General features: G+C 43.7%; 1 protein-coding gene across 1 annotated transcript; it reads right to left on the bottom strand.

The window, feature by feature from the left end:
- Positions 1-72,089: 72,089 nt before the first annotated feature.
- On the bottom strand, positions 72,090-122,468 carry LONRF2 (LON peptidase N-terminal domain and ring finger 2). The gene is made up of 13 exons (XM_074942279.1): positions 121,790-122,468; positions 95,551-95,669; positions 94,392-94,514; positions 89,680-89,823; positions 88,641-88,863; positions 84,667-84,766; positions 84,166-84,280; positions 83,250-83,411; positions 82,387-82,508; positions 81,302-81,460; positions 78,382-78,544; positions 76,659-76,808; positions 72,090-76,297 (listed from the first exon to the last, which is right to left on the bottom strand). Exons 1-13 carry the CDS (start codon positions 122,466-122,468, stop codon positions 76,139-76,141), a joined length of 2,418 nt encoding a protein of 805 aa, XP_074798380.1. The 3' UTR covers positions 72,090-76,138.
- Positions 122,469-139,011: the final 16,543 nt, after the last annotated feature.

Raw genomic sequence — 139,011 nt, 5'->3', positions numbered from 1 at the left:
AACATTTTCTAGAGTACACACACACTTAATAAAGAACCACAATATTAAAGATGAGATAAGGGAGACAGATAAAATTCACAGCAGGAAGTTCCATATAATGCAACATTTATAGACGTTTCCACTACACTATTTTGTTGAATGCCTCAGTACTGTATTTAAAACGAAGTGAGTCAATCCTGCTCTACCATTTAAGATGAGCTCAGCCTACTTAATGCTATGGAAGTCAAACTCCAACACCCATTGTTTCATGTTCTGTGTGTATATAAATCTCCCCACTGTATTTTCCACTGAATGCATCCAATGAAGTGAGCTGTAGCTCACAAAAGCTTATGCTCAAATAAATTGGTTAGTCTCTAAGGTGCCACAAGTACTCCTTTTCTTTTTGCGAATACAGACTAACACGGCTGCTACTCTGAAACTCCAATGATGTTCATCTTTTTTGAAACAAGCTAAGCTAATGGTTGTCTCAATAGGTATATTTTTTGGCTCTTAAAAACACTTGAGTACTTGTGGTTTTCATTTCACTGTAGTTAGCAGAAGTTAAAATGTATCTTTCCTTGGAGAGGCTGACAATTGAGAGTTTAGAATTAAAGAACACTATAAAGAACATGCACTATGAATCAGATATTTTGCTGGGGTCAATATGTGGAGTAAAGACCAGTTTTCTTACTAAGGCCTTGAAAGTGCATTGTGCTATTTCAGCGCAATCTCCTATATAGGGTGACCAGATGTCCTGATTTTATAGGGACAGTCTCAATTTTTGGGTCTTTTTCTTATATAGGATCATATTATCCCCCCACCCCATCCTGATTTTTCACATTTGCTGTCTGGTCACCCTACTCCTATATTAATAAAGTGGGGAGGAATTGGAGAAGGGAAACCAAGTTAGGAACATATGATTTGCCACACGGGATCAGATCTCTTGTCTAGCAACAAAGAGATCTTGTTTCCACAAGTAATAAAAAATGATCCTTAAGAGAAGAGCCAAAAACAAACCCCAAAACCGAACCATGATGAAGTCAAATCATGGTGGCAAAATTCTTACTGGTTTCTCCAGGATTTCTCTCATACTGCATCTCCTCAATTGTGCAGTGCTGTTGCAGAGGTGAGGCAGCAGAAGAGATAGTTGGAAAGCGATTCCTTCCTGACTCCTCCAGCATGAGATAATTAGATGTAGAACCAGTAACAGTTATATTTTTCCACTGTGAAAAAACTGTTTGTCTTTTTCCTCTAGTTATTCATTGCTCCCTAGTTAACTGGCCAGCCCTTAGAATTATGCTGCAAAGTATTTTATTGGTTCTCTGACTGTCATCCCATTTAACACATTCTGGGGTTTGCTAGCTGATGATAGCTTAAGCAGAATTTAATTGCTAACATATTGTCAGTTGAATTAAGGGCCATATGATACCAATTTAAACCTTGCTAATTTTTGCATACAGGTCAATCTGTCATAAGATCGCAGCAGAAAAATAGTCATAAATCAAATTGTCAGGTTTATTAGTAATTGCAGAAGTTTTGTTGTCTTGAATTCACTATATTCTCTCTTTAGGACCTATTGCAAGGTATTGTTTTGCTATATATTAGTTTTGTATGTGTGTGATTTTCTCTCATAAATGTACAATGACATACATCACTCCCCCCAATATTTATACACACACACACACACACACACACACACACACATTATAGGAATGCAGCGCTATTACACATATTCTAAAATGACTTGTGCAACTCCAATGACTAGCCTATTTTATTTGTCATTACACGTTTCCTGAGATAGCAAAACTATTTTTTCCACTTTAAAATGCCACCAGTGAGAAACTGCAACATTTATATATCTTTCTCGTTACTTTTTGAAATCCTGTAGTTGAACATTTTCTGAACTAGTGACTAGGGTGCTTCTATTTTTCCATATTGCTTTGCAAAGAGTCGACCTGTTTTTACACACTAAAACATGAAACCTTAGCCTTATACAGATGACAAGGGGCCACACAGCACAGGCTGCCAAAAACCCATGCCCATCTCAGGAGTACAGGGAAGGTACTCTTTCCCCATCTTGGATCTTTCTAAAACCTGCAGAAAGGCCACTCCATGGGAGAGATGCTGCAGATGAGTGTTAGGAACAGGCCCTATCAATCAGCTGGCATGATCTATATATTTGTGTGTGTACACACCCTAACCCAGCAATGAACCTTACAAAATACACACACAAAGATTATTTATGCTCCTGGCAGGAATAATCTGCACTCGAAGGCTGTGCCTGGGTTTCTTATGGCCAGACTACAGGCACACATTAATGCTGCTTTTGTAGCACATATATGTGCCGTTTCAAGGACAATTGCACATTAATACAGAATTGCCCCCACCTTTAAATGACACAGGCTTGTGTTTGCAGTTTGCCTATGACTACTAAATGAAAGCGGTAATCTAAGGAAGATTTTCAGCAGATTCTCATTTTCTGTTTGTGCATAATGGAATTCATTTTTGGCAATGGTCAAGGATATACAAACTGAAAAGTGAGAAGGAGGCTGAAGAAATGGCTATGCAGTGGACATTATTATGGAAGAGATGAGCAATCAAAAAGAAAGAACCCATGAATATTGTATAATACCTTATAAATTGCTGTTACCCTTAGTGACAGTAACTAATAGAGCATTCATGATAAAAATTGCAGGATGATTTGCACCACTATTCATGAACATGATAAAAGAGACTATGTTTGTTAATGTTCATATACAGTAACAAATATAGTACACACAGACATGGCACATAATTAAAGCCAGGCTTGCTAGTACGCTAGTACCATTTGCCAAAGAATACGTTGCGTACAAGTGGATTTGCATACAAATGAGAAACTGACAGAATAATAATGGGACTTTGATAAGACCACTTACCCATGTGGTTAAGTCACTTCAATAGCAAAGAAACATTAGCATTAAATGAGTTTAAAAGGTGATCACTACCAAAAAAAAAAAAATTATAATAATAAAAAAAACTTAAGCAAGAGGTAGAAACATACATACAGCAATTCAAAAATATTAAGCATTTCAAAATAAAAAAGATACCACTGTTAAGTCCATCTTTTAAAGATGAGTGATTGTAATTTTAAGTTTGAAATTACACTTTTTAAATTGAAACAGAAATTGATTTACTGTTGAATACTGTCATCAAGCCACACCAGAGCACGTGCGTGAATCATGTGTGGCATTATGTATGGCCTTAAAGAATTAGGCTCTAGAGAATAAAGCATTTAAGCACGTGCTTAACTTTGAAGTTCATACTTAAGTCCCACTGATGTCAATGGAAGTTAAATTGACTGCCAGTGTCACAGTATCACCATTTTAAAACCCGGAAAGCCATCCAGTTCAGTGTTTTGAAGAAACGGGGCCTTAGAACTTTTAGTTCACACATTAGCTGGGAGACCTCTGAATTTAAGGCTTAAATCGAGCTCCTATTGAAATTCAATGAAAGAGTTTTTTCCCCACTAACTTCAATGAAAGCTGGATTAGGTTCTTTGTGAACAATCTAAACCCAGATGTACCGATCTCCTTTGCTGACAGGAAAGCTTCCTGAAGACCATCTTATCACAACCTCAAGGTTTGTACATCATGTATATATTAGAAGTAAGCAGACTCAAGGTCAATGTGAAATGTTATGGTTGCAAATCACTGAAGTGGAAATTCACTGAAGTGAAAATGAACAAGTTTTAAAGTAAGCCAGTTTTTTAAAAAGGACTCAAAAATTAAAGTTAAAAAAAATCACACAGTGGCAGTACAGCTGTTAACTCTATTATAGAAAGGTTTCAGAGTAGCAGCTGTGTTAGTCTGTAAAAAGAAAAGGAGTACTTGTGGCACCTTAGAGACTAACAAGTTTACTTTAGCTCACAAAAGCTTATGCTCAAATAAATTTGTTAGTCTCAAAGGTGCCACAAGTTCTCCTTTCCTATTATAGAAAAAAATCCCTAAAATTTATTGACCTTTATCACTTTTTCTTTGGTATGGATATAACATTTACAAGTTGATAGACCGATTTGAAATCCATTTGAGGACTTCAGGAGATGCAGAGTACTTTGCTATACTTCCTAGAAATAAAGATGAGACACTTTTTCCACAATGCGTTTGATGGTCTGGAGGTCTCCACATTCACACTGTGGCAAATCCTTCATTCTCCATTTGTTTGTGTGTGCTTGCTCCATGTAACAGCCTAATACAGTTGATGGCTGTCCACTGTCTTTGGCAGAGCAAGAAACCAGGCAGTTTGACAGTGGGATCATTTATGAGATGCTTGTTTACACCAGAGCGCCCATTGCATTCATCAGGTATCTTCTGGGTTGAAGCTGGATTATAGAAGAGCTTCTCCAGCCAGCCAGAAAGCTTGGCAGGACTACAGGTAAGTGTGAGAACAAGGTGGTCATGAAGTGGGAGCTTTCGGTTAGTGGGAGCTTTCTTCTACTCACGCAACATAGCCCTCTCTCACCGGGTGGCTGGAGGAAGGATGTCTGTGAGGACTGGAAGCCAAGGCAGCGGAGTGGACTTCAGGGTGTTTGTAACAATTCTCACAGCATCATTTAGCTGGATATCAACTAGGTTCATGTGCAAGTTACTTCCCCAAACAGGGTTACAGTACTCAGCCATGAAATAAACTAAAAAGCCAGTGTTGCCATTCATAGCATTTGAGCATTACAACCCTTGCTAGAATGTGCTTGCTTTTGGAGGATATTGATGCAATGCTTCATTTTGTGGCTCACCTGCTTCAGATGTTGATAGGTAAGGCTGCGATCGAGAGTGACTCTAGGTAGCAGGGGTTAGGATCATGGGCAATTGCCTTGCCACAGAATTTTACAGTCAACATCATCTGAGTTTCAGGATTGCAGAGATGGCAGCTGACTACAGCATTTTTGATGGATGGGTTTGAGCTGCACGTATCTAACGTAGTTTTCCATCCTCTTCAGATCAGTGTCAAGGGGGATCTTCTGCTTCCTTGAGCGTTGCGGCTGCGTTGTTAGTGCCAGGAGTTCATGCCACAAGTTCATTTATGCCACGTCAGGCACAAAAAGGGATGGGGCCAGTATGGATTCCTGTGGGATGCCAATGTGCAGAGCCCGTTTTTTGCTAACCTGATTTCCAAGATGGATACAGAATGTTCTTCTGAAAGCGTTGATCTAATGAGTGAAAATGTCTGGTCTCCTTGAAGCAGATTGGATAACTTCAGCAACAGGCCCTTCTGACAGACCGTGTCATTGGCTGACAACAAGTTGATGAAAGCTGAAGCTCGCCTGAATATGTGTGCACTTGGACACAGCAGCTTCGCCCTGCCCTGAAATCTGTCTATTCCAGTCTCCAGGCTGGGGGGAGGGGGTGGGGGGGGGTGAGGTCAGCCTCACCAGGACTGCCTGCTGCAGTAATTTGTATGTTGAACAGAGGAGAGATATGGGGGTGGTAGCTTTGGGGGTCAGATGGCTTTCCAGGTTTTAAAATGGTGATACTGTGACACTGGGAGACTGGGTGCCAGCTCTTGCCAAGACTGCAGGCATTAGCTAAGAACTGACAAACTCATAGCTGGAGACCGGACCAGTTCACCTGTGTTAGTTTTGCTCAAAATAGTATTAGTTTTATAAGAATGTATTTAGGGTTTAGAGTGTATGAAACGCTTGTAAGTTGCTGCATGCATTAATCTCACTTGTAATGGCTGTATTCCATGCTATAATATGTAAGTTTTGCTTTAGAACTTTGAAAATGTTTGTTCTGAACCAGTGAATCCAGGCATGGGAATAGTCATGTCTCGCTCCTCTCCCCATCCCATCCAGAAGAACTCTCAGATAGGTAATCAAGGAATGTCGCAATACATGGCTCTACCGCACCCAGGGAGAAACACGTGCAGAAGGCCTTGAGCCATCGCTCTGAATGCTAGAAGAGGGAAATAAAAACAGTTGATGAAGATTTTTCATCTTTGCTCTTTGATCTCTCACAGGGACAGAGAAACCAAACTGAAGCCAGAGATCCCCAGGGGTTACCTCCTGGGTCTGCCCTGAAAGACACTTTGAATTGACAAATCGTTACAACTCTGTCACTCTTAGTATTTAGACGGCAACTCATTTCTTTGTGAAGTGTTTGCTTGCTTTAACCTATAAATAACTCATTTCCCCCCCTAATTAATAAACCTTTAGATAATTTATTACAAGATTGGCTATAGGCATAGTCTTTGGTGTATGATCTAGGATACGAAGTGATTTGAGGTAATGGACTGGTCTCTTGGGACTGGAAGCAACTTGAATATTGTGTGATTTTGGTGTAAGTGACCATTTATCACTAAGTCCAGTTTGTCTGGAAGGCAAGATAGTCTAAAAAGTCTAAGGGGACTGTCTGTGACTCTGTGGTAAGACTAACAAATGTGAACTCCTGGGTCACTGTTACTGACTTGACAAAGTCTAATTATAGATCATACCACCAGTTTGGGGTGTCAGCCCTGTTTTTGACAGTCTGCCCTGAGGTAGGCACTCATGGTTGTCAGCCACTCCAGCCAGTGTGACAGATATCTTTGATTATCTCCAAGCTGTTGGGAGTTTGCTGATGGCAATGACTTCCATGAATACTGCTGCCATCCAATCACATCCTCTCAGCTGAGATATTTATGGAAGTCCAGAAGAATGCTGTCAATGCCAGATGCTTTTCCTGCTTTGGTAGCAGAGAGGGCAGTATTGATCACAGCTTTTGTGAAGGACTGACAGACTTGAGGGAGGAGCACACAATGTGCAGGATTCCTTGAAAGCTGTTTTCACCTCTGTGTGTGAAAGTCGGCTTACTGTCATCTTTGAATTTCTTAGGAGGAGGCTGGCAATACCATTAGCAGTGACTTGCGGAGAGTGTGTGTGTGTGTGTGTGTGTGTGTGCGCGCGCGCGCACCGATACAACTGCTCCACTTAGGTACTGCAGAAGGCTTTAGGGCTTGAGTGTGTGAAGTCTGTGGCCTCCACCGACTATCCATCATTGTCACCTTGTAGAGACCAATGATTCTAGAAGAGCAGTGGCTAAGTCTGGTTATCAGTAGCTTCATATTCCCTTAGGAGCATTTCATTCTCTGGGCCTCAGCATGGCATAAAGCAGCTCCTGTAAATATGGGCAATATTCTTCTTTGCAGCTTTAATAATAAGCTTTGTGAAGCAGCCAAAGTTTTCAGGCTTTGGTGGTGTGCTACTGATGGGTTTCTTCACTAGTGGCAGACAAACCCAGCCAATCCTCCTATCTCAGGTTCCAGTGTGAAGCTGGTAATGACGGGGAGTTCGATGCTGATGTGTACTACTGCCAGCTTGTGTGGGAAGGGGTCCAGGATTCAAGAGGCCTTGAATGGTGATCTGCTGGAGTCTGCAGACAAAAACCATATGTCAGGTGTGTATTCTTTTTTTCCAGTCAGGCTGAGCAGAAGGTACCCTTTTGTTTTCCATCGAACAGGTACTGATCCTGTGCTAGGTTTCAGAGTAGCAGCTGTGTTAGTCTGTATTCGCAAAAAGAAAAGGAGGACTTGTGGCACCTTAGTGACCAGTCAGCGAGCTGTTTGCTCGCAGTGTCGTTCGTTGAATAGCCCCATGTTGTATGGTGGCTGTCAAAATCACCAAGGTACTCAGACAGCTGTTGTGATTTGTGTAGGGCTGGGAAGGGCTACTTCCATTTGGGTGGCTTATGACAATATATAACCTTGTGTTTCACTGAATTGGGTACTGCTCGTGAAACCATTGTCCATTGCTGGCAGTGCTTGGGCTAATGTCTTAGTACAGTAGGTGGCCATTCCATGTTTTGGACGTATTGGTTCGTTGATCATTTTGGTTGGAGAGAATGATGTATCCTGGTATCTTGAGGTGCACTGAGTCTTCCTCTGCAATGTGTGTGTCTTGCAGTGCAAAAACATTAGTGTTATTGTCCATCAGCAGCCTTGCAATGCCATCAGCCTTCAAACCAGAGAAGCCTTCCACATTAAGTTAGCACAGACAAAATCGACAGGCCTATTAAAGGACCTTTTTTGTGACTTAAAAAAAATGATTCAGGAGTTGCTTAGGAGAGGGTTAAGAATTAATATTGGGGGGAGGGATAGCTCAGTGGTTTGAGTATTGGCCTGCTAAACCCAGGGTTGTGAGTTCAATCCTTGAGGGGGCCATTTGGGATCGGGGGCAAGAATTGGGGATTGGTCCTGCTTTGAGCAGGGGGTTGGACTAGATGACCTCCTGAGGTCCCTTCCAACCCTGGTATTCTATGATTATGTTCCCCCATTTTTATAGAAAAGACTTAATACCATGTCAATTTCCAATATTTTCCGGAACTGAATTTTAACTGTGGAAAAATCCCTTTCTTACTGGTTGAAATGATGGTAATTCTGTATTTAAAAAAACCTTTATGTTATAAGATTTTTTGCCTTAGTTACGGATGCTAGACAGTTGACAGGGTGCTAAAAATTGCACTAAGCTCCTCAGTAACATGCTGAGAGGTCTGAAAAAAAAATCAAATATTGAATCCAGCTGTCCGATTCTTTTATTGTACTGTATTAATATTTTCATTACAAAACAACTAAAACATATAGGGGCCGGAGATATAGTGTCTGTATTATTCTGTAGACATTCTTTTAAAGAAAACTACAACTTTTACAATAATCACCACTATTGCTTTGTAATTCTTACAGTGATGGTCTAGAAAATGTACCTCCAGACATATTTAAGACTATTAGCTCTTCTTCTCATCATGAAATAGTTAACCCAGTTGCTATAAGGCTCCATGTTATACATTCACGTTGAGAGGAGTTTGTCTGTTTAATCTACAGCAGGTATGGGAGTGCTTGTCCAGTTTTGGTGTGTGGTGATATTATTTTGTATAACCACAACATCTCGGAGCCCTAGTCATGGGCCAGGACACCATTGTGCTAGGCACTTACAAATATAGAACACAGAATGATCAGAAGAACCCATCAATGTGTATGCACAGTTCAAATTATTCATACCAGAGAACAATATCATTATTTTGTTGACAGTGAAATTTCATTTGTTTATATTTGTCCCCACTGTATGTAGTTGGGTGCTGTATGGTTCTACAGACCTGACTGTTAAGTGGGGCTGGCCAGAAAACAATTCTATTTCAAGAAAAAAAATTGAGGTTTCAAAATTTGTTTTCATTCTGCATTGAAACAAAACCAAGACCTTTCTCTCCCACCCCACCAAACATAACAAGATACCCAAGAACAGCCAATATCTCCCTCTGGCCCATTGAGTATTTAATTATTTGTACAACAGGAGAGACTGAGAGAGAAACTGATTCTATAGCCTGGTAGTTATAGGAGACCCAGTTTCAGGTCCCTTATCCAAAATACAGAGAGCAGGACCTTAAACTTGGATCTTACATATCACAGGTGAAAGCCCTAACCATCAGGCTATTAGCCATTGAGGAGCACACACTTTAATCTGCATCCTGGGCCTGAGAAGTCTTTCCAATTAAATTTTCATCAAGATGGATAGATCTCTGTTAAACAGTTCTTTTTTAATGGGCAAAAGGTTGCCAAATTTTCCACCAACTCTATGATCAAGTGTATTCCTCAAGGTGAGACAGTGCAGGAAATTTGTTGTGCTTCCTTATCTTGTTCAGAGCAGGTAAACTTAGCAAGCTTAAAAGGAACACTGCCAACCTCAATAATTTTAAAAAATAAGTTTCTGATGGGGCATCCATTTTAAACCACATGGCCGTACATTAAAAAGTATTCCTTAAAAGAAACAATATAAGGGTTCTTTTGCCCCTCCTGCTGCTTTCATAAAGGACTTTTGGAAGGCCCACCAGCAACACCAAATATGCTTGGGCTCATTTCTTTCGGGTTTTGACTATTGCCCGTTGCCTCTTCACTTTCAGCTTTGTAATGTCCCCTCGCAAAACCTGGGGCAGACAGTGCAAGCAAGCTCCTCCCAGAGCAGTACAGGAGCTACATAACTGACAATTAACAAAACAATGCAACTGACGCCACACCAAGTGCTGTCAAATTCACAAAGTAAACAGACTGAAAAAAAAAGATTGTCTTTATTTTCTTTCCATTCTAATAATCTTAGAGGCCATTTGTAACAATAGTAGGTACAACTCTGTCAAATGGAAATGTGATTTCCAAGTTGGTGTTCCTTTAAGGTGATTGATTAGTTCAATTTTCCAGATGTCAGACAGGTGTAGTTAGGTACATGAGGAATTCAATTTCGGTAATTAAACACTCTAATGATTATTTGGCTATAACAGTCATATCCTTATTTCCAAAACCTAGTATTCATTGTTCTGGTACATTTGCCTCACTTATAACCATCAGCTAGTTTCCAGTTTTAAGGATCAGGCTAGAAGGAAATTAAGTGCTAACTAGAGCCAATCTCCTGTGTATGTGTTTGTATTGCATTCATCACCACTGGTAGAAAGGGACTGTAGGAAATGAAGAGGAAATAGTTATTATGCCAACAAGGAAAGAAATGAAGAAGTGCCAATCAATTCTACATTGTGTTGTGGAAATTGGGAGAGAGCTGACAGAGGATGCTTTCTGGAATGCATTTTTTCCACTTGCATATCCCAGCTCTCCATTCTGTGTTATACCAATAAAATAAAAACCAGCAGGATCTTACTAAAGGGGAAAAGGCAAAATGCCACATTTATTGTGAATACAGAAAGAATCATAGTAAGCAGTTAGTTATAGCTATAACATTCCATTCAATCTCATATTTATTCACACATTCATTCATACACACACACGCACAGGTTCTGCAAGGTTGTTATCATAGTTACCAGCCTTAGAGTTGCTCATGCCAAGCCACTGGCCAGGTGGCCTGGACATGAGGAGGGAGCAGGGCCTTGTCAGATGCTCCTGGAAGTCGGTTATCAGAATCAGACCCCAAAGTTCTCACTTTTTCGAGTCCATTTTTATAGGAATTTCTTCCTATGCCAGTCTATGGGAATTGCTTCATCATGCTGTTGCTGAATCAATCAGCAGATGTCACATTCCTGACAGCTCCGTGCTGCCAGATGTTATCTTGTTCGTTGGTTCTCCCATTCTTGAGGCTGTTGGGTGGATTCCAGTCTGCCCTCCGGGGGTCCTCTGGTTATTTCCACTTGACGCCTTCTTCAGCTGATGGACACTGGATTCTTAGGCTGGCACCTCCCTGAACATTCAGTTATTATCCACACCAAGCATCTATCCACATACATTCTCTATCTCTATTTTAATCACAATTGTTAACAAAGCGAGATGAATACAACAAAAGGGCGGGGAGTCTCTGGTGCTGTTTCTGTTGTTACAGAGTATTGCTTTGAGTCTTTCTCTGTGTGAGTAGTTGTTGTTACAAAGAATTGCTTTGAGAACAGACTCTGTCTTAGAATGTACTAACACAATTAGCAGCTTGCAATTTTCACACACAGAGGGAGAGAAACAGTACCAAAAACCAAGAGACCTCTTAATTAGTAATACCCTGGAATTTAAACTATGGGGAATCAAACTCATTTGTGATTTTAATACAGAACTTCTTTAGTATGATCCAACATAATCCCCCTTTTGACACTAAGATTTATAATCGTCAGTGTCACTTTCTATGTAGCCTATTCAAGAGAGGGCACTGTGAGGCAATTTGAGTTTGTGATTCCAATTCATGCCACATACATGATCCTAGTGAAGTATCTTTATTACAAGGTTCTGGGGCAACAGGCAAGGTGAGGCACACCCACTTTTGAGGAGTCAATTCGGTACGACCTCTAGTGTCCAATAGCTTCCCGCCCTCCCCAGCCCACTGGCTCGAGGTCCAGGGTAGCCAGAAGGATTCCATGTGTAATATGGGGAGTGGGCTACATTCAGTACCTTTGCCTCCAGGGACTGTTGGTGTGCAATTTTGACAACAATTTCTCCCATTAACAAGTTTGGTTTTACAATACCGGAAACGTATTGCATCCATTCATATTGATAAGTGTCAAACAATGATCTCTTTCTTTGTTTTAACAAATGCATCAAACCCTTAATATTTCCCAATATGACCCAGAACATTTCATGTTCCAAAGTAGCTAGGGCAAGTATCTGCATTTCAGTGCATCCCATAGCTATGGCTGTGTAGTTTCCTATTTCTAAATTTTTTTTCTTATGCATAAGCCAGTGGTAGTACGCCATCCCCGGTACTGACAGCCAGTTGCAACCTGACGTGGTAGTCACTGACGAGGCCCAGAAAAAGATCATCCTCGTCGACATCACGGTCTCCTTTGAGAACAGGACCCCGGCCTTCCGTGAAGCCCGAGCTCGTAAGCTGGAAAAATACGCCCCCCTGGCCGACACCCTGAGAGCGAAGGGCTACGAGGTGCAGATGGACGCCCTGATCATCGGAGCCCTGGGTGCTTGGGACCCCTGCAACGAGTGTGTGCTGCGGACCTGTGGGATCGGTCGATGCTACGCACGGCTCATGCGGCGCCTCATGATCTCGGACAGCATCCGATGGTCCAGGGACATCTACATCGAACACATCACCGGCCACCGACAGTACCAGGAGGTGTGAGCCGGTATGACATCATGCATCAACTATGGGAAAGGGACTGAGAGACTTTTTCCATTGGACCATATGAACTGGAACCATAAACTCAATGAACATTAAATCCCACCAAATGAGGGTAGATCCATCCCCATCATCGTATCCGCTCATTATACTCCACACCTGAATATAGCCATTATATGGATAACATACCCCCAGAGCTCAATGTCTGTACTTTGACCCATTAAACTTTTACCACCAATCGGGGAGATTGCCGATTATGTAATCCTTACTCCACCAGCTCCTAAACCGAATTTCGCACCTCTTGATAATCTGTACCTTATTTCCTGATAACCAGAAACTTCTATGCCTAAACTCTGTACCGTTTTCTTTTTATTTCAACATTATCTTAATAAAATTATTAAATCTGTTAAGCCATTGCCAAAGATTCCATCGGGCTTTTAGGTTACCCAGACCAATTTGGACCAAGTCTACATTGGCATGTACTTGATTACTTTTGATTACTTTTTTAACTTCTGCTTCCAAAACACACAGCAATCTGAAAAAGAAAACCCAACCTATTGTGGCTCCCTTTGGAGCCCTAATAGCATTTTAATTAAGTAGCATGGTATGTTTGCATTTCTTTTGCCCTTTCTACAATATACCCTGCACAAGTTCTGGGGCAAATGGACATTTCTTCCATAGTTTAACTTCTATAACATTATCCATTTCAATTTTTACATAAGGTGTAACTATTTCTTTTTTTGCTTACAGAGTTTTCATGTACCTTTATCAAAGTGACAATCTGATTACTCAGAGCCATTTTAAGACTCAATGTTTCTCACATTGCTTCTTTTTGTTTTGTGCACCTCACCCCTGCTGTTGCTTCAGAGGGGCACTGTCTTTTTTAATTTCTTATTTATTTTTTTACTACAGCGCTCATCTGCTGTATTTTGTTACAAAACCAACCAAACAAACAAAAAGAATCCAGAATTTTTTTTTCTATTCTCCTGATTTTGACTGCCCTGCTGCAGCCACCACTTAAAAACATTTTAAATTTTGTAAAGCATTGAGTTACCTTTTAAGGGTTAAATGCCAAATCCCAAAGCCAAACAACACTAATTACCTGTGTCTAGCAAAAAGGTCTGTCAGTTTTGCAACTTTGAATTAAAGAGTCAAATGGATTTTCACTGGCATTATTTAAAACAAAAACAAAACCAATTGGTCCTTAGAACTTTACATATTTACACACACACAGATAGATACATACACATTTTCTTTTCCTTAACATCCCTTCCACACTGTTTCAGTGATGGATAGAATTTGTATAATACCCCTACATAGCTCCTCAGTATTTCTCAGATACTGGCTGTTTTGAAATAAAAACTATTTGGTCTCAGTAAAACAACTGATATAGAAACATTTGTATTGCCTTTATCCATACTGGGCCTAGCTGTGCAATACTTACTCATGCCAAATTGCATATATTAACAGGAGCTTGTCCCATTGAGGTCAGCGGAACTAATTGCATGAGTAAGTGCAATTTGCCGCGAGGGAGTTTTGCAGAATGAGGCAATACTTTTGTAACCTGCATTACTATATCTGAATACTATTGGTAATCAACAGGATATTAACGATCAGATAGAAGGCTACCCAAATCAATTCTTATAACTGAATCCCACTGTATTGTGGTCTTGCACTGGATTGAACATACTTGTTTAAAATTTTGAGATGCATTTATGTTTAAACATCCTGGTTAGGTGAGACTCTTATGGAACCTTCATTAAGAAATAGAGAGGTTTCTGTTCTGTTAAGTAGTGGTCTTGGCGAGCACATTTGTAATGTGTTGAAAATGGGCAGATAAAGTATGGATCAGGACCAAACATAAAGGCAACTTGTCATTGTATTAATATTTATCTTCCAGCTGCGGTTCCCTGTATATCTTTAGACTTGGCATGATATTGGATCAAAGGTACTACAATGCCTGGATGCTTTAAGGTAAAGGCTTCCAAACTTTTTTTTGCTGTGCCGTGAAACCCCCTCCCCATGGAAGTCACACAACAGCTTCCTTCTCCTAGATCTTTCCCAGCTGTGGCAGAAAGTGACTCATGCAGGGGAGCAGGCGGCTCACACCCACAGCATCAGCAGAACCCATCTGGCTCCATCCCCAAAGGTGCCCACAGCACCATGGTGCAGAGCAAACCAGGGCTCCTTGTCCTCCAGCGCACCTGCCCAGAGCCTTTCACTCCTGCAAACTCCAGAAGGTTTAAAAATACACGGGGCTGTGGCTGGCCAGGGCAGGGCAGCAGCAGGGAGAGTGCAGAGGCAGGCAGTCCCCAGTATTTAGCAAATATCTTGGAGAAAAGATGTGCTGTATGTACTATGGCTTTGTTTCAGCAAGATACAGTACTTTACTTCAGTGGGACTACTTGCTAAGTTATGCACATGAGGCAGCTAAATCTCCCACACTCACATCTCAACATGACCCCTCCCTCCCCCACATTCCCTTACAACATCTCAGGATTCAACAGCCTTGTCTGGGCCCTGGTGATGCTGCGCAATATGCTGCTGTCACAGGTAACCTCATTTGACCCAGTTCTTGGGTAAACTCAGCTAAACTGACTCCACTGATTTGTCACTGGGAGTTTTGCAAAAAGAGTGGGAAAGGATTTCAGGGTGTTGCCCATATATTGGATTATTCCACCTTTTCTGTGGAGTGGATGTTCAAGTTTGAGATCAGAATTAAGATTTAAAACTTGAAAGGGTATCAGTAGAGGACATTCGTTATGAACTGTGGGACCATACATTAGAACTTAGTTCCTCCTTAGACCACCCATCAGGTAGTTCCTTAGTTGACCCATCAGGTAGTCCAGTTCCTCTACCGATTACAGTCACTCACTAGGTGTGATACGTCTTCTGAGGCAATGCAAACAAATTCAATATCCTCCTTTACTGTCTTCTGTCAGTTCTTCTTGGCCTCCCTCCCTTTCTGTTTCCTACCTTAGGTAGCCAATTCAATACTTGTTTAGCATGTCTCCCATCTTCTGTACAATGTACATGTCCCAGCCACCTGAAAGGTCTTTCTTTGATGTTAGAAAATATCATGTCCTGCTCAGTCAACTCCCTTACGCTCACATTTGTTATTTTGTCCTTCCATTAAATGTCTAACTTCTTCCTCAGCCACCTGGGATGGGCAGCCTCCAATCCTATTTGTTCGCCCCTGTCATAGACCAAGTCTCCGCTCTGTACAGTAGCACACTCAGTACAATCACACGGTATAATCTGAGTTTTACTTTGGTGTGAAGACCTCTGTTTGACCAGATGTTGTTCATCCTTCCAAAAATGGTGCTTGCTTTTTCTAATCTCTTGTGAATATGTATTGCAGCCACTTTCAAACATCATCCCACTCCCCAGATAGAAGAACTCTACCTGTTCCATTTCTTTGCCATCCACGTACAGTTTTGTATCTGCTGTCTAGTTTCCAACTGTCATAATATTGGTTTTCCCTGCATTTACCTTCAATCCAATTGTAGCTGCTTCCTATTGGACTTCTGATGTAAGGGCAATCATTCTATTCCATATAATACCTAGGAAAGCTATACTTAGTAACTCTGCCACTGTTTGCAACAGTGTTGGTCCCAAGCCTGGATAAAAAAAGTAAGATTCTGCAACCCTCTCAGGTAAAACCTTATTGCAACAGAAACAGTTCAGTTAAACCAAAAATTGAGGATGGTAGGTGCAGATAGAGCTTAACCCAAGAATGACAGATCTCAGCTTCCTTTTGCCTTTCATAGAGATCTTGAGACACCAAATCCTGAAGATCCAATCTGTAATGAAAGTAGGCACATGAAATGTACACAATTTGTATAGTACGGGAAAGCTGGCACAGGTTTCAGGGGAAACAAAAAACAGATACCAACTTCCTGACAAACATGCTGGCTTTTGTGGATCCCGTTTTTAGGCAACTCTCCCTTTCCTCATTCATTGTATATGGAGCCTATGCACCTAAGTCAGGGTCCCCTCCCCCCCAAAAAAGTCATGAGAACTTTAAAAAATAATAAATTTTAGGCTTTTTATATTTGCCTTCTGGTTTTAGAGCCTTTAGGGTTCACACTTGCAGTCACAATTGAGACTCACATAACTCCAGGAGCTGGGATTTTAAGACTAACACCAAATATCATGAAGCTCAGATTGTGAGAATTTATGATACTGGATAGGAATCCGATCTAGCTCAAATTAAAGTCACTTTGTAGGTAGTCTATTGCTACTTTTTCAGGATAACTTAAGGCAGCCATCTTAGAATCTCCATGAGTAAAATATAAAACCTCATGAACTAAAGCAAAGCAGTCTCAGCACTAGCGTTTTATTTCTCTGGTCAAATGTTCCAAAAGGCTTTTGAACAAACTTGATCAGCCTTGTCAAATATATTTCCAAATGTATGAGTGACTTTCTTTCCTTCTTTAACTTTTTTCTGTGCTGATAAATTGGGGACATCAAAGTTTTGTTTTGTAGATCAAAGATTAGTAAATAAGAAAGGCAGTGTTAAAGCTAAATCCTGATTCATCTTGAAGTCTTGGGCTGACTTTAAGGGACCCAGGAATTGGCCCTCATTGAAGCAGCAAATGTACAAAAAGAAAAGGAGGACTTGTGGCACCTTAGAGACTAACAAATTTATTTGAGCATAAGCTTTCGTGAGCTACAGCTCACTTCATCGGATGAAGGTGCCTCAAGTCCTCCTTTTCTTTTTGCGGCTACAGACTAACACGGCTGCTACTCTGAAGCAAATGTACAGTATTGTATAGTATAACTTCGTACCAGAATAAATATCATTTAACTTGTTACAGTGAATATAATCAATCATACAGAGAAAATGCAATGATGTGTTCTAGAAACAATACAAATGTCCTATTTTATGGGAACTCAAAAACAAGAGTGCATAGACAGCATCATGGCTTTTGAAGGTGGCGAAGTTGGAGTTTTCATTTTAAGGTTTAACGGAAGTGACTTCAACAACACGTAATGTGGATAGATGCTGTTCAAGTTTTTCCTATACTGCAGTGTGTTCCAAAAAGTCCTAAAGGTACAACTTCTGTTCAACAGTGCCTTGGACTAGTAAGTAGTTTGCCCTATCAAATAAACAATGATGAATATTTACCTCTCAACCTTGTGAGCAGACACCCAAATTGCCCAACCCTAACAGCAACCCTTTTGGCAGAACCAAAGGTCAGGCAGAAAGGTTACCCCATTCTTTTCTTTTTTTTTTTTTTAATTCCACTGTTTTTAAACAAAGCCAACATAGCCTGCCAGTGGGCCAGATTCGGAGCACCATAGTCACTCTCTTGAGCAGTTACTCACACAGTTAATGCCAGTGACTTGATAGGTTACCTGAATTCAGACTTTTCAGTGTTTGACTTTTCAACCTCAACATTCTTTTAATGTAACTTTCTTTGTACTGAATTTCCTATGTTTTTTAATAAGCAAACTGTAACAGATGGAAATTCCATTCTGTGGAACCATATTGACTCCTACATGGATTATCAACAGGGTTGGAGCAAGAACCTGTAAATCCACATCATAGACCTCTACTGATTGACCTAAAGGAGTAACTGGTAGCAGTAGTAGGCATTTTACTTTAAGTAAACCTGCCACAAGAGGGGGTTGGGGGTTGGCACATACTTTGCCAGTGTCATGCACAACTATTTGCTAGCTAGCAGAGGAATGTTTGGGTTCTATGGCTGTGTTTTAGTGGTTACAGACAGCACAAATTTCACACATTTGTCTTCAAAGATAATGTGGCTAGAGTGGATGAGACTTGAGTCTGCACTATTGGAGACCTGAGGGCAGATTCTATCCCCCACCTCAACCCCTTGACAATGCTTCAGTGGCTGAAAGTGTGGAATTTCCCCAGTGCCAGGGTAGCATACGGCTGGCACGTGCCTGGGCTGTATACTAGGAATGGGAAGGGGCATGTCAGAAACAGAAAAAAGGCATAGATGATAGTTTCGGGCTATGGAGATGCCTATAACCAGCTGAGAGCAGCTGCCATAATGCAGCCCCACGAGCTGGTTTAATTTAAGTATCGGGGGTAGCCGTGTTAGTCTGTATCCACAGAAACAACGAGGAGTCCGGTGGCACCTTAAAGGCTAAAAGATTTATTTGGGCATAAGCTTTCGTGGGTAAAAAACCCACTTCTTCAGATGCATGGAGTGAAAATTACAGATACAGGCATAAATATAGTGGCACACGAAGAGAAGGGAGTTACCTTACAAGTGGAGAACGAGTGTTAACATGTGCCACTATATCTATGCCTGTATCTGTAATTTTCACTCCATGCATCTGAAGAAGTGGGCTTTTTACCCACGAAAGCTTATGCCCAAATAAATGTGTTAGTCTTTAAGGTGCCACCGGACTCCTTGTTGTTTTTGTGGTTTAATTTAACTTATTCCTAGGACTGTACTGGCTCTCAGAACAGCCCAGAACCTGGGACATGCAAACTTGGCTTTAAATCACTGCTGACTTTGTCCCCACAACCCAGACTGTGCCTCCCAAGAGATGAATCACAGAACCTGGCCCATAAATTCTATGTCCAGCTCTGCCAGAAGTGACTTCGTACAGCCTCTCAGTTACCCCATTTGTCAAAGGGGAAGGAAAAGATACTTCTGACTCCTAAAGTAGCAGAGGCCTTGCTCAATAAGAAGTGCTGTGAAATGCACAAAGTTATTAATACTATTCAGTGGAGGAGCTGAGACTAGAACTCATGGTGGCCTCCTAGCACCTATCATTCCTTCTTCCCATGGCTGTTGCATCATCCCCTGAGCCAGAATGTTAACTGTGGTCCTAGAAACATACTTGGTACAGTTGACATGGTAGGGAACTCTGCTTAGGAACATGCTCAGTGCAGCTGGCATGTTAGGGAACTCTGTGTGGCTGAAGCATGCTCAGAGGAGCTGAACATTCAGAGACTTTTAGCAAAAGCCTCTCACAAACTCTGCTGAGTATGTACAAATGGTGATTTTTAGAGACTTATAACTTGGTCAGAACTTAGTGGATTTTCATAGGGACAGCTGAAGGCACCTGCCTGACCCCAGGATCACCCTGCCCCCAAATGTCAAGTTCCTGTTCTCAATCCTGGATGTGCTAGAGTATTTCAAAGAGATTTATTTTTTAACGTTTAACTTTTTTTTAAACAGGTAGCAAAAAACCCATCATTTTCCCCCTATAGTTGTTCTCATAAAGGGCTAACCATTTCCACTGATAAAACAAACAAACCAGTCTGAGGCAAGGACATGGGAAATTTTAGCCTGAATATTTGAAGTCTGGCATATTTATAAGCAACTGAAAACAGGGGCTTATCATCAATATTGTTAGGCAACTGTTCGTATAAGCTCTACCAGCATGGCATATATTTATGAATCAGAGTAATTTGACATCTTATAAATGGACCAGATTCTCAGCTGCAGCAAATCAACACCTCTACCTTGACTTGAAGTCGAAGAGCGACACTGATTTACACCAAATGAGGCTCTGACTCAGAGAATTTGAAAGAACAAATGCATAATCAAGTCATCTCATTCCCAGATAGATGAACTCTACTACTACATAATAAGCTATTTTGGCACTTTTGTTTTATCTGTCTGTGATTATTTGGCCTAATACTTGCAAATGTAATGCATTAAGTCTGACAAGAATTAACTTACATTTTAGCAAATATTGGGAGCTTCTTCATGGTCCTCCCCCTCTCCCCCCGGTTAAAGGTATTTTTACTTTGATATAGCTTAAAGCAGTCATAGTCTTTGTTCTTTATAAATGATAAAGCATTGGTAATTCTGGGTTTTATAACACCACAATGTGGAGAGATTTTATCTTAACATCGCTATTAAGATAAAGACACAGAAACATGACAGGGGAGAGAACGATCCAGTTTTATCTCCAAGTCTCCATCCCATTAGGAGAAACCGCGTGTGAGAATGATAGGTTAAAAACTTCCTCTGCTGCTGTTTGGAAACACCCACATTTACACCAAAGCAATCAGTGTTGTTAAGAGCCCTTTCTATGGTTATTCTCTGTAATATTTCATAGGCAAAACTGATACTTTAATTACAGTGTAATAAGATTCTGATTTTATTCCAGTCTGCCTCCCAAGACATTTCTGTAAGCAAGATGCCGCACATTAAGAGTTGTTTCTTGTACAATTTCAAAGACTGCAGAACCTCTCCCCTCCCGGCTATTTCATGACAACTACACTGTTGTGAGCTCTAAGTCCAAGTGGCAATGAAACAGTATGAACCAAACAAGAATTCTATTTCCAGAAAAAAAGTAAATAATTCGGGGGATGCAACGGTCTCCCTGAGCTATTATTCTCCCCACAGAGAGAACCTGTCATTTCTTCTATATAGTGTAAATAGTACACACAATCCTCTGTGTCTTTCCAACTGCTAGGCCACGAGAGAGTAGAAAATGAACATGTACCTGGGAGCCATGCTTTTATACACAGATGTGTACACACACGTGCACCCTTTCATTCTAGAATGTTTGCATTATGATCCTCATTCTGCCTACCTTGCTCAGATTGAGAAGGATCTTACTCTGTAAGTAGTCCCACTGAAGTCAAGCAGAGTAAGGTGCTGTTCAAAGCGAGTTAGGGTGGCAGAATCAGGTTATATTTACAAGTCTACATTTATCTCAGTCTTCAAGTGGTTAATTTAGCTCTGTATCACTGAATTAAATATGAATTATCTGCTAACCCAAAAGCATCTTGGGAGCAATTTCACCTCCCCTTCCCCCCCCCCCCGCCCCCACCTATATGTTAACAAAAGTCTGTCTGACATGCAAATCTTAATTTTTTACACTAATCCAGTTGAATTCTTAAAGAAGAAAATCAGAGCTTAACATAAACCAGTAGATGTAATAAATAATGAACTGCACTAACAGCTTAACATCATAAGGAAACAGATGGAAAACTTCCCTCCAGAGATCATTGCATCTAGTATTAGAGAATGAGTTTCTGGACGTGCACAGGGTGAACAGTTCAAGTCTGAATTACAATGAGGTTTGTAACACTTTTTTATTATAAATATGAGGATTTCATGTCTTCCTTTTGGGAAGTACTGCTGTTATAGCATTCATCTGTTTCACCAAAGACATGAAACGCAAATGCAAAACCTCAAGCTGCTAAAGCATGCAGAGATCAAACCAAATAGAGATTTCATTCTGGGAGTACCTCCATTGGTTTTACAGTATATGGCAGTGCTACAATGCCATCATCTGTCCAGGAAAAGAAACAGAATGAAAGTTGTAAGCTCACTCTTTGCGGGAAACATTTCTCTAAAAAAGTAACTGAGACCTCATTAGAACAATGACTATCGTATGTTTAGATAGTTATAATGTAGTGTACCCGATCAGCTTCTCTAATTACATGTCACTTAGCATATTTATCACGTAATCAAAAGTTCCTTACCATTAGAAATAGAAGAAGTTGAGGCATCCATAGTACCTGAGCTACATTTGTCAACATTTAGTTTGAATAAAACTGTTTTTGGAAAAGTGACCCACATTCACCTTTTGCAACCATTTTGTTTGCATTTGTTTTGCACTGTGTATGCAAAAACACAAACACTCACAGCAGTTCATGGGAAGCAGCCCCTACAGTAACAACATACACGGTGATTCTGAGATCAGGCCCACACTGATGAACACTTGAACTCACTCAGAGCTCCTTCTTCAATGTGTGTGTGTGTGTGTATATCTGTGTGGGTGGGTGGGTGCAAGAGTCCACAGTGCACATCTAATTGCACTATCAGAGCCATACTTCACCACTCCCTCACCCCGTCACCCAGGGATTTCAAAACATTTTGCAAATATCAGTCTACTATAGATAGAATCCTTAAAATGCCCATCATGGCAATTACTAGTTGCCATTTAGGTAATCAAGTATTACAAGGAATTCTGTCCAAATATTAGTGAAATTCCGCCCAGGAACACCCCTATAAAGATAGGTATTGTTTTCCCCATTTTACTGACAAGTACAGAAGTTAAGTGTTTTGCTCCAGGTCTCCCAGCTAAATTTTGGCAGAGCACAGCCCAGACTGACTGACTTCCAATCCTGTGTGTCGATCATTAGACAATGTTGCCTACACTATAAGGCTAGTGAGGAGACCATAGCTTTTGTTTCTCACACTAAATGTGCAGACAGACACCATTAGTGACATATTGATATGACAGTTTCAGAGTAGCAGCCGTGTTAGTCTGTATTCGTGTTAGTCTGTATACTTCATCGGATGCATTCCTATGATTGATATGATATTCCATATTGATATGAGTAAATCTCTGGGGCTACTTTGGGGTCAGCCAGGGCACCTTTGATTAATATGTGTGGAGGGGAATGATCCTTGTGAAAAACTTGTTAGGCTTAGAAACATTTAGCCTCCGTTACACTATACACAGCAACAAACTACTTGCTTCCAAACTCAAGAGTTTATTAAATTAAAGTGAAGATGTCCAGTTTGGGACTGTAGGAGGCATTGCAGAGTTATTTCAATAGCTGGAAAGATTAATAATTTTACACACTTCAGACTGACAATGAATCATACAACTCTGCTGTACAGGATAGCGATTTAAACATATTGAACTGATTTAAAGGATTGCTTCCAAATTGTAATTACAGTACATTAAAAACTAAGAGCAAGGAGTGCTACAGCAAGATAGTGTCCTCAGAAACTGAAAAAAATTTCAAAAAAATGAAAAGACAAATTAACCTCCCAAAAGGGGAAAAAAGGGAAGTATTATCCCTCTCTCCCCCACACACAATCAAATTTATTCAGAAACATGAGGTTATGATGTTATGGACAGTGAACGATGCTCCTATAGCCAGGTAAGTGGATATACTATTTCTCTTCCTACTTGTCCGGAAGAGCTGCCAGTTGCTCTCCGTTGAAGATCTGAGGCCTGAAGACAATGGATGTTCTGCACCAAAAGCTTAAGCTAAAAACTCCAAGTGATTTCAATGTGTTTTGGATTCACCCCCATGGAGAGTTTCCAGGATCAGGCTCAAGATTCTTGCCTAGTAAGTTTCAGAGTAGCAGCTGTGTTAGTCTGTATCCGCAAAAAGAAAAGGGGGACTTGTGGCACCTTAGAGACTAACCAATTTATTTGAGCAGCTGTAGCTCACAAAAGCTGCTACTCAAATAACTTTGTTAGTCTCTAAGGTGCCACAAGTCCTCCTTTTCTTTTTGCCTAGTAGGATCACTGATGGGCATATTTGCGCCCTCCTGGAGCTCCGTCCTGCCACTAATATGTAGAGAATACATACTGTAACTGATTTTCCATTGTGTATAATTTTGTGCATAAACTAGAATCTTTTATTTTTCCCTACTAGCTTCCTTTTGCTCATCAGCAAGGTTCTTTACAGGTAGTTCTAGTTTATAACGCTGACATTTTAAATAATCGATGAGCTAGCTTTGGAACTCACAGATATATATTTGCTACTTTTACTGAGATGATCAATAATGAGACAGAATGGAACAGAATGTATAGAATATGTAACAACCCTTCAACCACCCCCCTACAGCCCATCATAAGAATGAAAAAAAATGGAAACTTACTTTTGGGGAAGATGGTTTTTTTCTTCCCTCTTTTCTGTGTTGGCCAGCAAACCTGTCTGGTCAATTTTTTTTCTTTCGTTTCCACTGAGGACAGTCACCTACTTTCGATACATTTATAATTCTGGATTCCTGGGTTTTCCAGGAGAAGTGAAAGAAGGCAACACTAGGGAATTTTTTCATAAGTCCTAGCTGGGTGTTGATTTTTTTTTCCCCAGTAGGTTTGAGGTTTTGTAAGGAACCCACAGAACAGAGCTCCACTTCGTTTTGTTCATTTCCTCTTACCCTCTCTCTGAGGATAGCGTGCCCCTGAGTTGCTGATCTGTTGTGCATTAGAATTAAATGCCTTTCAAAGTGGAGGGCTTGTGTTTGTAACTTTGCTAAACATCCTGAGGGCTAAGAAAGAGAACGCCAATAAAAGGGTTCTGAGAAAGCAAGGAAAATCTTTGAAGGCTGGACCAAACCCTTAGATCAGAGGAAGGGATATTGGAAAGAACATCTTTCAACAGATCTTTGTATAATCTTAAATGTAACCCTTCTGCCTGTCAGAGTTGGCAGCAACAAGGGCCGGGTTCAGTATCTAGGGGTTCCATTCCAATAATACAATGCAAAACCGGCTCGAGCCCCCACCCAGTGACCTGGGACAAATATATACCACCCCTGCTGGGTACCTCCAAGAGACAATACTTCCCCTCTCACAAGCACATAGTCTGAGTGTAGCAAAAAGCCTTTTAATAACAGAGAGAAACAATGTGGCATTATGTTGGGGAAACACCACCAACAGGATTCATAACACAACCCATGAGCAAAAAAACCCCACCCCAAGCAAATTGGGGCATGTCCTTTCCCTTTGGTTCTTGAGTCCAGCAACCCAAAATCACCCAAAGTCCCAAAAGTCCAATGACCCAAAAGTCTCTGTCCCTGGTCAGGGCAGCCCCAGAGTTCGAAAGTTTATCTGCAGAGTTTTACCTCCCAACCTGGGTGGAGATGGGGGAGGGGAGGTTAAGGGGCACCTTACGTGGTCCAAAGCTGATGGCCCCACCTCTCCATGGGGCTCTGCTCTGCCAGCCGCCCCATGAGCTGCTCTAGGCATTCAACAAACTGCTCTGCTCCACCAGCCACTCTGCTCCACAAGCTGCTCTGCTTGCTGTCCCGCAAACCGCAATGCTCTGCCAGCCATCCCGCAAACTGCTCTGCTCCACAAGCCGCTCTGCTTGCCATCCCGCAAACTGCTCTGCTCCACCAGCCGCTTGGCTCAACGTCCCACAAACTGCTCCACCATATATCTTCAGGCTCCCCCACTACTTAACACAACACCCAGTGATTCCAGCTCTTAGTAAGTTTAGCTCTTTTGTGATTGCAGCTTGTAGTAGGGGAGCCTCAGTTCTGGTGCACCATTAGCCCAAAGTGAGCTCAGCAGCCTGTAACTAGACTCCTAATGGAATCAAAATTAGCTCTGATATTCCACAGTGGAGAGAGGAGGCAGTGCAATTAGCATGTAAGGCCCTCACCCAGTAGGCCATACCACCAAGTATTAATGCTTGTCCCCAGCCTCTCTCAATTCACAGAGTTTTGGAACCCATGACCCTTGCCTAGCGAGTGCTACTTAGTTGATGGTGAATCCCTCCGTCATAACAAAAGGCCAAGTACAGTTCCAAGCACAGTTCCCATAATCAGGGTAATAGCAAGTTATTCTTCCTGCCCCAATAACAGAGACACTGGGGATTCCACAGCAGCCAAAGTGACCATTTGGGCAGTTATGGCCTCATTCTAGGTGGGGTGGGTGTGCCTATGCAAATGAGATCGGCCCCTGAAGTTCTTTTCCACAACTTGTCACACCTCACCACCAGATGTCAGGGTGGAGCTCATCCTGACTCTGCTTACATCTATATTGATAAAACAGTGTCTAAGTACCTGTTTATAGGGGAGTATGTACTGCATATTTTGCAGAAAAATTAAGTCGAACAAGAAAAATTTAGAATTTAAGAAAAATGTATTGTCGAACATCTATTATATATAGGTTAAGTGGAATGGAAGAATGGGAGGGGGAAAGTGAAAGTTGCTGTCAGGTGACCAGTTTTCTCTCTGGTTTAAAGCACAGGGCCTGATTCTCCATTGTCCTACATAAAGCTACCAAGAGGGGTAGAAAATAAGGATCTGGTCCCCTCCCTCTTGGAAGAGGGAAAAGCCACAAAAAAGTTAGAAGGGGGAACCCATAAGGGATGGAGGGTTCACGTTTTTCTTTAAAGTAAGGAAAAGCCAGATAAATTAAATACAACACTGAGATTCTGTATTTTAACAAGAAGTCAGGAAATGGAAGAGCTAAGGGTTCTGTAGTATCACTGACTCACTCACATTATTCATCTATAACATTTCTGATCACTACTTTATAAGTCCATGTGTACCTTGATATACACTATGGGCAATGGGAATTAATATTGCTGTGAGAACTTGAACTTTCACACTTCCTGCCTTTTTCCCCATTTCAATTCATAACCTTCAAGTTGCATTAACATAGTCTTTTGCATTTCATTTATTTAAAGACTTCCATTGTATTTGATTTGTCAAACAACTCATTTAATATTGACTATTTCAATTTCAAGCTAAAGCATTTGGGCAAGCACTGACCTACATAATGCTTAATACACAGTAGCGGATGTTTATCCTAGAAAAATAGTCTGACCCACTTTCAAACTGTAATAATACAGATATGATTTGTTGAATATGTGCTTGTGTTGGCTTTGTAGATAAGTCATTAGCCTTTTACTGAGTCCTTTGGACTTGAGTCAAGCAAAACTGTTTAGCAACCCTTAAGTCACAAATATTCCATATGTCTATTAATAAAAACACTAATCTTTAGTGCTAATACAGTTTTCCATTTTGAAAGCTCTTTTATAGGGCTAGCTGCTGTACAAACACACATGCTCAAAACATTAATTAAACCACTCAACGCCCTGTTCTTATTTAGTGAGGCCCAGGTTAGGAACAGGACCCCATTTTAAAAATGAAATTCTGCAAACATAAAGTGCTGTATTCAGTGTCCAAATCCTGCAAGGATGGTAAGATTTCCATATATTTTTCTGGTGCAGCCCAAGACTGATACAAACTGCCATCTCCCTACTCCTGCCACAAACAAATACAACATTTTTCTATCTTCTTGGTGTTTCAGAATAAATCCATGATGGAAATCCATATTGCAAGCAATGACTGGCATTGCAGGGTGTGCAGTGCTGCTGTATTGGGGTGCATGTAACCCACACACCGCCTGGGTGTGGTGTTGTGTCCCATCTAGTGGCACCAAGACCACTTAGAGAGAGAGATTAATGAGTCTGCTCTACAGCCTTACTAACGACCAGTTGGCTTTTAGCTCATGCTCTAAGCTCCAGAGGTCCCAGTTTGACCCTGCCCACTGACGACCGGGGTCTGTCAGCGTTACACAGGTGCACTATGCACCACAGTGCTGTGTTGCACTGCAGAGACACAGGGGTTGGGATGGGTGGGGAAGAAGTAGGGGGGTAGCAGATGTTCATCTATCTATGCAGATCCACCTCCAGGTCCTATTGCAGCACATGGGGTGTAGTAACAGCAGCAAAGTGGATGTCCAGTGTCCCACTGCTACGTGCAATCTGGTATGGGGGTGTGTGCAAGGGGGAGGACAGGCAGGCCCTTTGAATTTTCTCAGAGGAAGTTGTCAGAGGCAGATGATTGCTCTGCAGGCAGCAGTGTTGATGGACCCCTCCACCAGAAGAGGTTCAGCAAACACCACATCAAGGCACACAGCCAGAGAGGTTAGGAATTTCAACCCCCTAATCCACTCAATCAGCAGCTTCAGCCTCACAAACCTCTTTTGGTTCTGTCACAACCCAAAATGCCAGTTCTTCTCTTCTTTTCTCCAAGACTTTCAGAATGTCACATGAGTTAAGTGATCTGCGAGCACCTCAGCATCTTCATTATCTGGCCTTGAGTGGGGAGCGCCACATGGGCTGACTACTGTGCCTGTGAGGAGCCCCATTGACTTCAAAGGAAGGCTGTGGTGGAGTTTATATCTGACTTCGTTTGAGCCCCATGCAGCCACAAAAGTCAGGCCCAGATCGGTAACGGTATTTAGGTATTTTTACCTTTGTGGATCTGGGCCTAAGAGCTCATTGCTGAAGACTTTTGCACTCACTTAGCTTTACAAACATGAGCAGTCACGCAGAAGCACTGGAGTTACTCACATGCATATGTTTTTGCAGGATCTGTGCCTAATTGACCTCCTCCATAGAGGAAACAGTGACACTTCCTATGCCCAAAAAACCTGCTCCCAAACTCATGGAAGTCAGTAGGATGTGGATCAGGTCTATAGTACTATCAAATCCACAAAATAAAATGAGACAATTTTTCTCTAATTTCTTTCATTTATAGTAATCTTAGCTGGTGTTATTTGTAAGTAGCTAAACTAATTTCAGAAAGGTGTGATTTTTTAAAAAAAAAGTTAAAGGAGTCCTTTTAATGTTACTTTTTGCAGTTTTGCTATATAACCACTTCCTTTAATTAGTTATCAGTGTTTTATAACAGCTGAATTCTCTTTGCTTAATTTAATTTGCATAGGAGAGGTAATCAATTTTCCTGAGCTGTTTTTTTAGCATGAATGGCATCGTGGGCTAACAGTTAAAATGTGGATGTTTGTGACATGGTATTTTCCATGCTCCATAACTATAAATCAAAACCCCTTAGGCCATTTTCAAAGATGACTTTTGTGGCTGGACTTTCATATAAAGTAAACTTGGGTCATCTTTTAGAAATATGAATGTCATTAAATCATAACTGGCAGAATCATGTGTTTGTTCCTTTTTGTAAGAACAAAGAAATCCCCACAAGAGTGTCATTTAAATTTTGTAAAGGCCTTATTACCGCACTTCACTACATAGCAGGATGAATGAAGAGAGCTGTGCAAACATTGCAGCTCTTTTCTTTATTACAGCTGTAGCCGCTCCCCTGAGACGTTATTAATGTCTCTGGTTCTTGTAAAGAGACAGCGTACACTGGAATCTCATTACTATTCAGATCAGCAGCCTTGCTCAGGCTCTGTGAATCAACACATTAGTAGATACATAAAGGGCTCTTGCTGTGGGCTGAACAAGTTCCTAGGGCCTCAGTCATGAAAAGATAATGGTGGCATCGTTGTCAGAATTTTGTGGAAATTGTGCCAAGTCAAATAAATAAATAAAAGCAGGGGATGTGTTTTTCCTGCGTAATTGATTATTTATCACTATTCAGCAAACCCCTTTGTTCCTGTATATGGTATTTACCCATCATTTATAGCGCACTGGACTGTGTAATGTGAAAAGAAAATAGAAGACACTAAAATATATGCCTGTTGAGTAAGCATTTGGGGTAAATCTTGTTCCCTGTGCCAAACCCCAGTGTGGTGCTGTGTGGCTTCATGCAAAGTGGGGAGAAAAGGAAACCTGTGTGGAATGGCCCATGGTCCTTCGTCATTTCCTTCTCAGGGGGTGTGAGAGGAGAAACAGGGTGGGTGGAGTCAGCTCTTGCAGGTATTTGGAAGTCAAAAAAGGCAGCTGGTCAGCATAAGTGAAAGCAGCCGCAAGGCACCTTTAAATAACACCGAAAGTTCTGCAAGAATGGAGTGACAACATCAAAAAATAGGACAGCATGAGAATGGAAGTTTTTCATATCCATAAAATTACTCGATTTTCAGACTAGCTGAGCGACGGCACCTTCATTGAACCAATGGAAGCTGCAGAAGCTCAGCATTTCTGTAAATCAGCCCTGAAATGCTATTCCAACAGCCAGCTCATAGTCACTGTGTGTGGGAAACAGCAGCATGGCCATAAAGGGCCCATCTGGCCACACAAACTGGAAGACCAGGAAATATTTGTTGTCTGGTGCAGCACATACAGATACATGTCATCATAATGTAACCCTTCTGCCCGTCAGAGTTGGCAGCAACAGGGGCCGGGTTCAATATCTAGGGGATTCATTCCAATAACACAATGCAAAACCGGCTTGAGCCCCCACCCAGTGACCTGGGACAAATATATACCACCCCCGCTGGGCGCCTCCAAGAGGCAATACTTCCCCTCTCGCAAGCACATAGTCTGAGTGTAGCAAAAGCCTTTTAATAACAGAGAGAAACAATGTGGCATTATGTTGGGGAAACACCACCAACAGGATTCGTAACATAACCCGTGAGCAAAACCCCACCCCGAGCAAATTGGGGCACGCTCTTTCCCTTTGGTCCTGAGTCCAGCAACCCCAAATCACCCAAAGTCCCAAAAGTCCAATGACCCAAAAGTCTCTTTCCCTGGTCAGGGCAGCCCCAGAGTTCGAAAGTTTATCTGCAGAGCTTTACCTCCCAACCTGGGTGGAGATGGGGGGTGAGGGGAAGAGAGGTAAGGGGCACCTTACGTGATCTGAAGCTGACCACCCCACAGCTCCATAGGCCTTCGCTCCGCTCCGCCAGCCGCCCCATGAACTGCTTCGCTCGGCTCCACTCCGCTGCCCACAAGCAGCTCCCGCTGTCCCACAAACTGCTCCACCAGCCGATCCACGAACTGCTCCGCTCCACGTCCCACAAGCAGCTCCCGCCGTCCCACAAACTGCTCCACCAGCCGGTCCACGAACTGCTCCACTCCGCTGCCCTCAAGCAGCTCCCGCCATCCCACAAACTGCTCCACCAGCTGGTCCACGAACTGCTCCGCTCCACATCCCACAAGCAGCTCCTGCCATCCCACGAACTGCTCCACCAACCTGTCCACAAGGCACTCCAGCCATGCCGCAAACTACTCCACAATATAGCTTCAGGCTCCCCCACTACTTAACACAACACTCAGTGATTTCGGCTCTTAGGCAGTTCAGCTCTTTGGTGAATTCAGCTTGTAGTAGGGGAGCCTCAGTGCTGGTGCACCATTAGCCCAAAGTGAGCTCAGCAGCCAGTAACTAGACTCCTAATAGAATCAAAATTAGCTCTGATATTCCACAGTGGAGAGAGGAGGAAGTGCAATTAGCATATAAGGCCCTCACCCAGTGGCCCATACCACCAAGTATTAATGCTTGTCCCCAACCTCTCTCAATTCACAGAGTTTTGGAACCCATGTCCCTTGCCTAGCGAGTGCTACTTAGTTGATGGTGAATCCCTCCATCATAACAAAAGGCCAAGTACAGTTCCAAGCACAGTTCCCATAATCAGGGTAATAGCAAGTTATTCTTCCTGCCCCAATAACAGAGACACTGGGGATCCCACAGCAGCCAAAGTGACCATTTGGGCAGCTATGGTCTCATTCTAGGCGGGGTGGGTGTGCCTATGCAAATGAGATCGACCCCTGAAGTTCTTTTCCACAACTTGCCACACCTCACCACCAGATGTCAGGGTGGAGCTCATCCTGACACTGCTTACAATAAGATAAGTCAATTAAGTCCCTTGACAGCAAAAGAGGAAAAGGATGGTTAGAGGTGAAGATCTGGACAAAGAAACCCGGGCAAGATATGAAAATCAGTGTCCACATAGGAAGATTAATAGAAGACAGCTATATAGAGAAACACAAGGAGCATGTAAAATACCTCACAGCCCCTGCAGACTTAAAGTCCACTCAGCTCCCAAATAGGTAGTAACATCACAGTCAGCCACTGGTCACGTATAAGAACAGTTCTCCAAAAATAAACTATGCCATACAGACATGGCAACAAAAATGTAGCACACAGCTCCATGGAACCAAGCCATAGGCTATCAGGAGCTGTTACTTTTGCATGAAGAGTAAACATGTGTTGGGAAATCACATAGGCCTCAGAGGACAACCGCAAAAACTGCAGTCACCCACAGTCATCAGAAGTTTCTCTGCAGATATGGTACATACAGAACTGCAACACGCATGAGCAAAGAGTCACAGTTCCCCCCAACATATGTGAGCGGGCAATTCAAAAAATAAAATACCATAAGCTGAAATCAGGGCTGCATGAGCTTACAGGGGCACATATTGTGTCCCCCAGTATTGGCCTACCTCAGGCTTTCTCCATTCTGCATGCCATTCTGCCCACCACTAAATTAATTATCGTGTCCATCTATACGACGTCAGTGGTGTTCCTTTAATTCCTGGCATCCACAGTCATCAGGGAAAGGTTAGAATGGTTTGTATATGTTGCGAACAGCTGATCTGACACATGGCACCTGATTTCCAGACAATGTCAGATGTAGGGTCACAATCAATCATGTGGCTTCCACAGAGAATGAGATATGTGACAGTAGTTCTCTTTCTTATGGTTAGCATGGATGGGCTCTGACTATGAATCCCAGCATGGACAGCAAGTCTGGATTCCCTAACTTCAATGGGAGGAGGGCTAACCTATGGACTTCGAGGGCACCATAGCCAACAATATTTCTGTGTGGCTTTATATATGGCATTCATGGACCCTTGCACAATCCAAAGAGTAACACAGCTTAATGCATACCCTTGCCTTACCACAGTTGCCTGGCTCCATAACACTGAAATAATGCCTACTGACCTGCTAATGGAGATCGCCCAACTTGCCCGAGCACCCCTACCTGTGGCCCTCATTTGTCGATGCCCAGGACTTCTGTCCCCTACTCATTCTGGATTGAGAGTCATCAAACCCAGTACATGCAATCGCTTCACCAGGCCTTAGGCTAGGAATACACTGCACTCCCCCTTTGCCTTGCACTCTGTCTTCAGTAGAACGCAGAGGCACATTTCTGCATGGATTCGAGGTGTATCTCAGTAATGTACACCCTTTTCTCCACCTAAAATGAAAATTGAAAGTTTAGTGAGCATTTTTAGCTCATGGAATAAGTTAATCAACCAGCTAGGCTTGACTGTCCACAATAGTCCCTCTCACCAACAGAAGCTGGTCCAAGAAAAGATATTACCTCACCCACCTTGTTCTACAATAGTGTGGTCTGTCTGGGAAGGGATTTCTACGGTGCTCTTGCAGCTCCAGAGGAGCGACTCTTGGCTGATGTAGAAGAGCCAAGACGTGAATGGAGTTGTCAGTAAACAACATTTTAAAACACACAAGTTCCACAGTTTTCCATGAAAATGTATACCCCCTCCAGTTAATCTAGCCGTTTTCCTTGATTATCATAGAACAAATTTAGAAAAACCTCTAGGTGAATTCTGGGAGACAGAAATTTACACAATACCTAAAAAAAAATAATCAATTTTTCTTGCCTTGTGGCAAACATACATTCTACAAGAGATTTGATTGCATCTGGATGTAACTAAAAAGAAACTACAAATATGTGACAGTACATAGCTTCATTTATGTATCCTAAGCATGAAATACAATTACAAGTTGGTCTTTTATGTTTTGGGGATCTTATTACCTACCCACGAGAAACATGGATATCAAAGAACATTAGATCTGAAGGGAAAAGAACTCTACAGAACTCCTGTTGTTATCTCTCAGGAGTTACCCATATTTCCAAAGACCAATAAGCAGTAAACAGATTCATGGGCTATATGTCCTTAATATAAATAGCAAAATCACTGAGCCCTCACTCAAAGTGGGCTTGTGCAGACAACACTGCAACGCTACTGAAAAGTTGCATTTGTTAAGCCTTTTAAGATATATTTATTTGACCGTGTGCAGTCTGACTGAGTTGCACTGAAAATTGATGCTTTTCATACTGGTTTCCTGTTAGCAGGGATTCATTTGAGGGGTACTGCTGCAATAATTAGTGTTTTATGGGTCCACTGCTCTAACTGTTTAACTGGTCCACTTCTTTAACAGGGATCTATTTTAATGGGTTCCTTTCCTCAACAGTGGTGTAAATAAATAAATGCTAATGGACCACAGCAACAATGCGTCTCTTGACAAGGTTATATTTCTTACCATAAAGCAGCTGACGAACAAAATCTGCATACACAAATCCATAATGGTTAGGGGCCTGCATGTATTTTTGCAGAAGTCATTTTGATGGACTACACGAAAAAGATGCAATTTTCTCTTCTCTGGCAATTTTTAACTCCTAGGCATGCTTCAAACCCCAAATTTTTTACATAGCTATTTGGAGAAGAGAAGGCTGGATGGGGTAGGGTTCGGGTCGGTCTGTTGATGGCCTGTTGTTATTAAGGCTTTTTTCCCAACTTTACAGGAACTCTATTAAGTGTGCTATATGCTTTGTACAGTGGTCTAAAGGCCTAATTCAGTACGTGCAGGCAGGGGCACTGGAACAATGTGTATGGGGGGGGTGCTGAGAGCCATTGAGTCAAACTGTAAACCCCAAATATGATGGAAACCACTTCAAGCCAGGGGGAGCGGCAGCACCCCTAGTTCCAGCACCTATGGATTCAGGCTCAAAGCCTTAGGGAGCACTAGTCTGAGGCCGGCAAGTGTTCTGCAGGTGTCAATGGGAATTCCATACAGAAGGATTTAAACCAGTGATCCCCAAACTGTGTGGTGCGGGCACAACAGGCCCAGCCCAGCCCTGTGGAGGATGGGGAGAGAGTGTCACCCAGCCCCTTTCTGCCTCCCAGTTCTGTTCCAGCCCCAGCCCCAGCCCCAGTCCCAGCCGCCCGGACACTAAAAGTCCAGTTACCTGCAGGAGCACTCAGGGAAGGCTCCAGCAAGAGAGGTACCGGTGCCCCCCCTCCTGCCCCAAGCACAGCTCCCCCTCCTCCACCCTGCTCCAATCACCACCTTATCCAGAGGCACCGACTTCCCCAGTTCCCGGGGGCGGGGGTGCTTGACCCCTGCTCTGCCCCATGCCTCAACCTCACTCCACCCCTCTCCCCAAGCTCCCACCCCACCTCTTTTTGCCCCGTCCCACCCCAACTCCTCTTCCTTCCCGCCCGCGCTTCCTGCACGCCACTGAACAGCTGATCATGGTGTGCAGAAGGCAATGGAAGGGAGTGGGAGGAGGTGATTGGCGGGGCCCGCTGGTGGATGGGTGGGCTGGAGGGGGAGGAGAAGGAGCCCTGGAGCACCCACGGAGTTGGCACTTATGCCCCCACCTCCACCTTGGCTCTAGGACCTGGTAAGGGGGGACGATTGAAAAAGTATGGGGACCACTGGCTTAAAGGATTGGGTCTAGCGTGTGAACATGACAGAGTTCTTTAAGTTTGCTGTTACTCAGATCACTGAGCGGAAATAGAAGCAGTAGTTCATCAGTAATCTTTATTCAACAGTGCTGGAGGAGGTGTAAATGGAAAGAAATAGAAATCAGAAAAATGACAGAGAAAGAATGATAAGAAAGTCACAGTTCTCGCAATGGGAAAAATATACTCCAGGTTCAATCTCACAGTTTATATTGTCACCAAGTATCAGAGGGGTAGCCATGTTAGTCTGTATCCCAAAACCAATGAGGAGTCCGATGGTACCTTAAAGACATAAGCTTTCATGGGTAAAAAACCCCAATTCTTCAGAAGCTTATGTCCAAATAAATCTGTTAGTCTTTAAGGTGCCACCAGACTCCTTGTTATTTTTATATTATTACTAGAAACTCTTAATGAATGTACAGACTTACTGGGTGAAATCCTGGTGCTACTGAAGTCAATGGCAAAACTCCCATAATGAACAGAGCTTTTACATTTAATATTTTGACTATGTATAGATATATTATGAAATATGTGCATGTATTTAGAAAAAAGGAAACCGGGGAAGAAATGATATTTACTAATAGAGTACATAACATAACAGTTTACATCTGCTAGTATAGTTCCAGGGAATTAGACCAGCTGTTGTTGAAATAGTCTGTCATCTTTTATTTGGAAAGATATCCTTTCAGTGTATATAAATCTGGCGTGTCAATTAAAGTATGTTCAAGAGTAAATTTCTTCTTCAGCATTATAAACTTACTGTGACATACAGGCTGAGTCATGCTTGTCTGAATCACTTCAGATTTTTACATGACAGTAGTCAGACTTAATTTCCCGCAGGCATAAAGAAGACCAGTTCCAGTTCCATGCTGGTCTGAAGGGCACGAGATGACATTCAGAAGTTGACAGATAGAGTGGGATGTTCTTCCCCTTAGCTTGTCATATTCCTATGTTCTCCCCGGGGATAGAAGACTGTTTCTTCTCTAAGGAAAAATACTAATGGGATCTTCTCATTTAGTGGTCCAACGGAGAATATTTACATTTATATCCAAGTTAGACATGACATGGCTTCATCTAGCCATCAATTAATGTCTCTCCCAGATTAAATTTCCTGACATTATAACACATCTCCTATTTGCAGCAACATTACCAAAATATGGTAACAGTACCACTTTCACAGTAGTTCTTCACATGCTCATCAGACTAACCTTTTCATATGTGGGAACTGAAAGATAAGGATAATTTTATTACTAATTAATTTGGAAATTCCATGATCAAACCCTTTGGCATGGTTACTGTGATACACCAGAGGTATCTTCAGGGGTCACAGTGGTAATCCTTCGCATGGGTTGGTTCTAGCATATTGTGTAGATTAGGGACAGGATTAACTACAGAGGTTAGATGGAGGTGGATTTGAGCTGAGAAAAGTCAAGTTTTGTCTTCAGCTCAGGGGGTGGGCTCTCCAGAAAGGAACCTGGAGGTCTGTTTTTCACACTGTCTTTGCAGCCTTGATGAGGATGAAAGTAATGTTCCCCTTTGGCCCAAGCAGTTGGCCAGTATTTGGGGTCTTGCTGAGTTGTTTCTGTTAGCAGAAGAAATTCCTGTGGTGAAATCCTATTTGTTTACAGAGAACGTACACCAAGTCCTGTCTCCCTAAACACAGTTGGAACAATTAACAGGAGGCAGTCCCTGCTCTCAGTTTCCAAGCCTGCCTTTCCAGCTAGTTCTCTGCCCCAAAAAACCCCTCCCCCTTTTGGGTTCTTCCCAGGACCACACTCACACTGACTGCATCTGTCACTGGCTTCTTGCTTTCTGGTTCCTTTCACACCCACTCACAACGCAGCTGCAAACCAATCAATTCTCTAGGCCCTGTGTTTGGCTCAGTCCTCAGGGAAGTGCTCAGCCCACATGCCCAGCCTGTGCCCAAGTAGTCTAGTGGCTTCTATTGTTTCAGCTATTACTAAACAAAGAGGAGTTTATTTGCTCCCTCATTTTGTTTGAATGAAATGTGGCAAGTGTGCCCATCAGCTTCAATGAGATCTGCAATTGTCGATTTGTAACAGCTCTAGTGGAGCATCCTCTCTTCTTGGCTACTCACCAGTGTGCTGCGAGGGAATCCAGCCATTGGATCCCTGGGTGTCATAAGCCTCCAGTGTCTGAATAGAGCCCAGGCACTGTCCCTGTCTGGGACACACTTTGGGGGAGCAGATCCTCTACCTGGCACCCACTCTTGAGAGTTGTGACCATGCGGCCCACACCTGCCCTAGAACTCTGAAACTCCTCCCATAGCTCACACATACCATCTCCAAGACCTTCACACAGAGATGAAGGTTTACCTGGTTTACCTCACCATGGGGACACATGGTAGCTGTAACTTGTGAAACGCACTATCACTTTGCATGGGATTCTAACACACTATTGTTCTTTCTTTACTAGTATGAGAAATATACAGATGTACACAAAAATAATATTTCCCTAGCTCAATGGCCTCATCACTCCAGAACATTCTTTGGGCTGGTGACAGGGTTGCCTAGGGCCATTCAGAGTCCTTCCGATGCTGTGTAGGGCCTGGATTCTGAAACTTGGACCCTCCTCCCCCCAGCTCACCTATTCTGGTGTTGGCTTATCCATTCCCTTGCTTCTTCCTGCCCAAAACATCTTCCATGACTCTCTGAGTCATCCCTTAGTGAATCCTTTTATCACCTTCTACTTTGTCTCCTGTGTCTCTTTGTCCAGCTTATAGCAGTTCCACTCTCTTCAGGTCCATCTCCCTTCAGACAAAAACAGGGGTATCTTCTCCCAGCTCAAGCAAACCTATTGTCCCAAGAATCTTGTTGAGTCTCGTACTGAGGACCCACCATTGTCTCAGGTCTGGGAGGTACATACTTAAAAGCTTATCAGCAAAGATGGATATACAGAGACAGAGGGACATTCAGGATACAGCTATTTTCATAGCAAAAACTCAAGAATTCAGACGTACATAGATTCCCCAAATCACCGCAACATAGATGAAAGACAGGCTTGCTGAGAGCCACCTACATCCTGTTTCTTCATTAAATAAATCTCTTTTTTATGTTACCTCATGAGAACTTTGCTTTCAAGAAAGTGTACATGAAAGGACGCAGATTTGGTCTGCCTTTGAGACACACTATGTTAAGAAAGCACCTTGGGAAGAATATCTGCGGACTGATAGCCACCTGTTACAGCAAACATCTATGACAAGTTCCCTGCAACCCCCAACAGAGAAAAGTGGCTTTCTCATATAAGGGAATCAGTGAAACTGACTATACACAACATTCTGTCGGGTACACAAACTATTTTCTCTGATTCGTTCAGTATGCTTATTTTTTTCTGCCTTATCTTTTTCATTGATAATTATGGATGATGCTGTAAAAGCTAAATAATATAAAAAATAAATCAGGTAACTCAGTGACACCTACATCCTGCAATCTCATTATGTTTTATGTGAGAGCTAAACCTTCTTGTTATATCAAATAAACCCTGTAACTACATTAATTAAGTAGCATCGTATTAATTACCTACATGGCCCTTGTTTTCTTATCTGTGTCAGTCCTACCAAGAGATGAGAAGGATAGCTGTTTCCTGCTGACTTTCCTATGTATCTGTGTAAAACTACTGTGGTAATTAGAAACACTTTCCTAACATTGCACAGATTTACAGGGGATGAATGAAATAAAGTTTTCTTTCTTGTTGCTACAGTGTCCTTCAATAGCTCTCACTTGTTTGTACATGTGGGTGAATGCGCTTAGTACTAGTCTCTATTTGTGACCAGCTGCAGCTTGAATTTGAACACAGTTCTGTTTAATGTATTCAAAAGCCATGTGCGGAAGCCCTAAATTGCAATGATTTTTCCAATAAAATATGTCCCCACATCTCAAGCAGGTAGCATCTATGTCTCTGTGATGTCCAATAGACAAACCTGCTAACTCTCATTGCCTTACTCCTCAATACTTTTTTAAAGAAATGCACAATCTGCAGGTTTCTGAAGCAAATCTCACACTAGACTTCCTACCTAATTACTTGAACCATCATCATTAAACGTAACCCAGCCAGTGATCAATACTGTATATGACCTCAGTCCCCGGAAAAATCATGGAGCAGGTCCTCAAGGAATCAATCCTGAAGCACTTACACGAGAGGAAAGTGATCAGGAACAGTCAGCATGGATTCACCAAGGGTAGGTCATGCCTGACTAATCTAATAGCCTTCTATGATGAGATTACTGATTCTGTGGATGAAGGGAAAGCAGTGGATGTATTGTTTCTTGACTTTAGCAAAGCTTTTGACACGGTCTCCCACAGTATTCTTGTCAGCAAGTTAAAGAAGTATGGGCTGGATGAATGCACTATAAGGTGGGTAGAAAGTTGGCTAGATTGTCGGGCTCAATGGGTAGTGATCAATGGCTCCATGTCTAGTTGGCAGCCGGTGTCAAGTGGTGTGCCCCAGGGGTCGGTCCTGGGGCCGGTTTTGTTCAATATCTTCATAAATGATCTGGAGGATGGTGTGGATTGCACCCTCAGCAAATTTGCGGATGATACTAAACTGGGAGGAGTGGTAGATACGCTGGAGGGCAGGGATAGGATACAGAGGGACCTAGACAAATTGGAGGATTGGGCCAAAAGAAACCTGATGCGGTTCAATAAGGATAAGTGCAGGGTCCTGCACTTAGGACGGAAGAACTCAATGCACCGCTACAGACTAGGGACCGAATGGCTAGGCAGCAGTTCTGCGGAAAAGGACCTAGGGGTTACAGTGGACGAGAAGCTGGATATGAGTCAGCAGTGTGCCCTTGTTGCCAAGAAGGCCAATGGCATTTTGGGATGTATAAGTAGGGGCATAGCGAGCAGATCGAGGGACGTGATCGTTCCCCTCTATTCGACATTGGTGAGGCCTCATCTGGAGTACTGTGTCCAGTTTTGGGCCCCACACTACAAGAAGGATGTGGATAAATTGGAGAGAGTCCAGCGAAGGGCAACAAAAATGATTAGGGGTCTGGAACACATGACTTATGAGGAGAGGCTGAGGGAACTGGGATTGTTTAGTCTGCAGAAGAGAAGAATGAGGGGGGATTTGATAGCTGCTTTCAACTACCTGAGAGGTGGTTCCAGAGAGGATGGTTCTAGACTGTTCTCAGTGGTAGAAGAGGACAGGACAAGGAGTAATGGTCTCAAGTTGCAGTGGGGGAGGTTTAGGTTGGATATTAGGAAAAACTTTTTCACTAGGAGGGTGGTGAAACACTGGAATGCGTTACCTAGGGAGGTGGTAGAATCTCCTTCCTTGGAAGTTTTTAAGGTCAGGCTTGACAAAGCCTTGGCTGGGATGATTTGATTGGGGATTGGTCCTGCTTTGAGCAGGGGGTTGGACTAGATGACCTCCTGAGGTCCCTTCCAACCCTGATATTCTATGACTCTATGTGCTCTTCCTACTCTGTGATCGTGAATTGAACCGTATAGCAAGTGCACAGTAATGGAAGATGTATCTGAGTGTATCCTACTGACTTAAGGTCCCCTCCCAATTTCTTTTTCAATAACTATATTTGAAATAAAAATAATTCACTAAAGTTTCCCTCCACCTTTTAGGTCTATCTAATCCAATCTAAGGTGTTTGCAACATGCACAGTATGGGCACATTTAGGCACCTGGGCCCAAATCCTCAAATATATTTAGGCACCTAAATCAATTATTTCAGTGGGAAATAGGCATCTAAATACCTTTGAAAATATGGGCCCTAGTTTTGGAGGAGATTTTCGTATCAGATTGGAGGAACCTCTCAAAAGTGTGAAAGGTGAACTGTGCAGTTTTTTTCAGATTAGTTCACATCAGCAGTGTAAGAGACTCATGGTCCAGGAAGATCCACTTTTGCTCCATTTCCTTTTGTCACAATGCCTCTTTTCATTTTTTTTTTTTTTTTAAAAACAGTGGCTTTGGATCATCTCCCCCACTTGTCACAGAAAAGCCTGAGTTAGCGGCATTAAGCTCCACCCCCATAGTGACATTTATGCAAATAGAATTCCCCTGTCTCTCTCACACTCTTTGCTTGTCTATTCCTAGATTGTTCTGGTTAAAGTTGTTACATTACTGTCTACTAGTAGCGAGTATGTGGAAGAGGAAAAAACTTGTAGACTAACAAAAGCTCAGTTTACAGATCAATAATTAATGTGTCCATGGGATCAGGGTATCACTATTTCACAAAAAATAAATGGACACAAATTGTCGCGAGAAAAGGGGTGTGTCCAAAAGACAAAGAACATAAAAGGCTAAGAATGGCCAAACTGGGTCAAACCAATGGTCCAGCTAGCCCAGTATCCTGTTTTCTGACAGTGGCCAAGGCCAGGTGCGTCAGAGGGAATGAACAGAACAGGCAATCATCGAGTGATCCATCCCCTGTCGTCCATTCCCAGCTCCTGGCAACAGTGGCTAGGGACACCAAGAGCACAAGGTTGCATTCCTGACCATCTTGGCTAATAACCATTGCTGGACCTATCCTCCATTAACTTATCTAGTTATTTTTGGAACCCCATTATAGTTTGGGCCTTCATAACATCCCTGGCAATGAGTTCCACAGGTTGACTATATGTTATGTGAAGAAATACTTCCTTTTGATTGTTTTAAACCTGCTGCCTATTAATTTCATTAGGTGACCCCTGGTTCTTGTGTTATGTGAAGGAGTAAATAACACTTCCTTATTCACTTTCTCCACACCAGTCACGATTTTATAGATTTCTATCATATCCCCCCTTAGTTGTCTTTTTTCCAAGCTGAAAAGTCTCAGTCTTATTAATTTCTCCTCATATGGAAACTGTTCCATACCCTTAATCATTTTTGTTGCCCTTTTCTGTAGGTTTTCCAATTTAAATATATATTTTTTAAATGGGGCAATTAGAACTGCAAAGAGGAATAAAAGAAGACACAAGTTTGTTTAAAAATGTATTAGGACTTCAGAATAGACATGCTCATAGATAAGAGCTGTTAGAAAATTTCAAAAAAGCATTGCGGCTTGATAACCTAGGACAGTAGTCCCCAACCTTTCTTATGGGAATAGCATATTGCTATTCCCAGAAGCCTGTGGCGGGCGCCACACACCTCACCACCGAAATACCGCCTCCGGTTAAGAAGCACCACCGCCGAAATGCCACCGAGAAACAGCAATGCTTCTTGGCGGCATTTTGGAGGGCAGTTCTTCAGCGGCGGCATGTCGGCGGCGCGGTGTCCTGCGGGGGCACAAAAATGCCCCACTGGGTGCCACGGCACCCGTGGGCACCGCGTTGGGGACCCCTGACCTAGGATTAAAACCTGCTTGTCAGACACATTCAAGTAGTCCCATTGATTTCAACGGGCCTCTCTGTGTGAGTCAGATGAAGAGGATTTGGCCAAAAGATATTTTGGCCAGATCCTCCCTGCTGGTAGAATTCCATTGACTTTAATGCTTGACACCAGTTGAGGCTCTGATCCATTGGCTCTCCTCTCTCACAATTAGAATCACATTCTAGATCCAGAGTGCCAAACTCATTCCGTGGCAAAGGCTAAATTACATTTTTAATCAGGATGTGTGAGCTGAATCTACAAGTTAGGGCATCTTCCACCCTTAATCCACAGTAGACCTTTCGTTGGTCACTATGGGAGGTTTGCATTTGCCTTTTCAAGCTCCTCCACATGCAACTATTTGATTTGCCCATGCAATTGATGTAACTGAAAAAAATAGTTGCATAATTGCACACCTAAACTAAATTGAGATTGGCGTGAATGTTGGATTAACTGGTGATTCCCTGGATTTTTAGAGCTTGTCTACATGGGGAAATGCTCTGAAATAGCTGTTACAAAACAAGCTGTACTGTCACAGGTATTCCAGAATAGCTCCCTACCTGGACATTCTATTCTGAAATAAAAGTCTCCATTTCAGAATAATTACTGTGTTTTGTCAGTAAAGTGACTCTTAATGTGGAAAAGCGTCTACACGGAGCTATTCTGGGATTGCTAGCATGGTCAATTTGCCTGTGTAGATGAGCCCTATTAGTGACTGTGTTGATTAGCAATGCTCTTGAACAAACTTACCCCCTCGTATTTCTGTGGTGGGATAAAAGACTTCACCTTAAGCACTTTCCATGAACACTAAATTGACTTTAAAGAAAAGCAGGCTCTCTTTATGTCTGTCTTTTAGCTTACAGTATGTACCAAAACTGTGTTGTAGGATTACTTTTGCCCAGCTACAATCCACCCCTAGAAAGAGGCTATACTCATCCTAACTGCAGGATTTCCATTAACACAGCCGTTACACTGTCATTTGGGCAGAAAGCCAAAGTCAAAACACTGTTTCATTTGCTCTGCCAGGTCCTGAAGTCACATCCCTGACCTTTATAGGTCCTGCACACACTCAGATGAAGCAGCCAGTTGTTGAATGGAGGCAGCCACTCTCCACAAAAACAAGAGATATGAACAATGAATGAAAGAGCAACACGAAAGCTGGGTTTGTGTTAATTTGGGAGTCAAGGGTTGGGATTAACTTCAAGCAGACAGCATTGCTAATATTGATTGCTGTCTGCAAGGCCTTAGAAAGACCGTCCTCCCCTTTTCCACTTTAAATTAATGTTTAAAAGTGGGAGACCTGGGTGGGAAGATGATCTTTTAGATATGAATTTCTTGAGTATTTGTTTAGCGGGTGGAAAGTGAAGAGCCCTCAAACATTAGAGCATGAAGTAGGCCTCACTTTTGGTAATGTAGAGTTTACAACTGAGTGTCTCTAAGGAGGCAGAGGGTTTGTCATTCTTGGACTCCATTAACCTCTAGTTTAAGCCTCTCCTTTCTTCTCCCCTCATGTAGTATCGGAAGGAGCAGTATCAGTATAATATCTGATATATCCTCTGTCAGTGGACTTGATTTTCCAGTGAGATGAACTTGATATCCTAATAGGTGTTCTTTTCATCTCTCATCTAATTATGATCCTATACATTGTCACTCTCTTGATATTACTGACCCATACACTTAGATGTATGCAGTGTTGGTGTAGCTGTGTCAGTTCCAGGATATTAGAGACAAGGTGGGTAAGGTAATGCCTTTTACCAACTTCTATTGGTGAAAGAGACAAGCATTTGATCTTACACAGAACTCTTCTTCAGATCTGGGAAACTAACTCAGGCCAGGTCTACATTACAGACCTATATCTGTATAACTATGTTGCTCAGCGGTGTGAAAAATGCACACCCCCGAATGATGTAGTTATACTGACCTAATCCCCCATTTAGACAGCGCCATGTCGATGGGAGAGCTTCTCCCGTTGACATAGCTACCGCTGGTGGGGCGGTGGATTAATTACGCCAACGGGAGAAGCTCTCCCAACGGCATAGTAGTGTCTTCACTAAAGTGCTACATAAAGACAAGCCATCAGAGCATCATGGCTAACTACAAGGTAGAACAGATTGTTTAGCATAAGTAGTTAAAACATATTTCAAGGGACCATTCTAAGTGAAGTGCCCCATTAACACCTCTCCAGTCATAGGGAGGAAAGGAATGCACTTTGAGTAACACACATCATCTTTCCTACCACAGGTAAACAGTGCCACCTTTGTGAGGCTGTTACTCTCTATCAAATCAGAGAACAGAAAATCCTCAAGTGGCTCATTCATTTCCATTGGCTCTGTGGTAGCCTGATGAACAACCAGCAGAGACAAACACCTCCTCTTGTAAATCCTTATAATTAAAATGTCTTAGGCCTTGTCTACACTAGAGTTTTGTCTACAACAGGAAGATTTTCTTGACAAAACAGTGGAAGTGTACACACTACAATGCGACTTTTGGCAACAAAATTCTCCTGTTTTGGCAACAAAATAAAACCACTTTGACAAGAGGCATAGAGCCTTTAATGAGAAAGTGTCAGTGTAGACACTGTGCTTGGTTTTGTTGCTGTAACTGGCCTCTGGGTGTCATCCCACGATATCCATCCTGATTGCTCTGGTCAGCAGTTCAAACTCCGCTGCCCTGCAGCCAGGTAAACAAGCATCTGCCCTTCCCCCTTTAAAGACCCAGGAATTTTTGAATTCCACTTCCTGTTTGCTTGGTGTGGAGAGCTCACATCACATCTTCTGAGTTAGTTGATTATGGTGGCTTCATGCAGCAAACGCTGTCCCACTTGGAGTATACCTGAATTGTTGGATCTGCTGGCACTGTGGGGAGAGAAGGCTGTGCAGTCCCAGCTCTGCTCCAGCCATAGGAACTTAGATACCTATGGTCAGATTTCTCTTGGTTTGTGTGGTAAGGGCTATGAATGGGACACGGTGCAGTGCAGAGCAAAGATAAAGGAGCTGAGTCAGGCATGCCAGAAGGCAAAGGAGGTAAACTGTCGCTCTGGTGCGGATCCAGAGACCTGCCACTTCTGTAAGGAGCTGGACCCCATCCTCGGCAGCAACCCCACTTCCACCGCCAAGAGCCCTGTGGATACCTTGGTGAGGCAGGAGGTGGCATAAAGTGGACCTAACCCAAAGGACAAAGTCGTGGGCAAGGAAGCGGAGTTGGAGGATGATGTGGAGCCCACGGCAGGGTTATCCAGTGGTACAGCAAGCCAGGAATTCTTCTCCACTCTGGATGTGTCTAGCCAGTCCCAGCAGTCTCTCTCTGGCAAGCAAGAAGCAGGAGAGGAGGAGCCTGGCAGGTGATCTTTTTGAGTTGGTGCTGCTCAATTATATGACATACAGCTGTCCTTTGCTTTGTATACTGTAGGACTGGGTGAAGGGATAGAAATGTGGAAGACTAGCTGGGTTTGGGTGTGTTCCACATTCCCCTGTGTATCTAAGCAGTGCAGTTGAACAATGTGTTAATGCACCCCGAGATTTCATGGGAATCCTAGAGAGAAAGCTCTAGGAAACTTTCCTGGAGGTACTTGCCAATCCTCTGCTGAAGGTTCCTTGGCAGTTGTGTTCCTTTCCCCATTGTAGAAAACTTTCCCACACCACTCGGCAATCACTTGTACAGGGATCAAAGCAGCACACAGGCAAGCAGCATAGGGACCAGGTCTGAAGCCGGATGCATGTAATACATGCACCTTTGCATCCCTTCTTATCCTCACTGCTTCAAGGACCCCTGCCTGTGGGAAATGGTGGCAGGTTACAATATTGTCCTTAGTTTCCTGCACCGCTAACCTTGAATCACCACAGTCTCTCTTTACCCCAGCTTCAACAACCCCTGCCCACCTGGGCAGAATTTGCCATGTTTAGGGTGTTAGCTGAGAGGCATGCTTGCCAAAAGTCAATGAGAAAGTGCTTGGTATATTACAAGAGGTAATGATTCAATGCTGTGCATGTACTAACAATCACGCTTCTGTGTAGTGTTTCTTGTGCTTCTGCAGATGTGGCCTTGAGGGGAACCTCCTACACACTGGCAGAGTGTCTCTGCCAGATAAGGAAGTGACCAAGGAGGACATATTCCAGGAGGTGCTGTAATCCTCTGAGGCAGAAAAAAGAGAACGCAGAGAGTGGAGAGAAACGGAAATGCAGGACAGAAAGGAGACTGAGGAGAACATTCAAAAGGCCCATGAGCAGATGATAAAAGTCATGGAGGTGCAAACAGAGAAGCTTAAGTCCCTAAGCACACTATAGTCAAAACACATGCATGCTTGCCCCCCATTGCAGCCAAAACAGAACTGTTTTCCAAGCCCTCCCCAAACTCCTCCCACATATTCCTTGCAACTTCTCAGAATAACCATAACCCGTTCATTCCACCTCTTCAGACAGTTTCCAAATTGATAGCTGGACTTATGCACAGCTATGAAAGCCTCCAATGTCCTGCACCGCTACCTCCCTTCCCACCAAGCTTTTCTGTGTGTTAACTGATGTTTAATAAATCTCTGAAAGATAATCTCTGAAAGATAACCAATTTTTATTTGTGTCCTACAGATAGTGATTGCAGCTGGTAGTAAAACATGGACATGCAGTTTAATCATTTGCTTACTGCAAATCTCACTCAAGAATCATCACAAGTGTTAAGCAAACAAACAAAACTCAGATTAATGAAGAATGGTAGATTGCTGTATAGAAATACACACTACTGGTTCTCACTATCAAAATGTTGCCTCAAAGCTTCTCTGATCCGAATTGCCCCCCATAGTGCCTGTCGAATAGCCCTTGTATCAGGCTGCTCAAAATCAGCAGCCAGGTGACCTGCCTCTGCGCTGCACCCATGGGCAAACTTTTCACCCTTAGCATCACAAAGATTATGGAGCGTGCAGCAGGCAGCTATGATCATTGGAATGTTTTCTTCACTTAGATCTAACCTGCCCTAAAGACATCACCAGCGCCCTTTTAATCTTCCAAATACACATTCCACGGCATTCTGCACCTACTCAGCCTATTGTTGAAACACTCCTTGCTGCTGTCCAGGTTTCCCATGTAAGGCATCATGAGCCATAGGAGTAAGAGGTACATGGGGTCTCCCAGGATCACTATGGGCATTTCAACATCCCCCACTGGAATCTTCTGGTCTGGAAAGAAAGTTCCTGTTTGCAGCTTTCTGTACAGGCCATAGTGTTCTTGAAGATACGGTGCATCATGCACCTTCCTGGACCACCCCCAGTGATCAACAAGTGCCTGCAATTCCATGGAGAAGTACCCCTTTCTATTGATGTATTCCATTGCAATATGGTCCCAGGCCAAAATTGGAATATGCGTTCCACCTATTGCCCCTCCAAAGTGAGGAAGTCCAATTTCTGCGAAGCCACCTACTATTTCATGCACATTTCCAAGAGTCATGGGCCTTCGTAGCAGGATGCGATTAATGGCCCACACACTTGCATTAACATTGCCCTAAAGGTCAGCTTTCCAACTCCAAACTGATTCACGACCAACTGCTCCAGAAAGCAGTCTGGAGTCACCAGCTTCCACACTGCAATCGTCACGTGCTTGTCCACCAGAAGGCAACTCTCATTTTGGTGTCCTTGCACCGTAGGGCTGGGGTGAATTCTGCAAACAGTTCCAGGAAGGCGGCTTTCTGCATTTGAAAGTTCTGTAGCCACTGCTTGTCATCCCAGACCTGCATAATGATGTGATTCCACTACTCAGTGCTTGTTTCCCAAGCCCACCGTGTGTAGCTGCTCCATGAATGCCCAAAGTAATCTGGTGTTGTTTCTCTCCATGGCACAGAGCAGGTCAGGCACTTCTGATTCCTGCTCAGATTGGGAGCTCATGATATACTGCATGACCATCCATGAAGTGTTAATGGCAGTTTCCACAACAGTAGAGAGCAGTGTGGGATTTATCCTGTCAAACAGAGAAGGTGGGCACACAGTAAAAAAGAGCCATTGAAAAATGCTGTGAAACGCAGTCGGAAACCCATAAAATGTTGGGAGAGAAAGAACTGCATCATGGGACGTTGAGCCCGCACCTATGATGCACTGCAATCCACTCCGTCTTCCCACAAGTCCTAGTAGCAGAAGGTGGTGAGTAGCATAGTGGGATAACTACCCACAGTGCACTGCTCTTACTGTCGATGCTAGAGCATCAAGTTGTGCAGGGGCTCTGCCGACCAAGGGAGTGTAGTGTGAACATGCAATAGCGATGTTATTATTAGCACTTTCTGATCCTCAACATAACTTTTGTCAACAAAATTCTGTAGTGTAGACAAGGCCTGACTTTGTAAACGTTGTTCCTTGGGGAGAAAAAGTAGAGATCTACTTCTGTATCTTTTATAGGTAGGATTCGTATGGTGAATTTTAATGAAAGAATGCTACATCCATATGGTCACCTTATAAGCAGATGGTGTGTTTTAGCATGTGGGAAATAAGTCATTGAGTATGGCCTTAGTTTCTACTCTGTCAACATATTGTCAAGGAAGAAATCATCCTTATATATGATATGGGCGTTTGAAACCCTGGTATAAGACATTTATCCATTGCTAATGGTTATAGTGACCTCTTGTGGCAGATTCTAAATGTTTTAGAATGATCTGAATTATTTTAGAGACTAACAAATTTATTTGAGCATAAGCTTTCGTGAGCTACAGCTCACATCATCAGATGCATTCCTCCATACGGCTAAATTCAGTGCCTTGAATAATGAAAGGTTTCAGAGTAGCAGCCGTGTTAGTCTGTATCTGCAAAAAGAACAGGAGGACTTGTGGCACCTTAGAGACTAACAAATTTATTTGAGCATAAGCTTTCGTGAGCTATGGCTCACTTCATTGGATGCATTGAAGTGATGAAGTGAGCTGTAGCTCACAAAAGCTTATGCTCAAATAAATTTGTTAGTCTCTAAGGTGCCACAAGTCCTCCTTTTCTTTTTGCGGATACAGACTAACACGGCGGCTACTCTGAAACCTGAATTATTTTGTGCCTGTTTGTACCTCTGTATCTTTCTTAGGCATTTCTAAAATGCCCATCACTGTTCATAAGAGAACCAGCAAACTCATAAATTAAGCTGGTCTACCTGCTTGCCACTTAAAGTTTATGCTTAGGTCCTTCATTTACATATTCAGAGATGTTAGAAGCGGAAAGAAAGATGTAATAGTGGAAGGCACTTAGGGCTAGATTCACAAGGGGGACTTGGGCATTGCAGTGCCTAACATTTTAATGCCCTGCCACCTGGTGGAATTCACAACCCCAGGTTAGGTGCCCAGGCTCCTGCTACAGATCAACCTGGAGGCAGATCAACCTGAAATTTTCAATGAAGTCACACAAATGAGGGTCATTCTTGTCAGTTGCCAGCTTGTGCAGATCAAGGAGTGACTGGTTCACATTCTTTTCCAGGTGCAAGGGACACTCCATTGCTGTCAACCCATTCTCCCAATCATCACGATCTGGTTTCTTGATGTCCTGCAAAAAGATGCGACCACCCCTCTGTCTCTGCAGCTTCATGAGTTTTTCCAGCATGCTCACACTCCTCATGGGACTGGTGCAGGAAATACTTGGCAAAGTTCTTTAGAGCCACATCATCCCGGTCAAAATAGAAAGACATGCTGAGGTACACGTAGGAGGCGTAGAGCTCCAGGTTGATCTGGCAGGCACCTGAAAAAATGAGAGCTCTCTCCTAGAATGTGGGACACAAAGGTTCAGAACCCCACACTGCCTGATTTGGAGCAGGGACTTCAACCCAGCTCTCTTGCATGTCCCAAACACCAGGCTATAGAGTCAGTCATTTGCATGTGCTCTCTGGCCTGACATTTAATTATTTATACAAGGTGGCACAGCTTCCACAGAAGAGAGCCCCCACCCCAGATTACCCTAGAGGCCAGTGGCTGGGGTACTCTCCTGGGAGGTGGGAGAGCTGAGTTTAAGTCTTTGATCCAAATCAGACCAAGTGGAGATTTGCACTTGCCTCCCACCTCCCAAGTGAGTGCTGTAACCATGGGGGTAATGGGTTTAAGGTGGGGGCAGCAGCATGACAATGTGCTCGGAGGAACGCCTAGTTTGTGAATCCCGCCCAGCCTTAGGAGCGAGCTAGGCACCAAGTAGCTCAGTGGTGCCAAGACTTAGTCAGCTTTGCACATGTCCTGCAGCAGCTGAGCAGTCTGTTTTGCCTAAATGCTGGATTTAAGCACCTAAAAGGGCAGGTAGGTGCCTACGTCCCCCTTGTGAATCCAACCCTTAGAGACCCTCATGGCACCCTGAAGTAATGCGGACTTTGTTGCACAGTTATTTCTGTTCAAGAACTTACATCTAGTGCAAGCACAGGTATAGGTGTGCTCCTTGGTCCAGCCTACACACACAACTTGGGTGGGTCATTCATTCCTTTGTTCAGCGCTTCAGTTTGTAGAAAAGTTACTCCAGAGGTAACCAGCAGGAATGAAGACAAAATGGAGAAGAGGCAGCTGCATTTTCATATCCGTTGCCATGTGGCCTGTACTTCCTGTGTCCCAAACACAAGCTCACAGCACATGGCATGAAAAAGCCCTGAAGTCCCCTATCCATGGGCATGCCCCAACATGTCTTGCTGACTCTCAAAGTGTAGTCCCTGGCTTTTTCAATGGGTTCATTGTACAGCTGATGACCCTTGATGGGCCATTGAACAGGGTAGGCAGTGCTGATGCCAGTCTGTCCAGGGGTGCCACCCAGAAACACAGCACAAGTTTGACAGGTTTCAGAGTAGCAGCCGTGTTAGTCTGTATTCGCAAAAAGAAAAGGAGTAGTTGTGGCATCTTAGAGACTAACCAATTTATTTGAGCACAAGTTTGGAAATACATATATACCATACATATCTATAACTCACAATACAAAGGTGATACAAACATATAAACAAGACGATCACACTTGGCAAATCATAACATTTCCACAGATACTTTACCCAGCATATCTGGTCAGATTCCTTGCAATGTTACAATATTGGTGTTATCAAGATCATAAAGCGTCTCCCATATTCCATACAGCGTCACAGTCAGTAATAAGCGTAGCTGGGCTAAGAAATTCCTGGGCCTTTGACTTCAGCGTTTCTTCAGAGCAGGAGATGTTTATTACTCCAGATAACCTCAAATTATCATCGATAGGCTTGGCAGGATTTGGTTTAAATTGCGAGGTGTGGGTAAACGTCAATTTCGCCTGACACAGAAATCAATGGGAAAAAATCCATCTGTAAGAGACAGCAAGTGCAGCCTACCTCAAACGTAGTGCCTGCAGGGAGCCGGTGTAATGGGGCACATGGCCATGCAGGGAGCCCTCCGCAGCCCCACCGTCATGGCCCCACTCCCTCCCTCCCACGTGTGGAGTGCAGGAGATGTCCCCAGGCAGGAGCCACTCAGCAATGGGGTGGACTTCCCTGCAGATGAGGATTTGTCCTCCTCCTCCTCATGGCCCTGGCCAGGAGTCTCTGATCCATCCTGCCAGGACTGCAACCTCCCCCTCACCTCATGCCTGCAGGGATCCATGCAGAGAGCCCTCACAAGCTCTCACAGCGGCGGGGAACCAGCTAAGCAGCGGGGGACAGCAGAGCAGCAAACAGCAGGAGTTTGCCTGGGATCTGTGCTGGTGAGTATCTGGGTATCTGAGTGTGTGTTTGGTGAGAGGATCGGAGTGTTTGTAGTGAGGGCAGCTTGAAAGTTTGAGTGAGTGCTTGATTGGCTGGCTGAAAAGGGCGGGAGTTGGGAGTGTTTGTTTCAGGTGAGCCTGGCTGTTTAAAAAAAGCCGGCGCTCCGCGAACCAGCTGAGCAGCGGGGAACCAGCTAAGCAGCGGGGACAGCAGAGCAGCAAACAGCAGGAGTTTGCCTGGGAGTTCGCCTGGAGTGAGCCCACTGAGGCTTACACCCTAACGACTTCTCTGAGTAATTACTGCATCTCCTGAGGAAGCTCATAGTAGGAAGGTAATATGGATAGGGAGTGTTCAACTGTTGTGACCTGCACTGGATGTGCCATGTTTGTCTTTCTTCCAGAGGACAGAAGCGACTTTAGCTGTACAAAGTGCAAGCTGGTCTCCATATTGGAAGAGAAGGTTCAAGGTCTGGAGCAACAGGTATCGACCCTGTGTTGCATAAGAGAAACTGAAGATTTCCTGGACAGACGTCAGGATATGCTTCTACAGACACAAGATTCTGAAGATTCAGAGCAGGCTGCGCAGCACGGACAGGAGGACGGTGAAGAAATCTGGCAACATGTGACCTCCAGAAGAAGAAGGGGGAACGTCCATGTACCAGCAACGCGGACACAGGTAAGTAACCGTTTTCATGTTCTCTCCACAGGTAGCATTGCGGGGAGTGGCCCAGATGATATGTCTGGGGGGAAGGGAACAGAAGGAGACTCCACCAGTTGAAAGGCATGAGATGCACTGTCCTAAGGTGGGGGGTTCCACGACCACCATTCCCAAGAGAAGGAGGCGGGTGGTGGTGGTCGGGGACTCTCTCCTCAGGGGGACTGAGTCATCTATCTGCCACCCTGACCGGGAAAACAGAGAAGTCTGCTGCTTGCCAGGGGCTAAGATTTGCGATGTGATGGCGAGTCTGCTGAGACTCATCAAGGCCTCGGACCGCTACCCCTTCCTGCTTTTCCACGTGGGCACCAATGATACTGCCAAGAATGACCTTGAGCGGATCACTGCAGACTACGTGGCTCTGGGAAGGAGGATAAAGGAGTATGAGGCGCAAGTGGTGTTCTCGTCCATCCTCCCCGTGGAAGGAAAAGGCCGGGGTAGGGATCATCGAATCGTGGAAGTCAATGAATGGCTACGCAGGTGGTGTCGGAGAGAAGGCTTTGGATTCTTCGACCATGGGATGGTGTTCCAAGAAGGAGGAGTGCTAGGCAGAGACGGGCTCCACTTAACGAAGAGAGGGAAGAGCATCTTCGCGAGCAGGCTGGCTAACCTAGTGAGGAGGGCTTTAAATTAGGTTCACCGGGGGACGGAGACCAAAGCCCTGAGGTAAGTGGGGAAGCGGGATACCGGGAAGAAGCATGAGCAGGAAAGTGTGAGAGGGGAGGGCTCCTGCCTCATACTGAGAACAAGGGGCGATCAGCGGGTTATCTCAAGTGCCTATATACAAATGCACAAAGCCTGGGAAACAAGCAGGGAGAACTGGAGGTCCTGGCAAAGTCAGGGAATTATGATGTGATTGGAATAACGGAGACTTGGTGGGATAACTCGCATGACTGGAGTACTGTCATGGATGGGTATAAACTGTTCAGGAAGGACGGGAGGCCAGAAAAGGTGGGGGAGTAGCACTGTATGTAAGGGAGCAGTATGACTGCTCAACGCTCAAGTATGAAACTGCAGAAAAACCTGAGAGTCTCTGGATTAAGTTTAGAAGCGTGAGCAACAAGGGTGATGTCGTGGTGGGAGTCTGCTATAGACCACCGGACCAGGGGGATGAGGTGGACGAGGCTTTCTTCCGGCGAGTCGCAGAAGCTACTAGATCGCACGCCCTGGTTCTCATGGGCGACTTCAATCATCCAGATATCTGCTGGGAGAGCAATACAGCGGTGCACAGACAATCCAGGAAGATTTTGGAAAGTGTAGGGGACAATTTCCTGGTGCAAGTGTTGGAGGAACCAACTAGGGGTGGAGCTCTTCTTGACCTGCTGCTCACAAAGGGGGAAGAATTAGTAGGGGAAGCAAAAGTGGATGGGAACCTGGGAGGCAGTGACCATGAGATGGTCGAGTTCAGGATCCTGACACAAAGAAGAAAGGAAAGCAGCAGAATACGGACCCTGGACTTCAGAAAAGCAGACTTTGACTCCCTCAGGGAACTGATGGGCAAGATCCCCTGAGAGAATAACATGAGGGGGAAAGGAGTCCAGGAGAGCTGGCTGTATTTTAAAGAATCCTTATTGAGGTTACAGGGACAAACCATCCCAATGTGTAGAAAGAATAGTAAATATGGCAGGCAACCAGCTTGGCTTAACAGTGAAATTCTTGCTGATCTTAAACACAAAAAAGAGGCTACAAGAAGTGGAAGACTGGACAAATGACCAGGGATGAGTATATAAATATTGCTCGGGCATGTAGGAATGGAATCAGGAAGGCTAAGTCACACCTGGAGTTGCACCTAGCGAGGGATGTTAAGAGTAACAAGAAGGGTTTCTTCAGGTATGTTGGCAATAAGAAGAAAGCCAAGGAAAGTGTGGGCCCCTTACTAAATGAGGGAGGCAACCTAGTGACAGAGGATGTGGAAAAAGCTAATGTACTCAATGCTTTTTTTGCCTCTGTCTTCACAAACAAGATCAGCTCCCAGACTACTGCACTGGGCAGCACAGCATGGGGAGGAGGTGGCCAGCCCTCTGTGAAGGAAGAAGTGGTTCGGGACTATTTAGAAAAACTGGACGTGCACAAGTCCAGGGGGCTGGTTGCGCTGCATCCGAGAGTGCTAAAGGAATTGGCGGATGTGATTGCAGAGCCATTGGCCATTATCTTTGAAAACTCATTGCGATCGGGGGAAGTCCTGGAAGACTGGAAAAAGGCTAATGTAGTGCCCATCTTTAAAAAAGGGAAGAACGATGATCCTGGGAACTACAGGCCGGTCAGCCTCACCTCAGTCCCCGGAAAAATCATGGAGCATGTCCTCAAGGAATCAATTCTGAAGCACTTAGAGGAGAGGAAAGTGATCAGGAACAGTCAGCATGGATTCACCAAGGGAAAGTCATGCCTGACTAATCTAATTGCCTTCTATGATGAGATAACTGGTTCTGTGAATGAATGGAAAGCAGTGGACGTCTTATTCCTCGACTTTAGCAAAGCTTTTGACACGGTCTCCCACAGTATTCTTGTCAGCAAGTTAAAGAAGCATGGGCTGGATGGATGCACTACAAGGTGGGTAGAAAGTTGGCTAGATTGTCGGGCTCAATGGGTAGTGATCAATGGCTCCATGTCTAGTTGGCAGCCGGTATCTAGCGGAGTGCCCCAAGGGTCAGTCCTGGGGCCGGTTTTGTTCAATATCTTCATTAATGATCTGGAGGATGGTGTGGATTGCACCCTCAGCAAGTTTGCGGATGACACTAAACTGGGAGGAGTGGTAGATACGCTGGAGGGTAGGGATAGGATACAGAGGGACCTAGACAAATTGGAGGATTGGGCCAAAAGAAATCTGATGAGGTTCAACAAGGACAAGTGCAGAGTCCTGCACTTAGGACGGAAGAATCCAATGCACCGCTACAGACTAGGGACCAAATGGCTAGGCAGCAGTTCTGCAGAGAAGGACCTAGGGGTGACAGTGGACGAGAAGCTGGATATGAGTCAGCAGTGTGCCCTTGTTGCCAAGAAGGCTAATGGCATTTTGGGATGTATAAGTAGGGGCATTGCCAGCAGATCGAGGGACGTGATCGTTCCCCTCTATTCGACATTGGTGAGGCCTCATCTGGAGAACTGTGTCCAGTTTCGGGCCCCACACTACAAGAAGGATGTGGAGAAATTGGAGAGAGTCCAGCGAAGGGCAACAAAAATGATTAGGGGACTGGAACACATGAGTTATGAGGAGAGGCTGAGGGAACTGGGATTGTTTAGTCTACGGAAGAGAAGAATGAGGGGGGATTTGATAGCTGCTTTTAACTACCTGAAAGATGGATCCAAAGAGGATGGATCTAGACTGTTCTCAGTGATAGCAGATGACAGGACAAGGAGTAATGGTCTCAAGTTGCAGTGCGGGAGGTTTAGGTTGGATATTAGGAAAAACTTTTTCACTAGGAGGGTGGTGAAACACTGGAATGTGTTACCTAGGGAGGTGGTGGAATCCCCTTCCTTAGAAGTTTTTAAGGTCAGGCTTGACAAAGCCCTGGCTGGGATGATTTAGTTGGGATTGGTCCTGCTCTGGGCAGGGGGTTGGACTAGATGGCCTCCAGAGCTCCCTTCCAACTCTGTTATTCTATGATTCTATGATTTTAAGCTCTGCTGCCACAGCCCCACTCAGCGGCCGAAAGCATAGGGGCCATCCCTGGGCAGGAGCCATTCAGCAGTGAGGGTGGCCTTCCTCTAGACTGCAGGGTCGTGGGTTTGCTTGTGGCTCTGGCTGGCGTGGTGGGTGTCTGCTCCACTGGGCTAGAATCACAGCCTCCCCCTCACCTTGCCCCCAGGTGTCTTGGACCCCTTGGCCATGCTGGGCTCTAACCCCAACCCCAATTAATTTCCTGCAACTGTGATAAAATAAAAAATCAAAGAAAATACTGAAAAATAAAAATTGATATGAATCCTCAAACTTAGACAAAAACGGAATTTTACAAAGCCTAAATCTAATACTATTTTTGACATATCCCTGTTTGTGATGATCAGTGTCCCTTTTGACAGCAAAGATGCACATATTAAGGTATATTAGGGTGTAAACTCTAAGCAGAACTATGAGAAAACTGGAAGAAATGGCAATGCTCAGCAGATTTGTTACAGAAAATAAGCTGTGGTCACTAACTTTTGACATCAATATTTATTTCATGAGTAAATGTCAGAAGGCCAGAATGTTTTGCCATGGTTCTCTCCGACCTGAAACATAAACACTCATTTTCTCAAATAAAAGAAAATAAAATAAGGCTTATTCTTAAGGCTTCTTTAGGGACCTATCCTCAGTCCAACAGAGCTCTAAAATAAGCATCACCCATATAATACATGTTAAATTCCTTGTTAGCCTGGGATGGTCTTTCCAAGTGCTTTCACATGAACAGCTGTGTGTATTTTGTTTCTTTTGACTAACGTACAGTCAAGCTGCCACATGTGAACAGGTCCGTTCAGAACAAAACTATTGTACATTTTCTTTTACTACTAAGAATTTAAGTTAATTATTTTCTGTATCAGGAGTAGACATATCACAGTCCATGATTGTTCTCCATCTATAGCTGATAAAAAATACCCACCTGTTTCTTATTAGTACAAGCAACCAAATTATTGATTTCAAATCAATTTGAGGAAATCTAGCTTCTTTTCTGTTTGTGACCTGTTCTGATTTCGGCAAGTATATTAGTCATAATTATATTTACTGAATAGTACAGCCACATAATTAAACCCTCAGGTTGTTTGCAAACTCTACTTTAAATAGGTGGTGTTTGTGGTATGCAGTTGGTCACCAAAGTCATGGGATAATGTTAGTGGTTCCTGATTTAAAAACAACAACAAAAAACCTAAAAAAAGCCCCCCAAAACAAAACCAGAACACCCCCTCACACACCTTTTTCATATACAAATATGAGTACCCATAAAAAAACCAGATAGTTGTGTGAACAGCAACCTGCTTATGACTAAGGCTACAATTTAGTCATGGGTATTTTTAATAAAAGGTCATGGACAGGTCATGGGCAATAAACAAAAATTCATGGCCTGTGACCGACCCATGACTTGTACTATAAATACCCCTGACTAAATCTTAGCGTGGGGGCCCTGCTTTTGGGCACGCTGGGGGGGAGGAGGGGCAGAGGGCCGCTGCTTGGGAGGGGCGGGGGCCACTGCTGGGGGCGGGGCAGGACTAGCAGCACCAGCTTCTGGGAGTCGCCAATCAGCGACTGCTCCTGCCAACCCCAGGACCGCTGCTTGGGTGCTCCCTGGGATCAGTCACATCGGCCGCTGCTTGGGCAGACCCTGGGGCCAGCTACCTGGGGCCGCCCGAGTAGCAGCCGGTGCGGCTTGCACTGGGGCAGCTCCAGCAGCAACCAGTACGACTGGCTGTGCGGCCACCTGAGCAGTTGGCTTCAGAATGGCTCCAACAGCAGCCGGTTTGGCTGGTCCCAGGGCCACCTGAGCAGCTGGCCCTGGAGCCAGCTGCTTGGGCAGCCCTGGAGTCAGCCACACTGGCTGCTGCAGAAGTCACGGAGGTTGTGAAAAGTCACGGAATCTGTGACTTCCGCAACCTCCATGACAGACCCGGAGCCGTACTTATGGCTATTCCTGAATGGCAAATAAAAAGGAGCGTACCCTGGGCTGAACTAAACAGTCATTTGAATCTGTGTTCATGAGCACTCTTTTGGCAGTATTCCACCAACTCTAGTTAGTAGCTGGAGGTGAACAATGTGAGATCTGTACCACAATTCAACAACCTGTAGGGCTTGGACTAGTGCATATTAGACATAAGGAGCTGGAACTTGTGGCACTGTACTCTTCTTTTTGATACTCAGTTCTGTGCTTTTTCCATTAGGACTAATAACTTTACAAAATGAAGCAGAGTGATGCCACCCTCATTTAAAAAAACAAAGAGAAACAACTAATGCAATGTATTAACCCAGTGATGTTGACTATTTGCTGTGGCTTACTCCAATACTTCATGGAATTGAATTGACTGGTAATAGATTTTTTCACTGCTAAGTAACTTTACAGTGAGAACAGCACGTATATATAAATGCATATTCAGTAACAGCAGATAAACTGTTTCTGATCAAGAGAAACAGCATAATTAACCAACAGCTTGCTTGTACTTGTTTTTGTGCGCATTGTACTGCAGATTGTAGAATTGGAGCATTATACTACATGTAAGAAAGCATATTACATTACTGTTTCACGTGGCTAAACACTGTTCATTTTGCTTGGTTTTCCATCACAGTGATTACCTTTTTACATTCAACACTTAATATAATTTCAAAACCTTCAGGGGTTTCAAATCTCCCAGGTATCAAAGTACAGCATTATGGCATCAAGTGTCCTGGTAATGCCTCTTTTGCAGCTGGGGGTTTCAAGCATTGTCAGAGGTAGTGTCTCTAGCTTCGCAGCCTCCGATTGTGTCTTCTTGGCACTCATGAAATACAAAATTATTAATAATAGTAAGGCCATTACTAATTTCCCTGAGCCATTCAAGCCCCTGGCCTTCAGATATTTAAATACTTTTTTTTAAAGAAAAGGTGATTGTGACATTGGCAAAGCAAGTACCAGCTCTTGTCAAGGCTTTAGACCTCAACCCAGGACTGACAAAGGAAACCAGTCCAGCTCACCTGTGTGGTAGTAGGGTTAAGATGGGTATTGGGCTTATCGCACTGTGTTTAGACTTTATGAAATGCTTGTAAGACACTACATGTATTAATCCTACTTATAAGATATGTATCCCATGCTATAAGGTAATACTAAGTTTTTGCTTTAAAATGGTGAAAAAATGTTCACCCTGTAACTGTCAACCTGTCAAAAGGGCTTGAATTCTGGAAGAAGGAAAAAGACAGTGAACAAGAAAATTTCTCATCTCTTTTGCTGTTTGGACTCTCAGAGGGCAGGAGCAATGAAACAGAAGAAGAGATTCCCCAGGGTCATAGAATGGAATCATAGGACTGGAAGGGACCTCAAGAGGTCATCTAGTCCAGTCTCCTGCAATCATGGCAGGCCTATGTATTTTTGAGATCATCCCTGACAGGTGTTTGTCTAATCTGCTCCTAAAAATCTCCAATGATGGAGATTCCACAACCTTCCTAGGCAATTTATTCCAGTGCTTAACCACCCTGACAGTTAGGAAGTTTTTCCCAATGTCCAACCTAAACCATCCTTGCTGCAATTTAAGCCCATTGCTTCTTGTCCTATCCTCAGAGGTTAAGGAGAACAATTTTTCTCCCTCCTCCTTGTAACAATCTTTTATGTACTTGAAAACTGTTATGTCCCCTCTCAGTCTTCTCTTTTCCAGACTAAACAAACCCATTTTTTTCAATCTTCCTTCACAGGTCATGTTTTCTAGACCTTTAATAATTTCTGTTGCTCTTCTCTGGACTTTCTCCAATTTGTCCACATCTTCCCTGAAATGTGGCGCCCAGAACTGGACACAATACTCCAGTTGAGGCCTAATCAGCGCAGAGTAGAGAGGAAGAATTACTTCTCGTGGCTTGCTTAAAATACTCCTGCTAATACGCAGAGTAACGTTTGCCTTTTTTTGCAACAGAGTTACACTGTTCACTCTTATTTAGCTTGTGATCCACTACGGCCCCCGATTCCTTTTTGCCATACCCCTTCCTAGGAAGTCATTTCAGATTTTGTATGTGTGAAACTGATTGTTCCTTCCAAAGTGAAGTACTTCACATTTGTCCTTATTGAATTTCATCTTATTTACTTTAGACCATTTCTCCAGTTTGTCCAAATCACTTTGAATTTTAATCCTATCCTCCAAAGCTACTTGCAACCTCTCCCAGCTTGGTATTGTCCACAAACTTTATAAGTGTACTCTCTATGCCATTATCTAAATGATTGATGAAGATATTGAATAGAACCAGACCAAGGACTGATTCCTTCAGGACCCCACTCATTATGCCCTTGCAGCATGACTGTGAACCACTGATAACTACTCTCTAGGAATGGTTTTCCAACCATTTATGCACCCACCTGATAGTAGCTCCAGCTAGGTTGTATTTCCCTAGTTTATTTAGGAGAAGGTCACACGAGGCAGTATCAAAAGCCTTACTGAAGTCAAGATATACCACACCTACCACTTCCCCTCTATCCACAAGGCTTGTTACCCTGTCAAAGAAAGCTATTAGGTTGGTTTGACATGATTTGTTCTTGACAAATCCATGCTGCCTTTTACTTATTACCTTATTATCTTCTAGGTGTTTGCAAATTGATTGTTTAATTATTTGCTCCACTATCTTTCCAGGTACTAAAGTTAAGCTGACGGGTCTGCAATTCCCCAGGTTGCCCTTACTTCCTTTTTTATAGATTGGCACTATATTTGCCCTTTTCCAGTCCTCTGGAATCTCTCCCATCTTCCGTGACTTCTCTAAGATAATCGTTAATGGCTCAGATATCTCCTCAGTCAGCTCCTTGAGTATTCTAGGATGTATTTCATCAGGCCCTGGTAACTTGAAGACACCTAAAATTTGTCTAAGTAATTTTTAACTTATTCTTTCCCTTTTTTAGCCTCTGATCCTATCTCATTTTCACTAGCATTCATGATGTTAGACACCAAATCACTACTAAACTTTTCGGTAAAAACCGAAACAAAAAAATCATTTAGCACTTCTGCTGTTTCCACATTTTCTGTTATTGTTTTTCCCCTCCTCATTGAATACTGGGCCTACCCTTACCTTGGTCTTCCTCTTGCTTCTAATTTATTTGTAGAATGTTTCCTTATTACCCTTTATGGTTCTAGTTAATTTAATCTCATTTTGTGCCTTGGCCTTCCTAATTTTGTCCCTACATACTTGTGGTATTTGTTTATATTCATCCTTTGTAATTTGACCTACTTTCCACTTTTTGTACAACTATTTTTTGAGTTTCAGATCATTGAAGATCTCCTGGTTAAGACAGGGTGGTCTCTTACCATACTTCCTATCTTTCCTATCCAATGGGATAGTGTGATGTTATCTGATTAAAATATGACCATGTAAATCCTTGTTGCAACCACTGTTATATATTTGAAACAAATCTTGCATAAAATGTGGCATGTAAGATGTCTAGGAAAAGGTTATAATTCGCTCATTGGTGGCGGGTATCATAGGAAAGGGGGAAGCTGCACCTCCCTAAACAGCCTACTGCGGACCTGCCCCCAGGCCAGTGTGCCTCCTGCAGGCCTCGGGGCTGCTGAGGCGGTTGGTCCTCAGTGAGATGTCCTTCCCTTGTGTGACTCACAGAAGCTTATTTAAAAAAAAAAATGAAGAGCACTGTGCAGCCAACTCTACACCAGTTAACCCTTTGAAAAGTCTCCCATCATAGCTAATGCATGTCGAAGCACCAGCAGTGCTGACACTGAGAGTGCTAGCAGAGACCAGCATCCAGAGAATCATTTTACACACGGTGTAGATTAGAGCTGTTCTGAGCAGGGTTAGATGACCTGGTGCTAAGACCACTGGTGGACAATCTAGCCCTGGTCTTTATCTTCACTGCTAAAAAAAAAAAAAAAAAAAAAAAAAGGTGTGTTTAACATGCATTAGCGAAGCTGCTATAAAAGCCAAATGGAGACAAGATACTGTAGTTTTACTAAAAAGAAAAGGAGGACTTGTGGCACCTTAGAGACTAACCAATTTATTTGAGCATAAGCTTTCGTGAGCTACAGCTCACTTCATCGGATGCATACAGTAGTTTTATTGCAAGGAAAACTAGGTGAGGTCAGCCATGTTGACCTCACGTAGGTACCTCAAGGTAAAAATTATAGTGCCCCATCTGTATTATGATTTTGCACTCAGATAACTATAATTTATTATCTTGCTATACCCCCCTCCCTCCGAACCTTTGGCAGTGAAGACAGAGCAGTACAACTCACTCTTGCTAGCACTGCTCAGCTAACCAGTAGTCACAATGGTTAGAATCCGATAGACATTGAGAGGAATACATTGTTTCACAGGCTGATGTCTCAAACCTATTATATTTTCTCCGCAGGCAAGGTATCCTATCCACCCAAAAAATAAGGCACAGGAATAAGTTTAACTGAGCGTGGCTAGCTAGAAGTACTCACAGACCACACTCTTCTATTTGCTGCAAAGTGTTTGGATATGGGTTGATGCACACTGCAGTTTTCAGTCAAATTCTAAAGAATTCACTTTAGGCGACACAGAACTAAAATCCCTGAGGATCAGAGAAGAATGTGTACAAAAAACAAAACAAAAGCCCCTCTAAATTGATGTAGGTGTTATTTACAGACAGTAAAGAGAATCCTCTAAATAAACCAGTGTAGGATAGACACTGGCTTCCTTTCTGCCTACAGGCTTTTGCTCACAAAGTTATCTGGGTATTTTAAACACTATTTAAAATGCTTGGTTTGTATTAAATATACTTTTTTGTCTACAAAGCAATTGTGTGGTTCATTTTGATAACGATTGGGAGCCTTTTAAATCTAAATCCAGAGTTAGGCCTGGGTTTGGCTTGGTGTAGTGCTTTCTCAGATGATTGAAACCTGGCCAGCACTTTAGTTAAAAGCTGAGGTGAAGGAAGGGGAGTGTATTAGCAGCTGTACACAGATTGTCCTGATCTTCTGGTTAGACAGGCACATTGATGTGTTAAATAACATTCAGCAAGAGGTGATAGGTGACCCACAGTAACCCAAACAAAGGCTTAGTAGAGTGAATAAATGTTAGTACTCCTGTTTATATACAAATGAATGACTGATGTACAGAATCTTGACATTACCTACAAGATAGCAAAACCGGAGTTTTGGCTCTGGAGCGAATTACTAAGGTGGTTTTGTACATAACCCTTCTGCCCGGTGGAATCAGCAGAAACAAGGGCAGAGTTCAATATCGAGCTGGTTCTGTTTTGTGGTGTTAAGAACCACCCCTAAAGACCCAACCAGTACTCTGGGAAAATTAACCACCACCCCAGACACCTCTAAGAGGCAATACTTCCTCTTTTCCAAGCACTGAGTCTGTGTATAGCAAAGGAAAGATTTAACAAAAAGGGTGAAGGACCCCAGAATTAATTGGGGAAAACACCACAGTCAAAAATCAAAAGCATATGACCGTGAGCAAAACACCCACCCCATAGTATGCTAGGCAGCGACCTTTGCCTCACTCTTTCAGTTTGTGGTGTGTAAAGCAACAAATGTTCCTCTAACACGCCACTCCCCCTCTCCCTCCGCTGCAGCCCACTCCCAGTTGCTGTTCTTGGTCAATGAAGACCCAGAGTTCAGAGGTGCGTTCATGTGAATTCACCTCCTGCGCGGGGGTGGAGGGGGACAAAGGGAGTATTGAGCAACACCTCAGCTACTGCACCATCGCAACTGGCTCACACGTGCTGTGTTCACTCTGCTACCACCGGTGTCATTGGCTGCGGCTGCTGCCCCCATCCCCCACTGTCTCTCTGCTGCGACCTCAGGTTCTGAGGTTCCACCACTTAACCAGCTCTCGGTGATTTCAGCAAGTAGTGGGGAATCTCGCTTGTTAATACAGGTTGTGCAGCATCTTTCACTGCAACACTGTCCCACACCATGTCTAAGGCTCAGCACTTGGTTATCAGTGATTTCAGCTTCAACAAAACAAGAACTCTCACTTGAGTCTAATCAGCTCTGTCTTTAAACAGTGGAGGGAGGGTCAAATGGTGTTTAGGATTTCTTAGGCAGAGTCCACACCATCCGGGAGGAACATCTCTCCCCAGTCTCTCTCTCCTTCACTGGGATTTGGTATCCCCCCTCCTGCTTAGTGAGTGCAGTTCAGTTTAGAGTGACCCCTTCAGTAAGGGCAAGCTAAAGGGCAGCAGAACTGTGCTTACTCATATAATAAGGAGAACATTTCATTAGCTTTAATAAAATTGAATGCAGGGGTAATGTTAAAAGATTATATAATACACAGGTTAAGAAGAGAGTTGTCTGTACATCTGGGTATAGTATTTAGATTATTTACAAATACAAAGTTTGTTTTAAAAGTCATAAGATACATATCATGCATAATCAGCAATAATTTAGATAAATTTAACGATACAGTTTAGATATTAGAATCCGGATACTTAGGTACAATCACTCATGCAAAGTTACACAGAGTTGGTAGTAGAAAGCAAATATAGGAATGAGTGTAGATTTCCCCTCAGTATTTGAGAAATTAGGGTAGGTTGTCCATTAGAAAATACAATCCATCAGGGAACAGAGTAGCAGCTGCGTTACTCTGTATTCACAAAAAGAAAAGGAGTACTTGTGGCACCTTAGAGACTAACAAATTTATTTGAGCATAAGCTTTCGTGAGCTACAGCTCACTTCATTCCACTGAATGCATCCGATGAAGTGAGCTGTAGCTCACGAAAGCTTACGCTCAAATAAATTTGTTAGTCTCTAGGGTGCCACAAGTACTCTTTCTTTTTGCGAATCCATCAGGGAAGTATTTCAGTTACTTTCCTGACTGCGCTTCACATCGACACTCCAGCTCATCTCTCCTGGTATTGCCGATGTCCTCTAGATAGTGATTTGTAACCCAATACCAGCCAAAAGTGATCATTTCGAAAAAACAACTCCATCACACTATCCACCTAGGCAGAGTAGCATGTCTGTGCAAACATGGTCTATTCCTGAGGTCTTCTCCCGCAGCTCATCACTAGATGTCAGGGGAGAGCTCATTCAGACACTGCTTACATGTATAAGGTGGTTAAGTTTGAATAAAATTAGATGCATGTCATTGAGACAATACAGAAGCTTCACTGATTCCCCTCAAAACACTTCACACCACTGTGAGTCCAAAGATTTTAATTCTTTCATCTCTGCCCCTTCCTTCTCTTGAAAGGAGTGAAAGTGACCCCATTCCAGCAGAGCTGCTGTTAATTATGTTTTGAGCTGGTAGGAAAAATTTTTTTGCTAAAACATTTGGGGAAAAAATTGTTTCCCTCCCCCATCTCTCCTTTTCCATCTTTTACCTACAGAGGAGAAGGGGGGGGAGGAGGTGGGAGAGAAGGATAAAGGAGAACCCCAAAAACCCACCCACAATATTTTCATGAAAAATTTTCTGTGGAAATGAGAATTTCCATAAAACATTATTCTTCTCTGAAAAATGTTATCCAACAGAATAGTGTGATCAGCTGTAGTTATGACAAGCTTTCTATCTAGGTTTTTCTAGTGCACTCATGACTGTGGTATCAGAATGGACTCCAAAAAAGTCAGACAAATACTAAGTGTCTCTGTTAGTTCTCTCTCCCATGTCCACAAACATCTTTCTCACTGGCACACACCAACAGTACAGTATCTGTAGGACCAGTAGAGAATTAGACTCCAAGAAGGAGGTAATTGGCAAGAATCTGGAGCTGGCAGCAGCAAAGATTTTGAAGCCATGGGGAAAGAGAGCTGAAGGAGTGGGTATGTGGGAATGGGCATGGAGCCAAGCTTGAACTAGGGAGGTTGTGATGAAGGGGATTGGGTGTGTCTGAGACACCTTTCCAAAGTTTCTTTGGAAAAAATGGCACATAATGCTTATGCATCACTGTAGTGACTGAGGGAAAGGCTGCTATTGGTCACTACAGTAAATAGTTCTCTACTGCTGTAAATGCATTTCCTACCTCCAGAGGTTGAGAGCTGATAATTCTCAGCTACCACCTTTCCATTATGATCTAAAAGAGTAAAGGAACTAAGAACAGCTATAATGAGTCAGACCAAATGTCCATCTAGCCCAGTATCCTGTCTTCCAACAGTGGCCAATGCTAGGTGCCCCAGAGGGAATGACCAGAACAAGTAATGATCAAGTGACCCATCCCACCTCGCTCATTCCCATCTTCTGGCAAACAGAGGCTAGGGACACCATCCCTGCCCATCCTGGCTATTAGCCATTGATGGAGCTATCCTCCATGAATTTATCTAGTTCTTTTTTGAACCCTGTTATAGAGTTGGCCTTCACAACATCTTCTGGCAAGGAGTTCCACAGGTTGACTATGCGTTGTGTGAAAAAATACTTCCTTTTGTTTTAAACCCGCTGTCTATTAAAAAACCTGCTGCCTATTAACTCAGGGTTTGATCTGAGCAGTGTCTGTACTGCAGCCACCTCCCTAGCAGGGACTAGAAATAGATCATTTCCCACCACTTATTCTGCTCTATTCCCCATATGGGGTTCTCTTTTTAAAGACACCTCATAGTTCACATGGGGAAATCAAACTAGGACAAATGTAAAACCTTGCACATTGACTTATATAGGGACTGCCTGCTCCTCCTCTTCTCTCCTTTTCTATATTGTTTGTCAATATAGTACCTAAGCATACCTGACCTTTAACACTAATAGGTACAATGTACCTAGAACTTCACCTCCACCCTCCAAAAAAGTGCAAGGGAACAAGCTGTCCTGAGATAATCCTGAATGAGTAAGCCTGTGTCCCTGTTTCTTTTTTGCAAGCAAAGGGCCCCTACGTGTTTTTATTTGCAGTAGCTGTTTCTTCATTTCTCCCTGAGCTGTGCATGTCAGACGTGAGCAGGGAGCTCCTACTCCAGGAACCACTCCAATCTAATACGTGAGGGCAAGCAGACTGACTCCCAAAGCAGGGACAAATGATTCATGCTAGAATTAAGAAATATTTAACTCCTTGGCACCAGTAGTCAGGCTTTCCAACACTAAGCAGAGAGTGTCAGAAACACGATAGTAGACTAGACAGACCTCCGTGGCAATTCATACAGATATTGTTCAGAATCACACCTCATCACAGATGACTCATGTCTCCTGATACTGTGGATGGGGAGGAGGAGGAAACGTGACCACCCCACATCTCTTCTGCCCAGTAAACCCTCCACGCCCATCCCAGGGCCACCACACTCTCTCCACCCCATCAGAATTACATGTGAGGGGGAGGGGCTCTGTCCTTCTCCTGCTGCGTCTCCTGACACGGTGGGCCCCTGTCCCTGGCAGGCGGGCGTCGGCAGGACCAGGAGAAAGCTGCTTCTCACACCAGCTGAAGCTGCCTGCTCCAGGTCACTGCTCTGTGCAGTGCAAGAGCTGCCTGAGAGACAGAGCCCGGCCAGGGACATAGTGGCAGCAGGCCATCCCCCTGCTCGGGCCCGGCTGCCAGGGACAGGGGCCCAGTGAACCAGAAATGTGGAGAGTGGACTCCTGCTCGCTCGGCCCCTGTCCCCAGCAACCGGGCCCAGGCTGGGAGCGGCCTCCCAGCGTCACCTCCTCAGTTGGGCTCTCTCTCAAGCAGACGCCACGCTGCACAGAACAGCAAGCTGGCGGGGCCTGTGTGAGAAGTGGCTGGTCCCTCCCCGTCCGCTCTCTGCCCAGGCCTGGCTGCCAAGGGGCAGGTGTAGCAGCACAATGGAGACCCTCCCCTCCCCCCAGCAGGCCAAGCAGAAATCTGGAGGGCATGTGACCTCACATATCCCCCATGCGTCATCTATACACCTCACTGCCTGGTCTTGTATATGCTTAATGTGAACTTTAATATTAAGCTTTTAAAAAAAATGTTTAGGTGTCCTTAACAGTAGTGTAACAAAAACAAAGCACAAAAGCTCTGGCAGCCAGTTGGCAATTTTTTTTTTTTTTTGGTAAATTGCACTCCCCAATATGCCTGTTCCTTGAACTATTCCACCTCACGGATTGCATGAAGAGACACTCCTACAGTTCACTGACATGGTATAAACCAATGGCTTGTCTGCTTGTGGCAGTTCTTAAAGCACCATTAATCTGCAAATGTGGATTAATGCTAAATACTAAAAAGCCAGAGTAGAATTTAGATGAAAAGCTGGGTACTTTGTGTGCGTGCTAGCCACTTTTAGCTAATTTAGACTTTTCAGAAACCTCAGATGCATCAGGTAAATGGCATTTCTTCCCCTGGAAATAGGCTGCATAGTCCCATGGAAAACTCCTAGAGAGAAGGTAGTCTGAGATTCTCTTGCCTTTATTGGTTTTTGGCAACTCATTCTACGGTGGAGATACGTTGCTCCTCTCTGGAACGAAGACACAGTTTGCCTCCAAAACCCAAAGCTCTCTCAGGACACACAAAGCCATCTCCACTGCATTGGATTTTGGGCCCCAGCCTCTCATCGGGGGCTCAGCCAACATAGCTCTAATAGGAAGATGTTGCTATGCATCTGAACAAATGAAGAATGAGTCACATTTAAATGTGAAGTTATTTCCCTTCTACAATGTATTCAAGTTTTATCAAGCTCATTCAGAGAGCAAAATGCCAGACCATGCTGTCAGAGAGTGAATTTTGATTTAGAGGTAACAATCCACAGCACACAGAATAGGTCTAATAAAAAAAGCCACACCCAAGCTGTTAATACTGTATGAAGAAATTGTTCCATGAATGTAAAAGCACTGCCATTGAGAGAAGCTATTCACAACTAATCTACTCAAATCGCTTTTTACTGTGCATAGATTATAATCTTCTCACATTTGTTATTCTAGTTTACTCACTTGTTTTTTACTCCATGGGTTCATAGCAAGCAGCAGTGAGTATTCAGCACTCCTGTTCAAAAGCGTAAGCTGTGCTGGACAGACGCAATTGCCCACTGGTAAGACGGCATCATTGCTGTCCTGACTGAGTGATGGCAACAAGCCACCACTGCGGTTTTCAGTCCCAGGGAGGTATCGTGGAAGATTGACAGAATTGGAGAAAACTCTTAGCTTCTCCTTTCTAGGCCACACAACAGCCTCAGCAGAGAAAAGACTGCAAGAAAAACCTCTTGCTACGGTGAGAGATTTACTGATTGTGTAGAGCTTTTTTCCCCACTGCCATTATACTCGCACAAAGTAATGTTGTGTACGGTCTTAGCTGTGAAAGGTGCAGTCACAGATCCTTGTCTGGCTCATTTATTTGCCTCTGTGCCGGGACAGTAGAGAGATTTTGGAAATCTTCTTTAGTGTGTTAAAGAAGCATTGTTTTAATATACTTACATATAGACGGAATTACTTGAATAAGTGATCTTTACTTGCACTCTACACGAGCACTACCACAACTGAAGCTCAATTGCTCAAGTACTCACAGAAAACCTATATAAAGGGAGCACAAACCGGGCTGAAATCAGCCCATTTTATATATATATTATTTTCAGAATACATATTTCCATTATTAGGTCAACTATCATGCCAGACATTACCCTCCATGGCAAGAGCTACAAATATATTCTACAATCAATATCCTCCTCTAAGCCTCAAAATTGCATTTATATAATTTAACATAGCTCCTAGGCAGAAAAACAAAAGCCAGTCTGAGCAGAGAATACATTTTTGTAAGGTACATCTACTGATTATTTCAAACCAAAGAATAGGTGTGGGTAGCTATGAATGTTAAGAGCCAAATAAACCAGTTCAATATTTGAGGGGGGAAAACTAGTTCGGAAATGTATTTAATTATAAACCAGTCAGGTTAGGTTTAAAAATCAGTAATCCAAGCTCCCAGTGCTGGAGCTTCTGAAAAAGAGACTAACTATGTAGCCTCCTTCCTTATACCTACTCCATTGCTTCCCACTTTTTATTTTATGTATTCATCTCTAACTCCCCCTTTCCTTCTGGTCTCATGTTCTTTACTATCCTCCCACCTCATCAGCGCAGCCTCTTCCCATTCACAAATCTCTCACTGCTAATTCCCTCTCCATAGTTGGCTATATATCTGAACCTCGTCCTCTCCCAGATGCTACAACTCTTGCCCTCTCCCTGAGGCTCTGTATCAGTTATCTTTTGGCTCAATCCCATTGTAGTAAACAGCAAAACCCATTGACTTCATAGCACAGGATCTTGCCTTCTGTTCCCATTCACTACCTGCTCTCTGCAGTGAGCTCCCCACACACTGGCAACACAGTTAAAGATGGGTGGGCTGGCAGCAGAAGGCCCGAGTTTATTCTCGGCTCTGCCACGAACCTGCTGAGACCCCTTGCCACCGGACTCCTCGTTTTTGTGGATGCAGACTAACGCGGCTACCCCTCTGATACTTAGTAGATAGTCCTGCATCTTAGAAAGCTTCTGGGTTAGCCTCTCTTTAGAAAAGAGACAGATTCACAGTGGGCATAGCTAAGGATGCAAGTCTGTCACAGAGGTCACGGATTCCGTGACTTTCCGGGACCTCCGTGATTTCTGCAGCAGCTGGTGTGGCTGGCCTGACCAGCTCAGGCAGCCCCTGGGCCAGCTACTACTGGGGCAGTCTTGGGCCACCATGCCCCCCAAGCAGCAGCAGGAGTGAGTGTGGGAGGGGGCTCCAGGCTGAGAAAGGGGGTTGGGGTGCAGGAGGGGGTGAGGGCTCCAGACAGCGCCTGCCTTGGGGGGGAGGGGAGCTCCCTGGAAGCAGCACCATGTTCCTTGGCTCCTAGGTGGATGAGTGGTCAGGTGGCTCTGCACACTACCTCCGCCTGCAAGTGCCGCCTCCGCAGCTCCTATTGGCCACGGTTCCCGGCCAACGGGAGCTGCGGAGCCAGCGCTTGGGGTGTGGGAAGCACGCGGAGCGGCCTGGCCATGCCTCTGCCTAGGAGCAGAGGGACATGTTGCTTCTTCCAGGGAGCCATGCAGGGAGACTGTCAGCCCCCCTCCCCAACAGAAGCAGGGGTCCCCCACCTCTCCTTCCCCACAATCCGTGGGACCCCTGAGCCAGCCCCTTCCCCAGACCACCCAACTTTTAGTTAGGGCTATATAGTACAAGTCATGCACAGGTCACGGGTTGTGAGTTTTTGTTTACTGCCTGCGACTTGTACTAAAAATACCCATGACTAAAACGTAGCCTTAGTCATAGCTACTGAAGGGTGTGATAGACTCCTACAGCTGTAAAGCAGATCTCATGAGGGATCAACTGGGAAAAGAGGTGCTTAAGTGCCAGAAAAGACTGCAAAGAGGAAGAAAAAAAGGAAACCCGAGTGTGCCTTTTTATACAGGAAGTGTAATACATTCTCCCACCATCCTCACTTGTGATCTGTAATCACTAGGACCTCTTATAAAGCGCTTCAGCCTTTAACAGTAGAGTTTGTTGACCCCAATTAAATAAAAAGTCCAACCCCTACTCCACATCATGTTAAAGCAGCATTCTTGGGAAAACACACGTATGTTGTCTGAGTGGTCTGCCCCAAAACAGATTTACAGAAATTAAGGCATTTAAAATTACAAGATGTGCTAACAGAAACGAATTACAAGGGCCTACAGCCCTAAATCCAAACTAACAGCAATAGATACACACATGCACACTTAAATTTAAGTTCTAATTAAGAAAACTTCCAAGTAACCTTAACATTTCACATATGATGGGTTTTTGTTAAGAGACAGACACTGCTAAATGTGATCTGTTTATTCAAAATGTCACATAAATTAAGTACATTTCCCATGAATATTGCAAATATACATGAAATGAACATTGCTATTTTTAAAAAAGTTTGGCTTTGCTTATGCAACAAGTACCAAATGTGGCTAGAACATGGACTTGTCCTGAATTTACTAAATACAAAATGGCGCAGTTTAATTTATATTTATACATATGTACATACAGTTTCATAACTAGCTTTAAAACAGTAAAAAATTGTTTCAAGTTTATCTACATTACACATACTTGTTTTAATCTGGTCACAAGCCCCAGATGAGATTTTGTTATTGATACAATCATTTCACAACTGTAAATGTAAGGCGCTACCAAATACCAATTCCACCAGTGTGAAAGGTAATATGAATCAAGTGTACAGCTTTTTGAACAATAGCTTTATATTTCAGTTTCAAAATGGACTAGAACATAAGAAAGGGAAGCAGTAAGAAACTGATCATCAGCATGTTAGAAGTCCAAAGCAATCGATGAAATGAAACACAGACTGGACATGTTAAAATACAGTCGATAACAAAGGCCTTGATGGCAAACAATTTACAGGCTTCTTGAAAGGTGAAGTTAAAAAATATATTTTTTTTAAGTCTTACAGGTGACCCATAAGGGAAAAAAAAATTCGATCTGGACATTTTTGTTTCTTTATGACGTATAAAGGATCTCACCAAAGTGGAGACTTTCCTATCACATTGCCCAGGCTAGGAAGTAAGTACAAAAAATGTAATGTGTTAAAGGGCAGCAAAACACCTGTCTTTTCCAGCTGCTTAGCTCATGGTTTCAATACCGTACCATGGGGACAAGAATGAAGTAAAGATGTAAGATAGCTGCAATATGGACATTTGCCTCTAATCCAGAGAAGAGGCAACTGGTTTCTCCATCTATTTACTATTTGCTGCTGTACAAACCAGGACAGGAGAACTTGGTAGGAATAAAGTCTCTACCCCTAGAGACTCTGTACGTGCCCATGAATAGCGTTTCTCTTTAGCTTTGCTGTATGATCCAGTATTTCATGTTTTGGAAGAAACAGTGAGTTTGGGTTGTTAGTTTAACATTTGCATACAGATACTGATTATTTCATATTATGTATCCAAAATGTCAGTCACTTAAGTGTTTAAAAACAAATATTAGTTATTTGTATTAATGTAACACCCAGGAGCCCCAGTCATGGACCAGGACCCCATTGTGCTAGAAACAGTTTAAAAACTTACCAAAAATTCTGTCACTCAGCTTTCACTCAAGCGAGGACATTTCATTAGTTATCCTGGCATCCTTAGACAGTAATGTAATTTAATGCAAAAAAGCTAATAAAAAAAAAGACACTCTTACATCTTCATTATTGCTTTTCTATGATGTATTAAAGGGAACACTTTGCTTTGTAGTGTCACTTTTAAAAGTACTTAAAGGACAGACATCTTAAATCACTGGCTTTTGCAAAGAGGAGAAATTCACATTGTCGTCAGTAATTAGAATCAAGGAGACAGCAACTAACATTTCAATTCTAAAAGGATATATATCTGTGTAAGGTTAAGCACATATGTAACACTCTGCAGGTGCAAGGCCTAGGACTGTATGATTCTGTCAATGTCCCTTTGCCGCCATTAAAACTCAATGCATGGACATGGAAAGAGTCATGGAAGAGCGGAAGGGTAAAACAAAGAGAGCAAGGACAATGATGGCAAGAGTGGCATACAGAACAAAAAAAAAAACAAACAAACAATGTGAAAGTTCACAAAGAGAATTCACAAAAAGAAAAGGAGTACTTGTGGCACCTTAGAGACTAACCAATTTATTTTAGTCTCTAAGGTGCCACAAGTACTCCTTTTCTTTTTGCGAATACAGACTAACACGGCTGCTACTCTGAAAAGAGAAGTCATTTTCCCAACTGAAAATGAGTTGGGTTGCCAAACTGAAGCTGACCTACCTAAAGTGCTGGTAGTCTAAAATGGATTAACTGGAAAAAACACTGGGATGAAGTATGAGAGTTACTAATGCATGGATGGAGGGGGAAGTGCTCCAAAAGACTTCAAGCGGTTTTGTTTGCAGCTTTGGGGCTCTGATGCCTTCTCCACCCTCTCAGAATCTCATATAGCTTTTACTTTTAGTACTCTTATGACAGTAGCAGAACTTGCAGCAAGGCTATTGTGGAGATTACGAAATCATTGGTTGTAAGTTACGCACTTCACAATTCAAAGGATAAATTACAAATCACTATTTAACTAGAAAAGGCGCGTTCAAGGTAGAGGCAATTACAGTACATTCAGAGCAGGTTACAGAAACCACTTCTGGTAACGATTTGCTGAAAGAAAAGTTAACTAGATCACGGGTTTTCAACCTGTGGTACGTGGACCCCTGCAGGTCCACAGACTATGTCTAAGATTTCCAAAGGGGTCCGCACCTCCATTTGAAGTTTTATAAATGAAAAAAGAAAAAAGTTTGAAAACCACTGCACTAGATACTTTAGCTTCCCAGACCACAAAGGTTGTAATTACAGTATCCAAGAAAGCAGTCAATATGTGTTAATTCATTGGTTTATGCAGTTTTCTTCCAGGACTCATGTGCAAATTTTTAATATATATCTTCATGGACTCAAAAAAAATAATAATTCAAAGCAAACTAAAAACTAGGCACTTTAAACATTTAGATAAGACACCATTTTCATCATGCCAGAGTGTTGCACATGAACAAGTGTCTCTAAAAGCATCTTGCTATACTCTGAGAGCACAGATTCTGGCTAACTTTTCAAGTGGGTAAAATTACTTCTTTTAGGAAGCTACACAATTAAATTAATTTTCTAAATAGCCACTAAAATAGTTTGACTAACCAGCAACATATTCAATAGCTATCAAAGTAAGATATTAACAAAACCAATATATTAAAAACCAAGACAAACAAATGAAGAGGACACTTGCCTTAAGCTTGCATTGAGACTTGCCTTGTTAGTGTTCAGTTTGGACCTCCTTTCATGATGTCATCACAGACCAAGGTTCCAACCATGTGCAGCACTTATGATATAAAACATAACACTAACTTTTAAACCCAAAGTTCTAACAAATATTGTTCCAATGTAACATCAGCTTGGCACATCATCTGAAGGTGAGAAGGGAAATGGAATCTTCCCCCGTGCTTATCCTAGCCAAGTTTACTTTAAGAACACACATCGGCTGAGTAGCACAGCATGCTTTCCCGGAATTTGGAGTGAAATGGCTATTTCACAACAGCCTTTCATGTTTTAGGGAATATGTTTGATTTGTGTTTAGTGACATCTGACCAACTGGGATTACTTTGATTTTCTAAAAATAAATGCACACCTTTGACATTTGATATATTCATTCCACTACAACATGCAAATCACAACACAAGGGGTTACTTAAGGCTACCAAATTGCTGTTCAGTAGCTACTACTCTTCCCAACACACAGCCTTGACCATGTAAATACTACGCTCCTGGACAACCTCCAAAACCTTAATCTTGAAAACTGTTTTATAGACCAATATTTCTTGAACAAGTAGATGAAAGGGCAGAGAGACTCTACCAACTCATTAAGAGAGCATCCTGTCAGCTATGCACTTTGTGCATTCTTTATCTGCAGTATAGTTTGGTTTCCCTTCTGCTGACCATCTCAGGAAAATTCTAATAAATCCATCTGCAGTCTGTGATCCATTGCAGAGAACTCTTTTCCTTTCTAAGTGTAAATCCAAACTGCACATAGGCCATTTGTGGTGTTCTAATACTTTAAACTCAATCTCTCACAGGCTAGAAACATCAACTCTTGATTATGAATAGTACTTCAAAGTAGTTATCCACAACTACCAACTACATTGTAATTGTAGCACAACTTCATAGGGGCTCAGATTTCACCAGGACAACAGGCACAGAGTGCTTATTAATTACAGAGTAGAGTGCAAAGTTTGGTGAACATCCAGAATAGCAAACGTCAGACAACCAGAAAGAACTGTTCATCTCTGCATGATGCTTTTAAAAAAGCATATCTACTAACATACAGTCAGTGCCTGTTCACGAGTAAGTCCATGTCATCTGGGTCTCTTGCGTGTTACAAATATTAATACACGTCTGATGGCAATAAGACGATCTTTAAAGGAAGTCATAGCAAGTATAGCCAGCTGAGCCCTGTTTTCTAATGGTAACACTGCCAATAGCCACCAGTACCAGGCTGGACCACTGGGGTTACTCTGCAAGAGAAATAAAAGGATACATGCTTACAGATTACAGGTTAGTGTTAGCAATCTTCCCTCCCACTTTCCCTCTACTTTAGGAGTACATACAACTAATGCCCATCTATATATTGGGGGTTTCTTGAGCTCTACACCAACTTCAAATGTTTCCTCTGTGCAATTAAGTAGCAATGACATCTTCAGGAGTCAAAACCACAGGGAGTAGTTGGCAATGTTTTTCCAACCTTGATTCTAGTGAACCAGAACTGGGTAATCATTAATAAGCTTGATATGTATGAGACAACAGATCTTTCTATCAGAGATTTGTCTAGGAGATCCATAGATCTAGGATGGTAGTGCATGTTTAGGAAATATTTACCTGTGGCTCCGATTCCTTTCCTGGCATTGATCCAAAATGATTGAGAATTTGTGCTTTCATGTTGTCTTTAAGGGAAGTAAACCAGGCAACAGCTTGATCATAAACTGAATCATGAAGACGGACAAGTTCTTCATACTCTGCTCCCTCCACCTTATCAAGAAAAAGGAGGATACAAAAATCAGATTTATTCCATATTCTATACTATTTAAATGCCTCACAGAGAGCCAATTTCAACCCAATTATGCTTAACAGCAATGACTACTCCTTACTAAGGGATGGTTATGCCACTTAATGTGGATGTCTCCAGCTAACGAAGTGGTGCATAAGTCTGATACATCCCAAACTCGTGCCAGTTCCATTTTTTGGTCTCTCCTGCAGAAGTTTTAGGTCCTTTCAGCAACCAAAGTCAGAAGTATTGCTATTGGAGTCTTCAGTTGATTAGGATTTCCTCTTAATAAGGACGAGGAGCCCTCCTGCCAGGGCTTCTGCATTAAGGGAATTCTACAAAGTAGTGCTGTTTTCAAATACAGTAGAAGTGGTACTCAGGTCAAGGGAGTAGTGGAAAGATGACAGGGAGAAACAGAATAAGTAGATAAGTGAGACTGACTTCCCAGTACCAGGGATGGTATTAACAAGGTTTCTGCCAATATACACAAATGTTTGATCTGACGATATACTTCACCTTCACACAGTGGGGACCCTGAGCAATAACATGGGATATTAGACCACTTTAACCTTGAAGAGACATTTTATCCCCAGTGTCTCTTTTTCTGTGTGTTTGTTGGCAATTGACCTGCACAGCACAAATGGGGAGAACCCTCCTAGTTAACTGCAGTTAACTGTGAAAGTCTGTTTGAGAACCATGTGACCTGTCTGGACTTTTCTAATGCTATCCACTGGCCTGAACTCTGCAATGAGTGCACTGTGAAGTGGTATCAGAGTTTTACTACAAAGAAAAGGAGTACTTGTGGCACCTTAGAGACTAAGGAATTTATTTGAGCATAAGCTTTCGTGAGCTACAGCTCACTCTGGCACTCATTTGAGATATCCAGCATAACACTAGACCATTATGCAGGCCATTCTTGTTTTGGCCAGTAAATTCCACCACAAATTCACTAAATGAGGTGTTCGCCAGATTTTAGAAAAGAAAGTTATTTTAATTGGTAGATTTCCTTAGATGCCATGCATACACAAGCGTTTGAGTGACAAAATGTATTAGAACCAAGTTCTCTTCTTTAAAATGAGTTCTACCTTTTTAAAAACAAAAACAAAAAAAACAGCTTTTCTATTCAGTGTGTGGTGAGGTCAGAGATCACCTGTGGGAGCTAGGAACAGATACTGTGTATCAATGCAAAGCATGGAATCCTAAGCACTTGAATAAAACTTAGACGTGTGTCTTTAGAAGGGTCTTGAACCAGTGTCATTTTCACCTGCTACTTTAGCCCCGATCTAAACATGACATGGTAGGTTGTATCTTTTCAAGTATCAAAGGTTTGAAAGCTACCCTGAGATTTGATGACAACAGAAGTACCACTGGCAGAGAGGATTAAACTGCAGAGAGAGCTAGTGAGGTAGTCAGAAGGGCAAAATCATTTATTCCATGGTTTCAGAAGTAAAGAAAATGTGCATTATGACCATGTAAATAAATAAACTTCAACTTGAGATGTGACAAGGACAGAACATTTAAGTGAACCCAAAGAAACATGAATGCCCAAGAGATCACCTTTTTATCTTCAAGATATTCAATGTTCGCAGTATTATACCCATCTCGTTGACCATGGTTCAAGACCTTAAATCGACGAACACCAACCGTATCAACAACTGAACGCCCATCAGGAAAAAACTTTACATCCCTGATCTCTAGCATGCAGCCATAATCGGCAAACCTGAAATGATAAAAGGGCACAGAAAACTAGGAAGTCACTAACAGGTATTTATAGAAGTTCAGACATTTATAAACTTACTGGACCTGATTCACCACTGCGTAACATTGGTGAAAAACGAAAGTAACTCCATAATTTTCCAGCACAACAGTCACACACACACACTTCATGATTAAAGCAACAGCTTTTTAAAATTAGAATTGTGTGTGGGGAAGGGAGGGGCAGGTTTTTAAATAAATTGAGCAGATTTCATGCTCCGGGTCATCAACACCAGTTCCTGAGTGCTGGTGGCAACTTATGCAGGGTTTTGCAACTATTTATAAAGAGATAGCTCTGTTACACTGCTGAGGAAGGCAGAGAAGTACCTAGAGCAGTGGTTCCCAAACTTGTTCCGCCGCTTGTGTAGGGAAAGCCCCTGGCGGGCCGGGCCGGTTTGTTTATCTGCTGCGTCCGCAGGTTCAGCCAATCGCGGCTCCCAGTGGCTGCGGTTCGCTGCTACAGGCCAATGGGAACTGCTGAAAGTGGCGTGGGCCAAGGGACGTACTGGCCGCCGCTTCCAGCAGCTCCCATTGGCCAGGAGCAGCGAACTGCGGCCACTGGGAGCCGCGATTGGCTGAACCTGCAGATGCGGCAGGTAAACAAACCTGCCTGGCCCGCCAGGGGCTTTCCCTGCACAAGCGGCGGAACAAGTTTGGGAAGCACTGGCCTAGAGAATATGCTGAAGCTGTGCAAATGAAGTGAATGTCTTTTATTGCTTTTACTCCACTTAGGCCTCTGATAAATTTTCCCATTGCTGCTACCACTGGTTCAGCTCCAATAGTGAAGACAATGGTGGGACACTTCAGCAAAAACAACCTTGGCACAAGACGAAGTTAATTAACACACCACTGTAAGCAAGTTCTGATGCACTCTAAAATGATTAGTAGTAAGTTATCAACCACCATGTAGATAATAAGTGATGCACTCCGAGGGGATTACTACTCCTCTCCCTCTCTCCTTATTTCTGATTGGGTGGGGAGGAGGAGGAGGAGGAGGGGAAAGAAGTTGCCACCAGTACTTACAGGGGAAAGCAGGGAGAGAACAGGGGAGAGGAATCCTTAGCTGCTGATATTACTACAGCTGGTCTCCGCTACGAGAGAGACACCAACCAGAGACTCCCCACCCACCAACTGCCAGGGCCACCTGCAACTCGAAGAGCAACCAGGAAGAGGTATTTTGTCAGGAAAGTCCTCTCCTATTCTAAAGAAACTCCATGTAACTGGGTTACACACTGCACCCTTTTAGAAGAAGGCAACTGGAGCTAAAATCCTGCATTAAAATTCAGGGTAATTACTGCTGAGTCATGATGGAAGGGGGGTCCAGTAGCTCCAGTGTGAATACATTATTTGTAGTACGGAGGGACACTGACCAAGGTCAGGACCATGTTGTGCCAGGCACTGTACAAGGAAGGAGGTAAGCGCTTCAGAGCAGGAACTGTCTCCTAATATCAAGGTGATGGGAGTGTCTGTGCCAGAAAGAATTAAGCCAGAGGTGGTCTTACAGAGAAACCTTAAGAACAGCTACCCTTGAGAAGCAGCTTAAGTTGAGGTTTACACTGTTATTTCCGAATTACCAATAAAGCCAAGCCCCCAAAAGGTGGAGGGTTTTGGAAACTAACTCTGTTCTGCATGCTCTAAGGGCAGAGCAGAGAATCCAGTTATTCTCCACTTCCTCCCTCTTCCAAAGGAATCAGCACTTCACTGTAAGATTCCACTGTACATGCTTGCAGCTACACCATGCCCTCAAGGGAATTAGGACATCCATGACCTCTTTAGGATTCTTCAGTTCCTATAAATGAAAGCTCAGATCCAGCATCCTCATCCACCAAGCATGTAATTCTCATTCAAAAAGCCTAATTTTCCACTTCAAACACCTACTGTATAGTCCAGCTTTATTAACCCAGGGTATTCATAAAAGTCCGATCTGAACCCAAAGCTTAGGAGACAGGAAGATGTTTCAGGGTAAATCTACACAGGGATAAAAGACCGATGGCACGGCTGTGGTTGGTCTAGGTCAGCTGACTCAGGCTCATGGGCTAAAAATTGCTGTGTAGACTTCAGGCTGGGGCTGGAGCCTGAGCTCTGGGACCCCACTCTCTGAGGGTCCCAATCCTGAACATCTACAGAGCGATTTTTCAGCCCCAGAGCCCACTCCCCACAGCCTGAGTCAGCTGACCCAGGCCAGCCATGGGTTTATCATTCCTGTGTAGACGTACCCTTACAGAGCAGACAGAAGAGCAACCCCCACCTTGACTTAGTCAACAGCCTATACTGGGAACCAAACCGTGGATCAGAAACTGTCATAATAGGCTCTCTGTGGTACGACTGACCCCAAACCATTCATACATAACGTAACAGGAAATAGATGCCATATGCACTCCAGTCTTTTGACATGTTACTATTTTCTAGTTAAATGTAACAGAACTATTCCAAAGCATATCCACAATGAAACACTTTCCAGGAATATGTAAAGGAGGTTGGATGGATAACTAGAGCATAAGTCAACTTTCTGGGTCTAACATTGAGATATCAGAAACTTAAGTAAAAAGGGGATGTTTACAGATTATATAAAAACCTGGCAACAAAACACTTAGTAACATTTGTATCTGCTAGCATGAAACCTAAAAAGGATCCAACTCGTTGTGGAAGACCAAGAGTACTATGGTTCTCCACTGGCTTCCAAAAGTCTTACGACAGGGATGTTCTCAGCAAGATTCCATACCCTTTTAGTTCATCAGCTAAGCACATGCCGAATTGTTTGGTACCAGTTTCCATGCATCTTCTTATCATTAGCCGATACCGAGGTTCAAAGACATGAAGTGGGCAAGGGATGGTAGGGAAGGCCATGGTACACACGAAAATGGGAACATCTTCATTCAAACTGAAAAAATACAAATATGAGAACAGTCAGTCTCCTCACGCATACTGTATTTATTCAGCACAAAACCTCATAGTTGAGGTTTGACTAGAACGGTTTCTCAGACTTGTTTCTCGTAAAATAAGGTCTTGGCCAACAAAAATTTGTTGCTTTCGCAGGCACCAGAGCACCAAGGGCTGTCCCTGCTATTAATGCACTCTAGGTACCAACACCTCCATTCTTTGGTTTTAATACAAAAAGTATGGAAAATGCAATCGCATTCTCAAGCATGTGCATGGAAAAAAAACATCTAATTTGCACATCACTGAGTCTTTTACAGCTTTTATCTGTAATTTTCAAAAAGATATATTACTGCATACTACATATACTTTAAACATGGCTGGAAAGCAATCCTTACATTCCAAAGTGACGTGGAGTGTTTGTAGGAATTCAGTGGAAATGGGGACTCAAGGACAGAGTTAACTTTCAGCCTCTAGTTTTGTAACACACTTTCATTTTTCTGTTGTGATTTTTTAAATTCAGCAATATGGCAAGTACAAGTAATCATGGATAAAGCAGCCAATACATCTACTTATAAGCATGTGTAGAAGCATACCTGCTTACATTTTACGCTTCTTTTACTCCCAATCCCCCACTTCCTACTTTTGGGGAAGATGTTTTAATTAGTTTTAAATTATGGGGTTTTTATTCACAGAAATAAATCTGCTAAATTTATTGCCAAATAAAATTAATATTTTCCTCTGATGTTGTGCACCTCTCACATCCAAGCCTACTTTTCCTTGATTACTATCGACTACAAACATGCCAACACTGGAATAGATTAAGTGAGCCTTTGAAACCTACTTTCATAAATAAATTAAAGGTTTCTTCAGTAATCTAGATCAAAATAAAAATTTACAACATTTAGATACAACAGAAAAACAACTTACTTTGATAATTCCTTCATTTCTTCTTCATAAATTTTCTTTCTTTCTGATAACTCTTCTGGCAAGTAATGAACTATTAGTTCTTCTGTAAGGACTGTCTTTTTATAAGTTCTGCTTGCCAAAAACTATAGAGAAGAGAGTTAAAGCTTAAGTACTAATATTTAATCAGTTACGTCCAGCCTCCATTCCAAGAGCAAGATAGCTCAAGATGGTTCGCAAACAGTGACAAAACAATTAATGCACCAGCTTCCTGATGTAAAGTTGTTCTAACCCCCCTTCTTTTCTCACTCTTTCAAAAAATTGAGATTATCTCTGTGATACAAGAGTGGACATACTATCCACTTCAGTGCCCATAAACTTCCAGAAGGACAAATTTATCATAGGCTGTACAACATAACAATAAAAAAAAAAAGGGTACTCTTCAGAGCTGTGAGAATAACTGACTTGCAATTCGCTGGCAGTTCCAAAGTGTTGAAAACAATTCAGTTTGACTCGAAAATTCCAGAATATTTCAGGTTTGGTTCAGGATATCAAAAGAGTTGGGAAAAACTTGTATCAGGTCATCTAAAGAAAAAACATTTTGGATAGTGATAGTCCCTTATTACCTAGCTGTTAAAGAAAGCACTGACCCAGGATGTGGAAAACCCAGGTTCAAATCCCCACTCTAGAACAGGGACTTGAAGCTGGGGTCTCCACCACTCCCAGGCGAGTGTCCCAACCACCAGGGTTAGAGAGTATTCTCAGTCTCTCCTGTTGAAGCTATTCCACTCTGTGTAAAGTGTTTAAGTATTCACCGGACCAGAGAGAGAGAGAGAGAGAGAGTGAGCGAACGAGAATGACTATTGCCTGGTGGTTAAGGCACTCACCTGGGAGGGCAGGCAACATTCAGGTTCCAGTCCCTGCTCCAATGAATATTTAATCATGTATCCAAAGTGTAACAGCTTCAGCAGGAGAGAAGGGGGAGGGGTGTGTGCTTTAACTGGGCTAAAGGGTGTAAGTGGTTCACCACCACCTCCAGTTTTGTGAATCTAACAAACAAAAACAAAATGTTTAGGTTTCAGAAGTGGTGAAACAAAGCTGATTTGACATTTCTGAATTTCTTTTGACCCTTAACCCTCCTGCCCTCCCCAATTTTGACTGAAACAACTAATTGAAACACACAGGAGTTTGTGAAATATTTTGATCTATGCAAATCAGCATTTTTCTGCAAACTATTTTCAGTCCCCGTTCCCACACCCCCCCGCCCGCATCAAAAAAACAAAAACAAACACTTTTGCCCACCTCTAGTCCTCCTTACTTAGTGTAAAGGAGATAATACCTTTTGACTCAAGCTACTGCCACCTGGGGAGTCTAAATATTTGGGAATCAGATTTCCCGCAGCTGAGCATACATTCTCTACACCAGAATGGCCAGAAGCGTGCTTTGTTCACCAACCCAGTATCAGTAGAGATACTGCAATGACAGTACGGCCTCTTCAGCATTTTCACAGTCTTTGCAAGAGACTGTTCACGCAAAAACTAAAAACGCCTCATTTCAATGTGAGAAAGTAATACTGTACGAACAATTTTGGTCAGTACTTCCCTTCCCTCCGGCCTGCTCCAGATTATTAATACAGCTTAATAAATACTAGTGTTAGTATTCAGACTATGTCTGTGCAGAGCACAACAAGACTACTATGTTGGCCCTATATTGTTCAGCTGTATGTATGCAAAGAGATTTTGCACAATATGCTAAGATCTTAATAAAAGCTTCTAAAAAACCCCCTCACAAATACAAACTTACTTCAGAGAGCTTTTCTTTGCAGAGCGGGCAATATGGGTTATGGTCAAGGCAACGCTCAAGGCATTTGAGACAAAATGTATGTCCACAGGGAGTGGTAACAGGCTCATAGAATAACCTAAACCAGACAGTTGGGACAAAATAAAATTGGTTCTTTAGAATTTCCATCCCACACACAAACAATACAGATAGCAATGTGTCACTAAGCCTACCATTTTAAAAGCTATTTCCTGCCCTGCATGTCAATCTTGTGAGACATTTTTATTATTTAGTCTCTATCCTAGGACGTAAAAGGGATTTCATTTTTAAAGTAAATCCATTATATTGACATGTTGCAAAAATAATTTCAGCATCTCCACTGATGTTAACATTTATTACATTTTTGCAAAGATGAAACAAAAACCTTTAGTTCATGTTAGAATAGCTTCCAGTACAACCCTTTCCTCAAAACCAAATATATTTGGTCTAAAGTTTAGGAAGATTCTCAGCTCTACGCAGTCATACCTCATGCAGAGGGAACACTCGAAGTCAGATGCATCCACAAGGACTGCTGATATCTCACGTAATGCAGGGGTGGCTGAGTTTTCAAGTACAGTATCTCCATCTAAGGGAGAAGGACAGCTCTATGTCAAACATTCAGGTAAAGCAGGCACTATGTATGTACACATATTATGGAATCAGAGTAGTGACCCCATGCTAGTTTTCTACGATGAACCCAGTTTTTGTATCTGTTCTCTATGAACACAAACTCCCCCCCCCAAAAACTCCTCTCCACCTAAAATATTACACATGGACCTCCTACCAGAGGGTAACTTTTCTGAGAGGGTAAAAGTTTTTTCTGTTGGAGAGCCAAAGTTTGAGACAAGACAAAAAACCCTTCAGAGTTTGAAATAGATTTTAATTTTTCAAGAGTTTTGCATGTTTCAAACAAACAAAAAACCCACCACAAAAAAGCCACAAAAACCCAACCCAACCCCCCCCCCACCCCCAAAACAAGCTAAATTTAAGAACTCCAGGTTTGTTTTTTAACACCCCCTTCTCCCTCTGAAATCAGGACTATTTCACTTAAAGTTTTTTTTGGGAAGGCTGGAGATTAATTTGGTAAAACATTTGAATCTGAGAACTTTGCTGTTGCAGTAATGTTTAGTGTTCTCAAGGGCAGGCACTGTTTATAAAAGAGTGAAGAGCGTTAACGAACTTCTAGCATAGCCTGCTTTGTTGGCAAGTTCTGTACAGCTGAATTCCTGATTTTCAAGAATTTTAAACTTAAAGCACAGCCCAGGGCATTAAGCTCTGACTAAACCAAGCAGGCTGAGCCTTTAAGTGCTGAAGCCAGAACAGCTGGACTAAGAGACCTTACTAAATTCACAGGTTCAGCCTAAGTCCCCCAAATCTGCAGACTTCTAAATTCTTGGGTCTTGAGAAACTTACAAATAACTCAAGACTTGTCCACGCAGTTTTGTCTCCCTGTAGATAAGATTTCTACCAGTTTGGACCTAGAAGCTCTGTAGCAGTATAAGTTCCATAATGGTTACTGGTGCTTACAAGGTCTGACCCTGCAATAAGATCTCTGCAGGCAGATTCCTTCATCTGTGCACAACTCACTGCAGGATCAGCATCTTTGTCCGATGATTTTAACACTGTAGTTCAAAAAGCCTAAGCAGCAGAAAGTCTAGAAGTAATAAGCAAAAGTTCTCATACCATTGGTATCTCTGCCTCCTAACCCTCTGGTGGAGGAGTCTAACTAGATGTCACATGAAAAATTAAGTTTTTCCCCTTGCATGCAAGTTACAACACTACAATTTGTTATAGGACAACCTGTACACAACCTTCTGGCGTGCATCAAGCACAGGGGAAGGGTGGAGGGCACTGACGTCTTGTGGATGATACATTAGTGGTTTTCATGGAAAATGTTTATCTTTAACCTATATCTTGAGTGTGGGGTCCCTGACCAATAGCAGGACCCTAAACGGGCTATTCAGCAGACAATAATATGGCATCACATCTTGTGTAAACCTTAAATTGATAGTTAAAGTGTGAAATGGCTCTAAATCCCTTACTGTGAAGATAGGGGAAGGTTAGATTTCCCACCCCAGTGATTGGGTGGGTTTGCAGTTCACAGGCCACTCTGTAGGAGTTTTCCTATCACAGCAGAGAGGTGGACCATTTCTATTACCTGGAAGAAATGGGTTTTGAGTGGAGAGGTGGAAAACAGACAGTGGTACGTTGTGTGTAAATTTCAAGGCAGAAGTCAGATTTCTAACCTTCAAAATTTGGTGAAACAATGAATGGTAATACAGTGGAGATTTTAAAAAAAACAATTATTTCATTATACAGTACATTACTGCCTTCTAGCATTCCTTCACACTGCTAAACCCGAGATCTTTGTTAAAAAAGTTTGAAATATCTATGTAAGCAGATGTATTAAATGGCAGAATGGATAGGGGTACTTCTCTTTTAAATGGATTCTTTGTTTTCTGGGAAAAATAGATATTAACATATGACTGATTTTGATGCAAATTAGCTTCCTCCGTTGGGCTTACTGTGCCTCCATTTCATGTAAAGAGACACTGAAGTTTAGCTATACCTCAGAGGCCTAACTACTACAGCACTCCTTTCACCAGCAGTACAATAGATAAGCTATTAACGGATGAAGCATCAGAAAGGCAGAATTTGGAGAAGAGAAGTATGTATTCCTTAGAAGAATCAGAGTAACAGCCGTGTTAGTCTGTATTCGCAAAAAGAAAAGGAGTACTTGTGGCACCTTAGAGACTAACCAATTTATTTGAGCATAAGCTTTCGTGAGCTACACCTCACTTCATCGGATGCCTACTGTGGAAAATACAGAAGATGTTTTTATACACACAAACCATGAAAAAATGGGTGTATTTCTCTCCCCCCACCCCACTGTCCTGCTGGTAATAGCTTATGTAAAGTGATCACTCTCCTTACAATGTGTATGATAATCAAGGTGGGCCATTTCCAGCACAAATCCAGGTTTTCTCCCCCCCCCTCGCAACAAACCCACTCTCCTGTTGGTAATAGCTTATGTAAAGAGAGTGATCACATTAGCTTATGCTCAAATAAATTGGTTAGTCTCTAAGGTGCCACAAGTACTCCTTTTCTTTTCAGATGAATCAAGACTTCTCTGGAACAATATTACTGATGTTTAGACAAGGGTTTCAACTCTGCTCATCGCAACAAACAATGACGACGAGTTGTCTGAAATCGTGTTGTAGCCATGTAGCCCTCTGACCACACACGCCTACTTGTCACTTACCACCCCACACTAGAACCCATATGGGGTATCAAACAATTGCAACGCATAGCCAATGAGAACCACATCCTGAAAGAAATCTTTCCTGAACTCCCCAACCTCACAACGCTCATCACCAGAAGCAAGCTCTCCACTATGATCGTGAGTGAACTCTCACAAAAAAAAAAAAAAAAAAAAAAAGACAAAAGGAAAGGAAAAAAACAACCCAAAACCCCCCACCATATCACCTCTGGGTGAACACTTTTCACAAAGCAATCACTCTATATCTGACCTATCAGTACTCATCCTCAAAAGAAACCTGCACAACACCCTCCAAAGATGAACCTGGGAGCTTAAATTCATAACTTTGCTAGGCACTAAAAATTATGGTCTTAATAAAGAGACAGGATTTCTAGTTTATTACAATGATTTGTAACCCACTATCTCCCCATTTTTGTCCTATGACTGCAGGGGTGTTAATGGGCCACTTCAAATTGAATGGTCTCTTAGAATGTGTGTTAGCTACTTGTACTAAGGTCTGGTCTACACTACAGACCTATAATCGGTAAAACTACGTTGCTCAGGGGTGTGAAAAATCCATCGCCCTGAATGACCAAGTTATACTGACTTAACTCCCTGTGTAGACAACGCTATATCAGCGGGAGCGCTTCTCCTGCCAACATAGCTATGGCCTCTCGAGAAGGTGGATTACGCAGATGAGAGAGCTGTGCCGATGCAGTGTTTTAAGTGAAGACTTGCCCTAAACCATCTATTCTAGCTTGTATTTAGCTGTGACACTGAGGGTATGTCTACAGTTAAAATGCAACAGCAACACAGCTGCACCGTTTCAGTGTAGACCCTACCTACATTGATGGGAGGGATTCTTCTGTCCGCATAGGTAATCCACCTGCCTGAGAGGCGGTGGCTAGGTTGATGGAAGAATTCTTCCATCAACCTAGCACAGTCTACGCTGGGGGCTAGGTCATTATTGCTATGTCTCTCAGGGTGTGGATTTTTCACACCCCAAGAGACATAGCTATACTGAAGTAAATTCCTAGTGTAGACCAGGCCTGAGTACCCCCCCCCCCCCGAGTTTTACCTACAAACAGTAACAAAGAAGTGTTATTTTCCCATCTATTTTAAAATATAGTGCCACAACCCAACACCCGCCCCCCCCCCGGCACCTCCCCAAACGAACAAAAAACCCCACAACAGGACAGACCTTTTTTAGGAATCTTATTTGGGACATCCAAGCTTTGTAAATCCCTCGAGTCACTGGATAGCTTTCTTTTTAAACGTGCAACAGGTAAGCTGGAGAGGATTGTTCCCAATGACTTTTGGTCTTCAAAATGCAAATCCAGTACATTGTGAGAGAGAGAAGAATTAGTGCTTCGAAGAACATCGGACTCTTGGGACAGGGCTTTTGTTAATTTGAATACAGTATCCTGAAAAGAGAAAAACTGCATGAAAGTCAGGCAGATTCTGTTTCCTCATTTTCTGCATTAATTCTATCCATAGAAATAAGATAGTAATGTCATGGGGGCAACCTGGTAACTGATATGAGGCAATACTAATAAGAGATACTTGCTCCAATTGCTTCAGAAATAGAGGGCTATTTCTCTCATTACAATTCTCATTCTTTTCTAACCACCTCTCCTGACATATTGTAATTGTGCATTCTCAAAGTGCACACAGACTAACAAAAATAAAATGTTATTTAAAACATCACACCATACAAAAACCGCTATTTGGCTCTCTTAGAAAGTGGTACCCCAATCTAATTATATTAGGTAGTCTCAGGGTATGTCTACATAGACAAGAAAAACCCACGGCTGGCCCGTGCCATTTGACTCAGGCTCGGACTGTAGGACTATTCCCAGGTTTGGGCCAGAGCTCGGAAGTCTACACAGTAATGAAACAGCCCCACAGCCCAAGTCCCGCAAGCCTGAGTCAGCTGGCCTGGGCCAGCCACGGGTTTTTCTTTATTGTGTAGACATACCCTCAGAAATGAGAGACCCTCAGAAATGAGAGACCCTCAGAAATGAGAGATCTAAATACAATTCATACTTCCTTCCACCTTTTTATAATATTGCACTAAAGCTAGATTCCCTCCCTAAAATCTGAGAGGGGAAAAGATGCATTAGTAATAACTAAGCTTGTATAGAAATATATGCAACAATTCAAGTCAGGTAGACCAGATATTACAAGATGCGTCAAAATTACTTTTGGTGTTAATATATTTTGAATATTTTATTCTTTACCTCAGAGCACCCAGCAGCAGAACCATCTTCAACAGCATTTAAGCTGCTTAAAAATGCAGGTTTCAACCTTGTCCGACTAGAGAAAGGTGCAGTGAGGCTGTCATGCACGTTTTCGAAGGCTGGGAAAAACATCTCACACATTATCTAGTAAATGAGAAAAAAAAGAATTTTTTGAGCTGGCGTTACAGAAACAAACATATGTGTAGTCTAAATGAAGGTTACTTACATGTAACCAGGGTTCTTCAAGATGTACTCTGCATAGTCACAGATGTAGCCTGCACGGTTAGAACTCTAGCTAGCAGTAGCTCTTGGAGCACTCACACGCCTTCCCCAAACCGCCCCTCAGTGAACACCGAATGTTCCAGGGAGAGGGTGAAAAAGGGACATGGCAATGCAGCTGCCTCAGTTCCTTCCCCATGTGCCAAGCCCTTTGTAAGGTGGACTCCGAGGCAGTGGGGAAAAACAGGCAGGGAGTGTGACTATGCTGGTTACAGGTAAATAACCTTCATTTCTTCCTCAAGTGCCCTCAGCATATTCCCACACACAAGACGGTAGTACTCTGATGAAGGATGGTGGGACCATGGAATCCTAATTGAATAAGGACTGCAGAACAGCCATACCAAATTTGCATCAAATCTAGATTCTACTTATGCATTTGAGTGGTTGACCTGCTTAGGTGATCTACATGGGTATTTTGTTCCCCCCGATACATGAATTGTTATTGGGTGATCATCTTGTTCTAGACCAATCCCAGACACCTTGCCTATATGCACAATTGTAGGGAATGAGCCTCCCTTCATTTCTTCAGATAATACAAACACTGTCCTATTGTCTGTCACGATCTGGCATACCCTGTGTTTGACCTGAGACAGAAATGACTTGAGAGCCAACCTGACTGCTCTCAGTTTTAAGATACCGATATGTAGATTCTTTTCCATTGGTGACCAGTGAGCTCTGAACAGTAGATTTTTGTTTAAATGGGCACCACCCAACCCACCATAGATGCATCAGAGGTAGGTATTACTGACGGCAAGACAGACTGAAAGGTATAACCATTACATTTAGAACACATCCACCACATTAGTAATTCTACCATAGAAGTTAACGCTGATGTGCAATAAACGTTGTGTAAGACAAGTTTGTAATTTTTCCTAGCCAGTGCTGCAGGTCTCATCTGAAGACGAGTGTGTGGGTCACTGACATGATTGATGCTAAGAGACCCAGTAACTGGGGGAAGAGAATAGCATTGACCATTGTGGGGACTGCAGAAGATGTATAGACAACATTATTTTAATAAACCTTTCTTCTGGAAGAAAGTGAGCTGTAGCTCACGAAAGCTCACGCTCCAATAAACTGGTTAGTCTCTAAGGTGCCACAAGTACTCCTTTTCTTTTTGCGAATACAGACTAACATGGCTGTTACTCTGAAATTTGTTACACTTGAGTCTAATATGGCCCCTATGAAAGGGATCTTTTGGGTTGTTGGATTTATGAATAGCTTTTCCCAATTTATGCATAATCCCAGATTTACTTTTTGCCAAACATTTGATCTGCATGTAACAGGATTTGTTCCCTCAATGGACACTAACTATCCAGCTGTCTAGGTAAGGATATACATAAATCCCATTTTCTCAGTTATGCTGCCATTACCGATAGGCATTTCATTAACAGCCTTGGACCTCTAGATGAGCCAAAGATGATGACTATGTACTGAAACATAGTAGGTCCTCTCCTACCATGAAATGAAGAAATTTCCAGTGATATGGTCTTACTGAAATATGAAAATGTGTCTTAAATACAGAGCTTTAAATCAATCCTGAAGGGAAAGAGGAGGAATTATAGAAATTAGAGATAACATACAGAAACTAAAACTTTTTGATGTCTCACATGCAATCCACCAATTCACAGAGCACCACCTCGCCCTCTGATGGTGAGGATGCTGAAGTGTCTGAAAGGATACCTTCTCCAGAGGAGAATGTCAGAGTCTGGATCCTATTCTTGTATCTCCACTAATTCTTCCTCTTCTGGTAACAAATCTCTTACCTCTGTAGGACACCTATCAGGACTTAGACCCACCCTCGGATCTGTTCTTTTCGGATCTGATAATTGAATGTTTCCTTGGTACCAAACTGGCAAAGGTCTATTTTTATACATAGAAACATCTTGATAAGGTTAAGAAGATGGCCAGTAAGAGCACAGAACCCCAGGAGGAATCTGCCAGTCAGGCCAAAGGCCCACATTCGGTTCTGGTGGGAAAAACCTGTCTCTAGATCGGCCCTCCAATTCATATCTTCTCTTAGCCAAGCCCTCTCATTTCAGATGCAACTGAAGACAGCACTCTCCTTGGCTGAATAAAGGAGAGCATGAGAGGATGGGGGAGTGCACATGCACACACACAAACCAACCAACCCTTTCTTAGAGGCCTAGAAGAGGGTCTTAAACGGTGGGAGCAGAGGAGAGATCTGGTCTTCAACTTTTCCCCAGGCAAGTATTTAATTGCATCTGTTACAACAAAGTGTCTGATAACTCAATTAAGCAGGTAATGGAACCAGAGCAGGATTTCATAGATTAATCTGTGCCATAACTACTATTTGTTGAGGTGCCATGTCAGTACAGGTTTCAGAGTAACAGCTGTGTTAGTCTGTATTCGCAAAAAGAAAAGGAGTACTTGTGGCACCTTAGAGACTAACCAATTTATTTGAGCATGAGCTTTCTTGAGCTACAGCTCACTTCATCGGATGCATACTGTGGAAATTGCAGAAGACATTATATATATATATATATAATGTCTTCATCGGATGCATACTGTGGAAATTGCAGAAGACTATATATATATATATATATATATATATATATATATATATAAAAATAATGTCTTCTGCAATTTCCACAGTATGCATCCGATGAAGTGAGCTGTAGCTCAAGAAAGCTCATGCTCAAATAAATTGGTTAGTCTCTAAGGTGCCACAAGTACTCCTTTTCTTTATGTCAGTACAGGTTATTGCATCATCCTAGTCTACCCCCCTCATCGGTTCCTGAGCTCTTGTACCCAGGATCGGTTCCTGGAAGACCCTCTGGCCAAACGGTCTCTCTCTCGAGGATCGGCTCTTTGCAAAGAGACTGACAACAGTGAGAACCCAGAGCTCATGCTCACCATGTGTTCTTTTGTCATGGATTGGCTCTAGAAACAGAGGCCAACACCACAGTAGTTTTAACTCGTTGGCTCCTTTAGTACCAGGTACCAAGGTGGAGGTTGTGTCCTTTCCCCCAGACTTGCTTAGAGTGGACACTAGTCTAGGAGACTTGTTCAAATCTTGTTCTCTCTTGGTTCTGGGTGGTTAGGCTTCCTTATCCATAAATTGTCTTAAGTCTGTTCTGTCTCTCCTTTTCAGCTCATTTGTAAAATTCAAGCAAATCGAGCATTCTGAAGGTGAATGTGCCTCACCTAAGCATGCCAGGCATGTGCATTGAATGCTAGATACACGGCCGGGCATGACATCTTTTAAAACTGGGCTTTTTATTTTTTTGTTTGGCAAAGAATCCTGAAACCAAAAGATTTACAACATAAACTAATGCTAAAATTAACTAATTCTAACTATAAAATTATTAACTAGCTAGCAAGGTGCAAATCCAGGAGCACTTCCTGATCCATTCAGCAGGCCACAGTTGGAAAGAACTGAGATGGCTGGAGTGCCACACCCCTTTTATATCTGCACCCCAATTCCATGTTCATGGAGGTTTGAGGGACAGCAGGAGAGGCAAATGAGTGCTCCAATCTGCTAGTTAGAGTTCTGCCATTCAGGAGACACCAGTTGGGGCATTCCCATGAGTGGGAAATGCAGAGGACACTTGAAGAGCTGGGGTGGTGGGCGGGGGGGGGGGGGGGGGGGTGTCACACAATCTGCAGATGAACTCACTGACCACACCAGGGCCGTTGCATCCACTCATTCTCCCTGGCTCTGCCACCCACACAATGCCCTCTCTTTTAGGAACTCCCTGAAACACCCCCACCTCTCCTTCATGGCAGAGGCTGTGTCCCTCTGTCCCACACAGGTCCCTCCATATGACTATCCCCATTCCCCCATGCCAGGGTCTGTACCCCTCCTCCTCACTCAACTCAACTCCCACCCCCGCAGGTTCCTGCTACCCCCTACAATATACTGTATAAAACTCTCTTATAAGAGTCCAGGCTACAGACTCTCTCCCCAAACAGCAAGTTATGCTGCCGCTTCCGATTTCTCTGCCTGCGGCATGGGTGAGTCTGGGAGCCCTGATTTTCCTGTGTATCATGCTTTTCCGGTGTTCTGATTTGCACCAACAAAAAATAGGCCTGTGCCCACTGATAACCTAGACTGTTTCCTGAAATTCTGGAAGTAATTATTCTATTAGACGGACACCATTAAGTTGAGGTTAGACCTCACTTCACTCAGCCTCACTTCCGCAGCTTGCTTCCACAGGACAGTGGTAAGGCACACAGTTTAGTAAAACTCACCTACAAGCAAGACAAGGAGGTGATCAAGGAGGCAGAAGTCTCTCCCATGGCAGATGCACTAAGGTTTTATTTGATATTGTGCCAAAATGTGTGGGGTTTTTTTATTAACATGGAATGTATTTGAATCCAAAGATTTTCCTTAGCTGTAGGGCACAACAGACCCGCATACAAAAAAAAAAAAAAAAAAAAAAAAAAAGAGTGCCATGATGTAGTTACTGTACCTTTTGGGCTTCTTTCTTCATTAAGCTCCATTCAGGATTTAAGGCAACACAATAAAGAAACTCCTTCAGTGCTTCCTCAGTCCTTCCCAATCCAGAAAGAACTTGTGCTTTCACATAATGACCCTGCATGCAAACAAAAGGTATGTGAAACTGACATTTCCAAAGTGACTGACTGTAACACAAGACCAATGAACACTGCTTTTATTTTCTCAAGACACACTGCATTCTTTCAAATGGAGCAGAAGTTAGAAATAGGATGGGGAGTGGGTTGCAATGCTCTGATCTAAAAGTACAAAATGGATGCTTCCATTCCTGTTGTGGTCTTTCCATGGGTTGTAGAGACCAGGAATGGAACACAGCTGTTCCTGAAATTCTTGCACAGCTCCACAGACCCTCTGGATAATGTCAAGTGATCGCATTTGAGCAAACCAATAGGTAACCCTTTTACTTCTGGACTGAGAGGGTCTGGCACCAGTCAGGGGGTTCAACTCCACAAAGGGATAGTTGGGAGACCTGCAGATAGATCTGAGCCAAGAGTGGGTGGCTTCTGATGTTGCACTTGTTCTACCTATCACTTGCAAAGAGGCCTTAGTTTTTCCCCTGTTGTACTTCATGGACTGCTTCAAATTTACCATATAACTTGTATTTCTTTCCACAGTGTGTAACCGCCTTCTCCCTCCCCCCCAAAAAGTGCAGCCCTGGGTCACGTCTGAGAATTAGATACACACATTGTTGAACCAAATTTTAGTTTAAAAAATTTGAAATAAACCCAGCATTTTCCTCAGAAAAGCACTGCAGCATGGAGGGCTGGTTGAGCCACTGGAGGGAATTTCAGGAGGTGGAGCATTCCCCTACTGCCAGTGACTGACAGGTCTGGTTCTGTCCCCAAGCATGCCAACGTACCCATTTTAACAGATCAGTGGACCTTAGCATGAAGGACCAATGGACGTACATGCCAAAGCAATTCCATGCACTAGCACAGATTTAAGGTTCCACCACAGACCTCGTTGTTTTACATAGAATTTAAGCTTTCATTCAAGTTCCTAGCCCTGTTGGTTGCCAAAATAGCCTTCCAAAAGTGTGGTGAGGACAGAACTTTTTCAGGTCAAAGAGAGACCCTGATACATATTTCTGTCTTTGAAGCATGAGCGTACCATACCTTGGGCCAGAGGGGTTTGTTTTGGCAGAGTGCCTCTGCATCATGGAGAGCTTGTTGATAGTTTTTCATGGTTATCCACAGTTCTGCTCGTTGTGCTATTAACGAACATTTGCAGGGAGCTGGAAAACAAAAAAAGAGAAGGTTAAGAACTCCACGAAGTGAAGAATAATCACGTGCAAAACATAATATCCTAGCCTGAACTTGAGTTATCCAAAAAAAAAAAAAAAAAAAAAAAGTGCTATTGCAATGAAGCATTTTATTTGTATGCTTACCTACTAGAAACAGAAAATTCCTTCTTTTCTTCCTGTAAGCTATGTATATTCCTCTCTCAGCGTGTCACTGATCAATTATTCTCACATATATAAAGTTCAGGGCCAGACTCTTAAGAGAGTTTATGAATAGGGCTGGCAGAATTTGATTTTTTTTTTCTAATTATGACAATCAATACTGATTCTTATTTAAGATTTTTTTCTCCTATTTTTAATTATTTCTATTTTTCACAGGTGCTGGGGGGGGTCAGGTTGGGGCTGTGGGGGGTTCCCAGCACCAACAGTGGGGCCCATTGACATCAGGGAGGCTGAGGTCTTGGCCCAGAGGAGCAGAGACCTTCTCTTCCCCCCCACCCAGGATGAGTCCTGGCCCTGGAGGACACCACCTCGCTGCCAAATGGCTCTGTTCCTCGCCAACAGCCATTCTGCAGTGGGTGGCCTCCTCCAGGGCCTGGGACAACTCCTCCTCGCAGTCCTGGCTGGGGAAGGTAAGGGGTTGTGATGCCAGGCCAGGACTGCAAGTCTTCCCTGCATCTTGTGCCTACAGGGATCCGGTTTCACCACCCTGCGGCAGCAGAGGGAGCCCTCTGCAACCCCACTGTCATGAACCTGCTCGCTCCTGTGACAGCAGAGCTGGAGAGGGCTCCCTGTGCTGCCCCAGGGCTGGTGCCACCCGAACCCCACAGGCTGTTACCCACTGATTCCGCTGCCCCCCAATCAATTTCAGTGGCTCAGCTGAAATCCACGTTTACCAACATTTATTGACTGAAAGTGAATCCTGCCAAGCTGAATTATGAATACGTAGCAAACAACATCCTCTGACTTTTCACAATTCTGTTGTATGCTTTGATTACCTGTTCCTTGGAGAAAGAGACCTAACATCAGAAGTGCCAAGCACACTTCTGGGGCAATATGTGGAAAAACTTAAATCTAAATAAACACTGCACACATTCACTGAAAAGTATAAAATGCATAGAGTAAAGGCACCCCAAACTTTATGATCCTGTTTACCACCAGGCTATGTCCCTCCCATCCTCTGTAACCTCCACGTAAAGTAGATACGAGTCTATGATAAAAGTCTTTTAGCTCGCTGACATCTTAAGCCTTGTATACTTTGGTGGCAATTCATTCATGAACCTGATGCACTATAGATTGTAAGCCACTTAAACATCATCATGGCTTCCCCTCCCCCGCCCCCAAGTTCCCTAAAGACTTGGGTATATAGGGTTTAAGATGCTTAGTCCTACAGCTCTGAGCTAGCACATACCTGTATCTTCCACAGAATGGTTGAACTCTTCACCCTCACACTGAAGCTCTGCACAGCACTTTCCTTACTCCATTGTGTGCCATACGCTCTTTTTCTCCCAGTTACTTTTCTTTTCATGCCTTTTTAAACACCTTCCCTTTATACCTAGAATGACCTCCATTGTCTCCTCAATATGGACTTTTTCTCTCCTTGCATTTTCACTGCAGAGTTCCCTTCTTGTGTTCTCCCCAGTTACCCAACTTCAAATTTTAAAAACCACTCCATTTCATACCCATTCACAATATGGCTTGTATTTGTTTTAGCCCTTATCCCACTTCCTTACCCTTTTTTAATCTTATCTTTATTTTATGCATGTTTCCTGGCTCCCCATTTAAAGTTCCATAGCCATTTAAGACTAAGTAAATTGGCCAGGCACATTTCAATTTCTGTGATCATCTAAACACACAGATCGTAAGGAGGTTCGTGTCCATGGCTGCCCAACTTCAAATGCCCTGTAGAAAGATGGGGTGTGAAGAAACAGGGAAGACAACTTATGTAGCTCCTATACTCTGCAGTGCACTTGAACCCAAGCATGGAGACCGTTCAGTGCTCATGTTTCATTTCTTTGAGAGCATCCTTAATGCATAGTTACGTAGAAATTATCTAAGTTTAGCAGAAACAAAGGGCATGTTCTTGATAGAGATATTGCCCTGTACAACAAAAGTAGCATATAGGTGTGCAGTTGATAAACTTTTACAACTCACATAATATACCAGATATGAACTTTCAAAATGCCTGTACACCTCCTTCCAAGACAAACTGGACTTAAGTTCTATAGCAAATTTCTACAATTCTGTCACACGCTATACCAGTACACTAGAAACTGAGGATTAAGTATAAAAATACAATCGGAACAGCTGCTGTCTTTTTGATATTAAATCAGTGCTCATATGCAGCGGATTTCCATATTAGCAGTGTAATCATGCGGCAGAAGCGGTCAGTGGTGAAGCTAGAGGTTCTGGTGATGGAACAAGCAGTTGGGGTTTGGGGAGGTGTGGAAAGCAGTTTGGGATTGTGGGTTAGGCAAGTTGGCTTGATGTTTCTGCTAATGTCATAAATTATCTCTAAGTTTCAGTATCGGTCAAGAATTCAGAGCTATTGTTTCAAACCCTCTATAGGTTCAGGTAGACTACACCGCATCACAGTTCAGTTATAAGCTTGTCTGCAGAATCACTAGAGCATTTTTCCCTTTTAATTAAAGTAAAGCAGTAATTCTGGAACACAGCAGTTCAGGGAAGGTTGAATTCAACAGCAAATTCCCAAATAGCCAAGAACACGAGGACATGAAAATATATGAAAGGAGAAAGGGCTGGTCTTTTTCCTCCAGAAGTAGTACAAAAGTTGAGAGTTAGATCAAGGAAGACAGTGACAAGTATGACAAGCTACTTCAGGATTCCTCCCTCTGTTACTCTGAAATGGGAGGCATGGCCAATCTTATGAATAATGGTCTATAAATGTTAGGTCGATCAGAAATAAGACTTTCCAGAACTGCTAAAGCAAAATTTACCAAGAATATAGATTGGAGAAAAACAATTTTCTCCAGAAAGATTAGTCAAGCGGCAAGACCCAAGACTAAGCAATTGGAGTTGTGTATGCACAACTCCAAATGAGCTCACCTGTGCACAAAGCTTAGACTGAACTACTTAAATTTGTAATCTGTTATCATTCTCGCACAGCATACTGCATTGAGAGTTTAAAATTTACTAACTATACAATTCAAGAATAATAGACAGGTTAAAGTAATTCATGCTGGATCATATCCAGAGCTGTCACCAGGAAGATATATTATCATAGAATATCAGGGTTGGAAGGGACCTCAGGAGGTCATCTAGTCCAACCCCCTGCTCAAAGCAGGGCCAATCCCCAACTAAATCATCCTTAAAAGCTTCAAAGGAAGGAGATTCCACCACCTCCCTAGGTAATGCATTCCAGTGCTTCACCATCCTCCTAGCGAAAAAGTTTTTCCTAATATCCAACCTAAACCTCCCCCACTGCAACTTGAGATCATTACTCCTCGTTCTGTCATCTGATACCACCGAGAACAGTCTAGATCCATCCTCTTTGGAACCCCCTTTCAGGTAGTTGAAAGCAGCTATCAAATCCCCCCTCATTCTTCTCTTCCGTAGACTAAACAATCCCAGTTCCCTCAGCCTCTCCTCATAACTCATGTGTTCCAGTCCCCTAATCATTTTTGTTGCCCTCCGCTGGACTCTTTCCAATTTTTCCACATCCTTCTTGTGGTGTGGGGCCCAAAACTGGACACAGTACTCCAGATGAGGCCTCACCAATGTCGAATAGAGGGGAACGATCACGTCCCTCGATCTGCTGGCAATGCCCCTACTTATACATCCCAAAACGCCATTGGCCTTCTTGGCAACAAGGGCACACTGTTGACTCATATCCAGCTTCTCATCCACTGTAACCTCTAGGTCCTTCTCTGCAGAACTGCTGCCTAGCCATTCGGTCCCTAGTCTGTAGCGGTGCATGGGATTCTTCCATCCTAAGTGCAGGACTCTGCACTTGTCCTTGTTGAACCTCATCAGATTTCTTTTGGCCCAATCCTCTAGTTTGTCTAGGTCCCTCTGTATCCTATCCCTACCCTCCAGTGCATCTACCTCTCCTCCCAGTTTAGTGTCATTACAGTATAGGCTGCTACTGAACTCACTTTATCAGCTTTAATTTAGTGTTGTAGAATAACAGTTTTGGGTAGGGGAGGGAGGAGGGAAACAAAAACAAAAAGAGTAAACTCTAGCTCTGAGGAGTGAAACTCAAATTTAGAGAATCCAAGTGGATTATTACATATCTATAAAGTACCTTAACTCCAAGTGATTGCAACCTCCTCGTACACTCATTTATAAGGGAAAATTAGACACAAAGTTACACACTCGGCTCAACAAATGTGGAATTAATGAGTTCCAAGATGCTGAACAGTAAATGACTCAATCTAAGTTTTAAAAAAAAAAACAAAACAAAAAACCACACCACATTTTAACACAAGCAAACATAAGGGTCTTTCTTTCAAAGCTCTCAACTATCCAGCCCCTCTTTCTACAGTTGGCCAAATGGCCATATTTAAACTTAAACATTTGATACTTCTCTGGTTAATTTTTAACCTGACTTCTACACCGTTTCTGAGATCACTAAAATTGCTACCCCAAGGGTCTGATGGCATCCTGTTCACGCTTGAACAATAGTATCAAGTTGTTCAGTTGAAGTATTCCATAAGAGCGCCCACCTGAGTTTATTAATGAATTAGCTTCAGCTCTGCTCACATCCCCTTTGAGTTCAATTTGCAGGCATTCATCAGAATGATTTTTACGCACATAAAAAGTGAGTAAAAAGCAAGTTTTGAGTACACGTGTGCCAGCATTCACACCAAAAAGTGTTACACTGTACATGGGTTAGAACATTGACACAGCATGCAGAATTCCTCAGAGTGCCCTGGCATACAGACAACTGACTGCAAATACTAAAGAGAGGACCTGTACACACATTGTGTACATTCAGGATGATTAAAGTTATTCTGCCAATAATGATGGTAGTAAATAGTTTTTCCAGGTATGTCATAAATATAAAGGGAAGGGTAAACCCCTTTAAAATCTCTCCTGGCCAGAGGAAAAATCCTCTCACCTGTAAATGGATAAGAAGCTAAAGGTAACCTCGCTGGCACCTGACCAAAATGACCAATGAGGAGACAAGATACTTTCAAAAGCTGGGAGGAGGGAAAAAAAACAAAGGGTCTGTGTCTGTCTGTGTGATGCTTTTGCTGGAGACAGAACAGGAATGGAGTCTTAGAACTTAGTAAGTAATCTAGCTAGGTATGTGTTAGATTATGATTTCTTTAAATGGCTGAGAAAATAGCTGTGCTGAATAGAATGAATATTCCTGTCTGTGTGTCTCTTTTTGTAACTTAAGGTTTTGCCTAGAGGGATTCTCTATGTTTTGAATCTAATTACCCTGTAAGGTATTCACCATCCTGATTTTACAGAGGTGATTCTTTTCTTTTTACTTCTATTAAAAGTCTTCTTGTAAGGAAACTGAATACTTTTTCATTGTTCTAAGATCCAAGGGTTTGGGTCTGTGGTCACCTATGCAAACTGGTGAGGATTTTTACCAAACCTTCCCCAGGAAGTGGGGTGCAAGGGTAGGGAGGATTTTGGGGGGGAAAGACATGTCCAAACTCCGTTTTTTCAGGAACCAGATAAAGTTTGGTGGTGGCAGTGGAAATCCAAGGGCAAAAGGGTAAAATTAATTTGTACCTTGGGGAAGTTTTAACCTAAGCTGGTAAAAGCAAGCTTAGGAGGTTTTCATGCAGGTCCCCACATCTGTACTCTAGAGTTCAGAGTGGGGAAGGAACCTTGACATGTATTAGGTGTCAGCCAAGCCATGTGTTGCTCGGAAAGGAAAAATATTTAAAGTTTCTAAAATTCTCAGTCCTGCTTAGCTACCATTTCTCCCTGATATATTAGAAGCAGTTTCTTCAAGCCCTCCTCCCAATGCTAAATGGAGTTACACATCCAATCAAAACAATATAATTAACCCACATGTTCAAAATTTCAGCTTAGGAAACAGGTCTATTTCAAAGTCTCCATCGATTGCCTACTGTTTGCCTGAGGACTCCAAGCTGTCAAAGACAACCTGGAACTGTATAAGAATGTCTGGGGTCCTGATCCTTTTTATCTCAGATCTGCTTGACACTTCATGCAGGCTTGATGGCACAAATGAACAGATTTGGCACAAAGAATACTACTGATCAAAAGATTGTGGTCTCTAGCGCATGGGACACACACACACTAGAATTGGAACACAGACACACACTCGAAGAAGAACTGATACATTACACATACCTGGTTCAGCATACTTAGCAGTTGGTTGGCAAAACGCAACAATATACAAAACATTTTACCCATGAGCCAGTGGAGTGGTTTTTATTTTAAAAATCTCTCCCCAAAAGATAAATGCATGTTGCATCACCATTCTCATCACAGTTTAGAATTCCAACTAGAACTCCACAGAAAAGTAAGTAAAACAATACAACTCAGACTCAATACAACCTACGTTAAAAATACCTCCTAATCAATATAATTTGGACACTCAGCGTGCTTTTTCTACGTCAATTAATAGGTCGTCCAGGTAGCAGATGATGTATATTTAAAACTGCACTGCCATCACCACTAAATCTTGCTAATCACTGAGATAATTAGCCAAGAAACAGTATAAGAGATTCTAAATTCTGCCCAGAAGAAAATCTGACATATCAAGAGGGATTGACTAGTTTCCTCCCCTTACTTTGAGATTACACCTATAAATCTAATGAGGAAGGAAGTAGTCCTGCATCAGCTCAGCTACATAGTTTACATATAATGTCTGCAGTCTTACCCTCAAAGATTCTAGAATGAATTTTGAACAGTGTTTCTCCCCGCCCCCCTTTAAATAAAAAGAAAGCCAGCATCAGAGAGATTCAAAAGCATTCTGGGGTAGACTTAGATTTGCTTAGATTTCCCGCTCCCCTATCAAGTTCCTAATCACCCAGCACTTCTATTGGAAGTATATTGCTCAGTCTAGGAATTGTGTGTGTGGGGAAACCCAGTTTCCCCCTATGTTTTCAGTTCTCAATTTACACTTCTGGACAGGGAGGGTGGTTTCTTTGTACATTGCCTACCATGATGGGACCCTGATTCCCATTGTGGCCTCTAGGTACTACTAGGTTTCAGAGTAGCAGCCGTGTTAGTCTGTATCCTCAAAAAGAAAAGGAGTACTTGTGGCACCTTTGAGACTAACAAATTTATTGGAGCATAAACTTTCGTGAACTACAGCTCACTTCATCGGATGCATCTAGGTACTACTAGAATCTTAACTACCTCTATGGAGAACAGTGTTTGTACAGAGCTTTGTATACTTGAGCGCTCAGCATAATTTTCAGAGTTCTGTGGATCTGTCAGTGTTACACTTTGGTTTAGGGACGCTTCAGCAGTATACCTCCATTTGTATCAATGGATACCAACACAGACTGGGGAATCAGATAGTCTTGGGCCAATTAGAAGTCAGTGAAAAATTAAGACGAAAAAAACCCCAACAAGCTACTAAAGAACATCTTTTATTGCTAATACATGATCACACTATTTTGGCTATGTAGCCAACAGAGGGAGCAAGTTAGCAAACCCTGTTTTGTAAATGTTGACAATCACTGATGCTTATGGAGGAGGGATAGCTCAGTGGTTTGAGCATTGGCCTGCTAAACCCAGGGTTGTGAGTTCAACCCTCAAGGGGGCCATTTAGGGTTCTGGGGCAATATTGGGGATTGGTCCTGCTTTGAGCAGGGGGTTGGACTAGATGAGCTCCTGAGGTCCCTTCCAACTCTGATAGTCTATGAAAGCAAATGAGGCAAACAAGAACCACCATGTTTTCCTGCTCTCTTGAAACAGGGCAAGGGAATTTTAATGTTGCTAAACAAAAGAAGGACAAAGCATGCCATGACTGAAGAGTAGAGAAGTTTCCAAGATCATACTTTATCTCAAAAGAGTACAATACAAGCAGGCTTGGCAGTATCTTTCAAGGGAAGCTACTTATTCATTGACTTCCACAAACAGAACACCCGGCATCTCTCGCATAAGGAAGGTGGTTGTTTACAAGGCAATTTCAGTGGTAGAGCTGCATTCCTCAGAGAAAGGTAGCAGTGATGTCTCGGAAGGAAGTGGATGTTTTAATAGCATTTCTGTCCACCTCTTCCCCCATTTGAAGTTTACTTAATGGATCCCCTATTTGTAACATCCTGAGGCCTTAATCCGGACTGGGGGCTTAATCATGCTGAGCACTGTAAAGAAATAGCAGCTATCCCTGCCCCAAAAGAGCTCTCAGTCTAGTTGTAAGACTAGACATAAGTGATTTAAAAAGCAATTAAAAAGAGGCAGGGAAAGTGTGTGTGTGTGGGGGGGGGGGGTGCCCCACAAAGGTAACAGCAGTAAAGTCAAAATTATATTAGCTAGCACTTAACTTGATTAGTCCAATACAAATCTTTAAAAATCAAAATGTTATCATTACACACATCTTTAGGCTATCGTTTTAAAGCTTTGCTTTCTTTGTTCTAAGATTATTCCCCCTTTCCTTCTGGCCCCGGGGGGGGGGGGGGTGGAGATACTTCTAAAAACCTCTCCCTTTTTCTGCAGCTGACTGAACATGTTCTCCAGTAATAATGCCATACTGCTTTATTCTCTTTTGTATTAAGAGTACTTTATGCATCTGTAAAAAGCTATACCAATAAAATATTAAGTAATGCACACAGATAATGGTGAAATATGCTATTAATTTTCATTTTTATAATTCGAATTCATCTGTATTTTTATAGCATTATAGTCTTGTTTTCTGTGAAAACTCAAAACATTTGAGCACAGAAGTGAAAAAATAAGTGTGTCCCCTGAAATGAACTTTGTACCAAAACTAAACAAATATATAAGATAATTACAAAGTTAGAATTAGTTCAAAACTTTGCACTCCCACTCTACTTTGTCCCTTTTCCCATTATAGCAAGAGAGATTGCAGTTAACATACTAAAAATTAAAAGGTCTTAACCAATGACATTCTTGTCATATTAGTACATCATGCATCATTTAATTGTACATATTACTCTCACATGGGCCTAGTTTAAAAAAAACTAATCAAAAACATTTAGTGTACTGCACAACCAATTCTGTATTTATTCCTCCTCAGCCTTCATCTTCCTTGGACATTATCTGCTTTGCCACCCACTCCTGTATCTGACCAAGATTCATTTAGGTCCTGATCCTGCAATCTAATCTATACAGACTCCTACAACCAGGTGTAACACTATAGGCTTCAGAGGGACTCTGCAACCATACAGATCTGCCTGCACATGCCCAAACACAGGATCAGGTCCTTAAACTAAATGCTTTAGAGCAAATTCTCATCTGATATTTTCAGTAAAGTACCTAGTATATTTTAGACCAAACACCTGAAATAGTATTAATGCTATTCTGCAATCAAGCAGATTCAATTGTTAAAACAGCAACAGAAGTCTGCAAGATAAAAAAAAATAATCCAGATGTAAAGAATCCCTGCCTCATAAGAATGAGTGGATGAGATAGTCTCTAGGTAAGCATAACTCCCACTTTCATTTTTCTGTGCAGTGCAACAGCTAAAAAGGATCAGGTTTCCGAGTCATGTTTTAAGCAAGTTTGATATATAGGGCACTTAAGGAGGGACATGAGATTTCCTTTTTAGCTCAAACCTTTTCCAGAAAGGGTATCATTCATTTGAAACGTGCTAGAGAGACACGCACTTCATTTGGTTTAAAAAAAAAATAAAAAAAATCCCCACATCATTTACAGTCATAAGAGTGTTTTCTTCTGTGAGAAATCTCACAAAAGGTCTAAAAATGTGTAATCTGACAAAGGTTATATTGTGTTCTGCAAATTAAACATTACCTTGATTAATTCTTTAAATGGCTGTAAAACATCCTCTACCCCAACAATCAAGTTAGTTTTATTTTTTTGCTAAAGACCATTCCATTTTCAGAAATATTTTCCAACTGGAGCAAAGACAAATCAGACACTTTCTGCACAGAAATCAGGAAGTGCTTCAGAGCTATTCAAATAAATAGCCATGTCCTCTTCTCTATCACATAGGGAAATGAGGGCAACCTGAACTCCTTCCCCTATTACCTCCAAAAGGGAGAAGACTACCATAACCCTTGTGAACAGCTCAGGAAGTCCAACTTATTAGAGTCCCTCCTCGTTCTTCTGGGCTAGAGAAGGTTGTTGAAATGCATGGCCTTTCAGAAAGGTGGGCAGAAGGGGCAGCCATTATTATTTGCTATTATGCAAGTCAGTACTTAGACTGGAAGCTCTTCATGACAGGAATAATCTTTTCTGCCTTTGTACAGCCCCTAGCCCAAGGGGGTCCTGATATGTGTGTGTTGCTATAAAACACTTACGTCATAGTCTTCCCTTAACTAGTAATGAGTTCCAGTAAATTATGTAGAAGCCCCCCACTTTTGAACCGGAATTCAGTTGTTTCTTCACTTTTTAGAACCGGCTTTCTGGCTTTAGCAAACATGGATCCTTTCTCTAACCCCCTGCAGCCCTCTACTGCAGGGTGGGATGCGGACAGCTTCAAAACAGATAACTGTAGTGCCTCATAGTCAGAGTTTACATACACTTTTTCTGAAGCAGGGAGGGGAGCAGACTCCAAGGAAGAAAGATGAGAGTGCAATTATGATGTGAAACTTTGGACATGGCATACAATACTGCTAACATAACTGTCAGTGGAAGTAGGATTGTCCAATTCTAGGACTGCTCTGCTGAACAATTTACCTTTGTCATACTCATCTAGAGTCAGTTTCCCAACCTGGAACTCCCATGGTAAAATCCAGGACTACATTAGCTGTGAATGCGTTCCCCTGTTCATACTCCATCTCTATAAAAGTTGCTTCAAATTTGAGGAGAAAGATATGTGAACTCAAAGAAAAAGCACCTAAATATCTCACAAATAGAACCATAACTTCTCGTTTGTAAAAAACCCTGCAACTTTTATGACTTCAAGTCTCAGCCTTTCCAGTTAATTGTTTCTGATATGAAACTTGCTGGTTCTGTTCTAGGTCAGGTTTTGACAGTGAGCTATAAAACCTGGTTGAGTCCAGACCAGCTCCAATAACTGAACTCCACTGTAAAAGTTTACTTTGAAGTTAATGGGAACTCTCAAGTGCTCCACTCCTGACTCCACTCTGTGGAGGGTTCTCTGGGAAGGGGATTTGTGGTTCTTAACCTGTGGCCCAAAATGATAAATAGGTTGAGAACCACTGCTATAGCACATATGAGCCCTCATCATAGGCCAGGACCCCAGCGTGGTAGGCACTGTACAAAGAAACATGCCCACCCCAAAGACCTCAAGTAAATTATAAGTTGCAGGTCCCCTGCTTCACACTTTAGTTGAATGCATCCAAAGAAGTGAGCTGTAGCTCACGAAAGCTTATGCTCTAATAAATTTGAGAGTCTCTAAGGTGCCACAAGTACTCCTTTTCTTTTTACTTTAGTTGAGAAAATTCTTATGCAGGGCTCCCACCAATACCATTCCACCAAACAGATGGCTCTTGAGAGTGACCACCCCTCCTGCTACTCCCAGACAACTAGGGGCACCGCATCACCCTCCTGCAAATTCCACACCTGGAGTCAGAGCAGAGCATCGCTGCCACCATCCTTGGAGTAGTCCGAGCGGACTTTCCCCTCCTGCCCCCAAGCTCTGTGAACGCTCCCTCATCAATTCAAAAATTTTAGGGAATGTTGCCAGCATCAACTGGCACAAGCCTAGTGAATTTGGTGCAGATTGGAATACTAGAAAAGCTTGAGTTAGTGGAAAAATGGGGGCAGATGGATCTAGACTTCCTAGTGCTGCATGCCCAGTAATCTCTCTGGGGGCCCACTGCTGCTACCTAATCATATCAGAAACAGCAGTTTAATTTGCTGCATGGGGCAACTGTCTGTGGCCTGGACTCTTACAGAAATGGGAGCCTTCCAGGAGGGTTTTATCAGGGGAGAAGCAGGGACCCAGAGGGCAGTGGAAGGGTGGAGCAGGAAGGCACGAGGGAATGAAGGGACAACATGGTGGAGATGAGGAAGACAACAGCTGGGGGTGGGAGAAGAGATGGTGAGGGGAAAGCAAGGACCTGGGTGGGGAGAGGAGAAAGCAAAGGCCCTGCTGTGAGGAAAGGAGGGAGAATGAGGGCAGAGACCCTGGCATAGGAGACCAAGGGTATAATGGAGAGGAACAGAGAATCTGACTTGAGGGAGAGGCATGCAATTTGCAGGGAGAGGGATGGGGAGGTGGTGCACAGGGAGCTTGTGGGGGTAATGGAGGGATGCAAAGAGCTCCTGGTATGTGCAGGGAGCTCAGTCTACACAAGCTATAGTGTGTGCAACCCCCTAGAAGTATCATCCAATTTGGGATAACAGGAATGGTTCCTGTGAATGCTCACCTCACTGAAAGGACAGGTGCACTGCATCTTTTACAAACATACCCTTTATTTAAAAGGTCAGCCGGTCAAGTGTATTAAACAGGGTATTTAAATCAAAATCACTAGTCAGGAAGACTCAATTTAATCATGGATTTCTACATAAAAGTGTATTCTTGTTGGTTGTTATAACCTTAATACATATTCTTCAAAATTCAGAGTTAGATGTAGGTTTCATTTTTAGAAGGTACACGCTATACATTTTTAAACAGTGATTTTGAAAACTTTTCAGATTAGTTTTACAGCTATATCAGAAAATGAATGATTGCTTGGTTATTTCATTTACCAAAGGTAGTCTAAGCAGGTATTTATGGAGTCACTGAGAGGTGAATTATCTCCAATTCAACAGGTTAATCATTAATATTTGGAGGATTTTCTTGCCATGCTGTATTAGGAGATCACCACCAGACAGACACTTAAATTGTTTTATTTAACTAAAACAACCTTAAGTATTCTCGATTTTTTCTTCTGCAGCAAACATAATATTTTAACAAAACAAGCATATGTCCCTTGCTTCTCACATTTATCTCCAGACTTCTTCTCCTTGTCCAGATCTATTCCGCCCCAACAATCTTCTATTCATTGAATTTCTTGAAACTTTGCACTTTTAGAGAGAGGTAAGGGATTGACTCGGTGTACACAAAGTTGCAGAGGGACAATAGAGCTGAGGTCTGTTATTTCTCACCTCTATAGATTTATTTAAAAACATTTTTGCTGTTAACAAGCATGTTACTTCTGGAGACACAAATCCAGTTTGAGAACTGAAAAACTAAGCATCTCTGATGGTATCTTCTAGACTGAGCACTGAGTCCTATTGGGTAGACAGAAAGATTAATCTAAATAATCTATACAGAAGCCCCTAGAACTCCATAAGGTTGGGTCCCTAATCCATGAACTATTGGAACTCATATACAAAACTTTTCTGAAACATTACATGAATATATTGTCTCATATTCCAGAATTATAATCCCTATTCCATGATGAGATAGCTTTGAGCTATAATGTATCTTAATTAAAACTAATCTTTAGATAGGTTTTATTTTATTTTTTTTTTAATAATTGTTTATCCACCCTGGTATTGAAAATGTGAACAGGGACTATGTTTCCTTTTTCTTTGGCAAGTCTCCTTTCAAAATTAGAGACCATTCAATACAAAATTTTTATTGTTTTCTGCTTCCACATGGTGATGTACAATGAAGAGTCAGAAGGCTGGGGAAAACAAGAGGATAGAAGAAATAAGAAAAACATTAGCAGTATGCAGCCACATCTGAGATAACGTGACAATTCATAAGCTACAACATCTACTACAGACAATTTGTAGCATTAAGGGCTAGCAGGTAGGAAAGCACCAGACAATCTACAGAATCGCTTTTGGCCAGCTTTGTCACCTGCAACTGTGGAAGTGAGAGAGAAATGTCGCGTACACTACCCTGACAGCGTTTAACAGGGTCCACAAACAGAATTTTAAAATTGGTTTTCCTTTTGAGAGAAAAATGCTGCTTAATTAAGTTTAAGTGCCTTTTATTGTTAAAGCTCTTACTAGAAACGGCTGCCATTACATCCTCAAGTCACTGCACTTTAGACGCAGATAGCATCTAGCTCTGTTGGCCTCATGTTAGGTAAGGTCATGCTCATGTTCAGATATGAAGCAAATGTACAGTCTGGGTTCCAGAATGTCAATTATTGTACAAAGTCTAAGGGCCATATGCTGTCTCCAGGTAAACAAAAAGGTCTCATTAACTTCAACAGGAGCTTTGCCACACTTACCCGTGAGCAGAATTTTGCAGTGTTATTTTACAACACGGGAAATCTGTTCAGAGTTGTATGTGCAACAGGATGAATATGCTGACAATCCTAGTGAGAGGAGGTCTGAACAGCAGTATTGTACACAAGCTCCATCCTGGGAGACCATTAAAAAACTGCAGTTGCCCAGTTGAGCATGGAGGAGATGATCATATGACTACTGCCACAAAAACTACTGCTGTCTTGTTACCTTTGAGAAGAGTCTATTAGGCTTACTTAGGAGGGGCTCAGAGGCATGATAATTTGTTCTTTTGGCTTGATAGCTCAACGTTTGCTATCAAAAAAGGTTCAGAGGAACTTCTGGCAGCTGAAGGCACCAATTCCCTTTACAGTTTCCCTCCCCTGCCCTCTCCCCAGCCAGTGACTAGTCTGCTCTCATCCTAGAGTTGATCACAGCCCAGATTCCATTAGCTACAAACGAAACTTAAAGCCAACAGTGTGGTGTGGAACATAAAGTACATTCTCTTTCAGCCCCCACAAGAACAATGACAATATGAAACAAGACATAACCAAGACAAGGTTATAATCTCTAAAACAGAGCATATTCCAGATACATACATGCAACTCAAACATTTCTAGTTTGTTAGCCATCATATACAAATTTAAGAAGGCTACACATATACCTGGAAAACAAAACATTTAACTGCTGGACTATATTGCCAGTAATTTTTTAATGTAGCTGCATACAAAGAAAGCTTATATGCCATATTTAATTCCTTTTTATTCTATGCAAGGAAGTTGGATGCAATCTAAGATCACAACTGGGTTTTGTACCTTTCAATTGCACACCCCTATTCAGTCAACTTCCTTGCTGAGTAACTGCCACCTACTTCATCCAGTAATCGCTCAGTTTCTTAAAAATACACAGTAGCTCAGCTTCAAAATAAATTTTTATTTCATTACAGGAGAAGAGTTTCCTGTGTTCAGAGGACACTCCCAAGTCTCTGGAAGATATACAGAAATACTGCATTATTCCTAAATCTAGTCTATCAACAGAGCACTTTCACCTCAGACTCTGGGTAAGAGGAGGATGGATTTGTATGGATGCCATGGCAGGGGCCTTGGGCATTGCTGCATCTTGGTCTCTCTCACTCTCTGCCTGTGACACATAATAGTGGAGCTAGTGGAAAAGCTGATATCCCAGATCACATTTTCTTCTTAACTTGTAGTAGTCCATGCTAACATTTGACAGTTTTCTGGTCATGTTACTCAATACATCTGCCATTCCATTCCTCTATTCTTTGTTTATGCTATCGTCTCACTATTGCTTCAAATGAAACAAGTCAGAATGAAGTAGCAGATCAGTAAGAGGCAAAGTTAAATTGAACATCGGCTCTTCAATCAGCTTGAATTCTGAGAAACACAAATCAGACAAACATCAACAGGGTTATTTGCCACTTCAGCCACTGGAGTTTAGATCTGCTGCTGTGAAACTCACTGAAGATCCATAACATTCCAGCCTATGGTTCTATAGTTCAAATAGTAGAATACATGCAACTAAAAACTCTTAACAGTTTGGGTATACATCACTTTTTGAAAAATAGTTAGGAAAGTCCAAGATAACTATTAAGTAATCCAGCTACACTCGTGCAGTGAGGCAACTGCCTCCAAATCAGAACACATCAGTTACAATACTGATTGTTTTAACAGGGATAGCAACCTTATTTAAGTCCCAACATATATACACACCACCTGATTAATTTTGGTAGGTAATAGGTCCCAAGAGTGGTCTAAATATTTAATTAATGATGGAATTAGTGGATCAAAGCAAGACTTCACAACAGAGGATCAAAGTTTTTCTACACATAAAAATCCACTTCTGATACTACCCTACATCAAGTCTGTTATTTGTCCTGCTCCACCCCAGCTGTCTGGTTCTTCCCTCCTCTACATTACCATAGATTTTGTTGAGCTGTATGCTTGCTTTAAGATGAGACTTTAAAGCGGGAAAAACGGCCTGTCACTTCTCCACAGTTAGAGGGGGAAGGAGACTAACAGCCAGCTTCTCTGGCCCAATCCATATTGGCCGCTAACAGCATCACCTGGAAGAAGTACAAATAGTGACCTCCCCTGTCTTAATGCTTTGTCCACCACTTTGAAAAGAGGAGAAGAAAGGGAACATGTTTTCCATAGACAAGTGTCCTCCCTAGGTCAAAGACACAGTGGAGGGGGAAGCAATCTTACTCAAGATAGATCAGATTCTCCATTGGTGATGAAGTATCACTGTTTTACTTTATTTTTTTTGTACAGTAGGAGATACATTCACTGGCATACTGTCAGTTGGTGTGGTGCAACAGGTTTAATTTACCTTCCTTTTGCCTGCTAATCGAGATTGTGTTTGGTACCATCCCTTCTCCTCCCCACCCTTATACCTCATCTAAACATTTTTGCATCTCCAGCTCCACTCCCTTTGAGTTTTTGGTCCTCATTTCACTAACTCATTTTAAAAGAAATTATACTATGTTGCCACAACAAAGTGAGCAGAGTCCACATACTGCCCATTAGAGAGATTGAAATCAATTATTTTGTTCTGAGACACAATTCAAGATTGTCCTACAAAGTGATTGTAAAGGTGGAGCAGAAAAAAATGCAGGATACCCACAATTTTTGTTTAATTTCCCTGTGGAAGATGTTCCACAGAGAATGCCTTGCACCTATACTTTTTGCCTAAATAAAATTATGCACCTGTTTGGATGGAATGGTATGCAGACTCAGATAATCAACAATAGATACATAGCTCCTCTTTGTGGGTCAAAACCTGGTTTCATATTTAACAGTGCAAGACATGGAGCTCTTTGCTTTATTTACAGCCACGTCAACTTTTCCTAAGATGATAATGTAAACATTAAGTTATTTCTAGCAATTAATTCTTGCTGAAAGTGTAACTGTGTATGGCCAAAGGCTCACAGATCAGACCACAAACAAGTTTCTCCCATGCAACTATGACAGAGTGAAGCAGGAGTTCCAGTATATACATGATGGACCTTTTCACCACCAGTCTGAAAAGATTTTCTAGAAATGCTGCATAATGAGTCATCAACCACAGGCAGATAAGCGTTTCATTTTGAAGTCTGATGCACTGAGTACAAAATCAATAGTGGGACTAAAAATAAGCACTACCAATTTTTATTGCATTTACTCTCAAGCTTTCACACTGTGAATCATAACAGTCTCTCTCACACTTTTCATACTATTAGGAATCAAAGACTGCCTCTTCTATTTGCATGAGCCCTCTATAGTAACTACAGCAATTGTAATGGGCTTCAGTGCAATAAGTCATGGATGCAGAACTGAGCACATACCAGGATTTATTCCCACACTAGCAGCCGAACACAAAAAATACCCACAAGTGTTCCAAAGAGATCCTCTCAGAAGATACTATCACGGCAGGGACAGCCCTGACTAACAAGCTTCTAGAAGAAAGGCAACAGAAATGGAAAGAATTGACTGAAGGAATAGACATGACCCACAGTAACAGGAAAGCATCATTGACCTTTCACAAGCTGAATAATAACCCGAAGAAAGTAGAGCACCACCACAAAAATCATAGTTAATCAGGTGGCACACCAGCTTCTGCTCAACCGGAAAGCTCTGAACAAGCAGCTTACAGTACTAATTGTAGTATTTGTACTAACTGCAAACTAATCTGGAAGAAAATCATTTCAGCCAGCTGTACACAATAAATGAACTCAATGCCGGAACAAGTCACTTGAAGAATGGAAAAGCAGCTGGACTTGATGACATATGCATGGAGCAAATTAAGCACTTTGGCCCTGCAACCATGTTATGGGTATTATGCCTTTTTAACAATTGCTCATCAACCTTTAGATTACCCAAATTATGGCGACAAGCCTGTGTAACAGCTCTATTGAAGCCAGGAAAGAATGCCTCTGACCCAAAGAATTTCAGGCCAATACCACTTCTATGCCACCTTTATAATTGCCTCTCACTTCATATCTAACAGGATCTAATACTGCCAAATTTAGGTAAGTCCTGCACTGGCCAAATACTAAACATCCCCCAGCATGTAGAAGAGGGAATCAAGAGAGGGATTATGACAGACGTTGTGTTTTTAGACCTTTCAGTTGCATATGATACAGTCAGCCAACAAAACCTGCTTGCCAAAGTCTACGATATGATGCATGACCACCACCTAATGCAGCTCATCCAATCTCTTCCGGAGAAGAGACATTTTTACATAGAACTTTGTAAGAAGTGGAGCCACTTGAGACAACAAAATTGTCTCCCACAGGACAGTGTGCTAGCATCAACCCTCTTCAACATTTTATTTTTATATATATATTTTGTGACAAAGCTCCTCCTCTGCCTTGGTGGGTCCTGTGCTTATTGGCAGATTTGCTTGCCTCAGAGATTCATGGCAGCCCTCAGTCTGGCCACTTTTGCTAGTGGCTCAAAGTTGCCGTTCACTCAGCTAACTGCATCACTGGCCAGCATGGGGAAAGGGAGGAGAACAATCCCCACAGTCTCTGCTGACCAACCTAGTGGGTCGGGAGATAGGCCAGGGACCTTCCCCTCTGGTGGAACCCACAACCCAGGTCAACTCCTCCGATATCAAATAGGGAGTTGAGGGGTATGGGGGGAACCTGGGCCCGCCCTCTACTCTGGGTTCCAGCCCACGACCCTGTGGATTGCAACGGTCTGCAGTGTCTCTTGTAACAGCACGACAGCTACAACTCCCTGGGCTACTTCCCTATGGCCTCCTCCCAACACCTTCTTTACCCTCACCACAGGATCTTCCTCCTGAAGCCTGATCATGCTTGTACTCTTAAGTCCTCCAGCGGCATGCTTTCTTACTCCCTGCTCCTTGCACACCCTCCCCTAACTTATGGGAGGTCCTTTTTTATGATGAAGTAGGGGCTGGGTTCCTGGGTTTTCCCTTCCACGGGGACCCCACCTCCTTCCTAATGTTGTTGTACCTCGGATCTTCGGCTTGGTCCCGTTCAAAATTTTCCCTCACGGGGCTGGTCTGCCCGAGTTCTAGAGGACGAGTCTCTATTGCTTCTGCTGGTTCAGAGGCATTAGGGTTGGGGTCTGGCTCAGGTGCTTCTCCCTCCTGGGCGGCCCCCTTTCCAGCTGCCCAGGTCCACCTACCTACGAGAGAGACCCTCTGGCTTTGGGTCAGTATTCAGGTTCCCAAGGCCTTAGCTGCCCTTCTTTCCTTTTTTGTTTTTCTGCCCCGCCTGGGAGTGGAGAAAATGTCTGAGGAAATTTCAGAGAAAATTGTGGGTTGACAGTTCACCATGGATGCCTCACTAGCTTCAGGGTCCTCCCCTTTCTCCAGTCCCCCTACTGGGAGTAAGTCATCAAATCCTGGGAAGTCGCTCCCTATGAGCACCGGGTAAGGGAGTTTAGGCACTATACCTGCTGCTTCCTCTGTAGCATTCCCCTGGATTTCAATTTTTTCCGGGATGGTGGGGTAATAGCTAACCGTCCCATGGTCGCATGTCACCCCGTGCGTTTCGCCTGTAGATAATTGACTATGTTTCACGAGCTTTCCTGAGATGAGCGTGATGGCGCTCCCCGAATCTATCAGTGCTGTGGTCTCTACTCCATTTAACCTCAGTGGCCTGGTATATTTGTGTGGGGTTAGTGCAACCCCCACAATGTGAATTAGGGAGTTTTCCCAGTTGCCTAGGCTACGTTGCATAGACTCCTCGGCATTGGGACACTGTGCAACTATGTTTCCTCACTCCCCGCAGGCGTAACATCTGTATGGGGCCCTAGGCATTCCCCAGTCTCTTGGTTTAGGCAGTCTAACATCACGATCCTCTTCACCCTCAGTGCTCTGACTTTTAATGGCCTCTGGTGGGCCTTCAGCCCCTCTCTTTCCACCTGGGCCTTCTTGGGGGCTCAGTTGCCTGAGCTCTGGGGGTTGGTGCCACTAGTTTAACTCAGGGCGCCTCTTCCTTAGCTGGTCGGGTCAGTTCCCTTGCCCTCCTACACCTCTCCACTAGGGCAACAACCTTGTTGTAGGTGGAGGGGTTGTTCTGGCTTACCCAGGCGCGAAGGTCTGGCGGATGTCCTCGCATGTACTGGTCAATGACCAGAACCTCTAGTATCTCTTCTGGACTCCAAGACTCGGTTCGTAACCACTTTTGTGCAAGACGGAGGAGGTCATATAATTGGGACAGCGGGCTTTTGTTTTCCTGGTACCTCCACTCGCAATACCGCTGGGCCCACACTGCGATCGTTACCCCAGATCTGGCCAGGATCTCTGCTTTCAGCCGGGGATAGTCTGCTGCAGCCTCTTCAGACAGATCATAATATGCCTTCTGGACACAGGAATGGAGTGAGGATGCCAGACCAGTGTTCTTGAGGCCAAGCCTCCCGTAGGGCTGTCCTCTCAAAGGCCAGGAGGTATGCCTCTATGTCATCCTCCCGCATCATTTTCTGCAGACAATTGCTGGCCCGTATGATCCGTGTCCCATCATGGCTGCGATTCAGCTGTGTAAGGGCCTTCGCCTGGTTTACCAGTTCCCGCAACATAGCATAGTCTTGAGCGGCCTGGTCTATCAACGAGTGATTGGTCTCTTGCTGCAGCAGCACTGCCTCCTGTTGGGCAGCTGCCTGAACACAGATAGCCTCCTGCTGGGCAGCTGTGGCTTGTATAAGTGCCCACACTACATCCTCCATTGTGGTGCGGGGGGGGGGGGGGGGGGGAGAACACACCCCTCCCCCCCCCCTTTTTTTTTTTAAAAAACACCCTCCTTCTGCTGCGCTGTGCGCTCGATCCCACTCCTCACACCAGTGTGACAAAGTTCCTCCTCTGCCTTGGTGGGTCCTGTGCTTATTGGTGGATTTGCCTGCCTCAGATTCACGGCAGCCCTCAGTCTGGCCACTTTTGGTAGTGGCTCAAACCTGCCATTCACTCAGTTAGCCTCATCACTGGCCAGCATAGGGAAAGGAAGAAGAACAATCCCTGAAGTCTCTGCTGATCCACCTAGTGGATCGGGGAAACAGGCCAGAGACCTTCCCCTCTGGTGGAACCCACAGTCCAGGTCAACTCCTCCAATATCAAGTAGGGAGTTGAGGGGTATGGGGGGTACCCGGGCCCACCCTCTACTCCGGGTTCCAGCCCAGGGCCCTGTGGATTTCAACTGTCTGCAGAGTCTCTTGTAACATCTGCATGACAGCTATAACTCCCTGGGCTACTTCCCCATGGCCTCCTCCCAACACCTTCTTTACCCTCACCGCAGGATCTTCCTCCTGAAGCCTGATCACGCTTGTACTCCTCAGTCCTCCAGCAGCACATCCTCTCACTCCTTGCACATCCGCCGCAACTAATGGGAGGTCCTTTTTAAACCAGGTGTCCTGATTAGTCTGCCTGCCATAATTGATTCTAGAATGTTCTTAATTGGCTCCAGGTGTCTTAATTAGCTTGCCTGTCTTAATTGGTTCTAGCAGGTTCTTGATTGCTCTAGTACAGCCCCTGCTCTGGGAACTCAGGGAACAGAAAACTGTTCATCCAGTGCGAGTATATCCGCTTTCTACCAGACTCCTGTACCCATAGGCAGATGATCTATGCATCACATCACAGGAGAAGGACTTTGCAACCGTCTAGAACAGACTATGAGCAATATCTCAACTTACTACAACAAGAACCAGCTTCACACCAACACAAACCAAGATACAGGTGATGGCTTTTCACTTATGCCATCAAGAATCAAAGTGGAAACTAATCACCAACTAGAATGGAATACCACTGACTAATCACCTGAACGCGGTCTACCTGGAGATGACCTTGGACCAAATGCTTTCCTTCAAAGCACATGTAGAGAAGGTGAAAGGGAAAGTTAGCATCTGCAACAACATTCTTCGAAAGTTGGTCACCTCTGAGCGGGGAGATAATCCAGCTACTTTGCAAACCACTACTATTGCCGTGTGTTACTCCACAGCAGAGTATGTATGTCCAGTGTGGGAACGATCCATCCACGCTAAAAAACTAAATCCTGTCCTAAATGACAGCTGTCATGTAAAAACAGGATGTCTAAAGCCAAGACCAAAGAATAGCCTGTACTTACTGGCTGGCGTTGTACCACGTGATATCAAGAGGAAAGTAGCAAGCCAAAGAGAGAGATCACAGCAGATAGCATATATTATGTGGTCACTCAGGAGTAACCAAATGCCTTAAATCACAAAAGTTTTATGACCAGTGTTTTGCCTTTGGATATGACAGCTGGCAAGGCACTACTGAGGTTATGGAATGAAAGATTGCATGCAGTCGGATGCACTGAAAGAGATTTGGAACCCAGGAGGACCTTCCTGGAGGGGCTAAAGTCTGTTTAATGTGGTGAGGTCTGAACCGCCCACGTATACCAACTGGTAGATCAAAAACTAACATGATCAAATGGGGCTACTCTAAACACTAATACATGCAAGTGTGGTGAAGTGCAGACCAGGGATCACCTGCTTGTTTGCAAACTCCTTGGGGAGACCTGTACAAAGGAGGACCTCGCTGCAGTGAGGGAAACAGCCATTGCTTGTGCACAGTTCTGGAAAAACATCTGGTCTGTGACAAGGATACAAGAAGCAGTATTTTGTCCTTTAAGGGGGGGGGGGGGGAATCATTCTATTTTTGTTTTTCATTTTCATCTCTACCTCCCACCTATTCGCCTCTTCTCTCCATTGCACATTACTACTGTACTGCTTGGTCCTCCATTCCCCCGGTCCTTTTCTCCTACCTCCACATGCTACCCTACCAATTGATTCCCTTCTCCCCTAGACATTTCTCTACCACTGGCAGCTCCAGCCACAGAAGATAAGAACCTAAGAATGGCCCTACTGGGTCAGACCAAGGATCCATCTTGCCCAGTAGCCTGTCTTCCTACAGTGGCCAGTGCCAGGTGCCCCAGAGGGTATGAACAGAACAGTTAATCATCAAGTAATCCATCCCGTCGCTCATTCCCAGCTTCTGGCAAACAGAGGCCAGGGATACCATTCCTGCCCATCCTGGTTAATAGCCATTGATGGAGCATTCTTTTTAGGAAACAGATCTGAGGAACGCTCCCAAATTGAGGTATCATTAGAGGTGGTTTTGGAACAAATTGATAAGTTAAACAGCAATACATCACCAGGACCATATGGTATTCACCCAAGAGTTCTGAAGAAACTCAAATGTGAACCTGCAGAACTACTAACTGTAGTCATTTAAATCAGCTTTTGTACCAGATGACTAGAGGATAGCTAACGTGATGCCAATTTTTAAAAAGGGCTCCAGAGGTGGTCCCAGCAATTACAGGCCTGTAAGCCTGACTTCAGTACCGGGCAAACTGGCTGAAATTATAATAAAGAACAATATTGTCAGACATATAGATGAACATAATTTGTGGAAGAAGAGTCAACATGGTTTTAGTAAAGGGAAATCATGCCTCACCAATCTACTAGAATTCTTTGAGGGGGTCAACAAGCATGTGGACCAAGGGGATCCAGTGGATATAGTGTACTTAGATTTTCAGAAAGCCTTTGACAAGATCCCTCACCAAAGGCTCTTATGCAAAGTAAGCTGCCACGGGATAAGAGGAAAGGTGCGCTCATGGATTGGTAACTGGTTAAAAGATAGGAAACAAAGGGTAGGTATAAACGGTCAGTTTTCAGAACAGACAGAGAGGTAAATAGTGGAGTCCCCTAGAGGTCTGTTCTGGGACCAGTTTTATTCAACATACTAATAAATGATCTGGAAATAGGAGTAAACAGTGAGGTGGCAAAATTTGCAGACACTACAAAATTACTAAAGATAGTTAAGACCCAGGCAGACTGCGAAGAGCTACAAAAGGATCTCTCAAAACTGGGTGACTGGGCAATAAAATGGCAGATGAAATTTAATGTTGATAAATGCAAAGTAATGCACATTGGAAAGCATAATCCCAACTATACATATAAAATGATGGGGTGTAAACTAGCTGTTACCACTCAAGAAAGATCAAGATGGCTCCTGTTTCCTTTCCTCTTCCTGCAAAACACTGGCTCTTTCAAAGGCGGTTTTTGGTTTGTTTTTTAAAAGCACATGCATCTATAAAAAAAGTGCTCTTAGGACAGTGTGACCTGCCAACTCTCCACAAATCATCAAGGAGTGGTCTGCAGTAAGTAAGCTATTTGCACAATTTTACAAGGCCAGAATTAATCCTTCATTTGAAATTTGTCATACTAGTGACAGTGTTACCTGGCAATGCATTTCCAAATACAGTGCCAGGTTTGTGTTTATATCCCTGCAAATTCCAAATACCAGCCCCTTCTTTGAACAAAAATTTTTTTTAAGATATTGGGTATATTTTACTATAACTTTTGAGGCATAAAGGCTCACAAAACCATTTCAGAGAGAGAATGAAGAAGTACTCTAGGGGCTTGTCTACACAAACTTTCACCAAAATAATTAAACTGGTAATTCACACTTTTTGATATTTCAGTGCAAGTCTGAGTGTGGACACTTATTTTGATTCAAGAGTGCCCTGTTTCAATTTTGCTTATGCAAGTTAAACTACTTAAGCTATATCAAATAGGGCATTTTTCCGACACAGGTTTTCAAAATAAAGTTTTCACAGGTCAAGGCCAGCAGAAATATTCCATTACTACTACATTTCAATAACAGGACAGTACTGGATATACTTCCATCTCTGTTTTGTTATTCCACTATTTACCCCAAAGAACAAAAACAGTCCCCATCTATGTTTACAAGTCAATCAATTGCAGTGTTGAGTAAGCAATGAGAACCAGGGTTAACTGGACACAAATTGCAAAACTGACTACTCTGTCTCTATTGTCCCACCTAAAAAAAGGTAACAAATAGTACAAATACCCAATGAATTATATTGCTTCACTTTCGCTATTAGTTACTACAAAGGGGTGAGAATCCCCTCCCCCCCACACACACGCTATTAAGAAACACAGTCAATTTTAAGAGGTGAATAATCACAATATTAAAGTAGACTAGACTGTATCTAGACTAACTAAAAAGAAGTTAGTCTCTTATTTCACTTCATTTGACAGCACCTTGAGTTTCCCCATATATACCGTTTGCATGGATCTTTTACCAACCAACAGGAGAAAGTTTTTTTTGTTGTTTTATTTTTAAAGAAAAATGTGATGGTAAAGCCATAGAAACTGACAGGACAACTCAAGGCCAGATGTACCATCAAAAATTGTGTAACTCATTTACTATGACTAGGATTTCAGATTGGTTTCCTCTATATATTTACAGTGTGGCAGAATTTGGCAAAGCAGAAAGCACCCACCCCCTTCTTTGGCTGCTGTCTAGGTGCCCCCCAAAATATACTGTGACAACAGCAGCATGTGGTGCTACAAGGGTGCGAAATAATTTAACAGTCAAAGAACCATTCTAGCCCCTTAACACATACACCTTGTGTCCACATACAGAACCTGTTCCAACAGGTTTACGTGCATGCGGGTCTATAAAGGATCATTGCAACCCCTTTTATTGACAGAATGCACCTAGGCTAGCTAAAGCGGCTCAACCACGCCTCTCCCTGGAGTACACGGGTGGTCTTCACTAATCTCCCAGAATCCACGGCTTCGTGCCCGGCCGGTGGAAAAGGAGCCAGAGGGCACTACAAGGGAAATGGTTTAGGACAGTGGCAGTACGAACTAGAGGCTAAACTTAGAACCAGTCGGCAGCACGCGGCGCTTGAACACACTGACCCACGTGGACTCAGCACAGTGCAGTGCGGGAGGCAGCGCCCAGAGACAAAGGACGCTGGGGGAGGCCGGGCCGGGGGCTGCTGCAGCCTGGCCGAGGGCAGGGAGCGGCGCAGGGCTCGGCCGCAGGGCCCAGCGCAGGGAGCCCGGGGCTGGGCGGACACTCACCGGTCTCCAGGGCCTGGTTGTATTTCTCCAGCGCGGCCGGCAGCTCCTGCCTGTCCCGCAGCTCGTCCCCCTCGGCGCGGAGCCGCCGCGCCCGGCTCTCCCCCTCCAGCCACTTCTCCAGCAGGTTGCCCAGCACCACGTTGACCCGGGCGCTGGCGGGGCCGTCGGCGGCGCGGCGGGGCCGGTGGCAGCAGTCGCCGGGCTCGGCGCAGCGCCGGCAGCGGGTGTGGCCGCAGTGCAGGGTCACCGGCTCGCAGAGCAGCCGCCGGCACAGGGGGCAGCCGAGCAGCTCGGGCGGGCGGCAGCAGGCGGGGTCGCCCAGCGCCTCGCCCGCCCCCTCGGGGCCGCCGCCGCCACCGCCGGGCCAGGGCGGCAGGCGCAGCGCCTTCTCGCGGAGGCTGAGGGCCAGGCTCTCCGCCAGCTCCCGCAGCTCCTCGGGCCGCAGGCGGCCCAGCCGGGCGGCGGCGCTGTAGGCCTCCAGGGCCTCGGCCATGCGGCCGGCGCGGGCCAGCGCGTCGCCCCGGCGCAGGCAGAGGCCCCGCTCGGGCTGTGGCAGCTCGGCCAGCTGCGAGCCGTAGATCTCGGCCGCCAGCTCGAAGTTGCCGCCGCGAAAGGCCTCCTCGGCCACCTGCAGCATCTCGGCGCAGGGCCCTGGGCTCGGCCCCGGGCTCGGCTCCATGCCGCCCGCTCCGCTCGCCGGCGCCTACTCCATGCCGCCGGCCCGCGCCTCCTTCCCGGCAGGCTCCGGCCCGGGGGGCGGCCCTGCCTGCCTGCCTCGCTCGCTTCCTCCCTCCCCCTGTCGCGGGCGCCTGCCCCCGCCCCTCCACCGGCTAATTTATTATGTAATGGCTGTGTAACGCGCCGCCGCCTCCCGCCCAGCCGCCGCGGTGGGGAGCGGCGGCCCGGAGATCGCACCGCCCCCGCCCCCTCCACCGGCCGGCTGAGCGAGGGGAGCCCCCTGCGGGCTGGGAGCCTGCTCGGTGCCGGGCAAAGGACCGTGCTCAGCACGGGGTGGGGGGCGCTGCCCTGCAGAGAGCGCCCCGCCGCTGCAAGCCCCTCTGCGTGGATGGAAAGGGCTCCGTCCTGGCTCCTCCACGCCTTCGTAACTGGAGGGACATCAGCCCCCTGACTTGCTCTGGTGCCTGAGGCAGGCGCTAGAACACTCTTACACACGCGCACACACGCAATGTGTGAAAGAAGCAGCTTGAAGTTCCTGGGCTGTTGCTTTTCACTCATTCCTCTTCACATTCGCTCAGCTTATATGTAAAACGATGCGTTTTCTTTACCTGCCAGCCCCTGCCAGCTAAGTTTGGGATCTGAAAGTCATGCTGCTGGGTTCTTCATGGGTGGTGCAGCAGCAGCAGCAGTAAAAGATAATGCACTCCGAGCTTAGTTAAAAGCAGTTGATGCGTGAGTCTGAATGGAAACCAGCTATTTCTGCAGGGCTAACAGGAGTAAAAAGGTTTCAGAGTAGCAGCTGTGTTAGTCTGTATTCGCAAAAAGAAAAGGAGGACTTGTGGCACCTTAGAGACTAACCAAAAGGAGATAAGATTTATTTTAGTCTATTGTGCATGCAGAAATTATTCTAAGGAACAAGATCAGATAAATAAGAAAGTGCCATTTTTCATAGTGACTTTTCCAAGTACAACTGCACAATAGAAGGTGTATTTGCCAATTTCCCTAAGACAAATTCCCAACCAACAGCCTTTTTGCTTCTGGCCCCACCTCTTTACTGGCCAGTAGTTATAGGTCTGAGCTGTCTTCAGCTCTGTCAATTTCCTACATTCCTGCAACTCTTGCACCATTAACATTGTCAGCAAAGTCATCCTGACCTACTAGCACTGCTCATTATCCACACCCTCACTGGCTCTAGGCTACTAGTGTCTAAAAGCTTATCTTGGTATCCTTTGAAAGTTTCATCAATCCCTTTCCTGGGATCTTTATTTGCTCTACTGTGATATGGCGTTACTTTACTTGCCCTACTGTGATAGGATGTTAATACAGGATTGAACACCATTGCTCCCATTTTGTTGAAGAGAGCAGGCTGGGCACACTCTAGTCACATTCTCCACTTCCTACATCTTCTAGGCAGAAGGTGATGGAGCATTTTGTTCCACTATGTTGTGGTGCATCTTGGCAAGGACCAGTCAGGACATCTTGGGAGGCTGATGACGATGGGATCAACCACAAGCATCACAGTTGAGCTGTTTCTCAGAGTTATCCTCTGGCTCCTGGGATTCTGAGCTGGAGTGGCAGCACTTTTGCTGATTCTGCCTCCTGCTCCCATCCTTGGTTCCTAGCAAAGGGACCCTTTCTGACAACTCTCTTTACTGTTCTGGAAAGAGGGAGGCAGGCACATCACTGATTTATCTAAATGTCTTCTAATTGCTCTGGGATGGCTATACACCTCAGCTGCAAGGCTGGTCTGTCTTGATACAAGGTTTTTGCTACCAATACTGACCCACGTGACAGTAGTGAACAATTACTGTTTTACTAATTTAGATGGAAAGGTGTTAACATGACCCTGTCACTCCAATTTTAAACAAGGTTCGGTATACAGAGACCTCAGCCTGCTTAGAACCATGGCAAACACATCATTACAATGTTTGACCTTTTATTAAAGATACAAAAAAGAAGGGAACAGTTAAAGCATTTGAAATGTTAATTATTTAAATAAGGCTTTCATTTTAACAGTATACCTTGTTCTCTTTCCCTTTACCTGGAGAGAGATTTTAGAAGACACTCCCTCTTCCCCCATCTGAAAGAGTTTTAGATGGTAATTAATAACTGTCTTTTGGGGGGAAAGAGATCAAGTTATTTGATGTGGACTGGAGCTCTTGTTGTTGAAGTCTTGTTGTTGTTGTCTTTCCTAAAAGACAACCTAAGAGAGAAATGAACAGCAGGGATAGCTATTGCAGCTTCTGTGTCTGGTGTTGAACTCTCATTTGCAACTTAACTGCTGGAGAAACACAGGCACAGTTTATGTTCTAATCCAGCGGTTCTCAAACTTTTTTTTTCGTGGACCACTTGAAAATTGCTGAGGGTCTCGGCGGACCACTTAATGATCTTTCCAAATGTTGTTTGTTCTGTTAGCTAACTATTGTAAATCGCTTTGGATAAAAGCACTATATTAAAAAAAACCGTAATAATAATTAACGTTTTGGGGTTCTACAAATAAAGGCACACAACTCATATTTTAATATCAGTAGTCTTACCTTTCTAATGCGATGGGCGTGCCCTCCCTCCCCTGCCACGGCAGCCCCTGAGCTGGGGCTGGGAAGGAGGAGGGTCTCCCTCTCTCTTCCCCAACTGCAGCAGGCACAGAGCTGAGGCTGGGACGAGGGCCATCTCTCCCCAGCAGCCACAGCCCTGGAACTGGGGAAAGTCGCCTCTTTCTCTGGCGACCACAGCCCTGCACATCCCAAATTCCCCCCACCCCCTCTTCTCACCCCACTGCTTCCTCCCACCTACCCCCTATTCCTCCCAAAGCCAGCACCTCACCTTACATGTGCATCTTCTCCTGGGTCCAGGCACCTAATTAGTGAAATCCCGCCTACACGGCTCCACTAATTAGGTGGGTTGCCCTTTATTCTCTTGTGTGCTGCCACCCGGTGTGCACCTTAGAGGGAACTGTCCATGGACCACCTGAATGGAGCTCGCGGACCATTGGTGGTCAGCGGACCACAGTTTGAGAACTTCTGCTCTAATCAGCTACTCTGAGACTGGGCAAAGTTGTACCTGTGTCAGGCTGTCAAGGGCATTGCTTTTAGCTGCCTGTCTAGTCACTGGCTTACAACAGTGTTGCAAAATATACAGTCTTGGCTGGTTAAGATAGACTCTTATTAGACAGAAGGAGGAAAAAGAAGAGAGATAGGAAAGAGAAGAAATAAGGTGGGGAAGAAAAAGGACACACAAGGGGTGTGTGTATGAGAAAGAAAGTCTCACATCCCAAGAGGTAGTTGGGATTTAGCCAGCACAGATGGAGGTGGCATCTGGGTCCCTTGGTCTGGTCAGAGTAGCATGATCAACGATGAAGGCCTAATAGTGTTACGGTAGATCCCAGAGTCCTAGAAGACTGTGTGGGTGGCAGTCATGATGCTAAAGCTTACTGCTGCAATTTTTGGTGGACAGCTTCTTCTGCTACTTTCCCCCCAAAAGCATTTTCTTTTTAAGAACCCCAAAACGAGTGATGAGTGGAATAATCTATTCGTTCATTATTTTGGCCACCAATAGGTTTAATTTCCAAACACGCCAATTTTGGTTCATTGATTTCAAGTCCCACACTTTTCTTGTTTACCAGACATGATCTTAACACATTCCTTGAGTTATATCAGTATGCTTTTTTGTTTGGACTATTCAGTATTTCTGTCTCCCTTTTGTACCTTTTCCCATCAACATTTATTGTTATATGTTATTGGAATATTTTGTAACTTTTTATCCACTCTCCCACATTTAGGCTCACAAGTGGGGTAAATTCCAGTCATTGAATTTGCTGCTGTTTTATGTGATGACTAACTGGAATGGCTGCAATTCTTTTCTCATCCTTACTTGCTGAGTACTCTCCAGGAGTGCCTTTCACTAAGTCCATCTTCCAAAGTCCTTTAATTAGTAACATAATCAACATTCTCCTAATTTATTCTCCTGGGATGTAACGTCTATTTTATTAAGACAGCCTCTTGCTACTTGTCAGAGAACAAAATTATCTTTCTATGATCTAAGTGACTGCCTTATATTCCTCCCTGTTTTTCCTGTACCGAGCTGAACCATTATTAACGTCTGAACACACTTGCCTTTTTCTCTCACTTTTGGTACTCTGTTCTTCTCTGTTGTGGGGAAGAAATATCTTATTCTTAAATATATCTTGATGTCTAGATTCACAAACGGGATTAACGCCAGTCTTAGGTCCCTTTCCATCCAGTGGCATTCACAGACGAGAACTAGGTCCTTAGGCCCCTCCCACCTCCCATTCATTGCATGGGGAGAGTTAGGCACCCAAGAAAGGGATTCTTAAAAGCCAGCAAGCTGAGAAGAGTGCCTAAACTAGTCAGCAGTGACATGCAGAAGACAGGGGCAGGGCTTAGGGCTCAGATCCACAGACAGCTAAATGCTTAAGTGACAGACAAGCCTCTAGAAGGAAACTATCTCCAATCAGGATTCACAGCCATAAACCCTCTCCTGGAGATGGGTGTCTAAGCCAGGGCAGCCTTTGTGAAAAAACAGAGGGAGAGAGATCTTCATCCACACACCCATTTATAGCCCAGTGGTTAGGGCACCCACTTGGGTTATGGGAGACCTGCTTTCAAATCCTTACTCTGCCTGATTTAAAATAGGGACTTGAACTGAGGTCTCCCACTTCTCACCAAGGTGCTTTGGTGTGGGTCTTACTTTTTCCCATTGAAGCTGTTCCACTTTGTATAAACAACTAAATATTCATTGGGAAGGAAAGAGAAAATGAGAGCTTGACTCTATAGCCCGGGAGAGTCGGGTTCAAACCCCTACTCCAGCAAATGCTGTATTATTTATACAAAGGAGAACAGCTTCAACAGGAGAGGTTGAGAAAGACCTCCCACCCCTCACTCACCTGGGATATATGAGATCAGGGTTCAAGTGTCTCTGCCAAATCAGGCAGGGTAAGAATCCCAGCTGAGTGCCCTAATCACTCTGGGTCCAATAACACACTAGCCAGCCCCCCAAATTCTCACCCCCAGATGTCAATTGTGTGGGTTAATAGCCATGCGCACAGCATGCCTACTGGATCAGGCTCTGCATTTCAGAGAAGGAGGGAAATGCCTTGTTTGTGAATCCTGCAGCAACTTAGGTGTGAGGGCGCTGAGCGGCTTGGCGGCATCAGGACTTAAGTGGTTTTGTCCATGCCCACCAGTGAAAACTTGGCATTTAGGCACCTTACAAGATTAGGTGGCACCTAATTTTCATATTTAGACACCTAAAGAGACAGTTAAGTGCCCAAGTCCCTTTGTGAATCAAGTCCTGTGGACCTAGTGATGGCAGAGGCTATTTTCCTGCATTGTGTTCTACTCCTCAACTGCTGTTTCCCAATTGCCACGCATGTCTTTGACTTGGTGCCCCTGTGCTATGCCAGTAAGAATTAGCTTGCCCCAAGAGCTCAGCTTAAAGGGGCATATGTAAACCCTGTATACTGGGTGTTCTTTGAGCACTTCTCACTTCTGTTTCAGCTTTTGAGTAAAATCCTTTCCCTGAAAAATCTTCCTGGAGAGCAGGTCATAGCAGACAGGAGTAGTGTGAATAAAAAGTGTGTCAGAGAGGAAAGCTGATGGTCTGATGGGAATGCGGTGAACTGGAGGACGGGTAACAGCAGAAGGAAGGGAGAAGAGAGCTGCCACTAGTGGAGGGGCTAACCAGGAGATAGATCTGGAGATGATGGTGCTAGAGCAGGGGTGGGCAAACTACGACCCGCGGGCTGGATCCGGCCCCTCAGGGCTTTGGATCTGGCCCGCGGGATTGCCCCCCATGGTGCCATGGGCCCCATGCCGCTCTCAGAAGCGGCTGACACCACGTCCCTGGGGCCCCGGGGGGGGCGGGGCAGAGGGCTCCATGCGTTGCCATTGCCTCCAGGCACCGCCCCCCGCAGTTCCCTTTGGCCAGGAATGGGGAGCGCGGCCAATGGGTGCTTCAGGGGAGGTACCTGGAGGCGTGGCAATGGCAGTACACGGAGCCCTGTGCCCTCCCCTCCCCCAGGGGCCACGCAGGGACGTGGTGAGCGGCGCGGCGTGTGACCAGGGCAGGCATGCAGGGAGCCTGCCCTGGCCCTGGTGTGTGCCGCTGCCACCCCAGAGGCTGAACCCCTCCTGCAGCCCAACCCCCTGCCCTAAGCCCCCTGCCACACCCCCCTGCACCCCAACCCCTTGCCCTGAGCCCCCTGCCGCACACACCTAGAGGAGTCCCGAGCACCCCACCACCACACCTGTCTGGAGGAGCCCTGGGCCAGCTGAAGCCCTGAGCCTCCCCCCATCTATAATTTACAGGGTCTGCCATCTTTACTCATCAGAGATGCATGCTACAATAAAAATGCCCTGAGCCTCCCCCCCCCATCTGCCTGGAGCAGCCCTGAGCCTCCCCCCACCAGAGGAGCCCAGGGCCAGACGCAGCCACACTGCGCCTCCCCTCCCCAGACCCCAAGCCACTGCAGGGGAAATCCTCTCACAGAAGCTTTTCATATGCCCCATGCAGGTTCTGGGGTGGCTGAGGAGGCAGTATTTGCAACTCAGCTTCCTGGGTTCATCAGTAATCTCCCTGGAGTCCGGGGAGATTACTGATGAACACAGGAAGCTGAATAGCACATACTGCCTCCTCAGCCACCCCAGAACCTGCATGGGGCATAATAAATCAAAAACTTCCCCCCAAAACCCCCCAACTGGGGGTCAGGCAGCAGCAGCAGCACCAGGGGAAGGCAGAGCCTCCACTGGCCTATCATACCCACCTCCCATGGTAGAGAGGTAGATTTATGAGCCATCAGCATCAAGATGGTAATCAAAGCCAGGTTTGTGATAAGGTCACCCAAAGGAGAGAAAGAAAAAAAGAAAGAAAGGTTGTAGTGGGAGGCTAAGAACAGAGCCCTGAAGGACCCCTGCCAAAAGTGGGAGTGGGGAAGAAGACGACCCAGTGAAGGAGTGATCTGAAAGGAGGAGGAGAAGCATTTAAGACTCCACAGCCAGTATGAGTTTGGAGATGAAGGGGGACAGGGAGATAGGGCAATAATTGAAGGGACAGGTAAGGTCAAGGCTGAAACCAATGCCGTTTGAAGAGGGAGAGGCTGAGACGAAGAATGAGAGCAGGAGTGAGAAAGAGGTCAGGAGATGAGAGTATGGAGTGATTGAGGGCGGTGGAATGGTTAGACGTGGAAGCAGCCTTACATATCTGTGACAGGAGAACATCATGGAGGAAAGGAGTGTGGAGGTGGAGAGATGTCACCTCGGACTGTCCGTTTTTTTCTTTGAAGAAATTGCCAAGATTCTGCGGGGTTGGGAGGGTCTTAAGAAGGAGTAAAAAATAGTGAAGACGCAGGTGCGATTGCAAGAGCAGGAAGCAGAGAGAGAGTAGGTAATTACAACTCCTTGACCAGAAAGATGGCAGAGCTGAAGGGTGTTTTAAAATCTTGTTCCACTACAAGCACACATTTGTAAATAAAAGGAAAATCACCACAAGAAATTGGCAGCTATATGCAGCCAATTGCATGTGTCTAGGTTAGCTCAAATACAAAGAAGATTATCTTTTATGCCCTTTTATTCAGTGTTTTCAACCAGATTAATTTATTACCTATCCAAGAATTGGTAAATTCTAGGCCTGAGCCTGCTCATAAAAGGGCCAAAATTAGTTCCAGTCATGAAATAACTAGCAGCAGGAGCCCTGCTTATTCTGTCCTGTCTACAAAATTCAGGTATCAGCTCCTTCACAGAGCATTCAATTAAATTTTTCATGCACACTAGTCATTGGTTAGAAGTAGGGGAAGGATACATAAGGGAATGCATTAGCATGAGATCTGTTTCCCCTCAGCTGAAGATCTATTTGCAGTTATTGAGCCAACACGCAGTGCTGAGCCCAGGCAGATGAGGCACCCCCTTCGAACTTGAGGTAACGGTGGTTGACCACGTGGCCTTGTGGGGGCTGTGGCAGCAAGCTACATCTTGAAAGGAGCCCATAGGGTACTGGTCGCAATCCCTGCGAGGCTCGGCTGATCGTTATACATCCCTTGAACAGCAGCTGCTTGCAGTAGTGTGGGCCCTGCAGCAAACTGAGCCCATAACGGGCGCAGAGCCTGTAAAGGTGCATACCCCGCTTCCGATTATGGGTTGGGTCCGGGACGAAAGCCCACTCACATGGAGTGGGGTAGCCCAGACTCAGACCATATGGAAGTGGAAACACTACCTGTAGCTGCGTATACAAATGACCCAGGCAAGCATTACCGATGTGCACGCATGGCTTTTGGGTGCTGTCACCTTTGAGGAACTGCCCTCTGAGTGTCCTCCTTTCGTTGGTATCTCTCCCCCCAGCCCTTGCGGGCACACCAGGGGTGGGCAAACTTTTTGGCCTGAGGCGAGGGCCACATTGGGGTTCCAAAACTGTATGGAGGGCTGGATACTGAAGGCTGTGTCTCTGCAAACAGCCTGGCTCCCACCCCCATCCACCTCCTCCCACTTCCTGCCCGCTGACCACTGTTTCCTCAAAGGTCATGTCTACCTACGCTACCTGCTGGATCGGCGGGTAGTGATCGATCTATCGGGGATCGATTTATCGTGTCTAGTGTAGACCGATAAATCGATCCCCGATTGCGCTGCCGTCGACTCCGGAACTCCACCATGGTGAGAGGCAGAAGCGGAGTCCACGGGGGAGCGGTGGCCGTCGATCCCGCGCCGCGAGGACGTGATTCTAAGTCAATCTAAGATACGTCGACTTCAGCTACACTATTCCCATAGCTGAAGTTGCGTATCTTAGATCGACCCCCACCCCGGAGTGTAGACCAGGCCTAAGCTGTGCGCATGTGTGTTTGCACACAGATCCTAAACCCTGCGCACATGGCGAAACACCGTGTGCACAAAAATTTGCCCAGAAGAAATTTTTTGCGCACACGGCCTGTCAAAATTTGCCCAGAAGAAATGTTTTGCGCACACTGCCTGTCAAAAATTAGAGGGAACATTGCCCCTGACTGCCCCACTCAGAGCCTCCGACCCATCCTACCCCCCCCCCCGCCTTCTCGCCTGTTTCTGGTTACTGCCTCCCAGCCTATTCCTGGTTCCTATCTTTCTTATTCAAGACTCCCCTCTATTCCTGGTTCTTGCTTTCTTGTCTTGTTCCAAGTCCCTGTTTCTATACCTTACCCCAGATGCTGACCTCCAGCATCAACCCCTGGCTTGACTCCTGTCAGGGTTCCCTCCCCACTCTGAATTCTAGGGTACAGATGTGGGGACCCGCATGAAAGACCCCCTAAGCTTATTTTTACCAGCTTAAGGTTAAAAACTTCCCCAAGGTACAAACTTTGCCTTCTCCTTTGAACAGTATGCTGCCACCACCAAGTGATTTAGACAAAGAACAAAGAAAGGACCACTTGGAGTCCTATTCCCCCAAAATATTCCCCCAAGCCCGACACCCCCTTTCCTGGGGAAGGCTTGATAATAATATCCTCACCAATTGGTACAGGTGAACACAGACCCAAACCCTTGGATCTTAAGAGCAATGAAAAATCAATCAGGTTCTTAAAAGAAGAATTTTATTTAAAGAAAAGGTACAAGAATAACTTCTGTAAAATCAGGATGGTAAATACTTTACAGGGTAATCAGATTCAAAACACAGAGAATCCCTCTAGGCAAAACCTTAAGTTACAAAAAGACACAAAAACAGGAATACACATTTCCTCCAGCACAGTGAATTTACAAGCCAAAACAAAGAAAACCTAATGCATTTTCTAGCTAGATTACTTCCTAACTTTACAGACATTGAAGGGCTTGCATCCTTGATCTGTTCCCGGCAAAGGTATCACAGAGACAGACAAAAGCCTTTTTCCCCCCCTCCAGATTTGAAAGTATCTTGTCCCCTCATTGGTCATTTTGGGTCAGGTGCCAGTGAGGTTACCTTAGCTTCTTAACCCTTTTACAGGTGAAAGGGTGTTGCCTCTGGCCAGGAGGGATTTCATAGCACTGTATACAGAAAGGTGGTTACCCTTCCCTTTATATTTATGACAACTCCTGACTGTGGCTCCAGCTCTGACCTTTGGCTTTGTACCTGACTCTGACCCTGGCTCCGGTCCCAGCCGCCTGACTCTAACCATTAGGCATGACTGTCTACCCAGTCCCTATACCCAGTAGGGAAGCTGGAAGGGAATCCCAGGGTGGTGGGATGAGACTATTGCCATGGGGGCAGCACTCCCCATTCTGTGGGAGATAGGGAGAGTTGCACAGGAGTAGAGCTCTTTCTGTGGTGAGCTGGCCTGTTTTGAAGAATAATACGAGTATGCAACGAATCTTTTTAAAAATCTTTGTTCATACTCTGTCCTCACCAGCTACGACGAGGTCTGTGACTTTATATGGCAGCATCCCATTTCCATTTTAGGCTGCAGACTTGCATTCTTGGATGAACAATGCGAAATGGCTGAAACCTAAAGAGGCATGTGGAACCTTAGTCTCCCTGGGCCTATAGCACATGGCCTCCCAGACACAATGCCTCAGAGATAAAAAGCTGTCAGTGAGTCAACAGAATGAGCTGATACATCTGAGGAATTTCCTTGACAGGTGAAATTGCTGCTCATGTTCTGCCCAGTGTGTCACGCCCAGATGACATGCTGCAAACGTTGAAAGCAGTGTGTGTGAGTGAGAGATCACGTTTTTAGGTTAAGGATTTGAAAGAAACTCTAGATGACAGGGTCATCCTAGCAAGGCACTCCTGTGTACTGTATTTACTCCCTCTTGAGCTAAATTGGGTCACACTTGAAGTAGGAAAAGGTAAATAGCTAAAACCTAATCTTGTCTACAGTGAAAAGAGGATAAAATGATTAACATGTATAGTTTAACAAGGTAGCGATATGTTTGTGTATGGAAGAGACAGAGGGGCAAATTCTGAGGTGATGGGTTAGTTTTATGCCTTGATTGCCCGGTGGAAGGAGGTCTAAGTGAATGTAAGAATTCCAGGTCGGTGTAACTTAAATGCCATGGGGCTGGCAGAAGCTATAAATTAAAGGAAAGAGCAGACATTAACTATGTGGAGAAAAAGTATGATATATTTGAGAAAAAATATGATCACATAAGTAAAGACTATTTTGTAATGTAAACAGACAGGGGGGTGGAGTCAGCATACTCAGCCTTAACTTTCGTATTTATTATTTTGTAATGCCTTGGTGTGTGCCAGGCACTTCACCTACATAAAAAGACTCATTCCCTGCTCCAAAAGAGTTTACAATTTACATGTAGAGAAGACAGGAAGGAAGGTAAAATAAAAAGGGGAGGAGAGGTGCAGGAAGAAGATCATGCTCTTAACCCTCACCCCCACACTGACCCCTCTCCCTCCTAGCCCTGTCCTTGCTAAAGCTCCCTGTTTCCACAAAACTCTGCCCTGCTCAATCTCTCACACCCTCCCACTAATAACAGCTACACCTCCATTCCACCTCAGTTGCCCTAATGCTACCCACCCCTTGAGCTCAATCCCGTCCCCCAGAGCCCAACCTGCCTCCCTACTAGAGAGACAAGGTGAGTGAGGTAATATCTTTTATTGGACCAACTTCTATTGGTGAGAGAGACAAATGTTGAGCTCACACAGAGCTCTTCTTCAGGTTTCCCAGACCAGAAAAAGAGCTCTGTGTAAGCTTGTTTCTCTCACCAACAGAAGTTGGTGCAATACAAGATATTACCTCACCCACTTTATCTCTCTAATGTCCTGGGACCAACATGGCTACAACATCCCTATTCAGGGATAGGGCGGATTGGAAAACTTTGATGAAAACAAAATTCAGATAAAAAATAAATTTTAAATGTTCATCTTGTGCCTGCAGTCAGGGAAGCAGGCTGGCAACATCAAAAAACAAAAGTAGTTGATGGAGCTGAGTACTGCTATTGGCTAATCTTGGCAAATCTCCATTTCTTTATGACTAATTAGGGGAATAGCTATGTTTGAGCTAGACTGCGCCTTTAAGGTGAGTGTGTAGCTGCACCATGCCAGGAACATCTCCGGAAAGGAACCATGCCTCAGACACCCCTCTGGAATTCCTCTCACAAGTGTGTCACATCCACCCACCAGAATTTTTGCCCTAATCATGTCCAACCACCAGGGCAGGGAGCTGTGGTTAACCCTACTCCCCATCCTCTCCCTGTCCATTTGCTTGCAATAGGAAGTATGGGAACCACAATTTAAAGCTCTCCTTCCTGCATCTAAGGCCGAATTTGAAGACTAAATTCAATTATTAAACTGTGAAACAGATGGCTTAGTCCTGCTTTAAGTGCAAATATCAATGCACTCTTACCTATGGAGTTGCTACTGTCACCACCATTTGACTTATGCACACACACACAGTGATTCCCATAAAAACCAGTGTTGTCCAGCTGCAGTTAAATTTATTGTGATATTTCCCATTATAGAATCATAGGACTGGAAGGGACCTCGAGAGGTCATCTAGTCCAGTCCCCTGCACTCTGGCAGGACTAAATATTATAAGTGCAGTAGAGACACAAATCCCATGCACCAAATAAGCAAAATGAACAGAGGCCAATTTTATGTCATGTACATTGTATATACACTCTGTGTGTGTGTGTGTGTGTGTGTGTGTGTGTCTGGGCAGGAGTGGAAACACATGGTGTGTTAGTTCTAGAATTCATGTGAATCTGTGTTGACAAAAGTAAATGGATCTGTATGCTCAGTATTTGTCACATATTGATGCTATTCATATTTTGGTCGCTAGAGGGTACCCATGTGACTTTTCCAAAGGAACTTATTCAGTGTATATACAAAATTTCACACATTCTTTTAGTGTAGTTTTTTACAGGTGCAAAGTCAAAGTCAGGAAATACCAGCATTAAGGGTGGCTGTGCAACCCCTGTGTCTATGCACTGAGATAATCTTTACCTACGGGGTCACGTACTATTTTTTCCCCACAGGATTCCTGCCTCATTCAGTGCACAGGATGGATGCTGCTCACTGAATGACCAGCTATTCAGTGTTGTATTTTATCCTCACTTTTCAATGTATGGCCCTAGATCTCATTTACTTCACACTATTCAAACCCTGCTCTGAAGACAGAAGTATTAATTTCATCATGGGTTCTTCCACAGTGCTCATGGCTGCAATGTGGGTGCCTTGCAAACATTTACTTCATAAGAATCCTGTGAGATGAGGGGGTATTATTATTCAACAGCTGGGGAAGAGATAGATTAAGGTCAAAAGTGTCCACTAATTTTAGGTGCCCGTTTTGAGAGACCTAGGACCTGTATAATGCTGTGCTTAGCATCATATAGCACTTAATATGTTCAAAGCACAATTCCCATTGACTTCAGTTGCAGGTGTGAGTGCTAAGCACTTCTGCAAATCAGACCTCAGATTTGACACTCAGAAAATGAAGGCCGCACAATTAGTGACCACCTGTGAAAAGTTTAGTTTCAATTACCTGCCTACCATCACGCAGGAACTCTGACAGAGGCAGAGAGAGGCTCTAATTCTCCAGGGTAGCATTCAACTGCCTTAACATGAGACTATCCTTACTTCCTGAAATTCCTGCCTTATTCACAACACACCCTCCAACTTCTTTAACAAATTGTTATTTATTATTTGTATTATCGTAGTGCCTAGAAGCCCTAGTCATAGACTAGGAGCCCATTGTGCTAGGCACTGCACTAACACAACACAACAGTTCCCTGCACCAAGGATCCTAGAATCTAAATATGAGACAAGAGATGGCTAGAGACAGTCAAGAGAGTCCAACTAAACAATGAGACAATACTGATCAGTATGGTAGGCAATGCTATCAGCAAACCCTAGCCTAACTCTTGTCAAGTTTTATATAGGAAGAGGAGAGTTTTAAGGAGGGAATTGAAGAGTGAAGTAGCTTTGCAGGTGCTTACGTGGAGCACCTCCCAGGCATAAAGGGCACCAGAGGAGAAAGCACAAAGATGCTCATTAGCAAATTTTATGAGTGGGTGATGGGGGCTGTCATTATGGGCCTATTGAAGGCAGGCATTGACCTTTTGCTACTGACTGAGGCAGGGAACCTACAGGCAACAGCCTCCTTTGCTAAACAACTTTGATTTGCCCTGAGCGCACCATCCATCCTGTGTACTGATTGAGGCTAGGATCATGTAAACAAACTGGTATGTGATGTAATTAAAGACTTATCATAATTCATAGGCACAAGGGGGCTGAGCTAAGGCTGCATGCACAACCTTCACTCGCTTCTCTCAACCCCCCCAGTTCCCAGTCCCAATCTCCTCCCAGCACTACTGCCACATGCACCCCTCCCCACCCAGGTCTGGCTCTTGTCCTCCCTGCATTCCAGTCAGGCTTCCTGGGCACCAGTGGTGGGAGCAGTCAGAGCACAGGAAAGACAAGCTCCCTGCTGTCAGATGTGGTGTCCAGTGTCACAATAGGCCCTACCAGTGAGGAGCAACAATTGCAAGAGGCATCCTGCTCAGCTCCTGCAGCCCCACTCTACAGCATGCCCAGTTATGTTCTCTTTGGAAAATTTAGCTGCCAAACTCTGTCTCTGCTGAGTATGTGCAAATTGAAATTTTTCAATGGCTTATAACTGGGCCAAATGTGGGGTGTGTCCCCTCTCCCAGAACAGCAAAAGGCACATCTCTGACACCAGGGTGGCTGCCCCCTCCAAATTTCAAGTCCCTGTTTTAAAGCATGGGGCACTAGAGATTCTCAATGAAATGTCTGTAAGCATGGGCGGCGGGTATAATAGGCTGGGGGAGGCAAAGCTTCCCCTGGCGCAGCCACCGCCACCGGACACCTGGGCCGTGGTGGTTTCGCCTGTGCTCCGCCTCTTCCCTTCCCTAATCTGCCCCTGCCCCCCAAGGTCCCCACTGCTCGCCACTTCCTGGTGAGTCCCTCCTCGCTCCTCTCCTCCACTCCACCGCCCTGCTCCAGAGGCCCCCGCCACTATCCACATCCCTCTTCTCCTCCACTCCCCTCCCCGTGAGACCCCCCCCCCAGTCCCCTGCATCCCTCCTCACCCCCCCACAGGGGAGGGGGATGGAGGAGAGGAGGGACACAACGGGTGATGGGAGAGGAGGAGGGATGCGGTGAGCGGCAGCGAGGGGGCCAAGCAGGGACGGAGCTGAGCAGGGAGGGGGTGGAGCGGGGGTGGGGCCTGGAGCAGAGGGGGGGAGTGTGGGTGGTGCCACTGGCAGAAGAGGCAGGACATGGAACTAGTCTCTTCCAGCTTTACCCGCTGTCCATGTCTGTAAGATATTTTTTTAACACAGGCAAAACATCATCACCAACTCAGGCCCTCAGGCTGTCCAGCTGGGCACTCTCTGTCAGAGATGACCTTCCTGTTGTGCACTCAGGTTTCGATCTCAATGTCCTGAAATTGACTGTGGCCCCTACTAGGTCTGTTGCTATAAGAAGATGAGAGGATGTGCCACCTCCTGCTCCATCCTCAGGGCCTTGTCTGCGGCCACCTCTATGGGAGCAGGGAGTGCATCGAGCAGATGCTCTCTTTCTCCTGCTGTAGGTGCTCTGTGGCATCCAGCTGTCCACATGGCAGAGAACACAGGGAGGACGAGATGCAGCCACATACCCAGGCTATGTCAGGGTGAACCAAAGGAAGTGGGGCCGGTGATCACTAAGTCACACAATACACTCCCAGCTACAAATACTGTCAGCTGGTCATACTCTGGGAAAGGGGTCAAAAAACTTTTTTAAAAGATTATTATTAGTATTAGGCAGGTAATGTTTTGGTGGATCCAGGCCCACTAGAGTTCTAAGCTGCCCTGCCTCCACAGAGGTCACCGTGTGTGAGGTCAGCTCTCTAAAGGCTGGCTAGCTGCTGAGAGTGAATTAGGGAAAGACTTTTTTCACGACTTACGCACACAGCAAGATTTCACATGCTCTACATCCAGAATGCAAGTTAGGATTATCTGTGACAAAGAAAGCCCTTAACTAAATTTTAAGGTGGCTAACGAACCTATTACTCATAGCTTTGAATGTTAAATGGCGGCTCTGAAGTCAACATATCCCTAGTGTCATTTTATGGCGCTGCAAAATTAATATATGTTATGTCATGTTGGCACAGACTTATGAAGGTGTGAATGCAGCCAGAAATGGGTGACATTACAGCAAAGAAAGCTGCTGCCTCACATATTTGCTTAAGATGTTTGAGGCTTGGTGGGGGAAAAGGTTACCAAAGCAAAGGCTAATGGGAGAAAAAATCAGTGGCTTTGGAAAGCTTGATACAAGATTGGCAGATTCAATCTTTTGGCACTTCAGCTAGCCACCTGTGTATACCCTCCCATCCGGACCAAAGTTCCCTTGTCTTAATGCTTGTTTTTCTTTTGCCTCTTTTGTTAACGAACTGTTCTAGACTAGCATGACAGGCTCCTGAGTTCCCTGAAAGTGCATCAGAAGTCATCAAATAAAGGAATGAAATATTGAAGAAACATACCTGCACAGTTGGCTTTGTAGAGAATGTGATTTTCTTTCATTGTGCGGAGAGGATCCGGCTGAAATAGGATTAGTTTGGAATAAAGAGGAACTCAGAGATGACA

This window comes from Natator depressus, chromosome 1 (genome assembly GCF_965152275.1).
Source record: "Natator depressus isolate rNatDep1 chromosome 1, rNatDep2.hap1, whole genome shotgun sequence".
Classification (NCBI taxonomy): Eukaryota; Metazoa; Chordata; order Testudines; family Cheloniidae; genus Natator; species Natator depressus.
Note: the sequence above shows the minus strand (reverse complement) of the source record. Positions and strands in the feature narration are given on the sequence as shown.

Excerpts from the sequence above, each read along its gene's own strand:
- LONRF2 (XM_074942279.1), bottom strand. The coding sequence starts at position 122,468 with ATGGAGCCGAGCCCGGGGCCGAGCCCAGGGCCCTGCGCCGAGATGCTG. Across the intron at positions 95,670-121,789 it reads CAACCAGGCCCTGGAGACCG|CTCCCTGCAAATGTTCGTTA; the intron begins GTGAGTGTCCGC and ends TTTGTTTTCCAG. Across the intron at positions 89,824-94,391 it reads TGAAGAAAGAAGCCCAAAAG|ATAATGTGTGAGATGTTTTT; the intron begins GTACAGTAACTA and ends CTCATTTACTAG.